Source organism: Pinus tabuliformis, chromosome J (assembly GCF_031772625.1).
Source record: "Pinus tabuliformis cultivar Carrire ecotype Pingquan chromosome J, CPIR1, whole genome shotgun sequence".
Taxonomy (NCBI): Eukaryota; Viridiplantae; Streptophyta; class Pinopsida; order Pinales; family Pinaceae; genus Pinus; species Pinus tabuliformis.
In genome coordinates this window covers 493,968,289-494,112,467 of record NC_142295.1, presented here as the reverse complement: position 1 = coordinate 494,112,467, position 144,179 = coordinate 493,968,289, and the positions used below count along the sequence as shown (strand labels likewise).

General features: G+C 37.3%; 1 pseudogene; it reads left to right on the top strand.

Moving 5' to 3' along the window:
• Positions 1 to 4,664: 4,664 nt before the first annotated feature.
• LOC149227948 (E3 ubiquitin-protein ligase RSL1-like) lies at positions 4,665 to 5,588 on the top strand (annotated as a pseudogene).
• The last annotated feature ends 138,591 nt before the right edge of the window (positions 5,589 to 144,179 follow it).

Sequence of the window (144,179 nt, the reverse complement as noted above, 5' to 3'; positions counted from 1 at the left end):
AAGCAATATGGGGATTGGAAAATGTGTAGGAGTATGATTATTTGGGTTATAAATTTAGGCCTGGCATGGAACACAATGCTTGCATGGTCAACCTAAAGCAATATGGGGATTGGAAAATGTGTAGGAGTATGATTATTTGGGTTATAAATTTAGAATTTCTAAGGGTTAGAAATTATATTGTTTTATTTAATTTTTGTTTGGTTTAATTTTTACATTGCAATTTGTAAATGGATGGTGTATTAATGTGGATTGGATTATTATATTATTTTTATTCATTTTGATGGATGGTGTATTAATATGGATTGGATTATTATATTATTTTCATCTATTTTGATGTTTTTTGAGTAGAGAAAGTGAAAAATAAGTTTACAAGTTTATTTTCACCAGCCAGTCTTAGTCTTGCCAATTAGAATTTGAAACCTTCTAAAAATAAATTGAATTGTCAAATAACTAATTTAAAATATCAAATAACTTTTTTAGAAATAAAACTTTGCCCACTACTTTATATACAAATAGCTTTCCAACCAAACAAAAATCACCTCAATTAAAATCCTTACTAAAATTTTCATTTAAATATTATTATTAATTATCTATATTTTAATATAGAAAATAAATCATATACAACTTTCAAAAAATAATAAATAATAATTATATATATATATATAAAATTGAACAACCTATATTGTAAGTTACACTATGTAGAGCACGTATCACTAACATAGCGCTCAGATTCTACCGTATTGACAAAAATAAATTCAAAAATATGTTAATATGTTCGATTCTGCCGAATTTTTGCTCTAATTCGATCCCTGATTCAATTAAGGTAATGGTGGGATTCAATAAATACCGATCACCTCACACCAGATATGTATTCACTGAACTCAGGATTTATCATTGTTTTCTATGATTGTAATGAATGAACATGCATACCTTAAGTTTCCTGTTTCCTGTTATTTTAATGAATAGGTAAATCTTTGTCTTTGGTAATATTTTTAATGAATATGTAAATCTTTGTCTTTGGTAATATTAAGGAAGATGAAAATTTGAATTAGAAAAAAATGGTACATGAATTTATCATCGTACAATTACTTTTTCATTATTCATATGAGACAGGGATTTAAAAAAAATGACTGAGTTGACATTTCGTTTGACCATGCTTTTATAATGGGAAATTTTATAATTGATTTTTCTCTTTCTATTTTATAAAATTTTATAAGAAAATAAAAAAAATTCAAACTGATAACTCTAATCACAATCTATTAACAAAAAAGCAAAGGCCAAAAGTAAAAGTTGATGAAGAAAATTGTCATCCTAACCACTGGTATGAGAGCAGTGGAGGCATGCGGGATTGCAGCGGATCAAGATAGCTGTGTCATGTAACATTCTGTAAATGAAATGAAATCGATGTAAATTTATGTTTTAGAATGTGTTTTAACATTTTGTCAAGGAAAGGAAATCAGAGAGGCAATGTAACGCACATAGAAGGCAGCAGCGATTCATGCCCACCAAATGGATGTGATAATTTGGACATTGGATGGTCATGCGTGGTTATACTATGAGGCATGTTCAAGAAAATGGTCATGTTCCTATAATTTGTGGGGTGGTTTAGAGGCAAGAAAATGGTCATGTTCTTACATGGAGGCTAAGTGCTTACTACTTTTGAGAGTAGAGAGGAAAGTTAGAAATAAAAATGTCAATGAAAGCTAGGTCCATGTATGGATTAAAATGTATATAGTGAGAGAGGTTATATGGATGAGAAAATAGAGATTGAGTCAAAAGGGTGTGAAGTTTAGTGAAGGATCTACAGTGTGATGAGAGACACAGTGGTGGATCACACCATAACGGTTTTTGTTCCAAGATATGAAATCCTACCATAGGCATGTGTATGTGTATTTGTTTAGAAAGTTGTAAGACATGTTCTTCAAGCATTCATGTTGTTTAGGAGGATGTGATGGCTCAAATTGTGGAATGAACCACTTGGATACAATGGTGGCACACTAGTTTGAGGTTGGCTGTTGTAAGACCTTGAGACTTTGATCATACATACATGTAGTGTTGTGGTGCATAGAGTTATAAGTTGTGGAATGGACCACTTAGATAGGTAGCATGGTGGTAGGTGTACTGGTATCCTAGATTGAGGTTGAGGGGGCAAATTTGAAAATGTGAGATGATTGATGAACCATGTACTTGAAAAACTGTCTTAAATAATTGGTTAATATAGTCCCTAAGATGGTTGATGAACCATGTACTTGAAAAGATGTGTTAGATAATTGACTAATAGAGTGGCTAATTACCCACTTACTCCAATAAACCGTAACCTTCTTGCGCATGATTTTCGAACCAGAAAACTTCTTTCTAAAAAACCTTTTATATAGACTTATATAAAATGATGCGACCAAATACGTTACAAAATTTATGAGAACAGATGATATTGATCCATAATATTCAAATAAAATATAACCTATTTAAAAATAAAAAAACTCGAAATAAATTTATACTCATAATCCCAAACAAGAATATCTTTAACAAAAAAAAAATCGTTGTAATTCAAAAATAAAAAAACTCGAAATAAATTTATACTCATAATCCCAAACAAGAATATCTTTAACAAAAAAAAAATCGTTGTAATTCAAAAGAAGAAATTAAACACAAACTCCAAAACTCCACATTTAAAGGATCTAAAAGTCAACTATTTAGCTGACAAGGATCTTAATAAGTTGGTGTGACAAAAAATGAGCTTTATGGGCGTGGCGCATGGGTACCAGGGATCAAAATTGAACACATCATAGCCCTTCAAAGGGTCTCTGGCACGTCAGAGAAGTAGGGAGAAAATTTTACCAGTCAAAAAAAATTTAAAAATTGATTTTTGTCATTTAAAAAAGAAACTGGAATAATATCTTAAAATTTTTTAAGAAGTGCTGTCAAATTGTCAACTTTTTTTTAAATTTCATTTTTTCTCAAATTAGAATTTTAGGAATGTTGAATTTGTAAATTTCTTTTCATGTTAAAACTTAAATCCCATTTCAGAAACTCCCATTTCAAAAACAACAGTTTCCTTTTGAGTTGTTTTTTCTAATTGTGCATATGATGCAAGTTCTTATTAATTATTATGTCACAATTACCTTTTGATACCATTACATTCGGCAGTTTCTGAGTTTCTCCCATTTCAAAAACAACAGTTTGTTTTTGAGTTGTTTTTTCTATTGTGCATATGATGAAGTTCTTATTAATTATTCTGTCACAATTACGCTTTGATACCATTACATTTGGTAGTTTCATTTGAGAGCGACTAGATGTCAATATGGGCCATGTATTAGGTCTGTAATTTCACTAGGTTGTGCCTGAAGGCTGCCCAAAGAAAGGTTTGACGATGATTTAAGCTGGAGAGGAGCATGGATTCACCATTCAGCAAACGCCTGTCAAGCAAGGTTTAAGCACGATTTATGCTTGGAGAGGAGCGCATTCAACAGGTATTCAACAGGCTTCCTAACATACTGGATTTGATTTGTTTGCGGATTCCCAATTCCTGGTATGTTTTCATATTAAAAAAGAAGATACCAAAAACATATACACCTTTGTACACTCTTTTGTTGAATCCTAAACCTGTTTAGAATTTTACTGAATTTTTTCATTCATGCAATAAACTTAAATTTGATTGAGCTACTTGTATATTGGCTTGAACGTTCTGGTCACAAAAATTTCCTACAAAATTAATCCTTATCTGAACTGGAGCAGGAATATAGGTCTTCTATTTATCCATTAATGGTAAATGCATCTCATATATTAGTTGTGGCTCATATCAGACCTGCCTTATACACAACATCCATGGGGTTGTTGTTGTTCCACCATTCTCTTGTGAAAACATAAAAAGAAATTTGAAAATAATTTACTGTTGTCAATTGAATTGCTCTTTTTTTATGCTTTTCATTATAAAAGTGCGACCTGAATATGTGCCCTTCTAAATGAAATTAAGACCTGCCCTTCAAATTTGATCACTGATGGGTACGCAAGCAGAGCTACTCTAAAGTTATTCTAAATATATATTGGAGTGGAATCTCAAACGTTAATGTGGAATCTCAAACGTATCTCCCTAAAATTTTATATGTAGGGTGCGCAGAGTGCTTTTCTGAGTTGCTACACTTGGAGCTATTGCATGATTAATGGTGTGGCCGGCTCTGTAAACCCGGATTTGAATCTTGCTTGCTGCGTTTTGATGGTGTGGCCGGCTCTGTAAACCCGGATTTGAATCTTGCTTGCTGTGTTTTGTGTTTTATATAGGTATTTTATTTGTTAGTGGGGAGGTTTGGATTTGAATCTTGCTTGCTGTGTTTTGATGGTGTGGCCGGCTCTGTAAACCCGGATTTGAATCTTGCTTGCTGTGTTTTGTGTTTTATATAGGTATTTTATTTGTTAGTGGGGAGGTTTGGATTTGAATCTTGCTTGCTGTGTTTTGATGGTGTGGCCGGCTCTGTAAACCCGGATTTGAATCTTGCTTGCTGTGTTTTGTGTTTCATATAGGTATTTTATGTGTTAGTGGGGAGGTTTGGTTTTTAGAAGTCTGATGTTATAATTTGGAGTAAAAAATTAAAAACTATGTCTAACTGCTATCTGCGATTTTTTCATTTATGATTATAATTTTTAATTTGGTTAAGGCGAATAACAGCATGGATGCAGGCAGCAGTGACATGGAAACCCAATACCACCACCATAAAACCACCAACAATACCAATGTTGATGTTGGTGGCACTCAGAGAAACAGGAGACCTGATGAATATCAAAGCGAGGAAAAGGATAGTTTCAGTATCTGCCTTCAAGACATCAATGCAAATCAAATGCACAAAATAATTTCTTGCCACCATACTTACTGTTATTTTTGCATGGCTCGACACGTTATGGTGAAGTTGATTCAGGGAGGTGTGCCTGCATGCCCATATGAAGGCTGCAATTCCAAACTGACTGCAGATGATTGTGAGAAATTCTTGTTGCCCGAATGGCTTGAGATTTTTTCAGAGGCAGCAATTCCAGATTCAGAGAAAGTATATTGTCCCTATCCTAACTGCAAAGCTGTGATGGCTCAATCAACATTAGTCAGGTGCCCACAAAATCCCTCTTCCTCTTCTTCAGCAAATTCTTTCCCAACAACAACAGCAACAAAATGCCAGAAATGCCAGGGATTATTTTTGTACAGAATGTAGGGTTCCTTGGCACATGGGCATGTCATGTGGTCAGTATGCTTCTCAGCCATGCGGTGTAGATGCAGAATTCAATATTCTTGTTGAGAAAAACAAGTGGCAGCGCTGTGAAAAATGCAAACACTTGATAGAAAAAATAGATGGTTGCAACCACATCACTTGCAGGTATTGGATTTGCAATCCCTGGAAAATTTTGTTTAATTTATTGCCTTTTATTGATAGAATTTGATTAACATTTATATTAATTGTAGGAATTTTGTCTGATAGAATTTGATTTATTTTAATACTTTTAATTTGTTTTAATTCTGCATTTTCAGGTGCGGTTTTAGATTTTGTTACCTATGTGGGAAATCAGTTTGTTATTGCTCTGCTGATGATGATTTTGGGTATTCATGATGAAGAGTAACTTTTGTTTTATGAGGTTAAAAATATTATGAAAATTATTTTGTTTTTATGTGAAATTTATGTGAATTTGTTTTTATTTAAAAGAAATTAAATTAAAAAGATTGACCAGTTTGGTTTTATATTCAATTAAATTAGATAACTTGCTTTTATATAAATAGTATTAAATTTATTATGTTAAAGATGTTTTTTGATATTTTAAATTGGAATTAATGATCTCTTTAAAATATAAAAAAGTCTTTTTTATTTTTCATTATGTTTCAGTGGCTTTTAATGTTCACTAATTTTTAATTATGTCACAATTTCTATTTAAAATTAATTATATTTCTCAATTGTGTCACATTTTCCCTTTAATATTAGATGTAATAGTGCTTCAAGTCATATCAATATTTTATAGGATGCAATCCCCCGTTACTCTCTAATGGCTGAGTGCAAAGTCAACATCTTTATCACACCTTTTAATTTTGAAAGGTCTTTTGGGATTCAAATTAATGGTAGAAAACATCAAGTATCTTTCTTTCTAGTTAATCAAAACTTTAATTTAAATGGGAAAAAACATAGCCCTCAGGAGGATAAATGGATATTATATATATATTTGTAAGCTTAGCAATATATTTTATTCATTCATCTATAAACAAACATGTTATAATTATATGAGTCATTCGGTGACCAAAATCTGCCCAGTGGGAAACCAAATCTGTTGGCCACCGAATCACATTATAAGCTATCCAAAACATAAATAGTTTGAGCCTATTTAACCAAGCCTTATATGGTTGATAGTCTGGAAACCAACTAGTAAGCATGATACTAAAAACATAAATGCTACCCGACATATACAACCAAATTTAAGCTAAAATTAACAGTCATAGCTTCGACCCACTAATCATTTGACGATTTCACTAGAGCAAGATATTCAACACTTGATCCTAGCAATTTAGATTGCGGCAAACATGGGATATGCCGCTCAATGCAACCAAGGTGGGCGTTCTGATTTTGCAACTGAAGCTGGATAAATTGGAGTTCATTTTGAATGTCTCGTAGGCCTAGCTTGGCCTCACTTTGTGTCGTTGTGTTGGTGGTCGTAGACATTGCTTTGGCCACTATGCACTTCATTAACCAGTAGAGATCGATGAACTATCTGAACAGGGAGAGATTACCGCGTGTGTACCCAGGGTCCATGATTAGTTCCCCCCCAATCTTCGGCTGGTGGTTCAAGCTCAACTTGCAAATTCAACTCTGCCTCCTAGTTTGTAATCAATCGTTTCACTTGTGCTAGGGTCCCTTTGCAATAAGCTTCGATGGTGGCCTGAAGATTCTTAGAGTTTGTTTTTCGACCCATCTATCATACAGTCCCATGCCGCGCAGTCTCATCTCGCGCAGTCCCCTGCTGCATACTCTCTCGCCACACAGTCCCCTGCTGTGCAACCTTCTGCCACTCAATCTGACTGTAAGACAACCCAACATCTTTACCTTTGTTTTCCTAGTGTCTTTTTGTCTCTTCCGCCTCAGCCCGAGGCTCCACCGCGAGATTGAGACTTCACCATATCTGCCAAGGCTAGGTCCCTTTTCCTCACCCTTCTCCCACCTTCCTGCGCTCATAACCCAACCCATTGTATAGAGGCTAGAAGTGGAGACATCGTAGCCAAATCTCGAATATGATTTGTATAGAGAGCCACCTGAAAGACAAACACTAGCTTAATGAATGGCCAAAAAAACAAGTGAAAATACAGACGACCCTACGTCCCTTCAGAATTCCACCACCCAAGCTAGCAAGCATATATAATCAATAACCCTTCGTGGGTGGGAGGTATCACTAGAATAAAAATATTGTCCCCCTTGGCCCCTTGTGCCCTGAGTCCGTAGAATCGACGCTGATCACTTACCTAAACCCTTACTCTCCACAAGGCTTAACCCAACAATTCAAGCTTAAATCGGGTAACCCAATTATCAACATGCAGAGAAAACATCATGAGAAAAACTGGAAACCAGTAAACATGCCCATTTGAGAAAGGATATTGCTAAAAAATATAGAAATCAACATTACATAATCGAGAAGGCCTATATTTCCACTCACATATACTACTAATTTAACTAGTGTTTCTTTTCCCTTCCTGGCGCGAAGTTTATCACGAGTAGCCGCATCCCACCTAGGATACAAAGATAGCATTATAACATACCTGAATTTATACGCCAACCTCGAATAGAGACATGCAACAACTGGGTATACCTCTCACGTTCTGGCGTCGTGAACCTGTAACCAACAAACTTAGGCTCCTTAAGAAGCTAAGGACTCGAGTTTACACACTGGATATATGGTATTAACTCCACCTTCGCTCTCACCACCTGTAGGTGTCAAGGATTAACAAATTTCATGTCGTGGATCTGACAAGATTTGTGATGCTTCATGTTATCATAGTGAATAAGTGTGTGAGGGTGTGGGGATACCACCCATCGTCCCAAAACAATAAATGCTCTGTCATACCAATCAAACCCAAGCGGACCTCCAACTATTTTGCACCCCGATCGGGGGTTATGATTAGGAGACAGGTCCTAGTTCAAAGTTAGAGTCAATTGATCCATTCCTACTTCCCCAATCTCATTTATCCAAGGATTATCTATATTCACTCCTGAGTGAAGACAACCCCAGTTTGCTAAGAAGTCCGCAACTTTGTTGCCACTGCGGCAAGAATGTGAGGGGATAATATATTCAAAATCTTGAATAAGTTCATTGATATCCTGGATCAAGCAAGAAGTCCTCCAGCTTTTAGTAATATTTTCCCACTGGGACCCTTGGTTAAGCTTTTTAATAGTATCAATGACTAGAGAAGAGTCGCCTTCCGCCACCATTTTTCTCAGCCCTTCCATTCTGGCTATTATCAATCCATGCTTAACAACATTGAATTCAACTTCATTGTTACTTTCCATGCCACAATCCAAAGCATATATTCGGATAATCTAGCCCTACAAATCCCTAATGACCCCTCCAAAACCCGCATCCCCAGGGTCACCTTTGGATGAACCATCAAAATTTAACTTGAGAAAACCCTCAGGGGGCATGAGAAGTGAGAAGGATATTGGCTGGGAGGAAACTTTAATTTCCAAGATGAGGGTGCAAGCATTTTCGGGGAAAAGTTGAGAGTAGATAGTATATGCACTTCTTGGGGTTTGACCTTCCAATCATCAGAATTCCATTTCTTTGCTAGTATAGATTCTCTTACATTTTGGAGTATTCCGTTCCATATTTCCAAGTGTGACAGTTTATAGTCCTTGAAAATTATTCTGTTCCTTTCCTTCCATACTACCCATAAAATAAAGGCGAGAGATAGACACCAGGTTCAATTTACAATAGGACTAGAAGAAATTCCTTTCCTCCAAATCCCAATGGTGAATCAAATACTGTTATTATCACGGTCTAGATGACCAAAAATAATATCTATTTTCTGTCAGAGATGGGCTACAAAGGGGCATAAATTCAGGAGATGCTCTATGGTTTCAGTTTAAAAGGCACACATAGTGCAGAAAGAGGGCCCATGGATTCCTCTCTTCTGTAATTGGTCCCAAGTGAGAATCATGCCACTGCACACTAGCCGTAGGAAGTACGTTACTTTCAACCAAAATTGTCCCGTCCATATTTCCCTCTAGACTGGATTGTACTGAACTAAATGCTCCTCTACTACTAGTTGGTAAGCTTCTTTTATGGTGAACATACCTTTGGTTTTATAGCCCCACCTGAGAATGTCTTCTCCTTCTAATGATGCAATTCTTATAATGCACAGATCAGAATCAAACGCATCCCATTGATTTGAGTCAGGAGGGTTGTGTTAGTCTTGTTTCATTTTCGATTGTCTCCATTGATTCTCGGGGGTCGGTTCCCAAAACTGATTAACTGTCATGTTTTGGGGTCTATTAGTGAAAAGGAAGATCTCTGTCAAATCCTGGAAACTCAAGAGTTTTTCTCATTGTTTCCACGAATTTGACCAGAATAGAGCTCTCCTCCCATCTCCGATTTCCCAGAATGTATGGTTGCAGATTAACTCTTTATTCTCAGAAGCTAAGTTCCAAATTGAGGATCCTCTTGGAGTTCCATGCATTCTCAGTCTTTCCTCTGTAGTTGAAGTCATGTTATATTTCCTACCCCAAATGACCTTCCAAAGATCAGTACTACCATGAATCCATCATCACCAAAGTTTTGCTCCCATCACTTGGTTTAGTAGAAAAGTACCTTGAAGACCTAACCCCCCCTGCCATTTCAGGTTTAGTCAACCGATTCCATGAAAGGAGTGCCCATTTTTTAGCTTCTTGAGCCCCTCTGTCATAGGATTTTTTTGAACATATTTGTCATATAAGAACAAGTAGTTTTAGGAGTAGCTAAACCTAAGAGTTGATATATTGGGATCAATTATAGCACAACCTTCAGTAAAACCACCATCCCAACAATGTTTAGGGATTGGAAAGTTTAGGGATTGGAAAGACCAATTTTGAAGCTGAGATTGGATGCATTCAAGGAGGGTTTTCCAATAAGAGGTCCTAAGAGAGTTAGTCACTAGGGAAATTCCCAATTATTTGGACGGAATGGAGGCAATGCAATATCCAAAAATCCTGGCCAGGAAATATTGGGAAGGAACCAAGGTGTTGAAGAAAAAGATATTGGATTTCTCATTATTGATCTGAGTATTAGAAGCTTGCATAAAGTCTTGCAGGATGGATTTTAGAGCCCTAAATTCCCGAAGGGAGACTTTCCAGAATAACATTATATCATCCACAAATTATTGGTGGGATAAGGGAAGGTCATTTCCCCATAGAAGAATACCTTTTAAATGGCCAGCCTGAACAACTGATTTTATATATCTTCCCAACCTTTCTATAGCCAAAATGAAGAGGAAGGGTGAAATAGGGTCACCTTGACGGAGGCCTCTGAACACATTAAATGCGCGGGAGGGAGAGCCATTAATGTGAATTGAGAATATCGGGGAGGAAATGAGAGAGGAAATCCATTCGATCCATCACTGGTCAAAACAAAAGGCTTTCAGTATGTTTAGTAAGAAGGACCAACTCAGGCGATCATAGGCTTTGGATAAGTCCAATTTTATCATCATTCCCTTAGATTTAAGACTCTTAAGAGAGTGAATTTCCTTTTGGGCAGTGACAATGCCATCCAAAATTTGGCGACCTTGGACAAAACCAGTTTGAGGAGAAATTAGGGCAGGAAGAAGGGGTTTAAAATGATTGACCATAATGGTGGATATAATTTTATATATGACATTACATAAAGTAATAGGTCCAAATCCCTTAGGGTCTTCAGAATGAGTTGTTTTCAGAATCAAGACTACAAAAGTAGAGTTAAGAGTGGGATGTACCTACATGGATAACCAAGATTCTTCAACCACTTCCAAGATATCCTTACCCAAAATACGTAAGGACACCTGAAATAATTCTACAGTAAAATCGTCAGGTCCTGGGGTTTTTTTCTTCACCAAGCCTTTTACTACCTCCTCAACTTCCTCCATAGTGATGGATCTCATCAATGCCAGGTTTTGGTCCCTGTTGACCAAATGTGGGATATGTCTTGTAATGCACTTGATTGCTTTGTGAAAGAAATGAGTGTTTCTCTCAATTTCCCACAACCATTGAACCATGGATTTTTGTTTCCAAAGTATCTCCTCCTACTTTCTTCATTCCTCGATCTGAGTTTTGATTTGTCCTTTTTCTACTATTGGGGGTCTTGAATGCCCTTATTTGATCATCTGCTATTGTACCTTTTGCATGCGATCTTGCAGGATTTCTTGGTCTTTCTGAATGTGACCAAATTTTTATTTGTTCCAATTTTTTTTTTATTTGTTTCTTAAGATCCTTCAAACATAGTTGAAATGTGTGCATACAATTGCTTCGCTGAACCAGACTGGAGGTCCACCAATCCTTTAATTTGTCCAGGAAGGATGTGTCACGTAACCAAAAGGACTCGAACCTGAAGGGTCAATTACATTTTCCCAACTTAAGGTCCATTTCCAACTAATTGGCCAGTGGTTGGATCCAAGACATGGCAGAATGGAGGCTTTGAAGAAAATCTCCTTACGGATAAGGTCTTTAGAGACTAGGAATCTATCTAACCTAGACGCGACTTGGTGAGCTCCGCCTCTTTGGTTATTCCATGTGAATATCTCGTTGATATTTAGACTATATACTGATTTTAAATCCACTATCCAAGTTCGGAAGAGATCCATTTCTGGCTCCTGCCATCTTATCCCACCCTTTTTCTCTTCTAGCGAGGTTATGAGGTTAAAATCTCCCCCAATCAACCAAAGTTTTTCCTCACTCATTGTGCGAAGCTTTCCTAAATGTTGGAGGAAAGCTTCTTTCTCCCCTGGAATATGAGGACCATAGACTGCCAATAGTAATACCCACTCTTTAGCCCCAATATGTCTGAATCTTCCAGATAAAATATGGGGCATACTGATCCAATGGTAAAAAATAATCTTAGTAGGGTTCCAGAGTATGGGAATACCCCCTCCACTACCCCTTGCATCTAAAGCTATTACTTCATACCTGGGATGCATCCGACTGAGCATTGCTTCTATTCTTGCCCCTATAACCTTAGTTTCATGGAGAAACACTATTTGGGGTTTCTCATTTTTTAGGTGATCCTGTAGATATCTCTGTTTACCTCGGCTGTTGAGGCCCCTCACATTATAGGAGATTACAATCATTGAGAGACTTTGTTAATTTAGTGGAAAACTGCCGATAGTGGTACCACCTATCCAAAGTTGACTAATGAATCTCTACCATTTGGATCGATTCTTGAAGATTTTTCCTTCCACATTTCTTACCTCCCTTATTTTGGCTTTCGGGTTCTTGTGAGCCTCCCAACTAGGAACCAATGATATTTGGTGAATCAAGTGGTTTTTGACTCTGCTTCTCCTAATATTACTGGAACGTGTCCTGGTAAAGCTTCTTTTTATCCTTCAGAATGAACCTCTCATGTAGATTCCTCCATTCATGCAACATTTTTTTCAAAATCAGTTCTTCATTGCTCAAATCCTCCTTTGATGTATCGATATCCATTATAGTGAGTTCCATGGGTTTCTCCTATTCTTCCTTGTTCAAGGATTCCATCTGGGCTTTTCGTTTTGGCTTATGATTTATTTTGGTTGGTTCTCTCCCTTGTGCAGATTCTTTGAGCTGATCTGCAGCTTTGGAACTTTCCCCTATATCTTGTAGAACCCCAAAACGATTTTGATTCTACAGACTTCATTACTTTGCTTTCGAATGCGTTTGGGTTTGTTTCACATTCTTCTTCTTATGTGAGACCTCTTGAAAACCTTCATTATCCTCTTGCGGTGAAGTCGGCTCTTTGGCCTGAGACCCAACTTCTGGTTCTATTTGATTTAATGGGCAGGATTTATACAAGTGGCTGTACTCATGGTAGAAACAACAACGAAAAGGGATGTGCTCATAATCCAAAGGCTACTGCCAGATCTCATCTTGGTAATCCAATTCTACAAATTCAGGGAGGGGTTCAGTGATATTCATGTAAGCACGTATGTGGGCATATGAAGTGTATCTCCCTTGATGGGTTGATTCAACTACGTTCATGAATCTTCCAATGGAGTTTCTGATCTGAATTGGAGCAAATTAGTAATGCTGTGCTAATTCCCCATTCATAATAAAAACCCAAGATGCTTATCATTTGCTTTTTCAAGTGCTTAAATATTCAATACACTTTCTTAATTAACAGATTCCCATGGGAGTTTCTTAAGTAAATGTTATGAACAATTTAACATAAAAACATATGTTGAACAACAACAATATAACAGTAATTAACATCAAAATACAACACACAACAAGCATATGATAAAGGAGTTCACCCCTTCTGGGCTACGTCTCCTTGTTCCAACTTCGAATGGCTTGGGCCTCTTTATTATGCTCAAATTACATCAAAAATGTGTTTATAATGCTCAGATGACTCTGAAACTTGTCTCAATGAGTTCAGAATACCCAAAAATACTAGAATTGACTATTTTTTCACCCAATTTGGATAAGAACTGAAGAAGTTATGACTTCTCCTAGTTCTTCATCTATTCGTTCCACAAAATGCTCTGAAACTGGCAGAAAAATACATTTCCACTACAAAATCCGCTAACCGAGCGAGAAGTTTGCCGCACCACGGGCCATATCCTATCCGTTGTATCTAATATCGCAATCAACAAGTTTTGATGGGAAGAAGGTCTTGTTTACTTGACGGAATGCTGTGATTGCGATATTGCATACCTGCCGGTATATTAAACTGTGATTCACAAACATCTCGCGTCCGGGGTCTTATCAAATTTCGAAATTCAGTGGAGAATCGACGTGAGTTTTAAAGTGAGACTTGTTCTTCTTGCGAGTTGAGATTGTGATCTACGATTTATCGCATCACAACCGGGTACTTGCCGGGGGTCGATTTTGACATGTTCTCCCCTTCACGGATTGCGATTTCCTTATCACATCTCAATCCTGAACCTGCTGGGGGCTGATTTGTAACACCCTTTTCCACCTACCTCTTTGATTTTCAATTTGCAAGTGCCATGGCGGGCTTCCACTTGGCGCCTACTCATTCGTTGAAGACCTTGCCACATCATCCCAATCTTGCCATGTAGGTTAGTCAAACTTGAACTTTGACTTGCTCTAACTTCTACATACGAACTCAGATTTGAGTTCTGTTCACACCATTGGATTCAGATGAAGAGATCTTCAATCTGAAGCTGATTTTAACAAGATTATGACATTTTGATTTTCGAGCATAATTCTGAGCACCTAATCACTCCTCCCCACTGAAAGCCTTTTGGACCCCAAAAGGATCACTTCCAATTATTGAACAGATGAGGGTAATGTTCCCTCATCTTCCTCACTTCAATCCATTTATTCTTTGATGGATGTGTACCTTTAAGACCCACCCGAAGATAATCAATATTTCCTCTTTTAGTTGTCCTTGTCCTTTTGTCAAGTATAGTGTCTTGCTAAAGCACATCAAGGTATTCTAGAGAAAAGTATTCAATAGATGGAATTTTAACATTCTCTCCTTGATCTTCAATGAAAGGAGGTTTATATAATCTTAAATTTTCAACATTAACAACGGAATAGATTTTCATATATGAAGGCAAATCAAGCTTGAAAGCATTATTACCAATCTTTTCCAGAATTTAATGGACCATAACAAATTGCTTTTAGCTTTTTACCTTCACCTTGAAGCCTTTCCTTGCTAATGTATAGCCAAAATTCATCACCTACTTGAAATTGATGATCCACACGATGCTTATCATGCCTTGCTTTATACTTGACTCTTTTCTAGTTGTTCTTGAACTATTTGGTGAATCAACTGAATTTTCTCAATGAATTTATTTACTTTGTCTATATCACGATGTCCATATACAACTACATCTTTCTCAAAGATGAAATACAAAGGTGATTTAGGAAAATAACCAAGACATGCCTCAAAAGGTGAAGTTAGAGTAGAAGAATGTTTTGCTCGGTTGCAAGCATGTTGAATATAATGCAACTATTAATCCCACGACTTAGGATGTTTGTTGCAATATTCTCTTAGAAAATGTATCACTGTCTTGTTAACCACTTTAGTTTGACCATCTATTTGCAGATGAAAGGTTGTACTTTTCTTCAATTGGGTGTCCATCAAGTTCCATAAACTTGACCAAAAATTCCCAACAAATTGAGAATCACGATCACTTACAATAGAAGTAGGCAATCCAAAATGAACCCATACATTTTAAAGAAATGTTGAGCTATTTGTTTAGCTGTAATTTTCTTCTTACAAGGCATTAACATGCACATCTTACTGAACCTATCCACAACTACATACAAATAATCATAACCTTTCCTTGACAAAGGAAGTCCTCCTACAAAATCCATAGAAACACTTTCCCATGGTCTTGAAGGCATTGGAACTGGTGTGTACAATGCTAGTTTCCTATTACTAGGCTTACTGACTACACACAATGAACAACCTCTTATAAAACATGACACACTTTCAAGCATACGAGGACAATAAAAATACCTCTGAAGATTTGCCATTGTTTTACTTACACTGAAATGTCCAATAATAAGAGAAGTGTGTGCTTCCCTTGTGACATTTACTCTCTGTCCCTGTGGAACACAAAGTTTTCCCAAATGATACAACAGATTATCATATACATGGTAGTGTAATTCCTCAACGTGGTGGCCTTGACTCATGTTTAAATACACCTCTTGAAAGTCAACGTCCTGTGTGTATTATTCAAATTAAATTTCAGGCAAAACAAAATTATTCTTGAGTAAAATGGCTACATTTACCACCGATCTAGAAATCATATCAACAACTCTGTTATAAATTCATTTCTTGTACCTGATTACCAAGTAGAATTGCTGTAAAAATCCCATCCAATGAAAGTGCCTTGACTGTTGCAATTTGGTTTGTGATTGCAGATATTGCAAAGGTTAATGATCGGTGTGAATAATGGTTTCTTGTCCCTTCAAATAATGTTTCCATTTATTCACAATTTACACCAATGCATAAAGCTCTTTATCATACGTAGGATAATTAGTAACAACACCATTAAAATTTCAGAATTAAATGAAATGGGCTTACCATGCTATAAAAGAATTGCACCCATGGTGTAGTCACTTACATTTGTTTGTATTTAAAATGGTTGTTTCAAATCTGGCAATGCCAAAACTGGGGCTGAACTGATATTTTTTTCAAAGCATCAAATGTTTTTTGCCGTTTTCCTCCCCACTGGAAGACAACCTTCATGTTGGTCAATGGATGTAGTGGAGCTGCTATGGAGGAGAAATTGGAAATGAACTTCCTCTAGTACTGCGCTGCTCCTAAAAAACTCCTTACTTTTGTGACTGATTTGGGTATTGGCCAATTCACAATGACATAAACTTTAGAGGGGTCAATCTTCAACTCACCTCCTCCAACTATGTGGCCCAAATACACTAAGGAAGTTTTCCCAAATTCACATTTAGACATCTTCAAAAATTATTGTTCTTTCCTCAAGACATCCAACACTTTCCTAACATGCTTAAAACACTCTTCTTGTGATTTGCTAAATATCAAAATATCATCTAAATAAACAATTACAAACTCATCAAGAAATGACCTTAAAATCTCATTCATGATTCTCTTGAATATAGCTGGAGCATTGCAAAGGCCGAAAGGCATAACTAGCCACTCAAACAATCCCTATTTGGTTTTAAAAATAGTCTTCCATATGCCATCCTCAACTATTCTAACTTGATGATATCCACTTCTCAAGTCTAATTTAGTGAAATACTTTGTATTTTTCAACTGATCTAGCAAATCATCTATTCTGTGCAGTGGGTATCGATTATTTATTGTAATCTTATTCAAAGTGCAATAATCTACACACATGCGCTAGGTTCCATCTTTCTAGGGTACCTATACAATTGGTGAACCACACGACAAAGTAGAAGGATGAATTACTCCTTTATTTAACAATTCTTGGACTTGTTTCTTAATTTCTATGCTTTCTAGAATTGACATTCGATACATACCGATGTTTGGGAGTGGACAGTCTTGTTGTAGCTGAATTTTGTGCTGAATTCCTCTTTTTGGTGGCAATCCCTTTGGTTCTTGAAACATGTCCCCATATTGATTGACCACATCTACCAATTCAGCTTTCAGCTTCACATCACATCTTGCAAAGGATTCCTTCTTTGTGTCATTCTTTTTCTTGATCATGAAGAGCACAAGACTATTGCTGGAATTGACCAGTTGCTTCTTTTACCCTGCACTTGCCAAAGATAGACTAATCTTACTGCGATGAGCTCTCACAATGTACTCCACTCCATCTTTGAACAAATGGTATTTTTTTCTCAAATCTGTGGAAAATGGCCTTCCTGTCATACAAATGCAGGCTTCCCAATACAGTCCATGAGATATCTAATGGCACTATGTTTAATTCAACTTCATTAATGAATTTAGTAGTGATTGCAAACCTGAAAACACATTTTTGAGTGACCTGTAAATTGGCATCCTTGGTTATCCAACCCAACAGATACATTTTATGATGGGGCATGGTTTCCAAATTCATTTTCTTAACCAAATCTGCATAAATTAAGTTGGCCTGAGATCCACTGTCAAACAACGTATTGATCTTTGTATGTTTGGAAATAACTCGGATATGGAACAACTCAATTCGGTTTTCCTCATTTCAAACACTGTGGGAATTATTTTCTACGCTGGTACTGGCTACGACTTCCTCTTTTCTAACCTCTTTGCTTGCTTTTGCAATGGATTTTCCCTTGGTGACTGTGGGTGTAATTTTTGGTTCATCTCCTGAGTCTGAACCCAAGTCTTGTTGTGTAGTATCATTAGTATTTTGTTTCCCTTTATTGTTGGATTTCTTTGGTCATAATTCTGGATGAAGCTTCCAACAATGCGCTTCATCATTTCCTTCCTTGGAACAATTATTGCACATGGGTTTCTCCCCTTATTTCTAAACATAAGCATTTTTCTTCTACTTTCCTTTAAACTTCTTCCCTTTTTCACCACTCTGAAATGACTTCTTCTTACCTTATTCTAGTACATTTTTCCCTCTTGCTTCGAGGTGTGTAGCTTGAACACAAACCTCATCAATATTCATGGGATTGAACATAAGAATGGTATGTCTAAGATAACTATGCAACCCTCCTATGTATTTCAACAAGGTATCTTGTGATTGTAAGTCTACTCCTAGCATAAGAGCTCTTTTCCTAAACCCTTGAGTATACTATTGCAGATTTTGACCTTTGAACTGTCTGAATTTTTGCCAATTCATAATGGATTTCTCCATATGAGCTAAAGGGTAGAACTGTCTTTTTATAACAACATTGAAATTAGACCAAGAAATAGAGATCTTACCATGTTTTTTGATCTCTTCTTGAGTCCTTTCTTCCCACCATATAAGTGTTGCACCCTCCATTCTCAATGAAGTTAGCTGGATTTTGATATTGTCCTCTTGAAGGTTTTGAATTCTACAATACACCTCCAACTGACAAATCCAGTTATCCAGCTTCTCTGCATTCACTTCACCATTGTACATAGGTAACTCGAATTTAACATCAAGCTTCAGAAAATGTGATTTACCAATTCCTTTCGAAGAATGATGATGAGTATGAGTAATGATGGTATTTGTGGAAGAGTGTGAAGATGATTTTGAAGAAGAAGATCAAGAAGATGGTGGAGATGGTGGATGTTTGCCTCCATTCCCATTACCTCCTTTTCCATTACCTCCTCCTGAAGAACCTTCTTCATTGGGAGGCTTGGAGCTTTTGCTTTGCAATATGCTATTCCTCTCTTCATAGAGGACCTTAACCATCTCTATCAAATCAAATAAATCCTTTCTGAATGTCTTCTTTTCTTCTGTCATGATAGGTTCTCCTTCATGAGACATAGTCTCTGAAGACTCAACTATGACTTGAGGCTGGACTGGTGTTGGAATCTCAGCTGCAACTTCTGCAACTTGAGGTTGAACTGGTGTAGAAGACTTTTGAAACCTTTCTCTTCTTCCACTTGACCCAACTTCAAGGCTTTCAACCAGCTTTCCTTCACCTTTTTTGAGCTTTAACCTTGTAAGCATGACATAAACTTGCAAACAATTAAATCCTTCTTTCACAAGAAAATCTAGTAAGAAAAACCAGGGCTCTGATACTAACTTGATCTAAATTGGAGAAGATTAGTAATGTTGTGCTAATTACCCATTCAGAATAAAAACCTAAGGTTCTTATCATTTGCTTTTTCAAGTGCTTAAGGATTCAATAATTTTTCTTAATTAATAGATTCCCATGAGAGTTTCTGAAGTAAATGTTATGAACATTTTAACATAAAAACATATGCCGAACAACAACAATATAAAAGTAATGAACATCAAAATACAACACACAACAAGCATATGATAAAGGAGTTGACCCCTCCTGGGCTACGTCTCCTTGGTCCAACTTCCAATGGCTTGGGCCTCTCTATTATGCTCAAATTACATCAAAAGTGTGTTTACAATGCTCAGATGCCTCTGAAAGTTGTCTCAATGAGTTTAGAATACCCAAAAATGCTATAATTGACTATTTTTGCATCCAATTTGGATTCTAATTGAAGAAGTTATGACATCTCCTAGGTCTTCCTCTATTTGTTCCACAAAATATGGCAGAAAACTACATTTCTACTCCAAAATATGCTAACCAAGCAAGAAATTCACCACACTATGGGCCATATCATGTCAGTTGTATCGCAAATCACAATCGGTGAATTTTGACAGGCGAAAGGTCTTGTTACATGATGGAATGCAACGATAATGATATCGTGCACCCACCGATATATTAAACTACAATTCACAAACATCTCGCATCTGGGGTCTTATCACATTTCGCAATTCGATGGAGAACTGATGATAGTTTTAAAGCGGGACTTGTTCTTCCTATGATCTGCGATTTATCACATCACAACTTGGTACTTGCTGGGGGCCAATTCTGACCTGTTCTCCCCTTCACTTATTGCGATTGCCTTATCGCATCGCAATCCAAAACCTGCTAGGGGCTCATTTGTAACACCCTTTTCCACCTACTGCTATGATATGAAATTTTTGAGGGCCAATGGCGAGTTTCCACTTGGCGCCTCCTCATTCGTTGAAGACCTTTCCACATCATCCCAATCATATCATGTAGGATTGTTGGAATTATGACACAGGTTTGACATAGGTTTGGCTCGATGACATAAGTGTTGTCCTGGATGGAAACTCACTCAAATAGTAGATCACATGTTCAGGCTCTCAAAATAGTAGAAATTGAGATACCTGCAGGTTCTTGTTCACAAAGCCGCGGACATTCACAGGTGCGGTGAACAAAAGGTGCGGACATATACGCAGGTGCACTGAACAAAAAGTGCATACGTAAAGTACATGCACTTTCATGCAGAGAAAAACACGTGCACGTGGGAAATATTATGGTTGGTCCATGGTATTTAGTTCGAAATTTTTGATCCGATGGTTTTGGTCTGTGGTTTTGCATCTAAAGTATTGAACCCAGGTTTTGGGTCCCTAGTATTGGATATTTATGGTTTTGGACCATGGTTTGAGTAGTGCCTAAACTATAATAAGGAAAGGAGATCATTTGGTTGGGGCGACTGATGCGTTGAATATCTTGAGAAGAGAAAGATCTGAAATACTAGTGATTGGTTGGTGAGTTATAGCTGGACCTGAATCAAGGAGAAATTTGAGCATTACAAGACGAATCTACTGATGGGTTGAGATCTCTTTGGCGCATGATCAGATCTGTAAATCTGATAATCTAGGGTATAATTGAAGTTTGATAAATTATCTATACCCACAGGTTTGACACAACACAGGCGCGGATACCCGTATTTTTGACACAGCGCAGGCGTGGATACTCGTAGGCTCAACACAGCGCAGGTGCGGATACTCGCAGGCTCAACACAACACAGGCGCAGATACCCGCAAGTTTGACACAACGTAGGCGCAGATACCCACAGGCTCGACACAACACAGGCATAGATACTCGTAGGTTAAGGAAGTGAATACTGCGTATGTACACAGGTTTCTAGTGGTGAAGTTGCAGACTTTTCTTGAAATATGTTTTAGATGCTTTTGTCTATTACTGTAGTGTTCAGGGTTCTGAATTTGTGTGTGGTTACTGGTACTATGTTCTGAGAAGTTATTGATTCAGTGTTTAGGAAGTTGGTTGATTGCAGATCTATTTGATGTTTGATTGATTTTCATGGATCCAGTCTAAAAATTTATGAAACGTGGTACCTGGAAGAAAACAAAAGTCTTTTGTAGGTCAACACATATGTATTAGTACCTCATCTAGTACAAGAGCTAAGGGGGTTGTAGCTCCCTTCCAGAAGAGTTTGGAGAACGAGAGAAGGTTGTAGCCTTCTGCAGGTTAGAGCCTGCGTATTGGTATAAGACTACACTAGTACAGAATCATTGTAAAAAGAAGTTTCTAATTGAAAGAAGATAGAGATATATTGCAACAGGTGGTTTTCACCCACATGGGTTTCCACCTTATATCTTGTGTTCTTTTGTGTGACTGTCTGATCTACTTTTTTGTTCCTGCTTACTGTTATATTGTTCTAACACACAGATTAATGATAAACATCTGAAGAATAAATTAAATTATAAATCTGGGAGGTATATGCAAGTTTCATTAGTCATATCTGCAAATCTTTGTATAAATTAAATTTTTTTTTTATAATACTGATTCACCCCCCCCTCTCAGTATTATTTTCAACAATTAGAATCAGAGAAGGTCCTTCAGGAAAAGCTTGATCACTTGAAGGAAGATCTATCATCATGAGCAACTACGAAAAGGAAGCATCTATCAGGCCACCGATTTTTGATGGGAGCAACTTCATCTATTAGAAGGTAAGATTCACTACCTATCTTCAATCTCTTGGTACAGAAGTTTGGGATATTGTGGAAACATGATACACATTTCCATCAACAACTCCTATAGATGCAGCTGGTAAGAAGCAGTATGAAACAAATGCAAAAGCTGTCAATACTCTATTAGGAAGTCTATCTCAATCAGAATTCATCAAGGTTATGCAGCTCAAAAGTGCAAAAGAAATATGGGACAAGATCGTTCTGAGCTATGAAGGAGACGAACAGGTAAAACAAGAAAAATTACAAACTCTTAGAATTCAATATGAAAGTCTCAGAATGCATAATGATGAAAGTGTGGCTAGCTATTTCCTACGTATAGATGAGATCGTAAATTGTATGAAAAACTTGGGTGAAGAAATAAAAGAAGTTGTTTTGGTTGAAAAGGTTCTAAGATCTTTGTCTCCTAAGTTTCATTCAAAAGTTTCTTCCATAGAAGAAAAGCAGAATCTACAGAGCCTTACCATGTCATAGCTGCACGGAATTCTAACTGCTTACGAAATGAGAAAAGGAGGACCATCAGACAGCAGAGAAGCTGCATTCAAGGCTTCAGGAAAAGGAGATTACTATGAGTCAGGACATATGTCAGAAGAAGAGGAAGAATCAAAATTTTTCAAGAATCTTCAATGGGGAACTGGAAGATTCAGAGGTAAGCTGCCTTTCAAATGCTTTGCTAGTGGTAGAGTCGGTCATTATGTTGCAAAATGTCTTCATAAAGATAAACTAGACAAAGGTAAGGAACCTGTTAGATGGAACATAAAACAGAATGTAAATAAGAAGAGCTATTACACGCATGAAGACAGTGATGGATTGTCAAATAGTGATGGAGATGAACAAGGTAATGATGATAGAATTTTGATGGCTTTTGAAGATGATGATTTCTTGGATGCTATAAATGAAGAAGGTCTTTATGAAGAAATTTCTAAACTTAAAGTTTGTTTAGAGGAAAAGAATATGATTATAGATACTCTAAAATTCCAACTTGTTGAAAAAGATAAACACAATGAAGAGTTAGAATGTGAAATTGTGGGACTTAGAAAATAAATTGAGAAAACAAAAGCCCTTAATCTCAGATTTGCTAAAGGATCTGAAACTTTAGATGAGATTATCAAAGTGTAGCATTCTCCTCTAATCAAGACTGGTCTTGGATATTCCAAAGAAGCATCTCAAGCTCAGAAGCAAGCGCAGAAGCCATCCACCTCCAAAAGTTATCTTGATGCAGCAAGGAGAAGTGAACAAGTTGACAATCGACAACAAAAGCATAATGCAGATCACCAGGTAAATCAGGGACAATTTGCTTCAAGAATGATCAAAGATTATCAAGTAAATCGGGGGCAATCTACGTCAAGGATGAACAGAAGCCTCAACCAACCACAGGTAAATTATTCTCAATTTGGCTCAAGAATGGATGGAAACTACAATATATGGTTGGTAGATTTGATAATCGCAGGAATTTATTCAATTTCCAATGTTTCTCTTGTCATAACTTTGGTCATAAAGATGCTCAATGTGTTGCCTACAAGACCATCATGACTAGGGAAGCTCAAAAACAAAGGAGTATGACAGGAATCATGAAAATAACCTACAATAACTTCTCTTCTCTTGAAAATGAAATAGAATGTTCTATCTGTAACAACTTCAGTCATGAAGATTTTGAATGTAGAAGAAAGTTTCGGAAAACAACTCAAAAGGAGCAAGCTTCATTGAGTTCCAAAACATGGAAAAAGAAAGAAATGCAACTGGAAAGATGTGGGATAGCCTTATATGTGGAAGGACAAGAAAATCAATGGTACATCGACAGTGGATGCTCGAAACATATGACAGGCAATAAAGAAAAACTTCAGTCATATAGTGCCTTAGAAAAGGAAAAGAAGGTATCATTTGGAAATGAAACCCCTGCATTCATAAAAGGTAAAGGCTCTGTTCATCTGAAATAAAAGGTCAAGGCTGGTAATGTTATGTATGTTGATGTCTTAAATCATAATCTATTGAGTGTCAGTTAGATGTGTGATCAAGGAACTGAGGTAATATTTCGATCAAATGGATGTATTGTTCGTGAACTTGATACAAGAATAGACTTTGAAGAAACTTTTTCTCCAATTGCCAGACTTGAGGCCATAAGAATGTTCCTTGCTCTCTCTAGCTTTCAGAAGTTCAAAGAATTTCAGATGGACATAAAATCTGCCTTTCTGAATGGAAACTTAAATGAAGAAGTATATATTGAACAACCAGATGCGTTTATTCTTGGAAATGATCCAAAACTTGTATGCAGACTCAAAAAGGCTCTCTATGGCCTTAAATAGGCTCCAAGGGCATGGTATTATCAGCTGGATAAGTACCTCCATCAACAAGGTTTTATAAAAGGATCAACTGATAGCAATCTATATATAAAAATTGACAATGATAAGTTGCTGATACTTGTTGTGTATGTTGATGATATCATCTTTGGTAGTAATGAAGAAGACATGAGTCAAAATTTTTCCTTGGTGATGCAGAAAAAGTTTGAAATGTCCATGCTTGGTGAGCTCACATATTTTCTTGGTTTACAAGTCCAACAAAACAAAGATGGCATTTTTCTATCACAAACCAAATATCTCAAGCAGATCTTGAAGAAATATGGGATGGAGGATTCGAAACTAGTATGTACCCCTATGGTGACAGGATGTAGCCTCAACACAAATGATGAATCAACAACTATATATCAACCAACCTATAGATCCATGATTGGTAGTCTGCTCTATCTAACAGGTAGCCGACCAGACATTATGCATGTAATGGGAATAGTTGGAAGGTTTCAGGAAAATCCAAAGGAAACTCATCTTCAGGAAGTTAAGAGAATCTTTAAGTATCTTCAAGGAGCTCAAAACTATGGCTTATGGTATCCTAGAGGTAAAAATCTCACACTTCATGCATACTCTGATGCGGATTGGGCAGGAAGCGTGCATGACAGGAAAAGCACTAGTGGTGGTGCATTCTTCATGGGTCCTAGATTAGTATCTTGGTTCAGCAAGAAACAAAGCTCTATTGCATTATCTACAGTTGAAGCAGAATATGTAGCTGCTGCATCTTGCTGCACACAACTCCTTTGGATGATGCAAACATTGCAAGGTCTTCAAATCACTTGTACTCCACCTATCTCCATTTTCTGTGATAATACAAGTGCAATCAGTATTTCAAAGAATCCTGTCATGCATTCAAAGACTAAGCACATACCGATCAAGTATCATTTTCTTCGAGAACAAGTGCTTAAACAAAAGGTCAAATTGGAGTATGTTCCCTCTAAGGAACAAGTTGCTGATATTCTCACCAAAACACTGCCTAGGGAGACCTTTGAATACCTCAGACAAAAGATGGGGGTAGTTGATGCATCATCCTGCTGTTGAATCTTGTCTGTTTCAGAGATTGTTGGCTGTATGCGAGTTTCATATAGGGTATACGCGTACATACGCTGGTTTATGTGGGTACAGTCGACTTGAAGAAAAGCAAGGATGAGAAGAGTCCGATATGGGTCTGTCAGAGACCATTTGGCACAGGTTCAGGGGGAGCATATATTCTCCTAATAGTGCATTGTTGGCATTATCATAGAAGATCTTGGTTCAATTCTTCAATGGTTTTGATTTTAGGAGGAGCAAGTGCAGAAGGAGAACATGGATACTGATCTGAATAATGATTGACAGATGCTGCTGATATTTTGTCTCTATATTTCTTTTGTCAAGGTCATGTAACGGCCTATATTGGTTGCCCCACTATGCCTGGGATGGATAATGTAATATGCTTATTATATCATGTCTCCCCACTTGGTTGGGAGTCATATGTATGAGTCTTTGGTGATAGGAAAGTCAGTTATGATGTATAAAGTCATATTTATTTTGTAGAACATCTTCTTGCAGATCTTGCCTATATGTCATGGGGAGCTTGGACAACACAGCGGAGCAGAGATTTCACCATGTACTCAGGGGGAGCATAACCCTTTTCCCTTGATTCAAAGGGGGAGAAAAGACTTTGAGTGATTTTGGGTTGCCATCAAGTCCAAAGGGGGAGATTGTTGGCATTATGACACAACTTTGGCTCAATGACATAAGTGTTGTCCTTGATGGAAACTCACTCAAATAGCAGATCACATGTTAAGGCTCTCAAAATAGTAGAAATTGAGATACCCACAGGTTCTTGTTCATAAAGCCGCAGACATTCGCAGGTGCGCCAAACAAAAGGTGCGGACATATACGCAGGTGCACCGAACAAAAAGTGTGTACGTAAAGTACATGCACTTTCATGCAGATAAAAACACGCCCACATGGGAAATCTTATGGTTGGTCCATGGTATTTAGTTTGACATTTTTGATCCTATGGTTTTGGTCTGTGATTTTGCATCTAAAGTATTGAACCCAGGTTTTTGGTCCCTAGTATTGGATCTTTATGGTTTTGGGCCATGGTTTGAGTAAGGCCTAAACTATAAAAGGGAAAGGAGATCATTTGGCTGGGGTGACTGATGCGTTGAATATCTTGAGAAGAGCAAGATTTGAAATATTGGTGATTGGTTGGTGAGTTATAGATGGACCTGAATCAAGGAGAAACGTGAGAAGTACAAGACATATCTACTAATGGGTGGAGATCTCTTTGGTGCATGATCAGATCTATAAATCTGATAATCTGGGGTATAATTGAAGTCTGATAAATTATCTATACCCACAGGTTTGACACAGCGTAGGCGTGGATACCCGCAGTTTTGACACAGTGCAGGCGCAGATACCCGCAGGCTTGACATACCGCAGGCGCAGATACCCGCAGGTTTGACACAGTGCAGGCATGGATACCCGCAGGCTCGACACAACGTAGGTGCAGAATACCCACAGGTTAAGGAAGTGAATATTGCGTATGTACACATGTTTCTAGTGGTGAAGTTGCAGACTTTTATTGAAATATGTTTTAGCTGCTTTTGTCTATTACTGTAGTGTTCAGGGTTATGAATTGGTGTTTGGTTACTCGTACTGTGTTCTGAGAAGTTATTGATTCAGTATTTAGGAAGTTGGTTGATTGCAGATCTATTTGATGTTTGATTGATTTTCATGGATTCAGTCTGAAAATTTATGAAACGTGGTCCCTGGAAGAAAAGATAAGTCTTCTATAGGTCAGCACCTACGTACTAGTACCTCAGCTAGTACAAGAGCTAAGGGGGTTGTAGCTCCCTTCCAGAAGAGTCTGGAGAACGAGAGAAGGTTGTAGCCTTTTGCAGGTTGGAGCTTGTGTACTGGTATAAGACTGTACCAGTACAGAATCATTGTAAAAGGAAGTTTCTAATTGAAAGAAGATAGAGACATATTGCAGCAGGTGGTTTTCACCCACATTGGGTTTCCACCTTATATCTTGTGTTATTTTGTGTGACTGTCTGCTCTACTTTTCTGTTCCCGCTTACTGTTATATGGTTCTAACACACATATTAATGATAAACATCTGAAGAATAAATTAAATTATAAATCTAGGAAGTATACGCAAGTTTCATTAGTTAGATTTGAAAATCTTTGTATAAATTGAAAAAGAATTTGATAATACTGATTCACCCCTGCTCTCAATATTATTTTCAACAAGGCAAGTCAAACTTAAACTTTGACTTGCTCTAATGTCTGTATACGAACTCGGATTTGAGTTCCGTTCACACCGTTGGATTCAAAATGACGAGCTCTTCAATCTGAAGCTAGTTTGACAAGATTCTGACACTTTAATTTTTGAGCATAATTCTGAGCACCTGATCAGTTGCTGATCACTTCCATAATTTCTAGATCTCGAAAATCTACCTGTAGAGAGAAGAGGTGAACCCGGATGGGGGCAACCATAAACTATTCCCAATCCGGATTGTAGCATTCCTCCCAATATCTCATAAAAAGCCTTGCATTGTAGTAAAAGTATGGTCCAATTTAAAAAACCCTCTCATTTTCCTCCATGTTGGTAAATATTACTGTAAAAGCCCCTTGAGCTCCAAGCTTTAGATTTATATGGCCTTTGGGTTTCCATTTTAGCCGGATCCACTTGATTAAATCATTTTCTGATGGCTAAATCCCAATAAATTTACATATCAAGGCATGATCCTTCATGTACTTGCGGTAGTTCTCCAGTTTTTTGGAGGGTATCACGAATCTGGGTTTCTTGGTTGCGCATGGGAGGCATTGCCCACAGATTTGTGCTTGTTAGTGGACTCCCATTACAAGTACCTCATTAGGGTCATCTCCTTGGTTATGCCACGTTCCTGTTTTTCCACTGGTTTCACTTTCTACCACACTTTGATAGGAGGGGATCTCTCCCTTCCCCAGTTGGGGCGCTCATATCCCCCTGCCAGAGCCTTCCAGTACGAAAATGATGGTTACAGAGAATGCAAATCTAATGCTGTCATATGCTTTAGTATTTTTTCATAACCCTAGCAGAGCTCATTCTCTCCTCTATTGTTTTCTATATTTTGAATTATAAAATAATCTTTATTTGATTTTTCTTTTATGTATTTTCATAGAAGTGGGATAACATACTTCATATGGATAGAAGATGATCAACAAGTGTACCAACCTCGATCCATCTTAACTCTGGATCTACCAAGCGTTGGGAGGAATCAAATCTATTGAGATGCAAATGAAAAGATATTTGATCCCTCTCAATGCTTAGTAGATTTGGAGTTAAGATGGATTTAGATTGGTATGATGTATATGTAGTTGACATTGAAATATTTTATTATATTTCATGTTCTCACATTAAAATTTTAAAACATGGCTTGTCATTTTTTTCCCTATATGCATACATTTAATTATTTTTATTATTAATATTTTTTAAAATATTGCATACCAAATCCACATTAAGCAATAAAAGAATTACAAATATCCCTTCTAGAATGGAACAAGAATTCTCTCAATCACTCTCTATATATGTTTCATGTTAAAACCTTTTACTCAACTTGCTTATTGAAATATTAGATTTATAACCTACATTAATCGTTTCTTTGTTATTGATATTTTTTAAAGTCCTATATATCAACACCATATTAGAAATAAAATAAATTACACATCTCCCTAGTTATGGAAAGTGAGAATATAAGACATATTTTAATCTAAACTACCCTATTTTTATTTATATAAAATACATTTAAAATTATGTTATTTAATATGGACATTGAAATATTTTACTTATGGTTGATGGTAAATTTTGTTTTTGTTATTAATACATTTTTGTTTTAAAAATCACACATAATCTTAACATAGAATGAATTACACATCATGTAATATCAATAATACTATATCTTTTCATCTCTATAATAAGTAGTTTTAATTTGGTAAAGTTAAATGATTATTTTATTATTTTTAAATGTAACATTGTGTGAAATAATCTCTCCCATACATATAAAGTTAAGTAAAATTAAGGTGCAAATTGAAGTATTTTAATTATTGTTGAATTATTTTTTTGTTATTATTATTTGTAATTTGTTAATTTAAATTATAATTTTATGATTTTTAAATGAAACGTTACATGACAACATCTCTCCCATATTGGGTTGTAGAGGGCCTTTCAGCCCGATTAAAAAACACTTTCCTTTTAACTAAAATAAGTTTTCTATTTTTCATTAATATTCTTCTCAATATTATAATAGTAGTTGAGCATAATAATAATTTAGTTTTAATATTAGAGCGTATCAAGAAACCAAATTAATGTATGAGATAATTTGAACTACATATTGTGGGGAATACTTATTATTAATTATTTTTTCATATACATTTGACATTTCTTGAGATGGTTCCATAGGTTAAGTGTGTTTTTCCAAGATGGTGATTTACTATATAGATTTTTAAATGTCAAAAATCACAATTTTTAAAAATAAAAACCATTCCATGTATTAAGTTAAAATTATGTTGTTTTATAAAATTGCAAATAAAATTGGATTAATTCCATAGTTTTATGTAAAACATAGGTTTTCATGGTTTTTTAACACACGATCACGAAGTTCTATAATACGTAGGGTAATATGAGTGGTTGCATGCGTGGAGCCATGGGAGGGGTGAAAACGCCTTTGGAAATGTAGTTGCTGGGTCACAATTGGCTACAACAAGGTCACGTGGTTCTTCAAAAAGGAAATAACGACAAAAGTGAAACCCCAAGGCCCAATGGAAATTTTGTATGTAGGGGAGATGTCTTCCAAAAGTATCAATAAACACTAAATTTGTGATCTTGAATAATCGGCTAGAGAAATCTCGGTAGTTAATGGAAGATCATGCTTTGATATTTAAATTCATGGGGATTTGGCCCAAGGAGATATATATAGTGAAATGGATTCAAACTAAGTGGAAGCCGAGGGGATAGGCAGAGCTTCGACTGAGAGACAAGGTTTTTTTTACTATAGTCTTTCTTGATCTAAAAGATCAAAAGATAATTTTATAAAATGGTCCCTATTTTAGGAATAACTTTGTGATATTCATGAGATTCTAAGAGGAAGGTTACAACCTAGAAAAGGCGCAGTTTTTGGAAACTCCGATTTGGGTTCAAACTTTTCCATTACTAAAAGATTTATGGGAATTGGATATCCTCAAGGGAATTGGTAATTCTACTGGGGAGTTTGTGAATATCTTGGAGATCACTAAGAGGAAGTGGCATGCCTCATATGCACAAATTTGCATATATATGAACATCTCCAAACCCCTTTGGAATCAATTGATATTGAATATCATGATGCCATTTGGACTTGACTACCACTGGACTATGAGCATGTGCCTTTCAAATGCTGAAATTGCCATGAATATTGCCACTTGGTGAGGGAATTCCATTTAGTTATCATGGAAAACCAGGTGAACACACCTCAATAAAACCAAGACCACTTCCAAGAAGTGGTCAACAAGAAAAGCAGGATTTGGAAGAGCCAATCAAAGAATTTGTTCCCAAATGGGGTAGCCAAAATTTAAGCGATATCCATTGACAATCAATTATCGGCCCTAGAAAACCTCGAGGAGGTGTAAAAGGCATAAATGAAAGAGGGGCATACCACGAAACAACCAATGGAAGTAGAAGGGAAAGGGGGAAACCCCAGATATAAGTTTAATCCTAAGAGTAAAACCACAAAAGCCTCATCCAGAATTCCAAACATTACAAAGTTGTTAGAGGATACTAATGTGATCATATAGGTAAGGGATATACAAGAGAATCTCAGCACAAATGAGTGTACAATGTTGGAGTTTTCAAAAGTCTAAGTTAAAGTCGACGAAAATGATATTCCATTGGAGCAGAAGAAACATTTCTACCATCTATTTACCCATTAAACATGAAGCAACATGCAAATTAAAGAGGAGTTCAAGATACCCAATCTGGTGAGAAAAGGTTAGCCCTAGCCAAACAGAATTAAAGGTCAAGCCATAGGAGAATGTAGTCACAAAGATAGAAATACCACCCATTAGAAAATCAAGACTGCAAGCGGGTTCCTCATTAACTAGAGTTAAGTCATAAAGGTTTTAGGGTATTTCAACCCAAATTAAAATCTATCACAATGAGAATAGTATCCTGAAACATTTGAGGCCTCAAAAGAAAACAAAAAAAAAGGTTCCTGAGAGACAAAATAGGTAAGGAAAGACTAGATATTCTGCAAGAAAGAAAAGTTTCAAGAGAGAAGCTTACAAACATTATGGAAAGATGTTAAAGGGAATGTGAATTAATGGCCATTGATGCCAAAGGAAGTGTGGGGGGATTAGTAGTGGTTTGCAAGCCCAAGGAGACCATCTTCCATAGTTGGGTTGCATGTTGGAATATTTTATCTGGTCGTGTGGAAGTGAGGGAGGAGGAACATCTAACTATAGTTTACAACCCCTTTGTTCTAGGAGATTCCTTTTTCAATTGTATGAAAAAAATAAGAAGTGTACATAGGGATGAGTTTTGGATAGAAGGAGGCGACTTTAATCTTATCAAAATCTTGGAGGAGAAGAAGGGTGGGATTAAGAAAATCAATTCATGGGCGCAATCCTTTAGGGATATTATCCAAGAAGTAATTATGCCAGAAAATGACACCAATAATGGAACATACACTTGGAACAATTGAGAGGTGGAAGACATCAAGTAGCCTACAGACTAGATCATTTTCTACTCTCGAAAAACCTTCTAGGGTGAGTTGTTTTTGTAGAACCTACTTGTATACCTTGCATGGGGTTAGATCATTAGATGATCTCATTAGAGATGTATATGAAGATGTCCTCACACAATATAAATTTTAGATTCCAAAGTTTTTGGCTACATAGGCCAAACTTCTTGTCTAAGTTTGAAAGTTAGTGGAAAGATATCTCAATTCATGGGAGGAATCAAATTCAAACTTTCCAACTAAAATTGAATGAGATAAAAGCTAAAATTAAGCATTGTAATCATACATAATATGGAAATATCCTAGAATAAAAATGAACCCTGGAGAATTATATGCAAGAGATGCAACAAGAGATTAGATAACAGGGTTACTTGGAAGCCCTAAAATTAAAAGAAGGCCAAGTAATCCATAGCCTAGAGCAACAATGCAAACAAGAGGATATATTATGGAATTAGACGTATAGAATCCAATGGCTCTGATAAGGGGAGTAGAACACCAGATTATTTCACAAAGCTATGATTAAATGTAGACACCACAACATAATATTTTCTCTCACAAAGAAGGAAGGAAACTGGTTACTTCAACATGAGTAAATGGATAAGGAGCTTGTGGCTTTCTATCAGGAGATGTTATCAGAGCCAAATCGGAATAGAGAGGATGCCATATCATGTATTACACTCCATATCCCAGCTCTCATGAATATTGAGCAGAACTCAATGTTCATGTGGGAAATATTGCTTACATAAGTGGAGAAAGTAGTGAAGGAAATACCAAGAAATAAGGCCCTGGGACTAGATGGTTTTACATATAAGTTTTTCAAATATTGTTGGCCATTCATTGGGAAATAAGTTCATGCCATAATGGAGGAATTGCAAAATATTATTCAGGTATGGTTAGGCCTCAATGCTAATTTTCTTACTCATGTTTCGATGGATGGTCAATCTCGTGATCCTAGTGGAGGCATGCCATTTTACCTTTGTAATGTAATATACAAAATTATATCTTCTATAATTTTGAGAAGTCTCAAACCCCTTCTCCATCATAACATTTCCCCGGAACAAATAGGGCTTGTGGAAGGTCATCAAATTCTAGATGGAATGGTCATGTTTCATGAAGTAATACATTCTCTAAATAAGCTTAAAATACTAGTAATGATCATAAAGCTAGAATTATCGAAGGCCTATGATAGCCTTAACTAGAAATATTTTCTCAAATCTTTAGCAACCTTTCGGTTTTCTCACCAATGTATTAGCTGGATAAAGTCTCTTATTTCCACACCCTTCTAAATTTTGCTGAATGAACCCTCAACATGTACATTCATAGCCTCTCGAGGACTCTGACAAGGTGACCCCCTATCCCATTTCTTATTCATCTTAGCCATAAATGGGTTGGAGAGGTATATTAAGGTTGCAGTGAACCAATGTGCCCTCAAAGGAATCTGCATTCTAGGCTAGGATTTACCTATAAGTACCAACAATTCGTAGATGATATTATGATTTTTGGTGAGCCTTCTCTTTAGGAAGCAAGGACCTTTAAATCAATTTTAATAGAGTGTCACAAGGACTCAGGAATTATGATAAATGGGAATAAATCACTTATATTCTTCTTTAGAACTAGACAAATGGTGCAAACTCATGTAGCTCAAAGGTTGGGTTTCTAGATCGACATCTTACCATATAGATACTTGGGTATCTCGTTGATAGTGAATTCTCTTAAGACTTCTTATTGGAAAGACATAATGTATAAGATCACTAAAATATTGGATGATTGGGAATTTCTCTCCTTGAATTTGGTTGGTTGTGTGACTCTTCTGAAATTGGTCCTCTAGGTGCTGCCTATATATCAAGTTTTACTCCTTCCAGTTCCAAAAAATGTGTACAAGGATATCACTCAAAGTTTAGGATTTTCTAATGCAAAGGAGTGAAGAAGATTAATAAGTGGGCTTTCATGGCATGGGACAATGTGTGTATTCTAAAATTGGGCAGGGGCATAGGTGTACATGATCCAAAAATTCTTAATAAATATTTGGGAACAAAATACAAGGAGAAAAGCTCTAGAATAAAATATAGGGCAAAAGATAAAACCTATCCACTATGAAAGTGGGGGAATTTCAGACTCAGGACCCATAAGCATCATCCATTCGGAACCTTTCAAAGGAGAATACACATTTGGTTCAAGAGCATTTGTTTTTGGATATTAGAGAAAGAAAAACTATCTAGTTCTGGGAGGATGCATGGAAAAAAATCCCCCACTTGGGGGACAAAGAGGAATTGAGACCCCTCAAAATTTTTACAACCAATCAGGGAGTGATAAAAGTGGTATATTTATGGAAAGAGACGCCCCCACAACCCTCATGGAGAGAATGGAAATATCAGGAAAATTGGACCAAAGACTAGGAAATGCATTCACGGCCTATCTGTTATGAAACCAGCTCAAAAAAAGATAGAATGGATAGATCAACGCCTTAGAATTCAGCCTCTTCGAGGGGGAAACCACCTTTACATTACATAAATGAACAATTCTTTGATGTTTCAAATGACAAAACCTCCTTTCTATATATAGGAGTCTAAAGAGTCACAATATAACCCAACCGACCTAACAATAATAATATAAAGCCACAAAAATAACAATAGCGGGATTCTATGGGGCACAGTAATAACAATATGGGAACAATAGGGGCACAATAATATTAATAAGGGATACAACTACAATAGTAATGGGGTAATCACTAGTATTATAGGGACCTAACATGCCCCTCTCCTTCAAAAAAGTGTTGTCCTCAATGCTTGAGTAGTTCTAGATGCTTCTGTATAAAATTTTCATCCTCCCATGTGGAATCTTCAGCGGATAAGTTCTTCCACTTGATAAGATAATCCGAAATTGATCGATTTCGTAACTGTCGAGTTCTTGTTTCTGTGACTGCTTCCGGTTCCAATATAACTTTTCCTTCGTTGTCAAGTTCTGGAAATATTGTTTGAACTGGGAGCTTGTCGCCTATAACCTTCTTTAAACATGAAACATGGAAAACTGGGTGCAATCGAGAAGTTGCAGGAAGCTCCAATTTGTAAGCCATAGTACCAATCTTTTGCAACACCTTGTACGGACCATAATACTTTGGTGATAATTTATTATCCTTCTTAGATTGCTTGAGGGACATTGGCTTATATGGTTGTAGCCGTAGGAATACCCAATCACCTACATCAAAACTTCTTTCGCTGTGATGTTGATCTGCCTGTTGTTTCATTCTATTCTGTGCCAACACGAGGTTATCCTTTAAGAGTTGGAGGACTTGTTATTGATGTTCGATGTGATGTTCCACTGCTTGAACCTTAGAATTTTCTCTTAAATGTGATGTGATGGATGGTGGCTGATATCCATAAAGTGCCATAAATGGGGTCATTTTTGTTGCTGTATGGAAGGAAGTGTTATACCACCATTCAGTCAGAGGCAACCATTTGACACATTGTGTCTGTTTATTAGATACAAAGCAACAAAGATATCCTTCCAAACATTTGTTTACTATCTCAGTTTTCCCACCAGATTTAGGATGATAAGATGAGCTATGAGCTAAATGAGTACCAAGATAAGAAAATACTTCTGTCCAAAAATTTCCAGTGAAAATGGGATCTTTGTCACTTACAATAATCTTTGGGTTTCCATGTAGATTTTGAATTGTTTCCATAAATGCAGTAGAAACTGTACTGGCTTTAAATGGATGTGATAATGCACAAAAGTGTGCATACTTGGTAAGTCTGTCAGTTACCACCATGATGACACTCTTTCCCTCAGACTTGGGTAAACCTGTGATAAAATCCATTGAAACCTCTTCCCAACGTTGGCTTGGAATGGATAGAGGTTGTAATAGACCCAATGTCTTAATTGTTTCAACTTTATTTTGTTGGAAAACCAAACATTCCGCCAAAAACTTTTGAATATCCGATTTAAGGCCATCCCAAAAGAATCGTTCCTAATCCGGTGGTAAGTTTTTAAAAATCCTGAGTGCTCTCCTAAGGGAGAAGTGTGAAATTCCATAAGAATCTTTTGTTTTAGTTGGGAATTCTTACAGAGGTATAAGCAATGTTTGTACCATAACGAATCATTTTTCCAGCTAAATGTATCAGATGTACTGGAATCTTGTTGTAACTTTCAAATAAGTGCCCATACTTCTTCATCATTCTTCCATTCCTCCCTTGCTTCGTTTATCCAATCTGGTTGGATAATAGAAATGGCGCACAACAATGCTTCCACATCCTCATCCTTTCTTGAGAGTGCATCTTCCACCACATTTTGCTTCCCTTTTTTGTAGATGATTTCAAAGTCATAACCCAACATCTTTGTGACCCACTTTTGTTGCTCTTAAGAGGATAATCTTTGTTCTAAAATGTGTTTAAGGGTATCATGATCTGTTTTTACCTTGAAGTGTCTTCCCATTAGGTAGGGTTGCCATTTCTTAAGTGCATGGAGTATTGCCAACATTTCCTTCTCATAAATAGCTTTGTGTAAAAAATTTCCCTTGATTGGATGACTTTTAAAAGAAATGGGTCTTTCATCTTACATTAAAACAACACCAATTCCATTTCCTGAAGAATCACATTGCACAATAAATGTTTTTGTGAAGTCCGATGTAGCTAAGACCGGTGCTTGGCACATTACCACTTTAAGATGTTCGAAGGCCTTTGTTGCTTCTGGAGTCCATGAAAATGCCTCTTTCTTCAATAATGTTATTAGAGGTGCTGCTATTCTCCCATAATTCTTAACAAACTTCCGATAATACCTTGTCAACCTGAGAAATCCTCGCAGATGCTTTATGGATGTGGGGATTTTCCATTCCTTAATGGCTTTAATTTTTCTAGGGTCTACCTTAACTCCTTCATTAGATACAATATGACCTAGATATTCCACCTCTTGTACTCCAAAGAAGCATTTGGATCTTTTTGCATATAACTGTTTCTCCTCCAATAGTTGCAGCACCCTATCAACATGTTCAACATGATCCTTCCAAGACTTGTTGTAGATTAGTATATCATCAAAAAATACTAACACAAATTTTCTAAGGAAGGGTTTAAAAATGGAATTCATCAAACCTTGAAATGTAGAAGGTGCATTGGTAAGGCCAAAAGGCACGACCAAAAATTCATAATGACCCTCATGAGTTTTAAATGCTGTTTTCGGAATGTATTCAGCCTTCATTCTGATTTGATGATATCCTGATCGAAGATCCGACTTGGTGAAGTAAATTGATCCATGCAATTCATCTAGTAATTCATCAATGATAGGAATGGGAAACTTATCTTTAATAGTGAGCTTGTTGAGTTCCCTATAATCCAGACACATGCGCCATGATCCATCCTTCTTGTGCATCAATACTACTAGAGCAGAGAAAGAACTTTGACTAGGTTGAATTATACCTGCCTCTAGCATTTCTGCAACCATACGTTCAATTTCACTCTTTTGGGCATAGGGATATCTGTACGGCCTGATGTTTGGAGGAACAATTCCTGGAAACAGATGAATAGCATGATCATGATCAGGAATAGGTGGGAGACCTTTGGGAGTCTCAAATACCTTGGAATGATTGTCTAAGACCTTTTGGAGATTTGGAGAAATAGATGATTCCAATATGGAAACATCTAGTGAACATAATTGTGCAATTACACCTCTTTGTTCCTTTTTTAGAAGCTTTTTCATACCGTTAGAGTTGATTATCTTTCCCGGTTTCCCTGCAATACCCCTTAATTCAACTTCCTTTCCTTCCACAGAAAATTTCATGAAAAGTTCTTGAAAATTAAAAACTATTGTACCCAAGGATTGTAGCCATTGGACTCCTAGTACAACATCAACACCTCCCATTGGAATGGAAAGCATTGGGCTATTCAATACATATTCTCCCATGGATAGCTTGATATTATGGCACTTTCCAGATAAATTTATCGTACCTCCATTTGCAACCATCACTTGACACTCTGGTGCTGGATATAGGAAGAAATTCAATTCTTTTGCTATCTTACAATCAATAAAATTGTGGGTACTTCCTGAATCAATCAACACTATTACCTTTTTCTTCTTGATTTGTCCTTCTATCTTGATGGTTTGAGGAGTGGTAATTCTAGCCAATGCATTACAAGATATGGTTGGATTCATTTCTTATTTATCTAGGCTTTGTTCCTGGAGTATATCCTCTTCTTTTGACCTTTCTTGCTCATTTTCTTCTTCCTCTTCACAATCGATGTAGAATAATTTCTTCTCAGCACACTTATGACCTTTAGTGTATTTGCTATCACAACTGTAAAAAATCCCTTTTGCTTTTTTTTCTTCCAATTGTTGTGGTGTCAACCTTATAGGTTGTGGAAGACTAGGGGCAACAACACTTCCATGTTTATAGTTGTGAGTGGTATGCTTCCTGGTTGCCATAATTTTTCTTTCCATTTTTCTTGCTAACCTGAATGCATTCTATAATGAATCAGGTTCCCAAAGGTGAACCTCTTGTTGGATATTATCCTTTAAATTCCATATGAACACATCAATCCTATGCTCCTCTGGAATATTTTTTACCCTTATGTTCAATTTTTGGAACTCCTCAATGTGCTCCATTATTGAACCCTTTTGTTTGAGACTTATCAATTGGCTAAAAAAAGAGTTTCTTTTTGTATCCTCATAATGTGCTGTCAATTCTTTCGTAAAAATTTCCCAAGTGATAATTTGTTTACGAGGGAAAAGCCATTGATACCATACAAAATGATTTGGTTCCAAATAAGTTGCAATACATACCTTTTGTGTGTTTTGCACATTATTGAGATCGAAAAATTGCTCCATTTGTAATATCCATGTTGCGGGATCCTTGCCATCAAACTTCCTCATATCGATTTTTGGAATATGGTGGGTCTTTGATCCAACATTAGAGTCTATGAAATCATGATTAACATTTCTTTTGTTTTCATCATGAGTTTCCTTTACTACCCTTTCACCATTAATAAGCATTTCTTGTAGAAACTTTGTCAAATCTGTCTTCAAATCTTCCATGCCTGTCTTCAAATCTATCTTCAAATCATCCATATTAGCTTCCATGCCATTCATCTTAGCTTCCATGCTCTTTATCTTAGATTCCACGCCATTTATCTTAGATTCTGTTAACTTTTGTGAGAGTGATATTTGTTGCACTTGGTCTTGTAATTTTGATATATCATGTAGCATTTCTTCCTCTTCTTCATGAGTCATGCTAGGGCTTTCAGGTTGCTTACTAGGTGTTTGCATTTTCTTTCCTCAGGGCATCAGTTACCGATAATAATTCTCTAATATGCCCTTTAGATTCTTCAAAATAATTTTTCAAACCAAGCTTAAGAAAAAATTTAAAAAAATCTACACACCTTTTTTCACTTTGTAGAAGCTTGATATTGCCTTTAATGTATATCTATAATTTCGGATCATCCAGTTCTGAAATTGTGACTTGAAGTAGTCCTCTGTGTCCTCTTTCCAATGCCACCAGTTTGATCCAAATTGGATTCTCCAAGGAAGAGTTATGCCAAATCTCCCACAATGACCTGATTATAGACTAGTTCAGTAGTGCGAACTTGTATGATGTTCCACGAGTCACTATTTCGACATTTTTCTCTAAAAAATATATACAAGAAACTACAGTCCATCCTCTTTCTATACCTTCTTACGAAATTTCAATTGGATGCTCAGAGAGAAATTTATGATGATTTTCCCCACGTCAACTGTTTGGAATGTAATTCATGAGTCTGCAAAAAGACCAACTTCCTTAGATCATATCTCCGCAAATATAGCGCGAAATGCTTTGAAATTTGGACCCAAGGTTCAATGTGATTTCTTCTCAAATGGTTTTTTTTTTTTAGCTTTTGAAATGTCGCAGAGAAAAATTTATAGCGAGAATGCCATGATCACCTATTTGGAGCAGCAAAACCCTAGATTCCAAAGCTCTGATACCAAATGTTATGAAACCAACTCAAAAAAAGATAGAATAGATAGATCAACGCCTTAGAATTCAGCCTCTTCAAGGGGTAAACCTACTTTACATTACATAAATGAACAATTCTGTGATGATTCAAATGACAAAACCTCCTTTCTATATATAGGAGTCTAAGGAGTCACAATATAACCCAGCTGACCTAACAACAATAATATAAAGCCACAAGAGTAACAATAGAGGGATTCTATGGGGCACATTATTAACAATATGGGGACAATAGGGGCACAAAAATATTAATAAGGGATACAAATACAATAGTAATGGGGTAATCACTAGTATTATAGGGATCTAACACTATCCTTGAACAATGCCTTCAGGATAGGAAGATTCATATTGCACTAGACCTAGACAGGCCATGATGATGTTACAAACAAAAGGGAATATTTACATTGCAAGAATCTTACAAGATCATCGTTGGCCATTTAGAGATTCAACAAGAATCTCTTTGGAAAAGGATTTGGACTGGAAAATATTGCCTAACATTGCCCACTTTTTATGGATCATCGATAGAAGAAAGCTCTTGACATGGGAATATCGCTAGAAGAAGAGATTTATAGGTCCATCCCTATGCCCTCTCTGTAGCTTGTAGGAGGAAACAATGGAGCATCTGCTAAATACATGTCCATTTTGGAAGACATTTGGTCATGTGCTTCTCATATTTGATTATTTGGACCAATTCCCTAACATTCTGTGTGAAATATTGGAGATGTGGCATCCAAGGTTGTTTAAGATCTTGATGGTTGATAGAACTTGGGTGCTAGTTGCTGGTTTTGTGCTATGGAATGTGTGGAAGGAGTGGAATATGATAATATTCAAGAACCAAAAGAATTTTTAGGAGTACATATGGCACATCATTAGGAATAACCTAAAGGAAATGATACTCTAAGAATACTAGGGCACAAAGGACTGGAAGGTGGATCACAATGAGGCAAGAATATTAAGAGACATGAAAATATCATAGGAAATGGTCACCTCAGGAAAGTAAGCTTGACCCCCGCAACCTAAACCTTCTCCATCCAACTTCCCTCTTCTCCCTAGTGGATTTATAAAATTAAGTACAATGAGGCCTCCAAAGGAAACTAAGGACTAACTGGATATGGATGGATCTTTAGAGATTGGATAAGAATGAGGCAAGAATATTAAGAGACATGCAAACATCATAGGAAATGGTCGCCGCAGGAAAGTTAGCTTGATCCCTGCAACCTAAATCTTCTCCATATAGGAAAATATAGGACAAAAGATATAGCCTATTCACTATGCAAGTGGGGAAATTTTAGACTCAAGGCCCATAAGGATCATCCATTTGAAAATATGCATTTGAGTCAGGAGCATTTGTTTTTGGATATTAGAGACAGGAAAACTACCTAGTTCTAGGAGGATGCATGTAAAAAACTCCCCCACTTGGGCGATAGAGAGGACTTGAGACCCCTCAAACTTTTTACAACTAGTCAAGGAGTGATAAAAGTGGTAGATTTATCGAAAGATACCCCCCCACAATCCTCATGGAGAGAATGGAAATATTAGGAGAATTGGACCAAAGACTAGGCAATGCATTCATGGCCTATCCTTGAACAATGCCTTAAAGATAGGAAGATTCATATTGCACTAGACCTAGATAGGCCATAATGAGGTTAAAAACAAAAGGGGATATTTACATTGCAAGAATATTGCAAGATCATGGTTGGCCATTTAGAGGTTCAATATGAATCTCTTTGGAAAAGGATTTGGATTGGAGAAATATGTCCTAATATTTCCCACCTTTTATGGACCATCGATAGAAGAAATCTCTTGACATGGGAAAATGTCTAGAAGAAGAGATTTATAGGTCCATCTCTATGCCCCCTCTGTAGTTTGTAGGAGGAAATGAAGGAGCATCTGCTAAATACATGTCCATTGTGGAAGACATTTCATCATGTGCTTCTCCTATTTGGTTATTTGAACCAATTCCTTGACATTATGTGTGAAATCTTAGAGACATGGCATCCAAAGTTGTTCAAGATCTTGATGGTTGACATATCTTGGGTGCTAATTGTTGGTTTTGTGCTATGGAATGTGTGGAAGGAGTGTAATATTATAATATTCAAGAACCAAAAGAATTTTCAGGAGTACATATGGTACATCATGAGGAAGAACCTAAAGGAAATTATCCTCTAAGAATACTAGGGCACAAAGGACTTGAAGGTATTAAGAGGTATTCAAATATCATAGGAAATGGTTTCCTCAGGAAAGTTAGCTTGACCCTTGCAACCTAACTCTTCTCCATCCAACTTCACTATTCTCCCCAATGGATTTATAAAATTAAGTATAATGAGGCATCCAAAGGAAACTTGGGATTGACTAGATATAGATGGATCTTTAGAGATTGGAAAGGAAGCATTATGAAGTTATTTATTGGAAATTATAGTTTCATTAGTAACAATGTTGCTAAATTCACAACCTTAGAGAAAGGACTGAGAATTGTGTGGGATGAAATTTTCTCAAGGACTCAGTTGGATGGTGACTCACAACTTATGATTGTTATAACTCAAAACTCATTTACGACACTTCAATGAGAAAAGTGGTTATGAGTTGGAGGATAGACATAATAGTGACATGGAGACAACAACTAATAGAATGGTTCTCTTATGTAATCATAACTCATACTCAGATAAATAGGAATAAAAAACTGAACTGTTGACACGTAATCCTCAACAAATGGGTGAACTGGAACGGGAACAGTCATCAAGAAGATGAACTGATCCGTCCCATTTATGTATATAAATGATAGTTAGCTAATGAATTATGCAATCAGTTTTTCTCTGCCCATTCTGGAGTTACCCTGGCCTGACATGGTATCAGAGCACAGGTCCCAGAATCCTTGTAACTCCTCTGGCCATAATGCCTCTGCCTGAACGTTTGCCATAATGCCTCTGTCCTGCGCTGCTCTGCCTCTGTCTGATATTCCTCTGACAGATATCTCTGCGCTCTCTGACTAACATGAACGCCTGAGACTGCGCACTGCCCGGTTTGAACGCCTGCGTTATTTGTTATGCTGGTTACCGTTGAACACACTCCTTGTATTCCCATTCTGTCAGTAAGAAGCTCGTAGGCGGTTTGTATCAGAGCTTCAAAGAACTTTTCTGCCTTTTCTTTTTTCCCGCTCTCGGCTTCGGCCTTTCTCTTGGCCGCCAATGCTTCCAGGATTTTTTTCCGGTCCTCAGGCATGGTTGCAGTAACGTAAGATCCCTATTAGCCGATAGATGCTTCTAGACGCTGGAATTGAGCCTGAATTGTTCAGATATTCACCGCGAAGACGAGATAATTTGCATGCAAAGACTCGAAGCTAGCTTCCGACCAAAACGAAAAGATACCAAAATGCCAGATACTGTCAATCTCGTGACTACAGCCATGCTCAGATAGCCGTAACCCTTTTCCAGAGCTCCAGTGAACGAGCACCGACGAGACAACGCATTTCCTTCTGCGAGGAGGTATAACGTGTCCCCAGCCTGGTAAGCCTCTGCCTGAGGTGTTGCGACTTGGACATCACATGGTATCCATTCATTTGATCTCTGTTCTGTGTATATAACCTTGACATGGTCTCGGATAGATCCGCATAAAGATATTGGTTACTGAGGGGGCTCGGATAGGTCCGCATAAAGATATTGTATGTGATTCATAAAGATGATATTATTGTATGCATTATCATCTATGTATTTGAAACGAGTTATTAGCTGTCAGCTGTATAGACATTGAATATTATAGTATGCAATATCATCTATGCCACACAGATGCTTATACTTGGAGCGGAAAGGATCGAGAGGGTCGTTTTCCATGCATTCTTGACACGAAGCTGCTGGGATAGTTGAAAGTGTTCAGTATTGTTCAAAACATTTGTATCATTCAAAAGTTTTATATATTGCGCTGCTTTCATAATAGTTTTGCATTGATATATATATTGAAGTGATATATCCCTTGCGCATTTTTAATATATTGAAGTGATATATTAATAGAATGAAGTGATATATTGAAGTGATCCATTGCGCATTTTTCAAAACATAGTAATATTGCAGTGATATAAGAAATGCTGATGCTTCTATCAAACGTTAGAAGAAAATAAAGTGCATAAGGCTGTGGCATAAGGATTTTTTTAGCAGAAGTTTTTTTTATCAACAGAAGTTTTTTTTAGCAGAGACATTCTTTTACAGAATGCATTCAATCATTTCTATGGTAGGAATAGTTCTCACTGGCAAGGAGAACTATCCTGAATGGTCCCGGATGGTAAAACACACCCTCATCTACAATGAGTTGTGGAAGGGAGTGTGTGTCGGAGAAGAAGACAAAGACCCTGTGCAGCCTACATCAGATAAAGAACTTGTCATTTGGGAAAACAAGAATAGAAAAGCCTATGCATTGATCGCAGCATCTGTAAATGAAGAAGTAAGTCGTCATATTTCATCCTATTCCACTGCCTTTGAAGCTTTATAAAAGCTGAAAGAACTCTATGATTCACATTCTGCACTTGAAGTTGTTCAGCTCATGATTAAACTCTTCACTCTTGAACTGAAAAATAATGATCCTCTTGCTCTTGCATCTGAAATAAAGTCTATAATGCATGATATTAAATCCACTAAGGTTGAGCTGGATATCTCTCTTATTTCCTTTCTCAAAGCACTCTATCCTACCTACTCCAATTATCTTGAGTCTTTACAAGCAAATGGAAATATTAAAGACATAACCTTTGAGTCTCTTGTGAAAAAGTTTGCTGAAAGAGAGAAAGCCTTTGGAAAGAAAACAGTCCCTGAATCTTCTGAAGAGACTGTTTGCCTTGCTCATAAAAAAAAGCATCCTGCTCAAGATTCTACAAGAGGAAGAGGTGGACGAAGAGGAAGAGGAAGATACTTCAGAGGCAGGGGGGGCAAACATTCTCAAGGTGAAAAAGCAGATCTGCATTGCATTCGATGCAAACGAAATGGATCACATGATGCTTCTACATGCAAGCTACCATGGGACAAAATTGAGCAGAGAAGAAACCAGCAGAAAGGTAAAACTGATGACACAGACAAAGGTAAAGCACCTGAATCCGCTCACTATATTGAGGCACAATTTAACATTGGAGTAAATGAAGATTTGTTTAATGCTTCACTTGCTTCTTCGAAAAATGATTGGTTGCTTGATTCAGGAGCAACCTGCCATATGACTCATAGGAATGATTTTTTTGAAGATTTTACTGACAATGTTGATGGAGCAGTATACTTTGTAGATCAGTAAAAAATCAAGCCATCAGGGCTTGGCACAATCAGGCTTAAACTGCCTGGTCTTCCAGACTTTCTTCTGGATCATGTTCTATATCTCCCACAGCTCAAGAGAAACTTGTTGTCCTTGGTCCACATCCGCCAGAAAGGTCACTCCATTCATATGTTTGATGGAAAGCTTGAGGTAAGAAAGGCATCTGACCACTCACTTGTCATGAGGGGTATAGAAGAAGAAAGACTTCTTAAACTGCAAGGAACCTCTACTCATGCACAACATTTCTCATATATTTCTCATCATGAAGAAGGTACACTTCCGTCAAGTTTATTATGACATGCTAGATTTGGACATTTAAACTATGATAGTCTCCGCTTGTTGAAGAAAAATGGTGTTGCTGGTTTGCCTGCAATTGCTAGAAAACATAAGCAACGTGATGCTTGCATTCTAGGAAAGCATAGCAAACAATATTTTCATGATTCACATTCAAGAGCACATAGGAAGCTTGAACTCATTCATTCAGATTTATGTGGTCCAATGCCTGTTCCTTCTGAAAATTGAAATAAATATATCATGACATTTATTGATGATTACACCAGAATGTGTTGGGTTTATTTATTGAAGAACAAATCTGATGCTTTTCAAACATTCAAGAATTTTCATAAATGGATTGAAAATGATGCACAATCTCATATTGGGTCTATTCGCACTGATAATGGAAAAGAATATACATCAAATGAATTTGAACACTATCTTCGCCAACATGGGATTAAACATCAAACAATTGTGCCTTATAATCCTCAACAGAATGGTGTAGCTGAAAGAATGAACAGAACAATCTTGAATATGGTACGATCCATGCTTTTCTTCAAAAATGTAAAGATAATGTTTTGGGCTGATGCTGTTCTATGTGCTGCATATATAAAGAATAGATGTCCATCTAGTGCTATAAGAAACAAAACTCCTTATGAATTGTGGTATGGACATGTTCCTTCGGTAAAACATCTCAGGATCTTTGGTTCCACCTGTTATGCTTTAATACCAAAGGTACATAGAAACAAACTTGGTGCTAGAAGTCGTAAGTGTATCTTCCTGGGGTATTCAAACACATCTAAAGCATGCCGTCTCTATGATGAAGTAAATAAAAAGTTTGTTGTATCTAGAGATGTCATTTTTCTTGAATCATCCAAATATGACAGTGTTGTTGAGCGGCAACTTGATCGCTTGGATAGATTCACAAAACCGAAATCATTCCAAGAGTTTGATAATCAGATTCCACATCTTGAAGGGGGGATTCCTATACTAGATCAACATGTGGAATCTTCTTCTGAAGAACAATCTCCCCTGCATGACACTCCAACAACGGATGATGCTTTAAGTGATGTAATTGATAGAATTGGGAGACTCAATCTTGATTCAGACCCAACTCAATCAACAGAGCAGCCTGGACCATCTCAGAAAGGTCCCCCAAAGTGGCTGACAAAGACACTTGAAAGTGTTCATCTTGATGAAATTGGAAAAACAGGAACCAGAAATACAAACCGACAAGATGGAGGTGATGTAGATAACTCTAATTCACCTATTGATATGGATGTTACTTATGATTGTGAATTGAACTTGTCTACAGATTTTGAACCAACTTCCTTCAAAGAAGCTGCTTCTCATGATGAATGGAAAGAAGTGATGCAGAAGGAGTATGATGCCCTCATAAAGAATGGCACTTGGAAGCTGGATGATCCTCAATTTGGAACCAAACCAATTGGCTGCAAGTGGGTCTACAAGAACAAATACAAAGCTGATGGCTCACTTGACAAGCACAAAGCTAGGCTTGTGGCAAAAGGTTTTGCACAGAAGGAAGGGGTCGATTATGAGGAAAATTTTGCCCCCACAACAAAATGGGCCACCATCCGGACACTCTTTTCACTAGTTGCTCAGAACGGTTGGAAAGTCCATCAAATGGATGTAAAAACTGCATTCTTGAATGGAGATCTAAAAGAGAATGTTTTTATGTCCCAGCCTGAAGGATTTGCTGTGAAGGGACATGAACATAAAGTATGCAAACTTTTGAAGTCCTTGTATGGCCTCAAACAAGCACCACGAGCCTGGTATGAAAAACTAACTGAGCATCTTCTGAAACTCAACTTCAATCATTTTGATCTTGATGATGCAACTTTATTTGTCAAGAAAGTTGGCAAAACAGTTGTATATCTTGTGGTATATGTAGATGATCTTTTAATGACAGGGAACAATGAAAGCTATATTGCATCCATAAAGAAAGAATTAGGAAAAAGTTTTGAAATGACTGATTTGGGCTATGTTCATTACTATCTTGGCATTGAAGTAACCAAACATCCAAAATCCATATTTCTTTCTCAAAAGAAATACATTGGAGATTTGTTAAACAAATTTGGCATGAGAGAGTGCAATCCTCTTTCTACTCCAATGGAACAAAACTTGAAGCTCACATCTATTGAAGGAAAGGAATTTGAGGATGCAACAAAGTATAGATAACTTGTAGGAAGTCTCATCTACCTCACTACTACCAGACCAGACATTTCATTTGCTGTTGGAATCCTCTCCAGGTTTATGCAAAAGCCTTGTGAGGGACATTGGTCTACTGCAAAAAGAGTTCTAAGGTACTTGAAGGGAACTCAAGACCTTGGAATCAAGTATACACAGGTGGACGACTTCAACTTGATTGGATACTCTGATTCAGACTTCGATGGAGACAAAGAAACTGGGGTATCTACTTCAGGATATGCTATGAGTCTTGGATCAGGAGCTGTCTCCTGGAGATCACACAAACAATCAGTACCAATAGATTCCACAACAGAAGCAGAATACGTGGCAGCAACTGAAGCAACGAAAGAAATTATGTGGCTCAGGAAAATTCTTGAAGATTTGCAGGTAAAACAAATACAATCAACTCCACTCATGATTGATAACACCTCTGCAATAAAGTTGGCCAAGAACCCAAAGTTCCATGATCGTACTAAGCACATCAATACTAAATATCATCTGATCCGACATCATGTTGAGGCCAAAACAATCCATCTCCGTCATTGTTCCACAAACGAGCAAATTGCAGACATCTTCACCAAAGCGCTTGGAAGAGAAAAGCTTGAAAGATTCAGAATGATGCTTGGACTCACCAATGGGTGAACTGGAACACGAACAATCATCAAGAAGATGAACTGATCCGTCCCATTTATGTATATAAATGATAGTTAGCTAATGAATTATGGAATCAATTTTTCTTTGCCCATTCTGGAGTTACCCTGGCCTGACATGAACCTTCTAGTGAAATTTGAATTGGGGTATTCAGGAACGAGACCTTGATATGGTCTCAGCCTATTGATCGTAATATCGATATAAATGGATGGAACAATTAACTAGTATCATCATTAACAATGATGTGCCCCCAATGTGAGTGAATGATAATCTCATTTTGATAAATTCGAATGATCCCTAATGGTCATGGGTTGTATCTTGATTCTACATGTATTTTAGTTGTATGTTCCTTTTTGTCTATGGTTAGCCAAGTCACTATGGCAGTTATTAATACCTTTTGGTAATTATTTATTGTCCAATAAATATGGAAAGAGTGAGGCTAGTAGATATTTGGTAACAGGAAAAAAAACATTACAAAACTTTGGCATAAATGAAAAGATTTGATCTACAAAAAATAAAAAATAAAAAATAAAAAATATGCAATGTTATGGGTTAGAAGGAGGTATACATAATATCATAATGAAATATCTAAAATTGTAAGATACCTTGATTCTTGCAAGGTAGGGGTGTTTCTAGGTATAAGTTATTCTTTTATTAGATTACATAAAATTTAAGGGGACATTTTCTTTCACAAATCCTTTGTATGTAATGAGCGTTTGTTGGATTCCCAAGGCTATGTCTCTTTTCCCCTACTTTTACATTTAATTTCTATTGGACTTCCTTCCTCGAGTGCATGGAGGTGAGGTCAAAGGAGATGGTCTCCTTGCTGCCAAAGTGAGGTTGTGGATGAATAAAGATTTTTCCTTATTATTTTTTGCTATCTTAATTTTTTTTGTGTCTACTTGTGAGGTCCATTTATTTTTTTTCCTTCCATTGGTGTAGTTTGATGTCCTTTGCTCAATGTTGGAATGTCTGGTGTGCTTTATTTCATTCATTTTGTTCTTCATAATAATTTTTAAAGACTCATGGCTGGGTTTGGACATCATGAGGATATCTTTGGTTTGGAATATGGCTCCTTCCTTTGAAACTACTTCCTTGCAACCAATGGAGAGAGGCCCTTCCTTTTCAAGCTCTTAGCTCAACATCACTTTTCTCTCTTTATCAAGAATCACCTGTTCAATGAGAGATTGATTTCTAAATGAGTGATAATATTGGGTTTTTAATTGAACTAATTTTTTTTTCATGCAGGTCACGGCCTTGAATTGATTTTGATTGCTTTTCTGCCATGCCTTCTATAGATCAATTCTCTCTATTTTTGTGGCTTGGAATTTTTTTCACTCTTTGGTAGCGTTTCCATATTCATGACACAAATTATATTTAAATTGTAAATTTTCACAATGTGTACCTTGGTGTAAGATCCTTCCATTCTAATAGGTCATGATGGTCTCCAAGAGGCCTTTGTCCAAAGTGACCTACACAAAATATTTATAAGTGTTAGAGTATTGCAACCCCTTTAGATTTGTCGCTTCAATAAATTTTCTCAATTTGTATCTTATGGATTTTAGGTCAGCCTTATACTAGAAAATGTATGGAATATGTGGGAAAGGTAGACCCAAACTAATATTGATGTTATTTTTGTAATTTACTTGAAATCTAACATCTAATGATTTATATATAAACCTATTTCCCATGGGCGAAATCTAAATATGAGGTCACTATCTTCTTTGATGTGAAGCAATAGAACATTATAAACCTTCCCACATGCAAAAGGAAGGTTACCTCCGACATTAATCTTTTGAGATATTCTAGGCCATAAACAAGAAAAAGCTTATCTATCAAATCCCACAATAAGAGAATAAGCTATAATCCAACAAGGTTTTTTTGATATGAATGGAGAGAAATACATTTTTATTTATTTATAATATTGAATATTGATTTTTCAATACTTAAGAAGCCAGGTAAATTAAAAGTTAGAACTATTTTTTCTTCAAGAAACACATTTTTTCATGTATTTTTAATTTTTTTGGATGTACTCATTGGATGTAGAATCTAATTCCACATTCTGATGATTTCCCACATTTGAAATTTGAGAAAATCAATAAGTAGGTAAGTTAAAAATACAAATAAAGTAGTTTTCTTTCTTTTCCATTTAAAAATTCATCAATCTTATTTTATTATTTTTATTATTATTTTATTATTATTTCACTAATGCTAGAAATAATGTTAAAAACAAGGCCTATGAATTAGGAAGATAATCAAGCTTCACAACCAATATGAAACACCAAATCAACTAATAAACATCTTAATATATTTGTATATTTTTAAACTTTTAATATATTTGTATAATCATTTCATTCTCCAACTCATTCTTCTCTTAATTCCATCTCCTCCAAAGAGCACCAAAGTTGTTTCCAATTTCTAGACCACTTTTAACTTGTAATTTATTCAAATATTGGTTATTTAATTTAATTTATTTTTCTTAAGGAAAGAGATTGCTTTTCTAGTATTTTTCCCTCATTTTTTTTATTTTATTTATTTATTTATTTTAAAATTTTTGAAATTTAAAATGAGATCTATGTTTGTTGTATTTTTTTTCTTTGTAGTGTGTGGAGTTGCTAGTTGTTGTTTTATTTGTTTATCTTCATTAGTTATTTATTTTCCATTTTTTAACCTACATATTTTTTTAATTAATATTTACTTTTGATTTGTCTAAAAAGATTTAATGTATTTATTTTTAGGTTATGCTTAAAAACCGTTGTTGTTTTAAGTTTAAAAAACATCATATTGATAATTCCTCTTTTTAATTAGAGGGTTGATGTTAATATTTTAGCTACAATAATGTTTTTAAGGCCAAGATTTAAAACTTGTTATAATTTTAACCCCCAAAAAAGGATGTTTTTTTTTCAAGCTAATTCTATTGATTATCAACAAAATTACATAGCAATAAGGTCAAATGAGCCTTTGACATACCACTTGGGAAACCAAACTAGTACAAATAGATCAAAATTTTTACCATGAGTGTTTTAAAATGAAAAGTAGATTGGATGTAGCTATATGCTTGATACAAAACATGGAGTTACCTATCAATAAAACATTGTGTTACCTATCAAACTATTAGACTAGGGCTTACAAGTAAGATACTATTTATATTAACATAAAAACCAATGAGCCATAGGCTTCACAAGTGGTATAAAAAAACTAAGTAGAAGTACAAGGTTCCACCTCTATAGGATCTACATCTAATGTGTTGTTTGTCCCAGGGTTTGTCATTTGGTCTAAGCGAGTTTCCATTCACTCAGTGAATGCCATTAGTATTCATATGTAGCTTCAATTCATCCAACATTAGTAGTATATCATTTTTGGCATCATTCCACACTAGGTTCACCTTCTAATGACAACTTTAATTTGTCTAAAGGTATAAGGTGTAGAGGTACTCGCATTAGCAACCAATGCAAAAACATATACCAATATCTCAGAGTTAGAGAGATAATCCGTCTCTTGGGTGGCCTCCACTTCTGCCTCATGGAGTTATTGTTGAACTTGATCTCGTATTTGATTCTCAAAAAGTAAAAAAAAAGATTTTGGTATTAAATGAGCACATGAGTCACCACGACTTATTTTCCTTGACTGGATCTGCATTGGCCACAATGAGTCGCAACCAAAACATAAAGAAACCTTAAGGGTATGAAATATTTCTAAAAATGGATGGATCATCAAGAGAGAGGTTGGTAGTAGGAGACGAAGCTTGATTAGGGAGGAAAGGAGCCACTAATGAGAAGATGAGAGCATAGGGCTAGAAAAATTGAAGAGGAGGCCAAATGAACATGTTGGTGGCTAGAACCAAACCCATTCCACCAAACTAAAGAGGAGTGACGGGAAATTTAATTTCTTAAATTTATATACATTAAATTATTGAGCAGGAGTTTGTAATATAATGAGGTGTTGGAAAATTATATGCGGAAATAGGATTAATTGGTTTGTTTAAAAGACACTACAACAATATACTAAAAACACACTTTTCAGGAATTCTATTAAACATGGATTCACGACTTGCATACCCATAAACAAAAACATAAATAATAAAATTAAATTGTCCTTTCATTTATCAACATCATAGAAGTGTCTGACATGTTCAATGGTTCATGATGCAACAAACACACTCACACACAACTGAAATAAACATGAAAGATTCGTAGGTCTGAGCAATGTGTCCTTATTTGCGTTGTTTTGGCACAAAAATATCTTAACCAATGATCACACTATTCATGGTCACCTACATGTGTACAACTATTGGAATAATGTGACTGACTTCCATAACTAACGAAACTACCGAAATAGTGCATCCCTAATTATAGTAACTTGATTGCTTATAAGTGTTCAACTGGATTAGCATAATGTGTGTAGTTTTGGTAATTACTTCTGGTAGCTAAGCTGGGTTAGCATAGTTTATGCATTTCGAGTAATTCGACCACTCTAGACTTCCAATAGTTGGATCAATTTTCTGTTTTAGTATTTGGATTGTCATGTACTTTTAATATCCTGATAATAGGTGTTAGTGTGAAATTTATTGGAAGGTGTACCGAAAAAAATTCACTTAAGTCACTAGGTGACATGTAACCCTAACAAAAATTTGTGGTTTCTTACACTTCATATCTGTAATAAAACTTGGAAAAAACTGCAACAAAAAACATATATGATCCAAAGTCGAAAACAACAATATATGTATCCAATGCAATAACCCAAATGGAAATACTTTTAAAATGAATAAATCTTTTATTGATAACACCTATCGAAGGTGATCTACAAAAATGGTTTGCAAATCTCCTTTCGTAGGATGGGTCCTTTGGTGTCTTTGATACTTGAGTGATCGATTCCCTCTCTCAATGTGTGAAAAACCCAAAACAATGTGGAGAACTTAGATGGGAGTTCAAGTGAAAAGAGACAATAATGGTGACGATGATAATGATCACACTGAAGAATGAATGGAAAACCCTCTTATTTATAACAAAGTATTGAGTTAATCTCGAAAATGGAGAACAATAAAATAATATTGACCACTTCAAGATCAAATCGTTAGGAATACTTTATTATATTTTTTGGAGAGGGAAAAGATATTCAAAATGGTCAAATATATTTATTTAGAAATAATTAACAAATAAAATGATTTATTAATTATTTCACGAATATTAAGAATGGTGTGAAAATGAAAGAATTATTAAATAGTGATTTAACAATTATTCCAATAACAGAAATAAGGAATAATAAATTTATAGTGATTTATTTAATTATTCTTAGGGGATTTAGTCAAATGTGACAAGGAATAATTATCAAACAATGATATAATAATTATTCCCAGAGAAAATTAAATAAATAATGATTTATTCAATTATTCTTATGGTTTTTTTTTTTTTTTTTTTTTAATTTTTATCAGAAAATAATTTAATAAAAATCGTTTACTAAATTAGTTCTCACGGTGAAAATGATTTTACTATGGTAAAATTAATCCTACATGGTGTATTTCGATCCACCTAGTTAGACATGGCTAGGTGATCATTTTTTGGTGATAACAAATTCCCCCCCAATGTATGAGTGTTAGAGTAAATCATATGACTGAAATACGTTGTAGGTTACACTTCCACGAGACACCAAACATGAGTTAGACATGGAAAATTTTAGGGGCTAATGTTCGCCCAGTGGGCTAATTTTCCGTGATTTTTCCACGAAAAAGATTCGCCAATTTCCAATTTTATAGAAGACGATTCAACCAAATTTTAGAATATAAAATTATTTTACCTTAGAAATCGCCAACATTATATAGTGACTATATATAAAATCATTCTAAATTTTAGTAATTTTACAAATATATCAATAAACATTTTATAGTTTGCATATTAGGGGTTAGTGAGGTTCGCCTTTTTAAACTTGAAGGAAATTTTAAATCCTTAAAAATTTCCTTGGAGTCAGAGGGAGAGCGAGACAACCAAAGCAACGCAAAGAAGGCCAAAAATGGAGGGGGCGAGACCTACTAAAATGATATAATTCTACTTTTATGTTGGAGTACATGATTTCAAACGAGGCGGGGGAGTCATACCCATACTCGTTGAGATAATTGCATACAAAGAATAATGGTGAGCCCAACAATGTGGGATTGAGCTACAAAGTAAATGATACATGATATGCTGGTATTAATGGACCAGAAAATAATACAATGGATCCCATATACATAATGCACCTAGAAAGACATAGTCCAAGACTGAATAAAATAACATCTTAGTACATGAGACGTAATTCCCCTCATGATGACATGGTGAGGGGGGATCACAACCAAAAAATCCCTTCTTAACAAGAAAGGGATTTGAAGATCAGAATGGATCATCTGAAGGAGACATGCATGTTGTGGGAGATGAAAGCGATGGAAACAAAACCCATCACATTTGCGGAACTACATCTGAGGTTGGATCAACGTCTATGGTCATCCGGGCATGTGGGGGGGCTACCTGAAGGGCCACCCCTCATGAGGTCTAGAACATCTCACACACACCCAATAATCACTGGGAAAATATTTTGAATCATTGAACCATCAAGTCCACGATTCTCAAACATTCAGTAAGGAGTTGGCATCGAGCATGTGAGAAAAAACCAAGTCAAATGGAAATGGTGATTCCCTTTGCTTTATCCAAGGCAATGAAAAAATATGAATGATGGAACCAAGGTATAATACCCTCTCAACCACACTCCTAGAATAAACATGTTGAATTTGACATAAGAGGGCCTGCCAGAGTTAAGGCAATGTGGAATCCTTAACAAAGGCATGAGGTATCATAGTAGAGTGACTGATGGAATGACACCAAGGATGATTATGGAAGGAAACAAGATGAGTGGTTGATGAATGACTTCCCTTGTTAGATCACGATATGTATGGTTGACTTGGCAGTGATTGACTCGATTCTAGAGGGGATAGTCAATAACTCAAATAGGGGTTTGGAAAAGATGAAGCAATAGGGCTTGAGGTCAAATATAAATATAATGGGATGGATATGACACAATGATGTATGGAACACTGTAACTAGAATCAAGGGGACTCAAAACAAACTCCATAGGTACAAGGGTGACTTATATCATATGCTTTGAACAAGGGTGACTTGATGATGTTGCCACGTGGGAGAGGCCCAAGGGGACCATAGAAACATGAGTAAATAATGGTTACTCATGAAAAAAATTGACACACAAGTTCACAAGTACCAAGGCAAAGTGGTACCAAGAACAAATGACTCATATGAGGAAATTCAGTTTTAATAGGTGGAAAAGTGATACCTAATGGAAAAAATGGCTTCATGGTGAAAGGTAAAATTACCAAAAACAAATGAAGACCCATTTTAGAAATCAATGAGATATTTCCAACGTTGCTAATGGTTCTTCAAATGGATCTATGGTTTGGTCGCAAGGGGCAATGAAAAACTAGGGGTTTTCCCATAAAAAGGATTTTTGCCCCAAAATCCAATTCATTTGCATAGTTAGTTGTGGAGAATCTAGAGAGGAGGAGAAGGCCCTAAATATTGTGGAGATCATAACATAAAAACTGACCATCAAAATCAGGATCTACGAGTTAGAGGTAGGTGGCCTAACCTTACTTATCATTTTTTATGGATTAGGCTTTCAAAGAAGGGCTTCAGTTCAATGTGGGGGACCCCTGCTCATACTCACTATCGCAATGCACTTTTGGGGGATTTTTCTGCATTCTGGAATGAAAAAATGGGTTGATAAGTGTGTCCAACATAGTTTTGAAGGAAAAAACTGCGTTTTGGGCTGAGAGGAAAAACATGATTTGTGGTTTGTGGTGAGGTGAAGCTAAGAACTAGAATGCATTCCTTTGAATCTAAGATGAAAAAACATAATGGTATTTTGCAGGTATGGAAGAACTTAAGCATATATGGCAAGAGCGAGATTTGGAGACCCTCCGTGATGAGATTCAGCGGAATCAAGCAATGAGAGGGATTTTGGCATGGTAAAATTCTTGGAGAACCCTTTAATGAGGGCTGGTGAGCCCTTACTATCGATGATTATGAGTTATTGGGAACTAGATTAGGAGGCCTTTGTAGTACAAGGGCACATGATCAAGATCCTCATCTTGGACATATATTTTCTGACAGGATTCCCCCCCGGGGTTAGTTGGGAAGATACATCCAGTGCTACCTCATGGGAGGCATATAGGTGATTTTGTTGATTTTCACTATGTACCAAGGGTTCGTTTAAAGGGCGCAACCATTCTAATTAGTGACCGAGAGAGGCTTGAGACACAAGCTACAACCACAATAATGTTGCAGATCTTGTGTAGTCATGCCTTCCACCACATTACTGGGGGGCAGATGATGTTGGTGGAGAGTGTGTTGGAAGGGAGCTATTATGGGTGGGCCCATATGACGTCGTTGTCATTGAAATGACAGTTGAAACTATGTGGGTGGATGACCAATGATAAGTGTTCTTTTGGGATAGTTGTATGCTCATTATTCTTTGAGAAGATCCTGACTATCTATCCTCTTGTACAGATCCATGATGGGGGCCCACAAGAGCCTAGAATGCACCACTGGGGGAAACTACTACGATGACGTGGAGGAGGGAGAGTTGGATGAGTGTTATGACCTAATTTTTTCACACATTGGGACTAGATTCCACTGTACATAGATGATTATCCATATAGTGGAATGAACTATCAAGGGGATCCTGACTTACCACTTTTGTCGGGACGAGCATGGGGTCCAGATGGTAAGTGAAAGTTGCTATATATTTGATGCATTTATAATTTAAGAAATATGTGTATGTGGTACTGATTTCTAAACTTTTTGATATGTATATATATCATTGATGAGTCCAACACTATACATGGGACGAGCCACACTGCCGGGGCCTATAGATGAGGGTGGGGCCACATCATAAAAGAGATCAGGTGGTGATGCTCTACTGGAGGATCTATGACATAGATTCAATGTGACACTGAGCTGGGTGACAGAGAACAAGTGGCACAAGTTAGAAGATTGGTATACATATGAGTACACTGGTTTTCCCTTAGAGTAGCGAGGAATCACGCTGCACAATTATATGGCTAGTCAGATAGTACGAGACCTACGAGCTGGTGGGATGGAGCCATTGGCTCAAGAGCCTGCAAATGACAGTGATTAGGAATAGGGACATGTGGGTCCCCATTTTTATTGTGTGATAACATGAAAATGAGTATGTTGGATGTATTTAGAGTAGTGGACTCAAACAATGTATATTAGATATAATGATACATAATTATGGTTATGACTTTTTTGTGATGATTGTGGTTTGCCATTTATTTATGGACAAGCTTTGTTTAGATTGCAAAAGTCTGTGCAAACACGATTGGTGCCTTGTTTGTTAAGAATAGAAACAGGATTGGACACCCATGTGGTGTATTCATTGGGATAGATGTAACTAGCCTGCTTGAGATTATCGATTCAGCTTTGATAGCTTCACATTTGGAAGGATGGAAAGGCTTTTGATTTTGACAGACAGGGATGGCATCGAGCCAAGTGTCGATGTGATGTTAAAAAATGGCAATATTGAGTCCGAGCATTTTATAGTAAGTCCAAGTGAAAACATCACAAAATTATTTGAATAACTTGGTGTAAGCATCAATTTCTTCCGAGGTGAATTGTTCCCCCAAGAAGATATTTTTTCTGATCCCGGGTTTATTCTAAATGTTGATTTTGATGGCATGGTAAATGTTAGTCATATTTTCTTCTTCAAAAGAATCTGGTGTAAGAATGGGATTTTTAAACCAATCAAATTCGCTATGAATGAAGTATTTTGACTCCACACTATATTGGTCATGGGTTTGTTGTGGAAGGAAGTATGCACACTGGTGAATATCATCCCAAGGATAATTGGGGGTGTCATGTCTTCCATGATGTATTCATCAGAATGGAAGATGGGGGGATTGGAGGAAGAGAGACCACATGATGAGGAAGAGCTACTTGAGGTATCTTTATGAGAGACAAGGTTTACATACACATCGTCATAGTTGGGAGACATATGACTAGTAGATGGGACATCTATTGATGTTGAGACTAAAGTGTTCATCGAAGAAGGTTCAAGAGATTCACAATAGGAGACATCAAGGGAGTTCCAATGTATCGATCTCATGGATGATGACAGGTAGAAAACAATAGCGGTGCTATCTGTCATCTCGACATTGGGCGGAGGGATCACGATGGGGTTTGAGAGACCTCCTATTCTAGTGTTGGCATGGGACCATAATCCACAGGTAGAGGAGAGGTGGAATCACTACGAGAGACCTCTAATTTGTGAAGTTATTGAAGTGTATGACGAAAATATTCAAGATGAGGACAACAATGAGAATAACGGCAATAATTATCACACAAAGAACAAGGGTGATTTGTAAGGTATTACCTCTACCTTATGTGGAGGGATATGTAAGGTACCAATAGATGATGATAGAGGCTTAGTGGAAATTGGGGATTGGGACTCAATCGTTGACTTAGCAGGTGACTTATCATATTGGCACGATCGAGTCTAGAGGTTGACTTGCTTGATATTGACCTCATCAGAATTCATCATAATAATATGATAATCGTGGTGACTGGATGGTGGATATGGCATAGATGGTGGAGCATCCTAACCTTGTGTAGGTTGAGCAACAAGATATACTTGGTGAGGAAAAGGATTTCTAGGCACTACCATTGAGATGAAGCAGGAGGAGGAGGAGGAGCTATGGGTTACGGTCCTATAGAAGCAACTGCTTTAGCTTCCCATACTTGACACATATGAGGTAAAAGAGGTCACTCATGAGTATAATGGACATACATGCTGCAATGGAAAAAGGTTTGTTTGTATGAAGACCCTTGTTTTTCTTGGGTTGTCCACCTTGTTCCTTGATTGCAGGATTAGGATGGGGTTCGTCAGGTGGATTAGGTGGTGAACCTTGACTACCTTGATTACCTTGAGATTTTTGGTTCCAATTACCTTTCCCCTTGTTTATTTTCTTGGTGTTAGGGGGATTGTCTATAGTCTAGTGAGCATACACTTATCCTTGTGGAGGAAGTTGTTGTTGTGGCAAAGGTGGAGAAGACATGGGGGGCTCGGGCATTAGTGTTGAAGGGGCTGGAGCACTAGGTGGTGCATACAAATAATAATGGGAAATATTGGGATAAACAGGTGGAGAAACAACTTTCCCTAACATCTGTTGATGCGGATAGGGATATTCATATGACATGTTGGTACCTAGATAAAGGTTTCCTTGTGGAATATTGGGGGAGGGATAGATGTAAGAGGAACTCTACCCTTCCCTTAGTAGACCATAACTCATCGAAGATGGAGGATATGGTTGAGGGTGTGAAATGGTTCCAACAATAACATCCGTGACATGAGGTTCCCTTGTTGCATTAGCAGCACCAGGCCGATGCAGATCGGGTATGTCAGTATAAACATAACCTAACTAGGAATAGATTAGATCAAATTTCAAGGTTACTTGGGGCACATATTCCTTAGACTGGGGGAAGTGTGAAGTAACATATTTAGTAATGGGGGCCAAAAGTGATCTAAGGAACCAATCCATATAGATGTGGTCTTCAAATTCAAGAGCTCTACAGATGCTCCTCCTTTTATGCCATTTCTAAACATGGTTGGATAGGTGGGTGGCAGAAGTTTGACGGAAAGAAGTCAATAATTTGGTACTAGTGTCATAACGAAGAGGTAGTTGGAAATATGAAGAAAAATATTTGGCCAAATTCACAAAAGTGGAATGAGTGGCTTTGGGTTGATCACCAAACCACTTAGCAGCAACTCCAGTAAGAGCGCTTTGGAACAAACAAATACAAATGGAGTCTTTAGTGATAGAATTAGATGAACACCACATATGGAATGGGCGAACATGATTTGTGGGATATTCTCTAGGATTAAATTCAAACTTTGGGATGTCTGAAGGAAGTTTAGTAGGCATAGCTAGCCAATTGGGATCATGGAGAAGAGGATCATTGATGAGATGGCTGAAATCAGGGAGACTCAAACCAGCCATAAAAGGAAGCAATGGAGGAGGAGTGACCATACTGGTGGAGGTTCCACTTGTGGGGTTACCCTAGTTGGTACCTGGGTTACAACCTTGGTTTCTCGCACCCACGTTGGCGCCTGACATGTTGACAATAGGGGGTTGAGAAGACACCGAATCAAAGGAAGAACTGAAATAATCGGTAGAATCTAAATCAGAATGATGACTCGATGGAGGATTGAGAGGATGTACTCTAACTCGACAAGGAGGAGTAATATGTCCTAACGGAAATAGAGGGAGAAGGCCTCAAATTCTCCATGAAAAACTTCTAGGGGGTGCAATGATGTCAAGACAATGATGAATTTAAGGACTAACGAGTGATGATAGCAATAAAAGAGCAACAAACAAGAAGAAAACACCTAGTGCAGTAGTGCAAAGTGTAAACTAACTATATTAATGATGTTACTCCAACACAAGAAAAAAAGTCCTATAAAAGGAAAATACCTCTAGCCTATAGGTGGTCTAAATCATCAAAAAATCCTAAATCTACTGTTTCATATGGCCTTCCAAAGAACTTCTTACTTGAATAAATCCCATCCCTGCAAGTAGAGTTGTCCAGAGAAAGGTAGGGTAGAGAACCAACTACCTCCCACAGCTAGTCCTATACGGTGTTTTCCTAAGTTTTTTCACTATAGTTACCTTTGTCCCACAGGGGTGGTTGAGTCTTGATCTTCTTAGTCGTCAGCCAATGCCCGTGATTCCCTGCTATGGGTTGGGTATCCCTGAGGAAAACCACTTGCATGATGACCTAGCCTAACTGCCTCTAAATCGGGTTTCTAACACACCCCGACTTTAGATCATGGGATGGTGAAGTATTTTAAGCTCCATAATATGTCAAATTCTATGTATTAATGAAAGCGATCGATGGGTGTTATTGGAAGCTTATCCAATTGATCCTACACCTAAACTACAAAGATTGTTTGGCCTTGGTGCCCAAGTGGGCTTATTCTATGTATGTTGAGTTATTGAGGTGTAGCATTTCAAGTTTTTTTTTGGCAGTGTTAGCCAAGCTCATGTTCGCTTAGGGTGTGAGTGTGTGAAAATAATGTGTCAAGTGGATGATTTAATTGAACATGTTCTATGATGCCATGTGCTATTGAAAATAAAGTGCTGAAATACTGTAAATAATGATGAAAATGATAGAAAAATAAACAACCAATCTATCACACAAAACCTTGCCTAAAAAGGCTATCAAGAAACTAATAAAGAGATGGAAAACAAGCTACTCAAATACACATAAAATTCTGAAAATACCTAATGTCAAAGGGACCAAGCTCTAAAGGCACTAAGATGCTATAAATGGCGTAGACAAGTAGCAAAAATTAGAGGTGAAAATTGCTACAAAGGATAGGTGTGAAGCTCCAAAACCTAATATTCTCAAGGGGATACTAAGGGTGAAAATAAAAAAACCCAAACTCTAAAACGAGAAAAGCTAAAATAAACCTATCCAAAAGTGTTGAAAAGTAATGGATCAAATTCTAAAAAGCAGTGGCTAAAAATGCTGAAACCCTTGACTCTTCACTAAACCAAAATCTTCCTAACAATGTGGAGGTGTACTCTAAATGCTTCCCTGAAGAGAAAAACTAAGAGAATATAGCCATAGGGTAGACTGGAATAGAGATAAAAAACCCTTCCCAATATACACACAACACTCTTGGCAAATTTGAAATTTTTTTGAAATTTTTTCAAATTTTCTAAGAGTGTTGTGTGTAGATTGGGAAGGGTTCTTTTATCCTTGAAAAATTTTCAGAAAATTTTCAAAACATAGGTACTGACCTGGAATAGTGGAAAACATACTTTTTGGGCCAAAAAGTGCGCTCTGGAACGCAAACATGGAGTTGAAAAGTGCATTTTCCTCTCGGGACCGTTGGTCGATATATCTCGCACAAATTTTTCCGTCTCCTGCTCAACTAGTACTTGTGACCCGTGGAAAGAACCACAAAACCACTAGAATCCTAAAATTTGACAAAAAAGGAAATAATAATATATATAGAAATTGAGAGCTAAAAATAGTTGTAGAAAACCTTGAAATTTACTGAAACTTCAGTCACCCAAGAACATTGTTATTACACTAATGGAGTCACCATTTGTTAGTGTGAAATTTCTTGGAAGGTGTACTAAAAACACTTCATTTAATTCACTAGGTGACACGTGACCCTAACAACAATTTGTGGATGTTTACACTTCAGATCTGTAATAAAACTTGGAAAAACCTGCAACAAAACAAGATGTATGATCCGAAGTAGAAAATAACAATATATATATCCAATGAAATAACCCAAATGGAGAGACTTTTAAAATGAATAAATATTTTATTGATAACACGTTGCGAAGGAGATATAAAAAAGGGTCTGCGAATTCCCCTCCGTTGGATGAGTCCTTTGATATCCTTGATGCTTCACTAATCAATTCTCTCTCTCAATGTGTGAAAAACCCAAAATAATATGGAGAACTCAAATGGGAGTTCAAGTGAAAAGAGATGATAATGGTAATGATGATAATGATCATAGTGAATAATGAATGGAAAACCCTCCTATTTATAACAAACTATTGATTTAATCTCGAAAATGGAGAATAATAAAATAATATTGACCAAATGAAGATCTAATCATTAGGAATACTTTATTATATTTTTTTGAGAGGGAAAATGTATTCAAAATGGTCAAATATCTTTGTTTAGAAATAATTAACAAATAAAATGATTTATTGATTATTTCACGAGGATTAAGAATGGTGTGAAAATGAAATAACTATTAAATAACAATTTAACAATTATTCCAATAATAGAAATAAGGAATAATAAATAAATAGTGATCTATTTAATTTTTCCTAAGGGATTTAGTCAAATGTGACAAGGAATAATTATCAAACAATGATTTAATAATTATCGAGAGAAAATCGAATAAATAATGACTTATTCAATTATTCTCATGGGTTATTTATTTATTTTTTATTTTATTTTTCATCAGAAAATAATTTAACAAAAATGGTTTACTAAATTACTTCTCAAGTTGAAAGTGATTTTACTATGGTAAAATTAATCCTACATGGTGTATTTCGATCCACCTAGTTAGACATGTCTAGGTGACCTTTTTTGGTGATAAAAATATGAACCAAGCTAGAAAAACCATAATTAGTAATAAATCAAGCCTTATCCTCTTCAATCCATTAAAGATAAAGGAAAACAATAATAATTAACTACTTCATCATTCTTTAGTTTATTACAATAGATTGATGGAAAAGTCAGGTGAGAAAGGAAATGGATGACTAATAGATGGTTAAAGGAGTATGATAAAATGGTTGAAAATGGGTCTCTAGAATGGTGAAAAAGGTGACAATTTGGTGACTCATCATCTCCCCCATGCTTGAAATTTTCCATGCCTTCATGCAAATAAGATAGAGTTGATAGCAGAGGGTTGCCTAATCTTCAAATGCAACCAATAGATCCATGCAACCTTCTTTCATCATTTACACTTCCTTCCATCCAAAAACTATATCAATTGCAATAATTGATGAATTAGGTTTTGCAATTGTTTCCTTTCTTTAGTTAGTTTTCTCATACTTTCCTTCATTGAAAGACTTACCGAATTCACATATTCACTATTCCTCTTTTCAAAAAAATAATTGTTTAATTTCAAACTAGAGGAAAAAACAACAAACTTTGAAATAAAATTTTCTTGAGGAATAATTGTAGGCATGATCATTAGCAAATTCTTATTTTCAACATAGAATTTTTTATTCTTCTTTTTTTTAGCTGATAGTTTAGTTACATGAGTAGTGGATTGTGAAACAAAAATGTCTTCGCTAACAGTTGCTGAAATGACTAAAGGAATTGATCCATAAATTGTCTAGGTGGTAAATGATGTTTGAACAAGACCACGAAGAAGAACCAAAGGTGCAATAAACTAATTCAGCCATATAGAAGTCAAAATGAAAAAAAAACTTAATGGAAACAGAGAAAGTAGGCAACATGTACCAAGCATGTTCTAGAATTTCCTAATTGTTTCTTTGCACTGGACTATTTATTTATAGTTTTTCTTGTAGATGTTAGTAAAGTCCAAGGATAAGGAAATTTTGAATCATAGAATACCATAATAAATATGTACAATACCAAATTATTGCTCACTCCGAATCATCGTATTCAATGCAAGGAGAATGAATAAAATAGTAGAGTGAGCTTCTAGTAGTTTCTTATCATCATTTCCTAAATATTCAACAAATAAAAATGTTTCATGTTGATTTTTACCTCAGATTTTACTTGTATGCTAGTGATGATGCTAAATATGAATTTCAGATTGATATACAATGCAACTGACTGAAAACAAAGCACTAAAAATGATGCTAACTTCTGAAGCATGCGAGGTTGGTAAATTCCTTAAGTCTGAAACTAGTCCAAATAAATATGATGTTGATGCATGATGGTTGTATAACATTGTTGATTGATAAAGGATAATTGTGCATAATTGAATGTTAAATTGTGAAGCTGACTGGATGGTGTTTATCACTATTGATTCATTGAATTCGTGGATCTAGAAACGAATCACTATTGAAAAATGAATGAAAGAATACTGTGAAGCTGCTGTAACATTCATTTTTATTATACCTTGGATTGTAGTAGTACTTCCTTCTCCCAAACTGAACAATTACCTTGCCATGAAAATTTCTACAAAATATCTCATGAGAAGCCTAAGTAACTAATTGATCACCTTAATAACCTCATTATAGATAAAAGCGACTTTAATTCCATGGTATCAAAAATGATGGAAAAAGGATATAAAATAGGGAAAAAGGATGACAAAAAGATACATTCCCAAGATGAACTAGTTATCTATGTCTTTGTCTCACAAAGTCTTACCATTATCCAAGTTTATACAAAAGCCCTCTTCTATGAGAAAATTAAATCACATACACTAAGGATCCCACTATTAATTTGGTATCTCGGGGGAAAATTCCCTCAATTGGACAACCTTCATCATCAAGAAAGACCCCTCCTAGCCCTTGGAAGAATTTAATTTGGTTAAGGATAAATTTAATTTTAATATGAAAACCCACATGTGCACAAAAGGATAGGTCAACCCTAAAAATAAATTGGACACCCTTGGAAGCCTATAAATACAAGTCAAGTGACCTTCATTTTTACATCATCATAAAGCATCTTCTTCCTCTCTCTTCTTTTTTTTGGCTCGCACAGGTTTGTTGGTTCGCAGAATTTGGTTCATATATATCTGAAATTGTAGGGCCCAAATCTTGCATGTGTGGATTAGGGTTTTGATTTGCAGCCACAATGTTGACACAAGATTTTTTGGTTGTAACCGCACACATAAAGGCCTATTCCCATGGATAGAACACTTCAACCACACACATGAACACTTGCTCTGGGTGACCTAATCTTATGGTTTCATATTTACAAGTGACTATAGTTGACCGTAATTGACAACAAGTTAGGAATGTTAACTTTGATTAGTATTGTTGCTAGGATCATATCTTGGATATTGTTTGGTTGATTTTGCTGGATAATTTTTTCATTAAAGAATTGGAATAGTGTACTCTCTCTCTACAGAACATTTGAAGACAATATACTAGAAGAATAATTGCGAAGGGTTTCCCCCTTGTGGGGTTTTTCCCTGGTCATTGACCAAATCTATTGTCTCTTATTGTTCATTGCATTTAATGTTCTATCTACAATTGTTATTGATCATTTAAAGAATACATTGTTTGGAAATATTTCTAATCAAAGAAAAGAATTGGGTAAAGTGATTGTAACAACATGGAGCAGTGGTAAATTAACACTGACATATACTAAAACCTCTTTATTTTCTTAAAATATAAAACTTCGAAGCATAATACTTGAAATATCTTAAATCCATTCTCTAAAAACTATGACATGAGGTTTATTCTTCCTAGATTTGAATTTAATGACAATTGTTTCAAAATGTGACCGTGGGCCTTCATTTGGAATGAGTTATATGTGTGCCAATGTGTGTTACCCATCTCACTTACCCTATATAACCTTGTTGTAAGAAAGCATTTTTAGTACCTCGAAAGGGTTTTCCTTGGTACTATCCAAGTATAGCCTCACTGCTAACAGGCCTGTTCAGTACCCCGATGGGTTTACTTGTACTTCTCAATACTTCCTTTTATTATTCTTTTTATATCTTTATATATATAATAGGCTTGTTCAGTACCCCGATGGGTTTACTTGTACTTCTCAATACTTCCTTTTATTATTATTTTTCTTTCTTTATATGAAGGATATATATATATATATCACTCAAAAGATTTTAAATAATGTATACTTATCATTGACAATTTTTGGAGTGTAAGGAAGTCAGGTGGTGTTGGGGATGGAATCCCCCGAAGACATGTTTTGGGGCTCAAAGCCCAAGTTTTGACCAAATTTTGTTGCAAAGCTCCGCGAGCTATGGGCGCGGGGCACGAGAGTATGATAGAGTCATAGGGTTGTCCACCCTAGTTTTGTAAATGTAATGTTGGCGGACCATGGGATTGTATAAATAGAGTGAGGCTCTAAGTGTAGAATAATCGAATAATACAAGAGGAGCATGAGAAGTTTAAGCGATTGAGACGCAGTGCGAAGTGTGTCTTTGGGTTGTATAGTAGGAGAAGGCTCTGCAGCTGAGTGCCTAGAGGCCTACTAGTCCAAAGCTAAGTGCATCGACCCCTGTAGCTGAGTGCGCAGGGTGGAGTCGAGTCTGTAATCAAGAAAGGAATTAATAAAGAGAAGTTTTATCATAAATCTATGTATCTGTTCTTGGGTTAATGCATGTTTGATATAATTGGCAAGTATATTGTTTGTTTGCTGTGTACACTTGAATAAATAGTTTATGTTGTTAATTATAACTTAAAGCATGAAAGTAGGCTAAAATAATAAACTAACATTGGAATATCAGTAAGGTCCTGGATAATAATGCAAGATCACGATGGTCAGCCCCTGGGAAGGGCTGCATGAAGGTAGTATATCAGGTTGCGATGTAAGGGAAAGTGCATGAAGCAACCTGCGCGCAGGGTCAAACCGCAGACTAGTCAAACTCATCAGAGCTCTCTAGGGTGCGGAAAATTGGTTTTAGCACCCTCCCATACTACTTCGGGTGAGACCTTAGTTAGCACTCTGCGCACTGTTGCCGAAAGGGCCAGTAGTATTGGGTTTTGTTTGGCTAACTAACTCTGTACCTAGGTTAGGCCCCAATAAGCCAACAAATGGTTCCATTACCGGGACTGGGATCTGCATAAGAGATGTTTGATGTCACATCACTAGAATTCGGCAAAGAAAGAAATTGAAGAGTGGTTGGACAAAAAGATTCACGAGTTCGTGATGCAGGAAAACAAAAATCCACGATTTTCGCAGGAAGAGTGGTTAGATTGCTACTTATATACGGAAATCCATGAAATTTTCTTTGCATCCTTCCCTATTGAGTTGTACAAGTGGATCATGAAGCTAGCAGACACCCAGGGAAGGTGTAGGCTCAACAAACCCATTGTGTGGACTCTAGAGTTGGTGCACAGACTAGAGGCATTCAGAAGATAAGATCACACGTGCTATCGATCACTGGTTGGACCGGATCATAGGAGGGTTCATCACTAAATTCGTGGTAGATACTTCAGTCAACTAGAGCGAGGTGAAATGACGCTTCCTCAAGGGACTGCGAGGTAAGTACGTCAAATCTTTGAACACTTGGATTAAAATGCTACTGTGTGAAAAGCAGGCGAATAAATTGATGTTTGGGGCTACATAGAGTGGGAGGATCTACAGAAATGAAGGTAGCACAAACCTCAAAACCCGCCCCTTGATATCACCTCTGCGAGGGGGTGAAGAAGAGCTCGCGAAGGTTTCACCAAGAAGTGCGATTAGTCTGATAAGGCAGAGAATTCTGTGCATACCACCCCTGCCCACACCACCACCAGTTTCACCATCTTCACCCTTGACTTCCCCAACACCACCTCTGCCACCACTGCGAAGCAGTATGGCCAACGCGATAAAGCTACCAGTGTTCAAGGGAGTAGGGAATGAAGATCTGGACCAATTTTGGTTCGTGGTAAAAGCAATATGGGAAGCATAAGGTGTCACGAACGACAATATCAAGAATGAAACATTGGTCAGTGCTTTGCAGGATCACGCATTGACTTGGTACATTAAACATTCCAATGACGATCCAAATGCGGGGATAACGGATATCCAAGCTGCGCTAAACAAAGAATTTAGCAAGCCTAAATCAGAGGCATAGTCGATTATTGGATTCAAGGAGATCACCATGCTACAAGGTGAAACCCTGTGGGAGTTGGATCAAATACTGAAGGGCATAATTCACAAAGCGAACATGACCTTAATAGATGGGCAACACTGCGAATGGTTTGTAGCCTCGCTAACACTGCATCAATGGAATGCGCTGTCACCCCTCAGGCTGAAGCTTTAGAGGTCGCAATGAGATTGCACGAGAATTTGATACAAGATCCAAATTTGGGAATCCAACAGTTTCATGTGCAGTTAAAGAACTTGTACCTGGAGATGCAGAGCTTGAAACAAGACAAGACAGCTCGCCTAGAAGTGCGTGAGGAGGTATTGTGTGTAAAGTGAAAAGGCCAGGGACATGACAAAGATCATTGTCCAATCTTCAGGAACTACCTGGCGGGTGGAGGATCAATGCCCTTGAGACCAGAGGCACAAGAAGGACCAAGTGCGACGCTTGCAATATGGTGCATGAGTTATCAGATAAGAGGGAATCATGCTACAGATAACTACCATCTATTACAAAAGTATACGCAGAATTCCCAACAGTTGTTCTATAATTTCCGCAGGTCAGTAGGCCATGACGAGTGCACCTGTAGAAGTTACGAACTGATGATGATAAGACTCCTACCTACAGAGTTCAGGCCAAGACATGACCCCTAGATAAAAATGAAGGAATGGCACGCGTTGGATTTCAGGGGCACGGGCGAGGCTGAGGAGGAATGGGACTAGGAAGAGGTCGCAACCAACTGATATGTTACAATTGCAGAGGACCAGGGCATTATGCCCATGATTGTACAAATCCAATAAGAAAATCATGCTTATATTATACGTAGTTTGATCATGAGACAGAGAACTGTCCCACGCTGATAGCAAGGTTGCACGATAAAGGAGCAATCCAACATCCCCTGACTCAAAACCTACAAATGATGAGGTCTGAGTTGCGCGAGGAAGACCCGAATGCAAATATCGTGCTCCAGAGTGGTATCACAACAGGGGATGATAAAGGAAAGAAACTAGAAGAAAGTGCTTGGGTTCGCAAGGCTCTGGAAAAGGAACCTGAATTTGATTTGGAGTGCTCTAAAGAGACATTCATGAAAGCTACAAAGAGTTTTGCGGATGCCTCTACTTCAGGAAGTAAAGACAGATTGGAACCAGAAATGGACCCCTCGATGCTCACTACATTATTGGAGACATGCATGAAGCTACTGCATGACAAAAAGGTAGTGAAGGGGCTACAAGATATTATAACTAGATGTGTTGGGACCACTCCAGGAGAACCACGCGTAGTCTGGAAGCTCAGGAAGCACATGACACGAATAAGAATGGAGATGAGATTGACCACTCAAATCAGGGAGTATGAAATGGATCAAGTGATTATGGACCTAGGATCGGACGCGAACGTCCTACCAAAGCAGACATGGAAGCGCATGGGCAGGCATGCGCTGCAATGGTCTCTGATCCAATTGCGAATGGAAAACTAGCATAAGTGCCTTCCTATGGGGAGATTGTAGGGAATAATGGTAGATATCGAAGGAGCGAGCGCGCTGGCAGATTTTGAGGTGATAGATATTTTTGATGATAGTAATCCCTATCCCACACTACTAAGAATAGATTGGGCCACTGATATGAATGGATTAATAAACCTAAAGAAGCGCAAGATATTTTTTGAGAAAAAGTCACTGCGCGTAGTGGTACCTTTATACCCTGCAGAAGAATCGCGCTACATAGAACCAGTGCGCGACAACGATAGCGATGATGATCTAGACTATATCTACAAGATAACCGCACGGGAGCAGGACTGGGTAAATCCAACAACAGATGGCAGGATATCATGGAAGCGCGAAATCTCCTGCACCTTAGATTCAAATGAGGAAATAGAACGATGGTAAAACTGGTTACACAAAGTAAACACACTCAACTGTAACATGATGACAAGGTCACTACGTTGCATAGCAATAGAGGCAAGAGATCTATCGATGTATGATGGGTTGAGTGAGGTGAATGATTTCCTGAACAAATTTGAGAGAGAAGTACTGAAACAACAACGTTTTGACGCTCTGAAATGGGCACTGCACGCTATGCTTGCAAGGTGGTGGGGTACACATCAAAGAAGTTTTGAACACTGGCACGAATGCAGAAGGATGATGTGCATGCGATTTGGAAAGCCTCAGATGCGGCTAACAGACAAGTCTAATGGACAAGATGATCCACATGCACACCTCACAAAATGGACTAAGGTCTATGCAGAAGAGCCGCAACCTGAGTCGGTGCATCTATTCTGTCATACCCTGGATATCATACCCATGAATTGGTATACTGAGACGGAGCTCCACCATGGCACGAGTGAATGGGATATCTTGTACGAAGGATTCCTGTTAACCTTCATGTTTGAGGATCGATGGTGGGATACTGTTGATGATGCACTACAAGAAGTAAAGGTAGTGATCTTCAGAATACCCTAGGAGCCAATAGAAGTGCTTCAGCCGGAATGGGCGACCAAGTAGAGCTGCACACTGGAATGTTACAATGTAAATATTGAGGAAGATGATGAGGATCCACGAAAAATCAACATTCCAGAAACTAAAGGCTATTGCGAGGTTCAGGGACCATTGATTGAAGATCCTGACATCACCATGCTGCTAAAAACGAAGCAGGTAAACATTGGGACAGAGGCTGAACCAAAGTACGCAACACTTGGTGACTATTGGGATGATGCCACGATGGATAAGGTCACTGAGTTACTCCATGAGTACCAAGACTTATTCCTGACCAAGATTACAGACTTAAAGGGGATCGTTGGTGACTTAGGGATGATGAAGATCACCTTAAAACTTGACGTGAAGCTGGTTAAATAGAGGCCTTACCGCTTGAATCCAAAGTACAAGGAAAAGGTTCGCGTAGAACTAGAAAAATGCTTGCAGCTAGAATTATTGAGCCAGTGGAAGAATTCGACTAGGTAAGACCAATGGTAGTACAGGAGAAAAAGCAGAAGTGCGAGATAAGAATATACGTGGACCTCAGGAAATTGAATGATGCATGTGTGAATGACACATTCTCGACCCCATTCACAGATGAAGTATTGGAAAATGTCGGTGGGCAAGAAGCATACTTGTTCACGGATGGGTTCTCAAGGTACCACCAGATCAAGATCACACTAGAAGACCATAGTAGGACCACCTTCGCGACTGAATGGGGATGCTTTCAATACACCATTATGCCATTTGGATTGAAGAATGTGCCAACCATCTTTTCGTGCATAGTTGTTGCCACATCCAGAGAATATATCCACAAATTCCTTGAGGTCTATCTGGATGATTAGACTATCTTTGGATTAGTTAAGCACCACATAGCAAGTCTACGCTTGATGTTAGATACTTGTCGATGACACCAGATTGCACTGAACCTTAAGAAGTGTATGTTCCTCATTCCCTTTGGGAACCTACTGGGACATGTGGTCTGTAAAAAAGGACTAATGGTAGACCTCATGAAGATTGTAGTAATTCTAAATTTGGAAGCACCGCAAAGTGTTAAATAGTTCCGCGCTACCTTGGGACACACATGATACTATAGGAAGTTCATCAAAAGCTATGCCCAAATCACTGTGCCAATGGATAAACTATTGAAAAAGGATGTAACATTTTGCTGGAATGACAATTCCATGAAAATATTGGATGTATTGAAGGGGAAATTGGCCTCCGCTCCAATCCTCGTCTTCCCAAAATGGGATGGGGAGTTTCATGTCCACGTCGATGCATCGTGTAGCATGCTGGGAGTGGTGCTCACACAAGAGGGCGGAGAGGGCTTGGATCACCCTATCGAATTTTCAAGTCGTAGATTGTCCAAAGCTGAAAAGAACTATTTCACAACCAAGCGTGAGGGATTGGCTATGATGTAATACTTGGTCAATAAGCCTATGTTGGGGGGTCGCATATGCAGGTGGTTCTTATTATTCCAAGAAGATGACTTTGAGATCGTGGTAAAGCCGAAATTCCTAAACGTAGGACTAGATCACTTGTCGCGTATTGAGACAAGTGAGGAACCTACTAATTTGGAGGAAGGATTACCTAATGCTCAACTTTTTGCTGTGCGCATTGCAGATGGACACTTTGAAGATATAATCCACTTTCTGACAATAGGGACTGCGTCGAAGGAATACTCCATCCAACAAAAGAAGGAAATGGTGGTTCATGCGTCAAATTTTCTATCATTGCAGGGCACCTATACAAAATGGGAAATGATGAATTATTCCAAAGGTACGTACCTAAACTTGAACGAAGTGAGATCCTCGAGGAAGCACATGGGGGCACTGTAGGAGGACACTATGTAGGATGAGCAAATGCACAAAAGATTCTCCGCACAAGGTTGTGGTGGCCGACCCTTCATCAAGATTCAAAAGCACACTGTAAGGCTTGCGATATATGTTAAAGGATTGGTAAACCCTCACAAAGGGATGAAATTCCTTTGAATCCGCAAATGATGCTGCAGCCCTTCTAAAAGTGGGCAATCGAATTTGTGGGAGCTATCAAACCCCAGGGAAAAATAGGCGCACGCTATATCATCACTGCGAAGGAGTACCTGACACGTTGGGCGGAAGTGCAATCGGTCAAAGACTGCATGGCCGCTACGGCTGCGAAGTTTTGTTTGAAAATGTATTGACTCGATTTGGCTGTCCGAAAATCTTAATGAGTGATTGCGGTACACATTTTCTAAACGAAACCATCAACGCGCTCACAATAGAGTTCCAGGTGTATCATCAGAAAGGCACACCGTATCACCCACAAGCCAATGGGATAGTAGAAGCATTCAAAAAAATACTGGAGACTGCGCTAACCAAAGTATGCAATGCACAACGAAGTGATTGGGACCTGCGTGTACCTGCAGTACTATGGGCTTATAGGACAACACATAAGAAACTGATGGGACAAACACCTTTCTAGTTAGTTTATGGCATGGAAGCCGTTATATCAATGGAGTATATTGTACCTATTCTGTGCATAGCAGCCCTCACAGGTATGACAGACCGCGAAGCTCTGGAAGAATGGCTCACATAATTGGAAGAACTTGAGGAGGAATGGTTCTTGGCTAGTTTTCATCAGCAAGTACAAAAGTAGTGTGAAAAGGCCTGGCATGATCACCATATTAAGTTGCGCACCTTCAAAGTGAATGACTTAGTGCTGCTGTATGACAATAAGTTTGAAAAATTCCCGGGAAAGTTCAGAATGCATTAGCTGGGACCATAAGTGGTTAAGGATGTCACAGACGGAGGTGCAATATAGCTAGTCAAACTAAATGGAGAACCTTTCCTAGGCAAAGTGAATGGCAGCTGCTTGAAGCCCTACATGGGTAGCCCGGTTATTTGACTAACTAGTAGAAGTACAGTCTTCACGCTCCAAGGATCTGAACAAAGGCACGGGACTATAAACATATACAACGGATATCGATAGAGATGTAGTAAAGAAATTCAGACACAGAGGTCTTGGAACAGCGGATGCAGCAGATCCAACAGACAACAACTCAGTGTGCTGCTGACCTTAGTACAGTTTGAGAATAGTGGGAGGGACTCCGCACAAACATCGCCGTGCTGATCGAGTGACTTGGGGGCGAGTCACGATGTTTGTGTTGGGGGCCTGTTGGGCATGGAATTTCCCCAAGACATGTTTTGGGGCTCAGAGCCCAAGTTTTGACCAAATTTTGTTTTAAATCTCCGCGAGTTACAGGCGTGGGGCGCAAGAGTATGATAGTTATAGGATTGTCCGCCCTAGTTTTGTAAATGTAATTTTGGCTGGATAGACCTACCCATGGTCCGCGGACCATGGGATTGTATAAATAGAGCAAGGCTCTAAGTGTAGAATAATCGAAGAATAGAGGAGGAGTATGAGAAGACTAAGTGATTGAGTCGCAGTGTGAAGTGTGTCTCTGGGTCGTAGCGTAGGAGAAGGCTCTGCAGCCGAGTGCGCAGAGGCCTAGTAGTCTACAACTGAGTGTGCAGACCCCTACAGTTGAGTGTGAAGGGAAGAGTTGAGTCTGTAATCAATAAAGGAATTAATAAAGAGAATTTTTATCATAATTTTGTGTATTTGTTCTTTGGTTAATGCATGTTTGGTATAATTGGCAAGTATATTGTTTGTTTACTACACACACTTTAATAAATAGTTTATGTTGTTAAGTATAACTTAAAGCACGCAAGTAGGCTAAAATAATCAACTAACATTGGAATATCAGTAAGGTCTTAGATAATAATGCAAGAGCATGATGTTTAGCCCCTGGGTAGGGCTGCACAAAGGCAGTATATCAGGCTGCGAGGTGAGGGAAAGTGCACGAACCAATATATGCACAGGGTCAAACCACTGACCAGTTGAACTCATCAGGCATCTCCAGGGTCTGAAAACCTGGTTCTAGCACCCTCCCGTACTACTTCGAGTGAGACTTCAGTCCACGCTCTACAGACTGTTGCCAAAAGGGCCAATAGTACCAGGATTTGTTTGGCTAACTAACTTTGAACCTGGGTTAGGCCCCAATAAGCCAACAAATATATATATATATATATATATATATATATATATATCACTCAAGAGATTTGAAATAATGTATACTTCTCATTGACAATTTTTAGAGTGTAAGGAAGTCAGGTGGTATGAGAGTATTTTATATTTTCTAGGCACATAACTCATTATTCAAGTTTAGCCCATGGGTGACACCATTCACAATAGTCTTAAATCTCAGTTATTTAATGTGTAGTGAAATGAAGCATCTTGGATAATAACTAAAATACCCCTCTAGTCCATATTACTAGAGTTCTTGTAAAATCGTATTGAGGTTCTACATGAATGGTACACCCTAGGAGGTTTTCCAATAATATCCCTTAGAAGAAATTGGAAATATTTCTTGGATAATAGCTTTCAAGAGAAATTAGAATTATATGATTTATTCACCTGATGATAACGTTGTTGCTTGTTACAAACCCTAAATTACCCACATCATTTTAAACTTGCGGACATGAAGTATTGAACATGATAGTGACAAATCTCCCATGAACTAACATAGTGGATGACCTCAGCCATGTGACGTGGAGAAGATCAACCAATCAATAATCATAGTAAATTTACAAAATAATGAGGAATTAAGAGTGAATTATACTTAACAAGACTTACCATAGGAACGTTTGATGTCGACCCAAACAACAATCAATGGTGGTGAATCAAATGATGGTTGTGGTAAAAGGAATCACATGAAGTTACATTATGTCCTATCCAAAATAAGTCATAGCAGTTGTGCCTCCGGATGTAGAAATTGAATATTAAGGAGTTTTAGCTTTAAAATACAACTGATTAATAACTGCAACAATTTTATTTTCTTTTATTTTCTATACTATCCTACCCTACTTTACTCGAAGAAAGGAATAACTCCTTCAAGTGTAGGTGTACTTCCAATGCACCCATGTGCATAATAGATGTAATAATATATTCATACTCAGGTTTGAAATATAAAATTTTATAATATACCAGAGCCTACAAAACCAACTGCTTTGATTGATATTATGGCAAGATTTGTTGAAGAAGAAAGTGATGCTCTAGTTTGATGACTTGTTGAAACCAAATTTAGATATAGATATAATACTCTTGAGTTTCTTGTTCATTCATATGTCCTTTGTCATGCCACATGGATATTATATTAGTTGCTAAGTGATATCTTAGGTGAATAAAAAATCTAAAGATAAGCATGATATAAATTCCTCATGCTCAGATTTCTTTGCCTGCTCTTCACCACATTCTAGAATACTCAAGGGATATGGTGATAAACATGACAATAATTCCTTGATCTCTGTCTCTAATGACTCCTTCTCATCAAATTTAATCGATGATTCTTTAGTTTCCCCAATACATTCACAAAGGTGATCATAGGAACTTCCTGGATCTTCTTGTAGAAATGGCTTATGGATATTTATTTCTTTTAGTACTTCTATATATATTGGTATGTTCTTAAACACTATAAGGATTTACTCTTCCTAAGGAGTAGAGACACTAGATACTGCTAGAGTTTGAGAAAGTTTCTAGAGCAACATCTCTTATCAAGCTCTTGATCATTATTGAATCCTTCCAACTCATTGCTAATTCTTGTATCACACATGGGTTAGTATATTGGGGTGTTCTTACAACACCTTGAAAACCTTATAAGTAAATAAATAACATATGCAAAAGGAAATAACATTCAAAACAATATCTATCATATACCTAGACGCCCTCATGGTAATAAGGCCTGTTGTCACCAATTACTAGTTTATCGTCAGTTAGCTTCTTCCTCATCTCATGGAGTACCAACATCATCTAAATATAGAGAAGTAGGAAACCCACAAAAGTGGATGCACAATTCTTACCTCTCATCTTATCACATCTGCCACTTTGTGTTTTAGGATACTCATATATTGTAGGAAAGGAAATCTATTCTAGCATCAAACCAATCGAGACCTAGTTCCTTGGAACCTCTACGATAATAACACCAAAAATTACGTGCAATTTAATTGCTTATATTGTTGTATGTTAAATTATCGACCAAGAGTTCGTAAATTGATGAGGTGCTGATAAAATATATGAAAAAATAAGCTTAATTATTTTGAGATAAAACTACATTACAACAATCTACTAAAAGCACACTTCTCAAGAATTTTATTGAACATGGATTCACGACTTTCATGCCCATGAATGAAAGAATAAATAATAAACTTAAACTTTCCTTTCATATATCAACATTAAAGAATTTTCTGGTAGGTTCAATGGTTCCTATAGTAGCAAACACATTCACACACAACTGAATTAAACACGTAGAAATCGTAGGTTTGAGTCATGTGTCCTTATTTTCACTGACTTGACACGAAAATATCTCAACTGGAAATCACACTGTTGACTGTCACCTAAAGGTGTACAACTACTGGAATAGTGCATCCAACTTCTAGTAACTACTAGAATAGTGTATCCCTACTTTGGGTAACTTGATTGCTTCTAATAGTTCAACTAGCTTAGCATAGTGTGTGCAACTCTGATAACTACTTCTGGTTGCTCTGCTAGGTTATCATAGCTTATTCATTTCCAATATCTTGTCAACTTTTCACTTCCAGTAGTTGGATTTTTTTTCTTCTAGTATTCGGATTGTTGCGTATTTTTGGTAACTTGATAACCTTGAAAGATACATAGAAATTGCAGGAACCAAGCTAGGAAAACCATCATTAGTAATAAATCAAGTATTATCCTCTTTGATCCATTAAAGATAAATGAAAAACATTAATTAACTACTTCAACATTCTTGGCTCTTTTACTACACATTGATGGAAAAGCTAGGCAATCAAGGAAATGGATGAGTAATAGATGGTTAAAGGAGTATGATAAAATGGTGGAAAATGGGTGCTGAGAATGGTGAAAAAGGTGACAATTTAATGGCTCATCAAGGAGAAGAAAAAGAAATGTCAATGCATGTAGAGAAACCAAAGAGGTAAATATTCAGAAAAAGAATGTTTGAAGTTTACACAAAGGGGACAACATAAAAGGAATTAACCCAATCAGAGTGATATATAGAGGTAATTAGATCTTGACAGTGATATAAGTTGGGATGAGATCATGGTGATGAGTGCACAAGAAGGATAAACTATTGGGAGGAATTTTTTTTTCATTTAACATGATAGTTTTGAAGGTGATAGCATGTGTTTTTAGATAGGTGAGGGGTGACTTGGCATGTCCTCACCATTCATTTCTTGGCATGGTTGAAATCCTTCCTCTCCCCATGCATTTTATCCCTTATCACCTCATTCGAGGAACCCCCACAAAGGATTTTATTTGTAAGATGAATTTTCAGTTCTATGGTTGATTTTAACATTTTGGTTATAACAGTGTCAATCGTTAAAGTCATAATCTCAAAGAAGTTGTATTTCTAACATAAAAAAAAAGTTTCTATATAGAATTTTATAATAGTATATTGTAGCTACTACAACCCCCTCAAATTCTTTTCCTTCATTCAAATTTTGGAGCCACTTAATCATCATGTGAACTGTCACTTTGAGTCATTAAAGTCATGTGTGGCCATGTTTCTCTAAGTGTTCAAGTGTTCCCCCAATAAAAATGTGTGTCAAAGCTTCATGCTTCGTATGCCTAGCTCTTAGCACACTCCTTCCAAGTAGGCATACACACTTCTCGGAGAAAGTGGAGTGCACTCCTTACTATTAGGAAATGCACACTCCCTATCAACAACATCTACCCAATCATTGGGAAAAAGTTGAGAGCACTTCTCCTTCACATCCAGAGCATAGTTTAAGAGCTATTTAAAGCACATCTCCCAAATTCCATGACTATGTAGTCCTTGCTGACAATCATTGCAAAATAATTGCTAACAATCATTGCAAAATAATTGCTAACAATCATTGCACAATCCTTGAGCAAAGTCACTGCACACTCCTTGTGGGTAGCTAATGCACACTTCTAAGAAGCAATTAACTCACACTTATCTCCTTGTTTTCTGAGTGCACTCACAAACCCTAACTCTAATTGCAGGTGTGCTAATCTATATAAAAAACCTATCCTAAAGCTTATTTCATATTCATGTCTTTCTTTGGAGCTCAACACATTCCTCTAGAAAAAGGATCTTTTTCTTATTGTTGGTTGCAAGTGCTCTCTATTCTAGGTAAGTTTCTCAATTGTTTCTTTTGCTTCCTTTTAATTTCAAAGCTACCACTTTTTCTTTTGCATGTGTCATTTTGCATGTTTTTTCCTTTGCATGTGTCACTTTTGTTAATTTTAGTTCTTGCATTTTCATTTTTCTCTAGCATATTTTTTTTTAGTGTCTCTTTGAATTCTGAGACCTTTCACATTTCAGTAATGATTACAATTTCATATATGAATGCTTGCATGTTAGTCTATTCATTCTCATGGCTCACTTTCCTTTCTCTCATCAAAACTTAGTGATTTTTGAGTTGATCCTTGACCTCTCACTTGTGAATTATGCTCTTCTAGGTAGAATACCCTCATATTTTCTCACTAGTGATGTGAAATGTGCACTTTGAAGGAATTGTCTCTCTGCCATTTTGCATTGTGCACTCCTAGTCAATAGTACTAACTCCCTTTCTCACTGTGACTATGAAATGTGCCCAGCCTGGCCCTCAATTACGCATTGTGCACTTCTAGAAGACAACATGAAACCCTCTACTCATTGCTGATGTGAATTGCGCACTGAGAGCTAGTCCCTCTCCTTGTAATCAAACATTGCACAACTTCAAGACTTGAGAGTCTAACCTTGTCTCTTGCTGATTTGACATGTGCAAAATTTGAGTCTCTCTTCCTTGTCATTGCATAGATCACACTTCCAATGGATGATAAGGTCACCTTTCCTCAAGCCTCTACTATTGTGCTAAGAACCAATGCAATCTTCCCTTATAGTGATTGCCTTTTTCATTCATAAGCTATATAGATCAAGTGTTTTTATGGAATTGATTTTGTTTTGACATGAGTGAATTACCACTTCCAGGTAATGCATTTACAGAGCACACTAGTATATTATCCAATAGTTACACCATGCCTCCAGTCACATGTAAAGGACCCACCATGGAGGCTTCCAAAAATAGTGCCAAAGGGGCTATGACAATTTCTAGAGAAAAATTGCTTATTTTATTAGATACCAAGTGCTTCATTGACAAGTCCACCACTGTCACATGGAAAATAATATACAAATACTTTATTGAGAAAGGTTTCTTAGAAGACTTGGAGTACAAAAAAGAATACACTGATATCAAGAAGTCCAAGTTCCACGGGATTATTGTAGGTATCCAGTTCTACCTTGTGTTGAAGTGATTGTATGGATAGTGCAACATATAGACTCCAATAATATGATTCTAATAAGTGAAAGTGGGCAAGATCTCACTACCTATCAACCACATGACATTCACTCTTACTACAAGCTATCGAAACTAGGATTGTACTTGAATTCAAAATTATATGCAAATTGTCTTACAAGGTTTGTAACTAAGGATGTTCTCAAGCCATGGTGGCACGAACCAGGGAAATTTCACCAAAATCTCGAGGGAATATATAAAACAAAGTCATTGAGGAAATTCTATCAATACCTCATGGATATGTGTTGCAGATTGTATGACCGTGAAGAAATAAAGAATTTTGAAGAAGGATGGATTTATATGGCATACCTAATTTCTTTAGAAGGACATACCTTTAACTAGTTAGAACAACTAGCCCATCAACTGCAGTTTAATGCAGTAAAGGAGAAAATGGTTTCACAAGGTGAGCATTCTGAATTCTATATGTCTTCATACTTTCGTGATGGGTTCTACACCTAAAACAAGTTCCCCAGGTTTAGAGTGGAAATGGACAAGACAAGTACCCTCTGTTAACATCTAATACATGTTATTATCAGAGGTGATCAACTATAAGGGAGTCTATGGAAATATAGTTGAGAACTTATTTTCTGTGATTTATCAGATGATCTTTGAAGTTGAGCCACCTTGCATATCCGACAAGGCGAAATAAGCTATTTCCAAAGTAGAAAATTGGTTTTCTTCTTCTTAGAGCACTCATATCAGAGTCTTTGGATCCTATAAGCCTCCTCATATTATGCTGAAGTATGTAACTTATGACTTTTTCATGTAGGAGATTGGTTATCAACTATGCTCACGATTGTCACAATTAATGCAGATGAAGAAAAAGTCACCTTAGCCAAACTTCCCTCTGTAATTAGGGTCATATGAGCTAAGGAATATGAAGGAAATATAAACAAATATCATGGAAATTAATCACCTCAAGTTCGATGAGATGAGCTTCCATTGCGTATGTAAGCGAAACTATTCAAAACTATAGTTCATCTAGCCATATCCTTCATATACTTGGGAAGATGAAGAGAAGATCAAAAATCAGTATAATGCTTATAGAGTATTTGGACCAGATAATGAGGCGAGCCCTTCTCATAAATCTCATGTACTATATATTTCTAAAGAAGGGACCCAACATGAAGTGCTTACTCCATTTATTGTTGCGCCAAATAGGAAGCAAAGGCATGTTACTGAAGAGGAGAGAAGTAGGAAATTCAAAGATGATCCGCTTACCAAGGGTGCAATTGAAGTAGAGATGAAAAGAAAGGAATGGGGGGAAAGCATAAGGAAAATATAAGAATAGCACAATAAGGAAGAAGAATGGAAGTAGGAGGAGAAGTGTAGAAATAAAGAAAGAAGAGTAGGGAAAAAATAAGAGAGAGGACGTACAAACGAAGAGAGAAGATATGAAAAGGAGAAAAGAAGATGTTTTTAGGAGGAAGTAGCATGTATAAGATCTCAAGAAGGAAAGGGAATAAAAGAAATTAAACAAATAAGAAAGAAGAAAGAAATAAGAAGAAGGGTTTACAGGAAAGTTAGAGTAGGACTTAGAGGCCCAAGATGCAAATGATGAGGAGGTAGATATTGAACCAATTGAAAAAACTCAATGCAGGCTACCTCCATCTCCTTTGACCAATGGCCATGTTCCTTTCAGTGAAACAAAGATTCATCCTCCACTTGATGATAGGGTGATGGATATCTCTAATTTCACCTTTGATGACCTGAAGAGTAAAATCATACAGGAAAGGAGAGGGTATTACCCAAATGATCCCACTCATTGTATTTCCATCAACACAAAAAATATTATTTTATAAAATACCAGGACTAATCTTAAGGTGTTCACCTAAGAAAACACCACTTTTGTAGTAGCCACATAAAAGAATACATACTTCCTAATGCAAGAGAGAGATTAGTTAAGGAAGGAATTAGCTACTACGAAGTAGCAGATTGATCACCTCCTCACTAAGAATCAAAGGATGTCTTTTACTAGTTCCAGTAGAGAGGGATTATTGGATGCCATACATGAAAAAATAAAGCCACTAAAAGACACAATGAAGTAGGTGTAGAAGGAAATGGTCACTCTACATAAGGAAATGGTGCCTTTGCATGATGTTCATAAAGGATTGCAAGAGAATGTGATATTCTTAAAGACACCTTGTGCAACCATATATGTGATTCAGGAATGCAACACCAAATATTTGAATGTACCTACAGGTCTGATTAGAAAAGGAAAACAATATGCTGAGATGGACAGAGAATAAATAAGGATATTCGTATAAGTCTATGAGCAACTCAGGAACCATGCAACCAACACAATGTCAACATGTGCATGATTTTACTATGGATTGGAGGCCTTGGTGCAGATGCATAAAATACCTTTTGTTGGTGCACTTGGGGAGATTAAAAGTGGGAATTCTATTAGACAAGAGCTAGAGAATTCTTGAACCACATAAAATAGGTGGCCATACAATATGCATTAGAAGTGAAAAAGGAATCTATTCTAAAATATGCAGCTGAGCCATCAAAGTTACATATGAAGTTAGTTATGTTGTGGAACAACATACAAAAAGATTCAAAAACTATATATCTAGATCAATTGGAGGGGAATATCTAATATAATCTAGACCTACCACTAAAGATCAAATATATAGTAGAAAAATACAAATCTTGGTGCAAACACATTACAACAAAGCTACATGTCATAGTCATGGAGTTGAAATTTCCACAAGTTTGAAAGTAACATGTTTATTTTTTCTTATGGCTATTGTCACAATTTTATGATATATATTTTTTGTATTTGAAAATAATAAAATTATGAAATGCAAGTGGAAGCCTAAGAGTCAGATGTGGAATGTGAAAAGTCATTAAGAAGTCCAAGGGTCACTTGGGAGCCCAAGAGTCATTTGGGAGCCCAAGAGTCATGGGGAATCCCAAGTGTCACATGGGAGGTGAAAAGTCACCCCATTTGTTATAAATAGTTTGTCATGCCTCAAGTTAATGGAGTTTTAGAGAAGAAGCCTTGAATTCTCTAGTTAGGAGATAAGATCATTCTTTGGAGGAGCAAGTAGTAGCTTCATGTTCCACTATTGGGGCTAGTGTTTCATCATTGTAATTTTGTATCTTGGCACTTTCACTTAATGTTTTGAAGCTCTCAGAATTAACACACTTTTATGCATGTATCACGAATGCTGTAAAACTATTCTTTTAATTTTTTCAATGTATGTTTGTGTTTATATATACTAAGGAAAATGAACTACTTCATTAGCTTTGGTATACATCTTTGAATTGTGCATTTTTACTTGCTTCATGATCGTTGTTTCTTTGTGAACTATTTCATAGATTAACTAATGATTCTGTTTATATATGTGTATGCCTTTATAAGGATAGTACTATTAATTTTCTTCTAAAGCTTCACTCTTTATTTTCCCATCCATGAAAGTAATTTGTAGACTTTATAATTGGTGTCTCATAAAGCTAACTTACTTTCTTATCTCAAAGTATATGTGCATGCTCTCTTATGCTTTTTATTGCAGCTATTATCACTTGTTATACCCTTTTGTAATGGTGTCAATTAGTCATATTATTCATCCATAGTATAGAGAAAAATGTCTTCAATATTGGTGGTCCAAAGGGAAAACCAAAAGGGAGAGCCTAAGTCCCAAAGACATAAAAGAGAGCATAAATTTAGGAGGCCGAAATATCAAGATCTAGTATCGGAAGGAGAGACAAAGAGAAAATTAGAGCCTCAACATTTCAGAACCTAATATCGGAAGGAGAAGACCTTAGAGCAGAGTGGCATTGAAATATCGGAGTTTCGTAACTCCTTAAAAATTTGATTTCTTTAGAAGCACCGAGTAGTGAAGAGAAGAACGAATACAAAAGAAATCATCACAAAACCAAGGACCCCAAGGACCCTTTCTCTCTCTTCAAGGAAGACACATGGCAGGAGGTGATTGGCCTAGGGGAGAAGACGTAGCAAATGACATCAACATGAAATTTCCATATGATGGAAACATGGAAATCATTTTCGTTATTTGTGAGGAGCTAATAGGGAAAACCTAGGTGACTTGTGTTACCACCCAAAGGGAACCACGTCGCAACTATAATGTTAGTATGACATCATTTTGGATGTCGATTTTTTGAAGGATGGAGTTTTCGTAACTCTTGTTAAATTGTTTTATCAAAAGTGTTGATCCAAAAAAGGGGCTCCGATGTTAAGTGGAATTTGGTCATGAGGACTCAGAGGACCAAGGGTTTAGAAAAGGAGGAGCACTTAGGTGCTATAAATTATTTCAGAGGTAGGAGAGATCAAAACTCTAATGTAAAATAATTTTGAGTAAAGCTATGATGAAAGGAGCTCTAAGGCGTTCTTGGCGCTTGGTTATGAAAACCTGAAGAACCAAAGGAATATAGAAATTACAAAGGGAAATAGGATCCCAACAGGAGCCCAAAATCTCTAGCATCCAAGCGCTAAGCCGACGATCACAACACTTAGTCCCCTACAGGATAAATAGGAAGAGGAGTTAAGAGCAAAGGGGTTGAGGCATTAGAGTGTTATGACTTCGTAACATTTTTTTTTAATAGATTTACGATATGATAAAGATCGAATACTGTGATACAAATAACATGAAGGATGAATCGGTTGACAACTAATTAAATGCATGTATAAGGTTGGTGTAGTAGGAGTAATGGCGATTGCAAAGATCATTGGGTCAAGGAGAGAAGGACCATGATTTGCAGGGAAAATCTTGGTCTTGTCTTATGCTAGGAATTAAGTCATCTCTGATATCACGTGCACATTACAGGGGATTAAATTAAGAACATTTCCATCAGTTCAAAGAAGCCATGCAACTATACATTTTGATCTTTGTGCAGTGCAACTGAGAATTAATTCTCAATATGGAGAAACTCAAAGGCCCATTATCAAAGGTTAATGATGTAAAAATGTGATTAGTTCGTTAATTTCCCACTACTCCAGATCATCGGCCCACCATGAGTCCAGATAAAGGAGCCTAAGTCCACCTCAGGAAACAAGAGGAATCAACATGGGAGATATTTTGTCATGTCAATCATGACACCTCATATTTTGTTTATGTTTTGTAAAGATTTCATTTCAAAGATGAATCAAAATATGTTAGGACAAATAGGGCATTCACATGCTCAGACAGCTTGGCAGTTCAGACAACTGGAGCATTCAAGATATTTTGTAACTATTGGTTTGAACTCTCTCCCTATAAAAGGGAAGAGGAACTTAATAGGAAGGGTTTGATTTTACTGGTTCCATGAGGTTGTTATTGTCTTGAAAATACCACAAGTTTGAGTTGTGATATGTATTTAATTCCATATGATTAATGAAGAATTTCTGGTGATTCCAAACATTTGGGATATTTAGTATGTGTTCTTCCTCTGTATTTCAATTTTTCCTCTATAGAAATTATGTAATTGTAGATGTTGGATTCACTCTTAAGTCACATATATACTAATGTTATGTGATAGCAGGGTACCTAAGATATTGCAGATTTATCTATGTTATGTAATAATAGATGGTACTTAGAATATCACAGATTTAACTATGTTATGAAATAGTTGATAATACCTATGAGAGATAGAGTTGAAAGCCTTCAAATGTGCTCCATAATTTCTACACCTCACTCCTTTTATCTTTTCGAGGTTCTGGCGGGATTTGTTGCCTAGGATTCTATGTTTGTCCAACCCTCTACACTAGGTTCATATCATTTATTTCTCCTCTCCATATTTACTACAAAAAAAAATTAAGTCGCACTCTCTATGTTTTGGCCACCATAATTGAGAATTTATTCATGGGAATGAGACATTGTTCATGTGTATATTGAAGTTGCCTCTGAGAAAGGTAATTGAAACAAAATCTAAATCATTTTATATCCATCTCTTGAGTTGTACTGATTTATCTTCAAGAGAGACTAAGATGTCCTAGAAACTAACCTCTCCTCAACCTAGGGGTTGTCTCTAGGAACCACAACAACTTTTGGCACTATTGACTGGGAGCGAATTAGAATATTTTTATGGGTATGACCTTAGTAAATTCGTTTTCTCAAGTGAGAAAAATAAGTGTGTGTTGAAGATCTCTAACCTTGGTGACTCCACTATTTAATATCTTTGCTTCATCATCCTAACTTTCGAAAGTCCTCATACTCATTCTAATAATTCTCAGCAAAAGACTCATCCCGTATTTGACAATAAAAAAATCATATCCAGGAGCACTTGGAAATAGAGGGACCCTATTACTCTAGATCCTATGATTTTTTTCATTGAAATGATAGCTTCTAGCTCTCATAAGGCTGAGATAAACTCATTTGATCCCGATTCCAAAGCCTTGGAACATTCAGGAGAACATTGTCATTTGTTCATCCCATTTTCCTAAAGAAACAAATTTGAAAAGGCTTCTATTAGTACACCTCTTTTCACTTTCCAGACCCTCCTAGAAGTTGAGGAAATTAAATATATCCTCATTAATAGTCCAACTCAGAGAACTGCTCAGCTCCAAATAACCATAATACATACAACTCCCTAACCAGGCCCTATGGTAAATCTTCTACCACCTCCATTGCAAAACATGGATATCCCTAGTTTTCTACTTAATAGATATGGTCCACTCAACCTGCTACAACCTCTAAATGGGATGCCACAAGATTACCTCAAAATCCTACCCAGATTCATTGGAGAGGATGATATTTCAACCCAAAAACATATAGAGACTTTCTCTACATTTGTTGAGAATATGAATATAGGACATATATATCTAGTACTAAGACTCTTTGTTCAATCTTTGGATGGAGAGGCCAAGAAATGGTTTAAGAATCTACCCGGTGCTTCAATTAATATATGGGAGGAGATGGAGCAATATTTTATGTAGAAATGGGGGGAAGAAGAGGCCATGGGTATATCCTTAGATAATTCAATGCAATGTAGAAAAGAATAATGAACATGTCTCAGAGTTCATAAGGAGGTTTAATAAACTATATAACGGTCTTCCTGCCAAAATTAAAGCCCCACAGGATGCTGCCAAAGTGCTTTTTGTTGGGGCCTTTGAACCATAGTTTGGGTTTACTCTTAGAGAAATAAGGTCATGTACTCTAGATCAAGTACAAATAGATTCGCTAGAAATTGAAGTAAATTTCACCTCCATTGGAAAGTGGAAAGGAAAAGTTGAATATGGTGATAGGAGGCGAGGAAAGGAAGAATCCAGTTCTTTTGGGTATGAAAACGAAACCCAAGAACACAATTTAGACGAGATGAAAAAGAGAATAAGGATTTTTTCTAACAAACTCGTAAAACTGGAGATGGAAAACAAGTACCCCCCTCGACTAAGTCATCCAACTCCCAACATAACTTTTAATCCCCAATACAGGAGGCCACCTTTGTAGCTCATGCAAAGGGAAATAAGGGACCGAACAAATGATATTCAACCTCCTCTCTATTTAGAATATGATCTCAAGGACACTATTGAAGAAACTATCAAAGTTCAAGAAAACCAGTGGTCTTCTCTCTCAGAGGAACAAAATGAAATAAAAGCACAAGTAGGGTAAGAGTTTGATTTGGACGCCCCACTGGATGATGAAGAGATAGATAGCAATTGCAAATAGTTTGTTGATTTCATGCAAGCCCAGTTACATAGGAAATATGATCTTAGGTCATCTAGAAAAAGGTCTAGGGGACAATATCAGACTACAGAAAACCTTCATTCGAGTTCACCAAAGAACCCTGTCTCATCAACCACAAAATAATATTCTATCCCTGCTCAAAATGAGTATAGAGCCTCCAAAATAGATGAATTTCAACCATTGGTAAAGCTAATACATGATGAGAACAAAGAACTTGTCAAGTCTTCTAAAATTGATAAGAATACCTTTGCCTTCAACCTTTAAAGAGAGTTGGAGAAAGTCAAAATATCTATACCTTTGACTAAATTATTAAAACAACCCAGTTATCAAGCTCAAGTGTCTTAGTTTACGAGTTCTCCCACTATTACCCCCTTACAGGAAAAACTTAACTTGCAGGAATAAAGGCCCATGGTTGTGTTTGGACCCCATGTGGAGGATATAGACTTGTCCACTGCCCCATTCTATGTCACCTTGGAAATTCATGACCTATTGCTACATAATTGTATGCTAGACTCAGGAGCATCTCGTAACTTAGTGCCATTATCTGTGATGGAGCATTAGGGACTAAAAATAAAAAAACCCTACAAATATCTATACTCCTTTGATTCCAAAAGTGTAAAGTGCCTGGGTATGATCAAGGATCTAGTGGTCAATTTGGCTCAAATTATAGCGAAGAGTGTAGTGATGGACATTGTAGTTGATGACATCCTTGCAATATCTGGTATGCTTTTTTCGAGGTCACGTGTATCGAAAATTGGGGGTTCCATAAAACTGGATCTAAAATATGCTACCATTTCAGTTTTTGGTGGAGAGGAACGTCGATTATACAAAGAATCCATATTTGAGAAGATAATAACAAAGGTAGACTACTCAAAGAATGCCCCTGTGTATGGTAAGGAGAAGGATTTTTCTTATCTGTTATTAGAAGAAGATGATCAAATCATGGGAGACACCCAGGTGGAATGTACAACTCAGTTGAGAAAAAAATAATTGGAGCATGACAAGGTATGGAAATTATATTTTGATAGTGCTTATTATAGGGAAGGAAATGGGGCAGGTGTGTTATTGATATCCCCTAAAGGCAGCTTGATCCCTCTCTCTTTCAAGTTAGAGTTTGAGGCCAAAAACAATGTTGCTGAATATGAAGCATTGTTATTGGGGATGTAAGATGCTAAAATACTTAACATTAGGTGCTTGAATGTGTTTGGGATTCAGATCTGGTGGTGAAAAAAAAAGTCAGCGTTAAACCAATCATCCAAGATTGAAGGCTTACAAGAATGAAGTGTGGGATTTGATTAAATATTTTTTATTATATTTCAATATTCAATTTATTCCCATGGAGCATAATAGGATGACAGGCTCTTGGCCATCACTGCTAGAAATTTTAAGCCTCTGTAGAGTCCAAGGACTGTCTTACCTTGACACTCTTTTTGCCTATACTTCTTCTTTTTCCCTATACCTATCACCTAAATAATGCAATAGACACAAGGTTTTGTTAAAGATAATAATTTAAATGTATTTTTCTTCATATTTGTCTATATACCTTATTGTTTTGTTAAAGTATGCATTTGGCTACGGAATTGGCCTATTTCTGTAGCTAATACAAATTTCCGCAACTATCTCCTTTGTTAACAAGGTTCAGATGCTCTAGATCAACCAACGAAGATATGGATGGATGAGAAATGATTCCCTAATGGATTTTGTCCTATTCTCTTGAGCCAATCCTTCAATAAGAGTGCATGACAACACGATCAACCTCAAAGTAAAATACAATATTATCATTGAGACAGAGACTGAGTTTTTTCGAAATCTTATCGATTTGCTTTTCCAAATAGAAAATTGATTATTTAGCCATATAGTTTGATTTAGTAGGACCGGAATAAAGATATATATGCTTGAAACTCTCTTACTATTATACAGAGAAGTATTATAGAGGCAATGGCCACTCTGTGTTTTGGGTGTGCGCCGATACATGTAAACTTTAAGAACATTTTGTTATGCTTCTTTGTGAGTAGTAGAATTGGTTTATGTTTCCATACTACAATGATTGGAGATTGTTCATTGCTTCCTGTAGGGCCCCTATGACCAGTACATGTCTTTAACCAATTGCACATATATTTCCTTAATTACTTTATCGTAAATGCTATGTTATGTGTTTGAAATGCAGTATAATGGAAGTCATCATTGGATCGTTGTTTGCATAAGCAATTCCCTTTTCTTTATACCAATCTTAATTCTTCTATTTCATTTGCAATTTATCTCGTACAATTTAATCATTTTTCTTGCTTTCTACCTAGTGTAGGCAACTGTTTCATTTTCATAGCATAGTTTCTTTTCAGTTTATTATACTTATGACTTGTTTAGATGAAGTTGAATAAGTAAAAGAGTCACAATCATTTTATTGACAATTAAATCTAGACACCATTCATTTACAATTTGATAGAATAGATCTCTTTAACACATAGTAATTTAGGCTTGGTTGCAACGAAAAATTTAGAGATAAAATCCAAAACAATCTAACAAGAGTAAAAACTTAGGATCATATTTAAACCATCCATAAATTGATTCAATAGAAACTAATTTGTAAGATAAGTAGCTAACAACTTTAAGGCACAACTCTTTAATACCATCTTCATATTAACTCTAAATTTAGACTTTAACAAGAACATAGATATCTTAACAACATGAATTAACTTCTAGCACATATAGTGCACTTGTGCTTCATCAGTATACCTACCCTGGTCGATAATTTATGTTGACAATTTAAAGAAATTAAATTGGCTAAACATTTTGGCGTCATTGCTAGGGAAGTACAAATAGAAGTTAAAAAAAATCATTAACATGATATGCGTAGGGATAGGGACTCTAGAGTTAGATTTGTAGGATGAGGAAGAAGTTCAATTCCCACAAATCCACTTTCGAAATTACACACCACCTACTCAAACTCGGATTCCATTTGCAGGTTGACAAAGAATTCCTGAAGTCTCAAGATTAGAAATCCAATCCAGAACTTCACCTACTTCATCTACTGAAGTTGTAATTGAAGAAAATCCTATATCCCCAACTACATGAGTAGTTTTTCTATCCTCCACCGGTGAACAAATTTTGGGAGAAGAATTAGAAATTCCTAGTGAAGGAGAGGAACAAGAAACTTATTTTGAACAACCATTGATAAAAGAACTAGAAGAATTAGAAGAACCCTATATTGATTTTGAAGAATCTGTCATGGCTGAGGAAGGGGAAGGAGAGGTACACAATGTCAATGGTGAGGAAAATAGGATTGGAGGAGGTAGAGGTAGAGGTAGAGGAGGAGGTGGAGATAGGAATAGAGGAGGGGTTAGAGGTAGAGGAAACCAAGATATTTTTGGATTTCCTATTCTCGATGAAGATAAAACTCTCACAATGAAGAATATATCACCCTCGATTCTTCCTAATTTCCACGGAAAAATAAATTAAGATCCAGAGTCATTTCTCTTCGAATTTGAAGTATTATGCAAATCATATGCCTATTTGCATGATTCTTAAAAACTAAAACGGTTCCATGCTACCTTAAGGGATTCAGCATTAAAATGGTTCATGAGTCTAGGGATGCATTCTATAAGAACATGGGAACAAATAAAAGAGGCTTTCCTAGGCAAATATAGAGATTATTGTATGCCTAGTAACCTTAAAGATGAAGTCTTCAAAATGACACAAAATGAAGATGAAAATATTGAAGACTTAGTAGAGAGATTTGTTTACAATATTAAATGAGGAAAAATGGACAATTTGGATGAGGAAACTCTAAAATCCCTCTTGCTTAAAGCTATTAAAGATGAATGGAATGATATCCTTAACTTAGCTGGGAAAGGTGACATTTCTCAATTACCATTTGCATATATTTGCGATCTATGTGTACATATCTCAAGGGGTAAAGCACGAGTTGGGAAGAGTTCTAGAGACCCTCTCTTATCAAGAATTAATAAATCTACAATAGGGACAATCAACATGGTAGAATTAGGAAGTTTTCTTGATACCTTTAAGACAGATATTTTAGGGAGTCTAAGTGAACAAATAGACACCCTTAAAATATAGAATAAGCAAAAATATGAAAATGCTGCATTATCTATCTTCTGTCCTAGATGTCGAAAGAAACACACATTAAGAGAGCATTCCTTAGAATAAAAGGATATATAAGCTTGTGTCATATGTGCAGATAATAATGATACTAAGGAATGTCCTTCTTTACCAGGTATTAAGGCCGTATTTAATGAGGAAGGAATATCAGAACATGTAGACCCTCTCTACTTTATAGCCAAGATATCATGGAAAAACTCTCAACCTCTCAACCAAATCAACCACAGGGCTTCAGACCACAACAATTTTCTTAGTCTTCACAAAACAATTGGAATCCATCTTGGCAGCCTTGGGCTCAACCACAATCACAATCTTGGAATCAAGGATGGCAAAGTCCTTATGGGAATTATGCCAATATAAACAATATTCACCATCCTATCTTCCACAACAACTTTTATCCCAATCTAATCAAATTCCCCACGCTAATCAATTACCTCAAATCCAAGTTCAAAATCAAAACCCACAACTCTCCCTACCATTTCCATAAAAACTAAATCAACTACCTGCTCAACCACTTTTGAATGCTAATAATAAAATACCACAACAACCTATTTACAACATGGAAGGGAAAAATACTCAAACTTATGTAATAACTCCATTAGATCTAAATAATGTCCAATTAAGGTCTGGAAGAGTGTTACAAAGAAAACCCCCTATTGTTATTCAGGAAACGAGACCAAATTTTCAAAAAGATAAAAATCAATTCAAAGAAGGAGAGACCTCTCTCCCTCAAAAAGAAAACAATCAAACAAAATGTTCCAATAAATACTCCTATCATAGAACAAACCTCGGTATCAATTAGGCCACCTTTCCTTGAATGGTTGAAAAATGATGGAGTAGAAAAACAAATTATATTTCCTGATTATGATATGTTGGATGAGTTAATAAATGTTTATATCAAAATTCCTTTGTTACAAGCCATAAAATAAATACCAATTTTTGCAAAAACAATTAAGGAATTAAGTACTCAAAGATTAGGAAGAAAAAGAAAGGACATAAAAAGAATTCAATTAGTCAGAAAAATTGTAGACATCATGATGGGGAAAATGACAATTCAAAAATATTTAGATCCAGGAAGCCCCATTGTAGAAATTCACATCAATGGAACTGAAATCCCAAATTCATTGATTGATCTAGGAGCAGCCATAAAGATAATGAGTAAACAAGTTATGGACTCACTTAGGCTTCCTAACTTTCAATACACACCAATGCTATTACAATTAGCAGACAAGTTTGTGATAAAAAATGATGGTGTATTGGAGGATGTTTGTGTATCCTTAGATTCATGGGAATATCCTGTTGATTTCATGGTTTTAACACCCAAGAACAATCTAGGAGGACATCCATTAATCCAAGGAAGACCTTGGCTAGCTATAGTTGATGCTTTCATTTGTTGTCGATCAGGTGACATGTTTATTTCAGATGGAAATTATACAAAGAAATTTACATTATACCCTCCTGCAAGAACAATAATAGAAACATGAAATGAAGAATAGATAGACAATGAAAATGATATACAAACTTTTTCTACTATTGAACAATTAAGAGAGGAAGACCAATTTTAAATCTATTGGAAAACAACAAATCTTCCTCACATTATGACCGTAGTCCAAATGAATATCTCTCATCTAGACAAGCATCATTGCTTTCTATAGAAAAATTTGGGAATTCTTTAATAGAAAACTTTCCAGGTAAAACTTTGAATATTAATGAAAACTTGGAAGAACTACAAAATAATAAATTGGTGGAAACCTTATGGAAGCATTCTTCTTCTTTTTGCATGGGAATACACTAATATGAGAGGAATTGATCCTAAAAATTGCATACATCATATTTACATTGAACAAAGTGCAAGACCAGTTAGACAACCACAACGGAGAATGAACCCAAAACTAAAATAAATTGTTAAGGAGGAATTGTAAAAGTTATTAAATGTAAATTTCATTTATCCGATATCAGACAGTCAGTGGGTTTCACAATTAGTAATCGTTTCGAAGAAAAATGGAAAATGGAGAGTATACATCGATTACAGGGAATTAAATAAAGCAACACTAAAAGACCAATTTCCACTAACTTTCATAGATCAAGTCTTAGACACATGAGTAGGGAAAAAGTGTTTTGCATTTTTTTACGGTTTTAGTGGATATAACCAGATTCAAGTAGCACCTGAAGATCAAGATAAAATCACATTCACCTATCCATGGGGAACTTATGCTTATCGAGTACTTCCCTTTGGATTATGAAACGCTCTGGAAACATTCCAAAGAGCAATCCTTAGAGTTTTCTTTGATATTATTCATGGTTGTGTGGAAGTATACATGGATGATTTCATAGTTTATGGTGATTCTTTTAGTGAAGCACTTGTAAATTTAGAAAAAGTGTTAATAATATGTAAAGAAACAAATATTTCGCTAAGTCATGAGAAATTTTTCATGATGTTTAACGAAGGAATTGTTTTAGGTCACCATATTTTAGGAAATGGAATTAAGGTGGAATCATCTAAAGTAGAAGTCATTTCTAAGTTATCAGTGCCAAATTGCCAATGAGATGTTAGAAGTTTTCTTGGTTTTACTAGATGCTATAGAAGATTTATAGAAAACTTCACAACAATTGCATCTCCACTCTTTAAACTTCTTACTAAGGACTATGAATTCAAGTGGGATTACGAATGTCAAACTTCCTTTGAAACTTTGAAAAAGAGAATTTCTGAAGCACCTATTTTAAAAGGACCTAATTGGAAATTACCTTTCCATATCTCAACTGATGCTTTGTATTCAGCCTTAGGAGCCATGTTAGGGAAAAAATATCTTACTCCTTATACAATCTATTATACCAGTAAAAATTTAACTCCTACAGAGCTAAATTATACTGTAATTGAGAAGGAGTTCTTAGCTGTGGTTCATGCCATTAACAAATTCAAACATTATATAACTGGTTATGAAACTTTCATTCACACAAACCATTCTACCATTAGATACCTAATGAATAAACTAATCACTAATGGGAGAATAACTAGATGGCTCTTATTATTCCAAGAAATTAACATCACCATTCTAGATATGCCCGGAAAACAGAACACAATTACTGATTTTCTATCTAGAATTCAAAATGATAATAATGATCAACCTATAGAGGATAAATTTCCTGATGAATATATTTTTGCAGTATCTACTAAATCACTTTTGTATGCATATATTTCTAACTATTTAGCTACATGGAAAATGCCATTTCATTTGTCTCCTAGAGAAAAGAGGAGAATAGTCCATAACAGAACATCTTATTCATGGATAAATGAAGAGTTATACAAAACAGGACTAGATATCATCATCAGAAGATGAGTTCATGAGGGTGAAATACCAAAAATACTTAAAGATTTCCATCATGAACCATGTGGAGGACATTTTTCTGACAAAAGAACTGTTTATAAAGTCTTACTTTTAAGATATTATTGACCTTCCATTTTCAGGGATACCAAGGGATACGTTAAAATATGTGATACTTGTTAGAGAATGGGCAAACCCACACTTTAAAATGAAATGCCATTACAACCACAAGTACTAATTGAACCATTTGAAAAATGGGCACTAGATTTTGTTGTATCAATCAACCCACCATCAAAGAAAAAGAGGTATATTTTGGTATGTACTGATTATGTCACTAAATGGGTAGAAGCTAAAGCACTTCCTTTTCCTACTGAAAATTTTGTATTTTCATTTCTCTTTGAGGATATTTTCACTCGTTTTTGTGTTCCAAGAGAAGTTGTAACAGATCAAGGAACACAATTCACATCTAGATTAGTGCAAAAGCTTATGGAGCAATACAGAATCAGACACCGGAAATCTACTCCATACCATCCACAAGCCAATGGACAAGTTGAGTCTACAAATAAGGTGATTGAAGTAATCCTTACAAAGACTATACACTTACGCAAGAAGAACTTGGTAGAAAAGATTCCAGAAGCTTTGTGGGCCTATATAACTACATGGAGAAGTACTACAAGACATACTCCCTACAAACTTGTGTATGGGAAGCAATTCTTACTTCCAATAGAGTTCTAGATCTAGACTTATAAAACAATAGTCCAACTAGATATTGACCTATCAGAAGCATAGAAGCAAAGGATGAAACAATTTAGTGAGCTTCATGAAATAAGACAAGAAGCCGTCCAGAGAACCAGCCTAGCTCAACAACAGAGATCCAAATGGCATGATAAATACATTAAGGAAAGAAAATCTCATCCAAAATATTGGGCATTACTCTTTGATTCAAATTTCAAAAAGTTTCAAGGGAAATTCCAAACCCACTCGCTTGGACCTTATGAAGTTGAAAATTTCTTTGACAATGGTGCAATTAGAATCAGGACAATTGATGGAGAGAAAATTCCTCTTTTAGTAAATGGACATCGACTCAAACTTTATCAGAAGCCATTGAGAAAAGAATAATTTTTCAAAATTTTCCAAGGTAATTTAGAATTGAAGATGGTTGAAAAGAGCTCTCCTTATTTTCCACCTTAGAAATTTTACTCATTTTATTTAAAAAAAAAGAAAAAGAAAAAAAATGATAACTATATATATATATATATATATATGTTTCCATAAAAATAATAATATAATAATAAGAGGTATAAACATGAAAACCAACATGTTGTTGGCATGTTTATACAAAAAAATTGAAGTGAAAAACAACTCCTGTTGGTACCTTAAATTTTCTTTTCAAAAATAAAGTTCCTTTCTTAATTTTTTTTTTTCTTTTCAGCTACAAATCAACAACTTTCCACAGCTAGGACAAGTTTCTACAGCCTTTATAAATTTTTGAAGCCACTTTACAGGAACACTTAGTGATTCGAATTGAAGGATAATTGACAGTGCAAAGTACCTATAGGAGCTATCAAAGAACAATTAAGGTTAGAAAAGTTAATCAAAGGTATGTGATACTTTAATTTAACAATGAGGATTAATATATTGCATATATGAACTAAGAGGACATAACATTGCCAAAGATAAAACGAAATCATTGCAAATTAAGGGTGAAGGTCACTTGTCAAAACCATCATAAACCACCACTTAAAACCTCAGTCTTTTCATTATTCCAAATCGGTTGAAGTAAATCACCAAATCATTATTTTTGAATGTGCTCCAACGATCAAATTCTCTCTCACAACCTCCATTATAATTCTCATGATCTCCCATTTATCCGAATTCATATAACCTTTCTATCTCTCTGCCACTAACCGAAACCCTACCAACAACATTTCTACTGTCAAAAAAAGTAGTCCTTGAGATGACACATCCTTCATAATGGATGTTATTGTCAGAACCAAGCCAACTAGAAATAAATTCTTAGAAGGATATCCTCAAACCAGGGAGCTATTGCAGAAGAAATAATAGTTATAATTCATAGAGAAATTCAGTGGTTTCCATGAGGAAGTGACGAATACTTTTGCACGCTCGTTTGATGGAACAAAGGTTGAGATAGGAGACATTAAGTTCACTATAACGGAGTCTTTGATCGTAGAAGCTACTGAATTTCCTAGAAGTGGAGAGAAATGGTTCAAAACTAGGGGAATTATGGAGAAGATTGGAGAGTCTTCCTGAAAAATCCAAACATGGATACCAGAGTGTTCAAGAAAGGTATCCTAGTACAACCCTTAAGATTAAATGGAGCAATTTACTTATTGTACTTCAAAAATTTATTACTTTGAGGTTTGTTTGGATACATGTATTTCTAACATATTAGGATAATGATGCATTTTCTTGAGGAACACTAGATGAATCTTCCTTATTTCCTCTTGCATAGTCTTAAGAAAATGTCCATGAATGTTCAAAATAAGATTCAATTCATATACAATATCATGTATCATCATGGATTGGTAAAAATCTTGGTTGAATTCCAACTTCAGAGTGTAGGGGATGAATGGGAAAATTTCTTGGTAAGAAACCATTTTGAAGAAAAAGCTCTTGAACAACCTAGCAGTAATATAACCCTCAAGGGAAAGAAGAGAACAATGGAAATGATAAAAGAACCCCAGTCTCAATAAGAGTTATCAGAAGATGAACTGCCATAGTTGATATTTTTCAGAAAATGAAAAAGGGAAATATTAGAAGGAAGAAAGCTAGCAAAAGAACATAATATTTACCACGAACCGAGACCCTTCCTCAAGAACAAAAACGAAAAGACAAAAGAAGGAAGGCACAAAGGTTACAGACCCCGGGACTAAGAAGGAGTACTAGGTTGAACATAATGCACCAAACAGTCTCAGGAACTATGGAATATATTGATCTCGAGGAGAATGTGCCAATTGAAAACCCTCAAGGTTCCTAGGAAGGATCACCAAAACTATCACCAAGAGTGTCATCACCACCTTGCAGTTCACCTCCGAAAAGTCTAGTGCACAGTCCAGGTGTTGACCTTGTTCAACAAGAGATTTATGACTACATAGAGTCATTGGAAAGAAAGGAAAAAAAAAACTAAAGAAGCAATCCAAAGTCCTGGAGAAGGAAGCAATCAGTTCAATGAGCTATAAGAACCTTCAATATCCAATGTTTTAAAGTAAGAAATTTTTGAGCGGAGACATTGAACAAATATCTCAAAAATGAAAATCAAACATTGAAAGCACAAAATTGGATCCAAATTGAAAAAAGTGACAACCTTATCCTTCATTTGAGTTTGTGGTATAAAAAGAACAAAAAGCTGAAGAAAGAGAACATGGCAATGCAGAGAGAAATTATGAACCTAAAATACAAAATCCTCATAAGAAAACCAAGGATGCCAGTGGTTGTTAGAAAGAAAAAAAATTGAATCTTGAAGGCAATAATCAAAAGGAACAAGAGAATGACAATGGTGGATTGTATGAGGACATACAAAGCCTCTAGCATGGGGGAATGTAGAGTCCAAGGACCATCTTACCTTGACACCCTTTTTGCCTATACTTCTTCCTTTTTCCCTATACCTATCACCTAAATAATGCTATAGACACAAGGTTTTGTTAAAGGTAAGCATTTAAATGTATTCTTCTTCATATTTTTCTATATACCTTATTGTTTTGTTAAAGAATGCATTTGGCTATGGAATTAGCCTGTTTCTGCAGCTAATCTGGATTTCCGCAGCTATCTCCTTTGTTAACAGGGTTTAAATGCTCCAGCTCAACCAAGGAAGATATGGATGGATGAGAAATGATTCCCACGTGGATTTTGTCCTATTCTCTCAAGCCAATCCTTAAAGAAGGGTGCATGATAACATGGTCAACCTCAAAGTCAATTGCAAGATTATCGCCAGGAGAGAGACCGAGTTTTCTCGAAATCTTATCGATTTTCTTTTCCAAATAGAAAATCGATTATTTATCGATATAGTTTGATTTAGTAGGATCGAAATAAATATATAAAGGTTTGAAACTCTCTTACTGTTATATAGAGAAGTATTATAAAGGCAATGGTCGCTCTATGTTTTGGGTGCGCGCCGATACATGTAAACTTTAAGAACATTTTGTTACACTTGTTTGTGAGTAATAGACTTGGTTTATGTTTCCATACTTGTTTGATTGGATATTATTGACTGCTTCGTGGAGGGCCCCTATGACTAGTACAAGTCTTTAACCAATTGCACATAGATTTCCTTAATTACTTTATCGTAGATGCCCTGTTCTATGTTTGAAATGCAGTATAATGGAATTCATCATTGAATCGATGTTTGCATAAGAAATTTACTTTACTTTATACCTAGCTTAATTCTTCTATTTCATTTGCAATTTATCTCGTATAGTTTAATCATTTTCCTTGCTTTCTACCTAGTGTAGTCAACTGTTTCATTTTCATATCATAGTTGCTTTTAAGTTTATTAGACTTATGACTTGTTTGGATGAAGTTGAATAAGTAAAAGAGTCACAATCATTTTCTTGACAATTAAATCTAGACACCATTCATTTACAATTTTATAGAATAGATCTCTTTAACACATAGTAATTTAGGCTTGGTTGTAGCATAAAATTCAGAGATAAAATCCAAAACAATATAACAAGAGTAAAATCTTAGGATCATATTTAAACCATCCATAAATTGATTCAATAGAAATTAATTTCTAAGATAAGTAGCTAACAACTTTAAGGCACAACTCTTTAATACCATCTTCATATTAACTCTAAATTTAGCTTTAACAAGAACATAGATATCTTAACAACATCAATTAACTTCTAGCACATATAGTGCACTTGTGCTTCATCAGTATACCTACCCTAGTCGATAATTTATGTAGAAAATTTAAGGACATTAAATTGAATAAACAACCTTCCTAAAATACCTTTCTCATAAATGAAGTAAAGGTCAAGTACATGTTGTTGGTACCAGAAAATGTGAATTATTGGGAGGTGTTTGAAGATGAAGAACAAAGCAAGCACTTCATGGAGGTTGTTGGGGAATTCTCAAACTCAATGAATGATTAGGAGGATGAGGAGATTGCATGTGAACAACATGCCGGTGAGGAGGAAGCCATTGCTAGTCATAAGATATTGCAGCGAAAGGGGAATACCATCCCTAGAGGGTCGGTCCCATTGGAAAGGCTTTTCAACTCAAATGATGTGGGTGCTAAGCCAGTTGAACAAGACCTTGAGGAGGAGGTGGAGGATTGTAACATTAGCACCAAATAATATCCTAAAACAATCAAATTGGCTAAAGGCACTCCTAGGGAATACAAACAAAGGTACCTAGACATTTTCAAGGAGTACATGGATGTGTTTTCCTGGTCATATGATGATTTGAATTCTTTTGATCCCGATGTCATACAACACAAAATTCCTCTAAAAACTGGGGCGAATCCATATATATAGAATCTTGGGCAAGATTAATCCTCTGGTACTTTCATCAATTAAAAATGAGGTGAGGAAGTCTCTACAGGCTAAGATAATTTTGCCTTTAAGGTACTCTAATTGGGTAGAAAATTTGATTCCCGTTAGGAAGAAGAATGGAGAAATAAGGTTGTGCGTAGATTTCAAAAATTTAACTAGAGCCTCCATGAAAGATAACTATCCTCTACCTAAAATGGATTACATTATGAAAAAGGTGGTATAGTCTACCCATATGTCCACGATGGATGGCTTCTCTAGATACAACCAAGTCGTTGTACACCGTGGAGATCAGAAAAATACAACTTTTACTACACCTTGGGGAACTTTTATGTATGCTAGAATTCCTTTCGGCCTCATAAATGCTAGAGCTAATTTCCAAAGAGCGATGGATATATAATTTATTGGAGAGAGCGATAAACTTGTAGTAATATACCTGGACGATATAAATGTTTTCTCCAAATCAGATGAAGAGCACCTCAGGTACTTGTAGCTCCAATTTGGAATAGAAGGTATGGTACGTCCTTAAACCCTAAGAAATCACAATTTTCTTTAAGTGAAGGGAAAATTTTGGGCCACATTTTAGCAAAGGAAGGAATGAAAATTGATCCCAAAAGAGTTAAGCCTATTAGTAATATTCCTTTACCAAGAAATAGGAAGGAGATTCAGGTTTTATTGGGCAAGATAAATTTTTTGAGAAGATTTATACCAAACCATACTGAAATTGTTAAAGAAAACAGAAATGCTAAAGAAGGATAGGGAGGTTAGGTCAACTTTCGAAGCTAAGGAGTCATTCTCTAGAATTAAACAATCTTTTGTAGAATCCCCAATCTTAACCATCCTAGATAATCATAGGCCATTCCTCATTTTCTCTTTTTCCTCTCCTAACATGGTGGTAGTTGTTATATTGTAGAAAAATAATGAAGGACAAGAACAACCGATCACATTTTTCAACCAAATTTTTAGATATGCAGAGCTGAAGTATAATATCTTAGAGAAACAAGCTTATGCCTTGGTTAAATCCCTAAAGGCCTTCTTAATTTATGTCATAAATTCCAATATAATAGTGTATGTTCCAATTGCCATTGTGAAAGACATTCTCATGTAGGGAGACAATGAAGGTAAGGGGGGAAGTGGATTGCCAAAATTCAAGAATATGACATGGAGATCAAACCCACAAAGATTTTGAAGGGGCAAGGATTGGCTAAAATATTTTCTGAGGCTAACTACATAAAAGCATAAAAGCATTGTATCCACAATATAAGACATTCATATGAAGTACCTCGCCTCACATTAGAACAAATATAGTGTCCATTATTTATTTTTTATAAAGTGTTCAGTAAATTTTGACAACTTTAAACACAGGGCCTTGAGGTTGCAAGCTCAAAAGTTTGTTATCTCAAACGGGCAAATGTATTGGAAGGACCCAGTTGGGATTTTGATGTTATACCTGGTAGAAGAGGATATTTCCAAGGTAATTTATGAATTCCACAACTGTGTTTTTGGGGGACATTATAGCTAGAGATCCACAACCCATAAAATCCTCAAAATCAGATTCTATATGCCCAAAATATTTGGTGAGGTGCATACATATGTTCAAGCCTATGAGAAAAGTCATATTTTCGTAGAGAATCAGAAGTTAACACCCATTTACTTGATCCTTGTTTTTGTGGTGGAGCCCCTCAGGAAATGGGGGCTAGACTTCATAGGAGAAATACATCCACCATCCAGTGGTCGAAACAAATGGATACTTATAACCAATGTCTATTTCAAGAAATGGGTGGAGGCCATCCGAGCCAGAAATGCCACTGATGTAGTGGTAATCAAATTTATGGAGGAGAATATTGTTGCCCATTTGGTTGTCCAAAGAAGACTATCACTAATAATGCTCAGGTGTTCAATTCAACCAATATTCTTAGCTTATGCCAAAAACACAACATCATCATGGGGCACTTCACCACCTACTACTGGAAGGGGAATGGACTAGCTGAATCTTGAAATAAAAATATAGTGAGGATTCTGAAAAATACCATATCAAAAAATCAGAAAAACTAGGACTCAAAATTGAAATTTGTGTTATGGGCCAACAGAGTCACTACCAAGAGGTCAATTGGGAATTTTCCCTTTGAATTGGTATATGGAAAGGCTCCAATTTTCCCTATCTACCTAGCCATGCCAGTGGTTAAAATCCTACAGGATGTTGAGGAGGAGCCCAACTCTCTGACGAGGAGAATAAATCAATTCGTAGAGCTGCAAGAAACCAGATGGGAGGTAACTTAGAAGCTAATTAAGTATCATGAGAAGATGAAGGCTCTTTTTGAAAATAAAGCAAGGGGAAGATCCTTACAACCAGGAGATTTGGTACTTAGATGGGATGTTAGGAAGGAGGAAAAAGGAAAACATGGGAAGTTTGATCCCTTATGGTTTGGACCCTTCAAAATATTTGAAAAAAAAGGAAATAACACCTTCTTACTGGAAAACTTGGATGGTGAGGTGCTTGAACTACTTGTGAATGGGAAATTTCTCAAGCTCTATTTCCAACATTAAAGAGGTCCATTTTCACTCACTGTATATATTGGTGAGTCATTATACATACCAGTAATGTTTTAAGTTCTCACTCCTTCCATTTTTTCTTCTTATGTACCTGAATAAAAATGACTCCATGACCAATGGTGAAGGCTACTAATCTGCAAGTTCTCAATGCATCACTTGCAATACATTGTCCCCAGTTGGAGTTGATGTTTTCACGTGTTATACCCTTTTTTAATAGTGTCAAATAGTCTTATTATTCATCCATAGTATAAGTAAATATGGGTGTAAGATTGGTGGTCCAAAGAGAAAATCAAAAGGGAGAGCCTAAGTCCCAAAGCCATAAAAGAGAGCCAAAATTAAGAGGCCTACATATCAGGAGACTATATTCAAAGGAGAGCCAGAGAGAATAACAGAGCCTTGGCATTTTGGAACCCAATATCGGAAGGAGAAGACCTCAAAGTAAAGTGGTATCAGAATATCAAAGTTTTGTAAATCCTTAAAAATTGGATTTATTTATAAGTGTTGAGGTAGCAAAGAGCAGAAGGAATAAAAAGGAAATCATAGGAAAACCAAGGACCCAAATGAAAATTTCTCTCTCCTTAGGGGAGACACATGGAAGTAGGTGATTTCCCTCGGGGAGCATATGTGTCAGTTGATGTCACCATTAAGTGGACGTATGTTGGACACGTGGCAATCATTTTCAACATTTTCGAGGACATAATAGGAAAAATCTGGGTCAAATGTGTCATGACCTAGGGGGAACCATGTGGCAATGATGATGTCAGTATGACATCATTTCAGATGTTGGTTTCTTAGAGGATGAAGTTTTCATAACTCTTGTCAATTTTTTTTATCAAAAGTGCCAATCTGAAAATGGGGCTCTGATGTTAAGTGGCATTTGTTCATGAGGAATCAAAGGACCAAGGTTAGAGAAACCATGAGCTATAAAGTATTTTGGAGGTAGTAGAGATTGGAACTTTTCCATAAAATCCTTTTAAGAAAGGTTCCGCTAAAAGGATATTTGAGGCATTGTTGGCGCATGGTTATGAGAACTCAAAGAAACAAGGGAAGAAAGAAATTAAAAAGAGAAATAGGTCCCAGATAGGAGCCTGAAATATTTAGCACCCAAGCTCCAAGTTGATGGTCACAACACTTAGTCCCTTGGAGGAGAAATAGGAATGGGGTTTAACAACAAAGAGGCTAAAGGAATCAAAGTGTTAGTACTTTGTAACATTTGTTTTAATATATTTACGATATGAGAAAACTATGATACTATGATACTATGATACATAGAGCACGAAGGATGAATGGATCGAAAACTAATTAAATGCATGCAAAAGGTTGATGTCGCAGGAGTAATGGTGACCTCAAATATCAATGGATCAAGGCAAGAAGGACCATGATTTGTAGGGAAAATCTTGGTCCTATCTTATACTAGGAAGTAAGCCATCCTTGATATCACATGCATGTTACAGGGGATTAAATGAAGAACAATGCCATTAGTTCACATAATCCATGTCGTTGTACATTTCGATCTTTCTGCAGTGTGATTGAGAATTCATTCTCAGTATGAATACCACTCAAAGGCCCATTCTCAGAGGTTAATGATGCATAAATGTGATCAGTTCGCCAACACCCCACTACTCTAGATCATTAGCCCACCACAAGTCTAGATAAAGGAGCCCGAGTCCACCTTAGGAAATCAGAGGAATCGACATGGGAGATATTTTTTTGTGTCAATCATGATACCTCATGTTTTGTTTATGTTTTGTAAATATTTCATTTCAAAGAGGAATCAAAATATGTTAGGACAACTATGGCACTCGCATGCGCAGACAGCTCGGAAATTCAAACAACTAGAGAATTCTAGATATTTTGTCACAGTTTGTTTGAACTCTCTCCCTATAAAAGGGAAGAGGAAATTAAGAAGAAGGCTTCAATTCTCCTAGTTCCATGAGGTTATTATTGTCTTGCAAACCCAACAAGTTTGGGTTGCGATATGTGTTGTCCCTTAAGAAACCAATTTCCTGGCTATGTAGAGATTGTGCTTAAGACATTAATGTTTATAATTATTGTCACTTGTTTGTCACTTAATGGTATGTTGTATTCTAAAATGAAGGATTTGGTTTTAAACCCTCAATACTTAGGTGACATGAAAATCTTAGAATTCCATTTGATTGCTGAATAGAAATGATGAATGAAGAAAGCTTGAAGAAGTCATAGACAATATGTTGTTTCACACAGAATCTACTATCTGTGACACTTGGAGAAGTTAAAGATAATATGTTTTCTTGCACAGAATCTACAATCTATAACTTAGAAAAATTGCAGAGGTAGGAGCTTCAAGTATAGGAGTGCTCTTTTAAGGGATTTTAACTTTATTTACACAAGAAAATAAAGACATGTAGCTTCATTACCATAATTAAAGGAAGAAAAAATATGATGACACATAATAGAAAATTCACAAAATCATACCCAACAATGTATGGAAAACTTTTGATTCTTTCATTAATCAACAGTTCTATCAAGAATACAGTGGCCTAGTCTCTAGGTTCTCCAAAGTTCAAACCCTTTCTCTGTAAATTTTCCTATTTTTATACACTATGAGACAATTGGTAATCACCAAAACTGTCAAACTACTTAACTATTCTCCTAACTATCTAAAGTAAAAGTTATTACAGAATATTACATAGAGGATAAAAGATACCTCATTCTCAAGAAAATAAAATAATAAGTAACAGAATTTAGAAAACTGATGATGATTGTTCTCTTTTTAGATCTGTGGCTTGGCTGTTGATAAAGTTTCTCTGTAGATGCTTTGATAATGGTTAAGCTATTTTAACACAACAAACTGTATTTGACAAAACCCCATGCATGGGCTTGGGCCCACGTATGTATCAGGAGTGTTTTTATTGGGGAAAAATCTAAGAAACTCGACCAATCACCTTTTCTTTGGAGATTTAGTCACCCGCCTCTAACTTTGGTTATTTTTTCAAAATAGCGAAATTGATTAATTTACATGGAATATGACAAACCTTCGGTTACCATAGAACTCAGAATAATTAAAACTTTGATTCATAAACATGTTGCGTTTTCGTGAGCTGTACATGATCAATGTCCGATCATCCCTTCAATGGATGGTCTGATCCCTCGGAATTCATGAAACTTTAAACCTGTTGAACAAAACCTTTTCGCATCCATTTTTTCAACACCCCTTTAACTCCCATACGGACCCGATAAGAAATAAAACTGCCAGTTAATGATTTATTCGGTCCTATTTTAAAAATAAAATCCGATTACTTCTTGATGCGATATCCATCAAATCCCATCTCTTTCAACAAACGACTGCAATTGGCCCAAAATTCAGCGGATTAAACTGTATTTCATACATCATCGCATCTGATTTCCAAAATAAACCCTGTTCTAGTTGATCACACGATTATCGTCAGACCTGTGGCCTACTGATTGGACGGACTAGATCTTCTCATGGGTTTCTCACATTCAAAAGGCACCAATCAAATAAAATAAGTTATTTCTTTTAAATTTCTGCTTTTCCCTTCTTTATTTCTGCTACAACATAATATTTAATTTTTTCATTTTTTGTAATAAAACTGAAAAATAAAATTAAAAGGACAATGGATGCTACAACAATATGTATTTCATTCTAGAAGATTAATGAATAAGTTTTGGTGATTCCAAGCATTTTGGATATGTAGTATATGCTCTTCCTCTATATTTCATTTCAAATGTGTATTTTCCTCTTCAGAAATTATGTAATTATAGTTTTTAGATTCACTCTTATGTCACAAATTTTCTAATGTTATGTGATAATTGAAGGTACCTATGAGAATTTATATTTATCTATGTTATGTAATAGAAGATGGTACCTGCAAAATCACACATTTAACTATGTATGAAATAACGATAGTACCCGTGAGAGATAGAGTTGAAAGACTTAAAATGCGCTCCATAATTTTTGAACCTCACTCATTTTATCTTTTCATGGTTCTACTGGGATTTTTTGCCTACGATTTAGTGTTTATCCAACCCTCTGCACCAAGTTCCTCTCTTCTATTTCTCCTCTCCATCTTTACTACAATGAAATGAAAAATTAAGTTGCATTCTTTGTGTGTTGGCCACCAGACCTGAGCATTTATTCTTGGGCATGACACATTGTTCATGTGTATATTGAAGTTTCCTCCAAGAAAGGTAATTGAGCAAAAATCTAATTCATTTTATATCCATATCTTGAGTTGCATTGATTTATCTTCAAGGGAGACTAATATGTACTAGGCACTAACCTCTCTTCAACCCAGTGGTTATCTCTAGGAGACACAATAGTAGCCAAGGTAGATATTTAAGATCACTACAATGGCATCTAGACCCATACTCTAGATGCGGCTCCTATCCCAAATGGTGTGAGGTCTTATTGGGACTTCATACTAGGGAGACCCCTTACGTTTTGTGATTTCCAACACGTCAACGAATTTGGCACTAGAAGGAGGGACTAATGAAAAAATAAGCCCTTTAAGTTTGTTTTGAATCTCTCATCTTGAATGGATTCTTCCCAAATCTTAATCATGGGATGTTTTTCTAAAAGAGTAGATCTTAAAATCCCCACGAGAATAATTCATAACTTGTCACATTTAAATTTTAACGGTGAAAGTGGAACATCCATACTTGAACATAGACTTCAAATTCTTAAGTTTTGTGATTCTCATGAAGTGGGTTGTGAAGATGTTGCTTGCAGATTATTTACTCTCACACTTGAAGGTCATACTATGCAATGTTGTCACACCTTACTAGTTGTTTCTATTCATTCATTCAAATAGTTTGTGAAGGATATTCATCAAGCTTTTGAGAGATAAAATTATCAAGATGTTTATAAAAGGATTAATCGACTTAGAATGAAATATAATGAATTGTTAGAATATTTTCTTTATCATTTTCTTCGTCATTTCTATGACTTTTTCGAAGAATATGTGGATTGGGATTTCATGAGGGAATAGTTTTAGTACTTGGTTTAGATATCTCTTGAATAATTGGAATCTTAACCATCTTAAAATATTATCCCAACCTATGTTTTCCAAGCTCATCTCAGTCATGAGGCACATAAAATATCATAGGAGGAATCTATTCCCATTTTTTCCCCTTCATCTCCTCATTTTTATTTTTCAAACAAGGTAAACTCATGTACTGATGTTGAAATTGGGAAACCTAGAAATCATAACTTTGATGAGGTTATTCCACCATCATATCCTTTTAATGATCAAAGAGATTAATAATTTTAAGTTTAATATTGAATTATATTTTATTAATAGTATTGTTGTTTTAATGGATACCTCTCGTCCTCTTTCTTTCAGATATTATGATACTATTTGTCTTAATTCACTTTGTCAATCTACTCCATTAGCAATTCATCATTATGATTCACCATTTACTGATTTAAATAGTGATCAAGTTTTGTTTGGTTATATCACAAAGATAGGGGAGAAAAAGGGTCAAGATACTTTCCATCGTGATCCATTATTTTAGCCAATATCAGTGGCCATGATTTCGATTTTGAATCATAATCAATTGCACTTAAGGATTCCCCATCTGAGTCATCCACTTTTTCTTCATCCTTAACACACTATTCATTATATCCTGATATGTTTAATGAATCTATTATACCAACTATTTCTTTAAATTTTTCATATCTTTATTATGTTGGTCTTGATTACAATTAGGTATGGTATGGTGTTGATTCACAGTTAGAAGATGAGAAGGTTAAATCTATTGTTCATGATTTGTTTCTTTACTTGTTTTCAAAAGGTGAAGAGGAAGAAATTACAAATTTTAATGTTCAAGGAAGTCCTCTATTTGATTCATCTAGATCCTTCATCCATGAAGGGTCTCATGTGATAAATTTCCTATATGATCAAATTAGTGGCATTGATATTGAGTTCATTGATACAACTAAGGATATTTGTGCATATCTACTGGTCGATCTTTCTAATCCACCAAAATTTGATGATTCATCATTTGAAGGTTTAGAATCTTCTTATGGAGTTGATACACTTCAACTTTTTCTGATGGTTATATTAGGTTGTCATGATCTTGTAAATGTTTCTAAACAAGATCAAATCAAAATCCCTTCACACAATTCACTTGATAATTCTTTGTCATTGATTAAATTTTTTTTTTCTCCTTAACTTAAATATTATTCAATGCGCTATTTTGAATATCATGATCCAATTACTCAATGGTTAGAAGAATCTTACTTTGTAAGCTCATTTTCCAATAATAAGTTTCGAAATTTCTTGATGTTTGCTAATATTGAAAATACAAATGGATGTTCATTCATGAACAGTTTCCAAGATTTATATGATAAACAACAAGGTATAATTCTAGCCTAGTTTAAGGAAGCATTTAAGTTACATTTTTCTGCTAGTATACCAAAACTTCAATTTTATATGCAGATCTTCTAGATTAACTGTTGTGAAGGCAAATTCCCTCTGCGAATAGAGGCTATCCATCTAGCCCAACGAGTGGGTCTAGCAACAAACCAAACAATATAATACTCTCTTTCCTATTTTATGCTTGACAAATGCAATGAGAAAGAGGCACCTACCTTGTTCTGATTTAATCACTCGTTCTTTAGAGATGGCTTTGAATCTTTTGCTCTAGGCCTCGCTACTAATTCGTTCTTCATGTACAGAAACCTACAAGGAAGATAAAAGTACTATACAAGACATAAGAGCATATATAAAATATATCAAGCATTAAATACTTAAAATATCAAGGAACATGAAGCTAATTGCATAAATATTTACACAATTATGGAAAGTGAACATTAGATGTATATATTAAGAAACTGAAAAGGGAAGCATACAACCTATGCCTTGATGTTGAGGCCTTCCTTTGGGTGGATTTCCAAGCCCAAGAAAAGACTCTTCAAGCACTCCTTCTCCAAGCTAGAAATGGGAATCATGTAAGCATAATATCAGCATAGGGATGTACCAATCAATGACCAACCATTGGGGAATGGAAGGGGTCAATTTATAGGAAGGGAGAGGGAGTTAGCGATCCACAAAAGAGAGAGGAAGGTCCACATATCAGGGGAAAAACCCATGATGATAATATAAAGAGGCCCAAATGAGAGAGATTGACCATATCAACAACAACCAATATCCAGCGCATTGTTCCCGAAGGTTATAGTGAGCGAAGCTTCTCCTCCAGTTTGGGAAACCATGCTAGAAGGAGGAAACACATGTTTTCGTATGAAAAAAAATGCTGAAAGTGTGAGTGTCTAACTGAGAAACCTACCATTAGCATGGGTAGGCAGTGGAGAAAAACACATTGATGCCAGAAGTTAGGTTTTAAGGCAAATTTCTCTAGAATGATTTCAAGGCTGCTTTCCTTTGATTCTTCAGGGAGGTTTTGGTCTATATATCATGATGGATATTGTTGGCTTAGTGGGGCCTGACCTAGGTTTGGAGATGATTTAGACAAGCAAATCCTAGTACTACTGGCCCTTTCTACAACAGTCCGTGGAGCAAGGATTAAGGTCTCACCCAAAGTAGTATGGGAGGGTGCTAGAACCAGGTTTCCACACCCTTGGGATGTGTGATGGGCTTCTAGAGCTCTTTGGTCTAACCTATTGCTGCACACACTTGCAATCTCTTCTCGACCTATAGTGCAGCTTCCGTGCAGCCCTGCACAGGGCGTGACCCATATAATACCCAAGTTCCTTGCTTATTAACCGATTACTTAGCTTATGTGTGTAAGATTTATGGTTATTACAACATATTTAGCATTTATATAAGTGCACGTGGTACATAAATGAACATAAACATAAAGAAGATAAGCACAACAATTACAAAAAATTAGGAATCAACTTCTCTTTATTATATTTTTGTCCAATTATAGACTTGACTCTATCCTACGCACTCAGCGGCAGGGGTCTACATACTCAACTGCGGACTCTACTAGGCCTTTGTGCACTTAGCTGCAGAGCCTCTTCCTACTACTACAACCCAAGACACTTATACTTCTACTCTAAGCTCGAACCATTTCGTCGCTATTCTTTCTATTCATGACTGACTTTACAACTTAGAGCCTCGCCCTATTTATACAATCCCATGGTCTGCGGACCATCCGTAGGCTGACTTTACACTAATTTACAATACAATGTTTACGGCAGACAACCCTATGACTCAATTGTACACTTCGCGCTCCGCACCCATAATTCGCAGATGTCTGCACCATCTTTGACAAAAGCTTGGGCTTTGAGCCCCAAAACCTACTGTGGTGGGATTCCATGCCCAACAGGCCCCCAACACAATCATCCTGACTCATCCCAAGTCACTCTGTTGGTGCAGTGATCTTGGCACAGAGCCCTTCTAACTGTTCCTTCACTTCCCTAAGGTCCGCAACGCACTGATCTATAGTCTTCTCGATCTGCTCTAGTCTCTCGATTGAGGTCTCGCTATCAAGGGTAGCTCCCTGTCTCAAGGCATGCATCCCCTTCATCTAGGAGAGCTTTCCTTTGATGTCTGTAGTGATGAGGAAGGCCTCATCAATCCAAGGCTAGACGTGCACTTTTAGGACTACCTCTTTCTTCCACGTGGCATCCACCTGTTCCTTCAATGCCTTTGCCTGTTGTAGCTTCGCAAGTTGCTGGGTCAAGAAAACTGTCTGCACCATTCCACACACACTGTCATACTATACTTGAAGCTCTCGTGCCTTAGTTTCCAGGCGCTGTATGTTGGGGTCCTCCTGTAATGAAGTGAGGACTGCGAAGGATTCTTCCAACATATTGGTGCAATTCTTTACTGCCTGTCCTATTTCCTCTAGCCCTTTTTGAATAGTCCCAATGCACTATTCCCTAACTTTCGAGGGTGTAGAGGACTACGCCTTTAATCACATTTCGACAATCTGAAGATTGAGGTCCAGCTGTATCCTCGTTGCTTCCTATTTTTCCTTGCGAAATCCACTAGCCAATTTGTGAATTCGTACTCCAAGTGGTAAGTCTATTGTGATTTCTAGCTCTGGAACGTGGCGACATGCTTTATTTACCATTTTCTCCAGCTGATCTTTCTATGCAAGCACCTCATTGCGCTGGAGACTAAGTTGCTCAATGTTGATTCTCTGTTCGCTGTGCATATCCACTGCACATCCTTGCCTAGCGCGAAGTTCTATGGTTGCCCATTCTGCAGCTGATATAATGTATCCCATGGAAGGGTAGCCAAGTTTAAGCCAAGTCCCTTGATCCTACCCACTGTGGCTCGATCCTCCTTGCTTTCCGCTATTAGCGCTCCTTCCGGCAGCACTATGGTGTTGGCCATTATTGCGCACAACAGCTGCTCCAATGTTGATGTACCCATGGCATCATAGGTAGCAACTGTTCCTTCCTGGGGGTATCATGCCTGAAGTCCCTGCAGCTGCACTCTTAGGGCCCCCAACACAGCTTGTTGCTCTATCATAGCTTCCTAGAGTGCTTCCTGGGTGACCTCACGAATAGTGTCGCCAATGTCATAGAAGTCACCCTCTGTTAATGTAATTGGCTCGATGTCCAATTTGGAAGCATTGGCCTTCTTTCATGGACCGGACCACTCCATGACATGTGGTTGTTTTAGTTGAGTGGATGTTGTGCTCGGGTCCGTGCCTTCTGCTATATCTGGTCCCTGTCCTGTAGACATGTCCTAGCCTCGTTCCTCCTGTGTCGCGCTAGCCGCTGTTGCTTATGCTACTACTGCTTTTTCAATGACCTTTGTATGTTCTGTGGCTGCCTTTTCTGCTTCGTGGGTGGCCCTTACCTCCACGGCCACTTGTTCATTGCGCTTCTGTTGGGTCAACTTTGTGACACGCAAATTGGTTGCAACCTTCTGCTTTTGTGCTATTTTTTTATCCCTTTTTGCCAGATTTGCAGTGCCACTCGGGAGGCCATGAGTTGAGCACGAAGAATATGACATCACCAATTACGATGAAAGGAAGCTTGGTACAATTTTGTGTCAAATCCTTATGCACCTTGATATACACATTGTGCATATCCACCTCGAAGTCTGCAAGGCTTCACAGAATATTGTACATTATGGGGGATAGGTGTAACCTTCTATTAATCCACATCTAGATGCTCACTTCCATGAGCACCCAAAAGTTCTTGGTCTCGCAGATATTTGTGGCGTCCTTTGTAGCCCAGAGCGATGCATATTTTTCGGCCTCTGGCAAGTCTTGTTCATGAGGAGGGAACTGACTATCCTCAGGCAGTTCCCCTGTCACTAGTAAGGTGGACAAGAGCATCCACGCGTAGTGGAAGGTGTTGCCCTACTCCTAAACTTCCTTGCAGTTGGTGAGGAATTCTTCACAGAGGAAGGCATCCCAGTTGAATTAGACCCCCTCTGTGCATTGCTCTATCAGCTCAACGACTAGTGCGGGTACCTTGTCTCCGCGGAATTTTCTCATCATCTTCCTGGCTAGCAGGTGGGTGGTTGCGCGCACCCATTTATCTTTAATGCTACTGATTACATAGCGTCTCTTCTTCTTTTCCAAATTAAACTTCTTCTTCATGGCCTCTGCGAGTGCCAAATCTCCGTTTTGTCCAGCTATCTCCGTGGGGTCCCTTCCCTTATAGGGAATCTAGGAAATCCTATGAATAAGCTCCGGCATGATGGGAATAGGCTCCTCCATCCGTAAGTACCCATCATGCACCCGGAAAAGTAGCTACTTGATGACAAAGATTGTGATTGGTGCGCGGTGAAAATGCGAAATCCATAGGAGGTGGAGTAACCCAGCCTTCTCCACACTGTACAACCATTTCTGCGGCTCTAGTGCTATAACTGACGCATCCTTTCTCTGTTTCATGAGCTTTTCCATTTGAAAATGGGGGAACTTTTCAGTTTCTGTGAGGTCCCAGTCTTCAAATTTCATTGGGGGCACGTGGCCCAGAACCAAACCCTCAAATAGAATTCCATCTGGGAGGAGTGGGGTTTGAAGCGCACTTTTAGCGGAATCCAAATCCTTAGGTACTTTAGCTTTCCCTTTCCATGGAGGAACGTACTCAGGCAGTTTTGCTGTAGCGCACCAGTTGGATGTCATCTTCCATTTCTTCATCTGCCTCTATCTCCTCTATGAAAGCCTGGAGGTCCTCCTCCTCCTCATCTGTCTCCAGGTTGACAACCTTGCCCTTTTCTTCCATGGAAAGTTTACCAAATCGCGAATTTCATAGGGACATGTGGACTGGTCCCGCTGCCTGTGTATCCTTCTTGGGCCTCGGCGTCCGGGGTGATTTCGGAATTTATGGCACATCCTCCATCTGCACCATAGGGCTCTGCGTGGCTTCCTTGGCTGTACTGTCTACAAAACCCACACCTCTCCTGGTAGTTGTCATCTTGTCTGAACTGTCTGTGTTTGCTCACGAACTTGGGGGTTCAAATACTGCTTGGCGCTCAACACTCTGTGCTCTTCGTAATAGCTCAAATCTCAATTGAACAAGTGTTGTCTCATGGCTAGCCTTGGGACTTTTATAGCATATTTTGAATTTGAATTTGACCATTCCCCCCATTTCTGAGTCATTAATGCATCCTTGGAGGCAGATCGTCCCAAATCTAGCTCTTAATTTGTGTCTTAATTGCCCATTGCCTGCTCCCTTTTGCCTTAAATTTGACATCTCGTCATGAAAAATGTCATCAATGGTTACTTCCCAACCTACCCGCATGACAATGTAGCCCCCTGTGCGCGAGCACAAACCTTGTACCATGCTGATTCTGCGTGCACCTCCCTTATCGCATAGTTCCCAAACAGACTCATTTAGAGTCCTATGCTCTCTTTCAACTATCTAGAGCACTGAGATTGTGCTCCTTATGGTTAGTCAGGTGGTCGCCCCACCTATGCGAGACTACAAGTTGCCTTCCAGCATATCCCGTGGACACTCCTCACTTGCCCTCTCGATAGCTGGCACCACGTGTTTTATCTTATGTGGTGTGCTTGCTTTGCTACTGCGTTTGGTAAGGTGCAGTCTCAACCATGGTAATAGAATCATAAGTTCTCGGTGACAATCTTCTAATGAAGTGGTATGACCATTTGTATCTTGCCTTGTCATCCTTAGATTATCAACGAGACATGCTTGCGTGACCCTGTTTTCCAGTATTTTGATCTTAGTGTCCATCAACATGCTTCTCTTCCTTAATTGTACCTAATATTCTTCGAGTTCATGAAGTCTAAGGTTCCCTCATTGAATAGCTTCTCAAATCCTTCTATGGTCGTCCTATCATAGCTGTGTGATTCCTTCATCCTAGTCTTCGCATGCTACTGTTACTATGGGAACTATTATGTGTGGATTCTCCTTGGTATTCCCTTCAGAAATCTCAAGTTCTACTCCATTCTGCACCTTTGGAATCATCTCCACGCTAAGATTTTTGCACATGGTTCTATAAGCCCATCAAATTGCTGGCACACGCAGGTCCCAATCAGTTCATTTCCTCTGGTAAACCTTGTTCAGTGCTCCGCTCACCCTATCGAATGCCTCGTCATGGAGAATTGGTAACATGCATCGCCCTTCCTGCTGTTGTGGTTTGTTTCGATTATTTAGGATTTGTGTTTGTGCATACTGTACATCATATGCCTGTACTCATCAGGAAAGGTGGGTGTGCAAGTTGTTTCACCCCAACTGATTGGCTTTTTCTAGAAGTTGGGGTTTTCCAAAACGTAGGCCCATCATCCTTCGACATCTGCGCTAGTCTTCAAAAGTGACTTGATGAGTACCCGACCATTGTGTGGGTGTTGTGCGGAGTGCCTAATTCAGCGCATTGAACCGCTGCTACTCTGGTACTGAATTTTCAAATTTTCTTAGAAATTCATCAACCGTTGACAATCCATCATATGTCGGCATCTCCCTTTCCTGCATGTTTATGTAATGCAATGACCTGATCATCATGTTGCAGTTCAGCGTTGTTACTTCGTGTAGCCGATTCTGCCATCGCTCTCTCTTCGTCTGAATCCGAAGTGTAGGAGCTTTCACGCTCCCACGAAATCCTTCCATCTACAGTCGGATTCACCCAATCCTCTCCTTGTGTAGTGATCTTATAGATAGAGTCAAGATCGTCATCACTATCATTATTGTGCACTAGTTCAGTGTATCGCATCGCTTCAGCTATGTCCAGTGGTCCTACTACGTGTAGCGACTTTTCTTCAAAGTTCATTTCACGCTTCTTCTAATTTATGACTCCATTCATATCTGTAGCCCAGTCTATTTCTAGTAGCATGGGATTAGGATTGTTGTCATTGACAATCTCTATCACTTCAAAATCCACTTGCGCGCTCGTGCCCTCAATACCTATTGTTACCCCTTGCAATCTACCCATAGGAAAAATCTTCTTTTGGTTTGCCATTCATAACTGAATAGGAGACCATTGTAACGCGGGTTTGCCCATGCGTTCCCATGTTTTCTTCGATAGAACATTCGTGTCTGAACCCAGATCTAGGATTACCTGATCCATTTCTTACTCTCCTATTTTCGCAGTCAACCTCATCTCCCTTCCTGTGCGCAAGGCATGCTTTCCCAGTTTTCAGACCATGCGCGGTTCTCCTGAGCCCACGCACCTAGTGATCAGTTCTTGTAGCCCTTTGACTACCTTGTTGTCATGCAATAGTTTCATGCATTTCTCCAAGAAGGTAGTGAGCATGGAAGAATCCATCCCTAGTTCTAGTTGATCCTTGCTGTCTAGAAATGTAGAGTTTGAAACAGGATAGGACCCCTTCCTGGTCCCATTCCACCTCGAGCTAAACCACGCCCCTGAAACCCAGTGCGTGCCCTCCCTACATTTGGGTCAAGGGCTCATGTTTCGGCCTGCACCCTATAGGTAGGAGTCTGATCCATCATTAGTTCATAGCTTCAGCAGGTGCGTTCGTCATGGCCTACCTACCTGCAGAAATTACAAAATAATTGCTGGGACGTCTGCGTATACTTGTTCAATAGGTGTCAATTATTTGTGGTATGTTTTCCTCCTATCTAGCAGATCGTGCACCATAATGTAGACACAGCTCTTGGCCCCACCTATGCATATGATCTTAATGGCATTGGCCCTCCTCCTGCCAAGTAGTTCATGAATACTGGACAATGATCTTTGTCGTGGCCCTGACCTTTGCATTGTATGCACCATACTTCCTCGTGTGCCTCTAGCTGAGGTGTACTATCCTATTTCAAACTCTTCATTTCCAAACACAGATTTTGTATCCGCATGTGGATCTATTGGACTCCCAATCTAGGGTCTTGTATAGAGGTCTCATGCAACCTCATTTCCATCTCCAAAGCTTCAGCCTGTGTAGAATTTTTTTGCTATGACAGCGTCGTCCTTAATTGTGGTGTAAGCGAGGCCACAAACCATGCGCGATGCCGCACATTTTTTAACATCATATTGGCTTCGCAAATCGTACTTTTCAACCTTTGGTCCAGATCCTAGGGGGTCTCGCCCGGGAGCATCGCAATCTCTTTAACCCCAATGATTGACTGCGTCTCTGATTTTGGGTTGCTAAATTCCCTGTTCAGCGCATTCTGGATCTTTGTAGTTCCTGCATTCGGGTGGTCATTAGAATGCTTGATATACCACGTTAATGAGAGATCCTACAACATACTCACCAGCATAGGCTTTTTGATATTATCATCCACGACACCTTGTGCTTCCCACACTTCTCTTACTACAAACTAGAATTGGTCCGGATCTTCATTTCCTACTCCTTTGAATACTAGTAGTTTGATTGCGCTCACCATACTGAAATGTGGAGGTGGTGGAGGTGGAGTGGGTGGAGATGGAGGTGAGGGGGGTGAAGCAGGTGGCGGTGTGGGTGGAGGTGGTAAACACGGAATTCGCTGTCTTATAAAACTGACCACGCTTCTCGGAGAAACCTTCGCAAGCTCGTCCTTGCTCTCCCACGAGGGTGAAATTAAGGGACTGTTTTCTAACTCTTCACTACTTCTGCTTTAATAGATTGTTCCTCCCTGCATAGTCCCAAACATTAATTTATTCACATAACCCGCTTTTCACACAATAAAATCTCAATCCAAGTGTTCAAAGATTTAACATACTTACCTTGTAGTCCCTTGAGAAAACATTGCTCTGCCTCACTGTAGCTGATGGTCGTGTCTACCGCAAACTCAGTGATAAATCCTCCTATTATTCGATCGAGCTAGTGGTCCGCAGCTCATGTTATCTTCTCTTCCGAGGCTTCTAGTCTGTGCACTAGTTCTGGAGTCCACACTATTGGTTTTTCGAGCCTACACCTTCCCCGATTGTCTGCTAGCTTTGCGATCCACTCATATAGTTCAGAGGGAAAAGATGCAAAGAAAATTTCATGGATTTTTGTGTACAAGTAGCGATCCAACCATTGCTCAGATACTCGCGGATTTCTATTTTCCTATGCCATGAACTCGTAAATCTTCTTGTCCAACCACTCTTCAATTTCTTTCTTTGTAGGGTTCCAGTGGCACGGCATCAGACATCCTTTATGCAGATCTCGGTCCTGGTAATGAAACCATTTGCTGGCTTAGTGGGGCATGACCCAGGTTCAGAGATGATTTAGCCAAGCAAATCCTGGTACTACTGGCCCTTTCGGCAATAGTCTATGGAGGGCAGACTGAGGTCTCACCAGAAGTAGTACGGGAGGGTGCTAAAACCAGGTTTCCACACTCTTGGGATGTTTGATGGGATTTTAGAGGTCCGTATTCTGACTTATCGCTGCACGCACTTGAGATCCCTTCACGACCTATGGTGTGGCTTCTGTGCAGCCCTGCTAGGGGTGTGAACCGTATAATACCCAAGTTCCTTGCTTATTAACTGATTACCTAGCTTATGTGTGTAAGATTTATGGTTATTAAAACATATTTATCATTTATATCAGTGTGTGTGATACATAAATGAACATAAACATAAAGAAGATAAGCACAACAATTACATATAATTAGGAATCAACTTCTCCTTATTTGCTTTCTGTCTCAATTACAGACTCGACTCCGCCCTGTGCACTCAGCTGTGGACTCTACTAGGCCTCTGCGCACTCAGCTGCAGAGCCTATTCCTACTACTACAACCCAAGACACTTAGACTTCTACTCTAAGCTCGAACCATTTCGTCGCTATTCTTTCTATTCATGACTGACTTTACAACTTAGAGCCTCGCTCTATTTATATAATCCCATGGTTTGTGGACCATGGGTAGGCCGACTTTACACTAATTTACAATACAATGTTTAGGGTGGACAACCCTATGACTCAATTGTACACTTCACGCTCCGCTTCCACAATTCGTAGAAGTCTACACCATCTTTGACCAAAACTTGAGCTTTGAGCCCCAAAACTTGCTGTGGGGGGATTCCATTCCCAAGAGATATTCTACACAGTAGTCAATGTTTTGGCACTCCGGGAAGTTAACAAGAGACATGATAAAATAATATGTAACAGATACCCCTTAAACCATGAATGCAGAATAGGGAGTGATGGCTGAGGTGCTTTACAAGTCAGTGTAAAGATGAGAAAAACATCATCAGGAGACCTGCAAATCAAGCATATACATATACATATATGACATCTCCGATGATCATGTCTAACAATACAAAAATACTCATCTAATGATACATGAATCCGTATATGGACACAACCATATGAATAAGAGGGATCATGTGTAAGGATCCTCGGTATGGTCACAACCATCCGAATAGAAAGATCATAAATATGGATCCATGATATGGTCACATCCATCCAAATAAGAAGGATCATGAATACAGACCCATGGTATGGTCACAACCACCTACCCAACATAAACATCTATACAATCATGAATGACTCATAAATCCATGCAACTTGGATTCTATCAGAAAAAATATAGGGTCTTGTGCTCCATCTCGGCCCAATCAATGTACAAATTCTAAGATGTGATTAGATGTGTCGAAGTTGAACATGATAGAAAGCCACCTAATTACCAGTCAATGATGTAAACCATTAATAGGCATGAGAGAAACCAACAATAATGACAATGGCTCTCAAGGTACAATCAGTATAATCCTTGAATGTGAATAATGTAACTGAGGCCAAAGACCTATGAAGTCATTCGATCGAAGGTCAATGATGAAAATCTATCTTCGAATGCAAAGAACTTTCCATTGAGGCAAGCAAGATCTAAGGTACTGGAAGGGAGCTTCTAGATCATCTTCTTAGATAATGAGCTGAAGTCGATGGGAAGTGATCTATCAAAGAAGGGCCATAATGAATCCCACATCATCGACACAAAACAAAGGATGTAGTAGAGTAAATAAGTAATATTTAGGACTATAGCAAAAAGTCAAATAGTGTACAGGCGGTAAAGAACTACAGATGGGACTTCTCTTGAACATATTGGTGACACAACTCTAGAGTTTGGAAACATTGGACTCAAAATAGGATCAGAAGTCATGAAGATGAAATGGTATGATCATATGAGAGGCAAAACGGATTTCCCAAACCCAGGAAGGCGAGTGACAGAGAAAGGATATCCCAAACCCGACATGAATAATAGATGAGTGTTTCATTCAAGAGCGACATGATGCCTTTACAAGATACAAAATATGGGCACTTTCACTTTTCCCCCACCATTTCTGGTGAGTACCCCATATATTTTTTATCACAAGCTTGAAGGGGATAACATATGATTTCCATACAAGTTCACCCTTCGGATGAATCCAACCTAGTAAGTTTTACACGCCCTAGGAAGGAGGAAATCGGTCTTGTCATGGTGACAAATCTTGCATCGTTTAAGTTTTATGAGTTCGATGAAGGTGAAACTCAGTATATTTTTCATGTTTAGAGAGTTTGCGAAAGAAGCGGAAAAGTAAACTCCAAAGGTCCCTTTTCGTAAATCATCTCTTTAACCCAAAAAGGTAGAAAACAATATCCAAGATAACCTCCTAAACATGTTCGACTAAGGTGTTCCTTTTCCATACAATAGTGTATCTCAGTCTGAAAAGGGTTAAACTTATACAAAGTAGATGTCTCATTTACTTTTACAAGTTTGAAATGACAAGTACTCGACAGTTTTTTTCATTTTTTGAGAGTGAGAAAAGAGCTTAAAGATGACTCTAGGGGGTCACTTTTTCATTTATTTTTGACGAGTTTGAAAAAGTGATAAAATAAAACTCGTTGAATAAGTGAAAGTAAATCACCATCATCTAGAAGATATGACCTGTCGCTGCACAAGGAAACAAACCCTACCAATTTTGAGGAAAAATACTAAAAAATGAGTGAAATATGCCCTAATTTGGTAAAAATATTATTTAAAAACTATAAATAGGGAAAAAAGTAAATCATTTTTACCATTTTACCAATTTACACTTGTGGGAGCATTTTTACCTCATTTTACCTCGAATTTCAAGAAAGGAGCACAAGTAATCTGGGACGCCATTTGTTAAGCCACTAATTACACGTAATAGTTATGTCCTTCCTCTTCATTTTGCAGCCATTTTAAGCACTTTCATCCATAAAGTAGGTTGTGAGGAGGATTTAAAAAAAAACTACATCGTGGGTGACCAACATTGGTTTCACCCATTGGGGTCACGCTTCTCACCTTGAGGCATATTAAGCACTCGTGCTGGTAACACGAAAAAATTATGAAACAGATGTGTTGGTGCTGAGGTAAAAAATTTGAAATGAAATCCTCCATGAAAAATAGTCAATCTTGATTTTCTCTGAATGGATGCTCATAAAATGTTGATTTGTTGATGTTTTTCAGAAAAACTAGTCCAAAATGGTGATCAAGTGGAAAGAAAGGGGTCATTAAGTTGAAGATCATCAAGAAATGCAGGAGGATGACTGTATCTATGCCCTTCAAGCATTTGGACTGCTCAAATTCTTTATGATTCCCAGGATTAAAGCAAAACTTGAATTATTGCAACATTTAATCAGCTGGTGGGATGTAGATTGTCAAATTTTTATGTTTGGGGACCAAGAGCTTGAAATAGAGGTTGCTGACATCAAATTCATTACTGGGTTGTTTGGAAAGGGACAACAAGTACAACTATTTGGGTCACAATCTGGAGGATAGAGCATGAACATGCTCATTGTGAGACATTGTCCAGGAGCCAAAAAGCGTAATAGAGGGAATATTAACATAGAAACCATCGACAATCTTCCATTGTGAAGCATCCTACACACTATGGATCGAATAGTAGGGCGCAAGCATTGCATGAGGTGTGAAAGTATCACTTCCAGTACGTGATCGAATGCCTAAATCCCATGGTATTCAACTGGTGTGAAGGTTTATTGGCATGCATGAAATGCTAATTAACCAAGTGTAAGAGGGGAAATCTAAAACAATTTGGTTTCAGATCTATTCCGGTGACGTTCATCCTAGAACATGTACCATTACGTCATTACAAGTGGCTAGAAGTGGATCCACCAGCACCCAAAGATCCACGTTTTCTCAAATGGGGAGAGTTGATACCACGATATGGGGGGTGGTCAACAGATGGCTTTCCCTCCTGCATTCTTCAGATGGATGCATTAGTAGCTAATCATAGTCAACTATTGGGCATATGCAGGGATAGATTTTTGTGGAGATCCAAATCTTCCACTTTCTCCAGGGGAACAATGGACTGATTCAGGTAAAAAATGTTTTTTTGAAGTTTTTAAGTTCATATCATTTTTTTTTATGTGTACTGAGATTTGATTTGTAATGTTGTGTAGATATGAGACCAAAGAGACATCGAAGGGTTTCTCCAATAGTTAGATGAGTGACACGCCAAATTGAGGATGCTTCCCCATATGTAGAAGGAGTGGATCCCATCGTCGAGGTTGCACAGAACCTAGAAAGCTTAACTAGGGGGGCTCTAGAATATGCCTCGATCGATGAGGTTCCACTGTAATATTAGAGGCACACATTAGGAGTATCCACCAGAATGCATCAGCTACTGGGCCGAGTGATTAGGGTTGTCTCGTGCTATCATGAGCACCATGAGGGCAAATAACCAACTTCTACTTTATTTTCTGCACAATGTAGGCTTGTAAAACCATGTATCTCAGAACACAAATTTTGTTATTTTGATGCAGAAAACTCTTTTGCAAACACTCGATATGTATATGTATATATATATATATATATATATATATATATATATATATATATATATAGATATATATATACATATATACATATACATATATGTGTATATATATATATACATATATATATACATATACATATATATATACATATACACACACACATATATACATATACATATATGTATATATATATATATATACATATATATATATAGATATATCTGTGTGTGTGTATATATATATATATATATATATATATATATATATATATATATATATATATGTATATACATATTGTCCTGTTTACCATATTAAGTGTGTGATGTTCTATGATTTACAAGTTTTGAAAATGTCTATCTAACACATAGTTAGGCAATGCATCTATTAATGTGTTCATGCGTCTTAGAATGTGATGATAAGTAATAAAATCAAATTCTCGTTCTAATAAACGAACTCGCAAATACATTCTCAAAATTTTAGGGTTTCTAATTTAATATTTTCCATTAAGTTGTAGTACAATGAATTGTGAATCAAGTTTTACGATTAACTCCCGAATGCCAAGAGCAACAAATTTTGACAAAAGTTCGATGACTGCACATAATTATCTACATGAATGATCACACATAATATTTCTTTAGGTAAAGCCCATTTTGAGGATTAGCTAAAGAATTTCCGTCATAATCGACTAACTCGTAGGCACATTTTTGTAGAACTCGCTTGACAATGTGAGGCCCATTCCACATTGGTTCGAATTTCCTAGCGCCCAATTTGTCATTTTCTTGATCATAAAGAAATACCAAGTCACCTTCAACAAAAATATGAGGAGAAACATTTTGATCGTATTGGGCCTTAACTCATTTTTTCAACCTCTCCCTTAATACCAACTGCCTTTCTAACATGTACTGGACGAAGTCGTTGACGAACAAGCTTCACATCTAGATAAGCAGTAATATTGTGCACTACTATACTCAAATCAATGTGAGGCATTTACTCATAAGAACAGACAAAGACATCACAAAATTTATTAAAAAGGGCAATGTAAATCTTGATCTCATTAGGAGAACAAGAAAACTTGACATGAATGTTCTTGACAATTCCTAGTTTAAAAAAAATGTCGATAGGCATGGTAGCGGTGATATTTCCCATGTTTCCTTTAGACAAAACTTCATGCACCAAGATGGGTGTTTGAAGTGGATGGGTAAGTGTTCGGGAAACAAAGGTATCTAGACACGATGAAATATCACCAAGCCTCAAAAGAAATGAGGAACAATGATGAGCATCATTCTAGGGCGTTTCTTCCAGAGACATAACCTCAGTGGTACTCTCATCAGTAGGAAATGTTTCGTTCAAAGGATCTGGAGAATCCCAAGAACCAAGCTAAGGAGACTATGAATACATATCTAGGTGCATACTATGAGTAGTATGACTTTCAAAAGTGGTTGCTGAAGCTAAAAAAATAGCTTGATAAGATTGTTCTATAGGGCTGAGTAGCATAACATCACCAAAAGAATCAACCTGATTGGAAGAGGGAACGATCAAAGGATTGTAAATAGTAGAGATCATGTTGACAGAAGCGACACTAGGAGGCTGGAGGGAAAAATTTCTCATAAGAGAAGAATCTTTAAAAGGACTTGCCCCAATGTTCTCATAAGGAATATCATTATTTCTCACATATGTCACGTTACCATTCAAAGAACAAAGAAGAAACCACACAAAACATGGCATGAGTTCAACTTCGTCCAAGAAAAAGGTTATAATTCAAATTTGCATCCACGACTTCTACTTCCAATTTGACAGTTTTCCCTTCCAACGTGATTGGAAAACTCATGAGAATACCATAAGGATGAGATCCTCTACCATCAAAAGCTTCTAAGGTATTTGGAGATTGGTTGAGGGGTGGAGAGCCGATGGATTTCCAGCATGAAATAGACATGATTCATGTGGAGACACCCTCATCAATCGTAGTTCGATGATTTGTCTTCCCTTTAATAATGACCTATATTAAAAATGAAATTTGATGGGGAAGATGAGGAACATGATTTTGTAGGTTAAAAGTGATCAACTTTGAATCCGTAGGGTCAATCCCTCCTATAACGGACAACAAATCTTTCCATTGTGTTGGACATGTTTGGAGAAATTCCAAGGTAGACATCATCGAAGGTGCTTGAGCCAAGTCTCCAACAATATTGTAATGATAGGCAGCTCGTGCATTCAAATTATAAAATGATTTCCGAAGAACACCTTTGGGAGGTGACTGGGTGACAGAGTCATTATTGGGTCTCTCAATATTAAGAGGACCAGAACTGGGTGGAGTACAAGTAGAAGGTGTATCAGTGGATTATTTCTCAACTATCTTCTTTTGAGGATTTTGATAATCTTTTGACTGGGTGGAAACAGAGATAGACACTATTCCACTCATGTAAACCTGAGAACCTAAAGAGGCAGAATATTGTGGTTTTTCTACCAGTTGGTTCTACTATGTTGGAAAAGGCTCCTTCAGTACAATCGATGTCCCTTGAGTGCCTTTTATTAAGCGACTAACTCTCGCATGACGAGGAAAATCCTTGGTATAGTGATCTTTCTCACAAATGAGGCAAGGATATTTAGGTTTATGTTTGGAGGCATCATTAGTAGATGCCTTTGGTGGATCTATTTTCGGGGTATCAGATTTTTATTTTCCTTTACCCTTCTTTTTACCTTTTGAGGATTTGTCTACTATGGTAGGATGAACGACATTAACCTTACAGGTTTTACTAGGATTGGAAGAGGGTTTCGAAGGAGGATTAGATGTAATATTCGAAATAGATTTTTGCTTCAAAGAAGCTTTATTATAAGTTTGAGGAATTGATCCAATAATACCATCCGAAGGTGGTACGTATGGAGATTTAGAAGATATTGGATTTGTAGATGGCTTCGGACCATCAAGAAAGAGATCATATAACATGCCAGATTGGGAATACATCAAGTCTAAATATTGGGCACGTCCAATGGCTTGATATTTAGTAACACAACCTCCCATTTCTATGTCTACAACAATTTTGTTGTCAAATGATTTGGTAAACCATTTAGTTAACAACTCATCAGGTATATCAAACTTGATAAGGTGATGTCAACCTCTCCATTCATGGATATGATCGGAGATGTGGGTAGCAATATTATGTTTCAAATATGTAAGAAGATGGGTACTAGTTGCATAATGAACTGGTATCTGGAAGTGAGTAAGGAAGGCCATTACCAAAGAATTGAAGTCTTGATAAGCACCTTGAGGTAACTTGATGTACCATTTCATGGAAGCACCCATCAAGGTTCATTAAAAAAGAGGTAGACGAACATAGTCTTCAACCCAGGAATTGGATGAACACCGTAAGTGGTAAGTCATAAAATGTGCCTGGGGGTGTTCTCTAGATTTTCCTTTGAACTTTGAGAAATCGCTAGGAATCTTAGTGTGAACCTAAGGCTAATAATGTGAATGAAGTATTATATCATTAGTGAGACTTAACACATCTGGTAGTTCCAATGTTGCTAGGAATGGAAATTGCAGGTTGAAAGGTATGGAAGGCCTTTGATAAGGCCTAGTTTGGTATGTGTTTTGCCCAAAAAGTGGTAGATTTTGACCATAAGGAGCTTGATATTGCCCCCACAGAGGGGTACCCTAACCATAAGGTGGATTTTTCCTCCACAAAGGTGGGTTTTGACTAGGGTAAGGTTGATATTGACCTATCATAGGCTATTGAGAACCATAAGGTGGATAAACAATTTGCACGGAATATGGATTATAAGGTTGTTGTCACAACTGTTGGCCCTAGTGATAAAATTGTTGGCCCTACTATTGCAGGGGTTGACCTTGTGGCTACAAGGGTTGACCTTGTTGATATAAAGGTTGGTTTTGTTGTTTGAAGGGTTGTCCTTGCTGCTGCAATGGTTGTTGGTAAGGACCTTGCTATACATAAGGTCCTTCTTGAATGAAAGGTTTTGTTGTACATAAGGCTACTGTTGGTAAGTGCTTAGTATATTCTGCTAAGTTCCAGTTTGGTACTGATAAGTTCTAGTTTGATTAGCTACCCCAAATGAGGGATTTGAACCAGGCTTCATTTGGGGGCCTAGGTGTTGATTAAAGGGTAAATTCTGAGGCTACTGAGAGCCAATTGCTGGTAGGGTATCTAAGCCAAAAAGGGTTGTTGATATGAGATTTGGACTGATCGAGATGGAATTGATGATCCACTAGGATAAGGTACACTACTAATATTTTGACTAGCTCCGGTAGCATGAGTTAGAGGTGCACTCACATAAGGACCACCTAAAACAGGAGGTACATAAAGAAGAGATAGTTGTTGCTCCCCAGGCAATGGAATAGGTGGTGGCATGTATTTTACACTTAATGGAGGACCTTGGGAATTTATAGGGACATTGATTGCCCCAACTATGACTGTCGGTTGTATAAGAACTAACGAAACTACAGTTGGTACAAGAATTTGGAAGGTCTCGTTTAAAACAAACGGACCTGAAGCAGGCATGGTGCCCAATGACTAAATGGGATTGTGATATAATGAAGAAACACTTGGAGTACTTGAAACCAATTGAGCCAATGACGTATAACTAAGTGGAAATATAGGCCCACTGCTTTCAAGGGGTGGTGGAGGTGAAACACTTCCCACATATGGATAACCTTCGCGTGGAAAGTCATATTCAGAATCATTATCAAGACTAGGAGTATAAGTAGCTGAGACTTCTCGAGAACCTTGGGAAGAGGTTGAAAACTCACCTTTTGAAGCCATGGGTGGAAATAGTTGGCGAGGAGGTTTCTAATATGGTCGTGGAGATAAATCCAAAGGAACACCAGGTTGGTTGTATGGACTATAAGGTTGTTGAGGAGATATAACCAACATATCAAAAAGAGGATTCAGAGGGAATAAAACAAACCTTTTTGGACTCTTAGAATTTTATGGATCATATTCCTGTGATGATGATGAGTCTCGAGGTGGAGGATGAGAAGAAAGGGGTTGGATGCTTGGGATAATTCCAAGCTCAAGACGTTGGGCTTCAAGTGACTGTTAAAACTTAGGATGAACTCCTTGTGATGACCCTTCAATATCAGATTATGAAGGGGAAATGTAAGGTGAACCCGATGGTTTAGCCATAATGACCTTTTTCTCAAAAACAATAAAAGGGGTAGTTGATTTGAGCCTACAATTGAAAATTTACTACAAATTAAACAATATGAGGCCAATGATAACTGCATGGGTAAGTCATGTTATCACATGCAGTTACATTTTAGAAATTAAAACAAGAAATAAATAAAAAAAGCACTGTACTAGGCAAGAGTGTTTACCAAGTATCCATGAACCATTATATACACCTTATCCGAGACCAAGGACATAACGTACTACAATTGATCTCCCCAAATGCTGTGCTTGGTGTATCACATTTACAAGGTGCCTGACTCAGTTTCATGTGGCTGAAGGATAGAAACCTAATGGGGTCTCCCGATATATACTCGATGGTACAGGGAGAACATGCACGTATTAGCGTTGTCTAATGCATAACCATTCAGTGAGAGCGTTCCCATATACTTTCCATACTAGAGTGCCTCTGATATACCCTAGAGTACTAGAGAACCTCCGATATACTTTCGTAATGGAACAGGATTTCATCCCCAGGATACAATGTAGGCAGTTAACAACAACTGATAGGTTTATAGATGCCAGAACACATAGCTAGCCTAGAAATCTAGTTTTTTGCATTAAGTTCCAAATGCTCCTTAGGTTAATTTAGTAAATTTTAAAGTTTTTCTTGAATTAGGTTTCAATTTTGGGCTCAAATGATGTCACCTGAATCCCACTATGCAACTATATGGTAAGGAGGAAACCTTTCATTTCAAATAATTCTATAATAATGAGGGAAGATAATACAAGAAATTAATGCATTAAATAAGAGAATGCATCACACAATATGCCTCCACTAACTTTTCCAAATAAAAAATGCAAGAGAAAAACTAAACTTCACTTTCACTAATGAATATGCAATCTATTGATAGAAAAAATGATATTCATTTCACTAAAATGCACTTCTACTTATATGATGCTTTTTGATTTTTGAATGTATATATGTAATTAAGCTTCAAATAAAAAAAAAATTGAATATTTTATTCCAAAATTCTCCTATATGCGGCAAGGCATCAATCAAAATAACCCCAAATTCAAAGCACTTCACCGAAATGTTGTTCACTTTCTCTTTCAAATAGACAATCATATATGTTCATTCCAATTTGAAAACCAACCAATGTAATCTATGCTTGATAAGAAACAAAGTTTGATTTCAAATGTTAGATGACCTAATACACATGAAAAACCATTTTGCACAAGACTAACCGAAGTCGATGCAAGTCAATGTTTCAAGCGACTTTACCAAATGAACAAACCCAATCAAAAACAAACCAAAGACTCAAATATAGTTACAAGAGAAAAGAGGCAACCAATCAACCTACAAACCATAAAAGCAATCAAATTGCACTCACATACTTGAAATTCCAAAGAAGCAAAGATTCACTAATAAAACAAGGTGATCAACCAAAACATGAACTAAAAGAAGTCGTACAGGACAAAACAAGATCTCAGGGGCTAAGACACACTAGGGTTTGACAGAGAAACCATAATTTTTGCCAATATTAGGGATCAATGCAGCTATCAAGGAAAAATAGGCATTGAACAGGGGATAAGCGCGACTGTTTTAATAAAAACTACACTGGCAGCACAACTGTTAGATCAGAAAACATGTTGATTGAGGAAACTAGAAAAAAATAAAAATAATTTCACAAACTTGGCTAGACTAAGCACTCCAAGATTGTAACTAGTGATTTTGCAAACCAAAATCAACCCAAACTAACTGAGAACATGATGGTTTGTCAAACTAATCAAGAGGTCAGTTGAGAAAGGAGGATGAACACACCATAACTTGCTCATCGGAGTCACCATTTTTTTGTGAAGGAAAATCCCCTTTGCAGATAGAGGTGATCCCTTTGGCCTAATGAGTGGGTCTAGCAACAAAACAAACAATATAATACTCACTTTCTTAGTTTATGCTTGACAAATTCAATGAGAAAGAGGCGCCCACCTTGATGCTAATCGATCGTTCTTCAGAGATGGCTTTGAATCTTTTGCTCCAAGCCTCACTCCTAAGTCATTCTTCACGTCCGGAAAATTCCAAGGAAGATCAAAGTACTATATAAGACACGAGAGCATATATAACATATATCAAGCATTAACTAGTTAACAAATCAAGGAACATTAAGTTAATTGCATAAATATTTACACAATTATGGAAAGTGAACATTAGATGTATATATTAAGAAACTGAAAAGGGAAGAATACAACCTATGCCTTGATGTTGAGGCCTTCCTTTGTGTGGATGTCCAAGTCCAAGCAAAGACTCTTCAAGCGCTCATTCCCCAAGCTAGAAATGGGAAACATGTAAGCATAATCTCAACATAGGGATGCAAAAATAAATGACCAACCATTTGGAAATGGAAGGGGGTGAATTTATAGGAAGGGAGAGGGAGTTAGAGATCCAAAAAAGATGGAATAAGGTCCACATCTCAAGGGGAAGCCCATGATGTTAATATAAAGATTCCCAAATGAGAGAGCTCGACCATATCAACAACAACCAATATCTAGCTCGCTGTTCCTGAAGGTTCTAGTGACAACGATTCTTCTCTAGTTTGGGAAAACCTACCAAAAGGAGGCCAGCACGAGTTTTCCTATCAAAAACTGCATTGGCAGTGCAAGTGTTTAACTGATCAACCTACCATCATCACGGGCAGACAATGAAGAAAAACAAGCTGATGCCAGAAGTTACGTTTTAAGGCAACTTTCTCTGGAATGATTTCAGGGCAACGTTCCTTTGGTTCTTAAGGGATGTTTTCGTCTGTATATCATGATGGATATTCTGCAAAGTATTCAATGTTTTGGCACTCCGATATATGGCATGGGAACTGAACAGGAGACATGAAAAAATACTATGTAACATTAACCTTCCCATTTCTGCACATTGTTCCACCTTGATACTAATTCGTTCTAGCGCCATGCTTACAAGTTGAGAGATGGTCTTGTGGCTACACTGGAAATTTGATTTTATGTGATCCTAACCTTCCTTTTTGTTAGTGTAGGTGTAGCTTTAGTTTTCTTGCATTGTTTTAAGGTAGCCATATTTTCTTGCACTATTTTAGCTTTGTGTTTTGTTGATTTACATATGAGTTTTATATTTCACACCCTCGTTTCTAGTTTGTAAATATTTTTTTTTTGTATGAAAGTCGTTTTGTTTGGTTCTGAAGTATTGTGGAAAAAAATTAAAAGGGAATTGTGACAACTAAAAATGCTTGGTTAAATTTTAATCCCCTTCTTTGTTTGGGCCTAAATATCTTTTAAAATCCAATGTTGCTCGTACAAAAAATATACCTCATTCCGAATAGAACCCTTAATAGATATATGATATTCATATATGTCATAGGATATTCATTCCTTGAATCAAATATTTATATTGATCGGTTTTAACATTTCAACTCAGACGAGTAGATAAGGGAAGGAGAGAACTTAAGTGAGCACACTAATTTCATAGGTATGCATAATAGTCTTTGTAAAACAAGGAACAACCTCTCTTGCTCGTTAAATAAGCCGAGATCCATCTTCTGACTTGGCGAGATAAACACCAATAAAATTCCAATGAATGTTAAGTAATAAACAAAGAAATTGTGAAATAAAAGAAAGGATTCCTGTGCAAATAAGTGAGGCAAGCAACTTCACTGGGGTACTGAATAGGCTCACTGACAAGAAACAAATTCTTGTGATTCCTTGAAGTGACTCTATAAGGGTACTGAATGGGCCTGTTGGTAACAAAGAAACACCAAATATCATACTAAAACTCTGAACATATTAAACTCATGGAAATCATATCCCTACTCCTTAATCGAAATAATTGTAGTTTGACTAGTTTTGTAATGTGTGAAGATGATAAACGAAACAAGAGAGACTACATTTGTAACTGGGTTAAGTGAGGAATCTAGGGTGATCTATAGGATGAGACAATACCTCCCAAAATTCTAAAGCTTCATACTTAAAGTTAGACATGAACGAAGAAGTTGGGGTTCTTCCAGTGGATCACCAAGTGTTGTAGCTCCTACAATTCCCTCTAGAGTTTTTCTTTCATTCAAATTTTGGAGCCACTTAATCACCATGTGAACTATCACTTTGAGTCATCAAAGTCATGTGTGGTTATGTTTCTTTAAGTGTTCAATGTTTCCCCTAAGAAAAATATGTCGAAACGTTATGCTTCACATGCCTAGCTCTTAGCAAACTCCTTCCAGGTAGGCATTGAACACATCTTGGAGATAGTGGAGTGAACTCCTTGCTATCAGGAAGTGCGCAATCCTTGTCAGCAACATTCACATAATCCTTGGGAACAAGTTGAGTGCACTTCTTGTTCACAGCCAAAGAACAATTTAAGAACCAATTGAAGTGCATATCTTGGAGTTAGTGACTACGCAGTCCTTGTTGAAAATCACTACACAATCCTTGTTGACATTCACTTCACAATCCTTTAGCACAATCATGCACACTCCTTGTGGATAGTTAATACACACCTCTAAGAAGTAGTTAACTCACACTTATGCCCTCATTTTTCAAGCACACTCACAAACCATAACCATGATTGCATGCATGTTTATCTATATAAGGAGCCTATCCCAAAGCTTATTTCATATTCACCTCTTGCTTTGGAGATTGACACATTCCTTGAGCACAACGAGCTTATTCTCATTCTTAGTTGTAAGTGCTCTCTATTTCACATAAGTTTCTCAATGGTCTCTTTTGCTTGATTTTACTTTCGCAATTGTTTCTTTTTCTTTTGCATGTGTTGTTTTTTCTTTCTTTTTCCTTTACATGTGTTACTTTTCTTAATTTTAGCTCTTTCATATGCCATTTCTCTTTGGCATGTGTCATTTTTAGTGTTTCTTTGCATTTTTAGACCTTTCACATTCCAGTAATGATTACAATTGTATATATGAATACTTGCATGCTAGTATATTCCTTCTTATGGCTCACTTTCCTCTCTCATCAACACTTAGTCATTTTTGAGTTGATCCTTGACCTCTCACTTGTGAATTGTAGTCTTCCAAGAAGCAAACCCTCACGTCTTGCTAATTTTTGATGCAAAATGTGCACTTCAAAGGAACTCTCTCTCTCTTCCATTGTGCATTACACACTCCTAGTCAACAATCATGACTCTCTTTCTAATTATGACTATGAAATGTACCTAACATAGTCCTCAGTTGTGAAATGAATCGAAGCTAAGGTCTCCCAGTTGAAGGAAAATGGTGATCTAGGGTTTTTGATAAAGCCTTACACGATGTAGAGATAGAGTAAGTAGCCTCTTAGGCCCAAGCCAAACTGTTGCCAGTTCAAGCTCTACTCTTCTGGCAACTCAGAACAATGAACATTCCAATGGGGGAGGCACCAGTGCCTCCCCCCAAAGACTGCAACAATGAAAACCCACTTGAAGGTGGAATGAAGAATGCAGAGACACCAGAGGTACGACCCACATAGCCGCAAGAGAAGACAGCACAAGAGGATCTGGAAAGCAAAAAAGGAGATAAACCGACAGAAGCTGAGAAAGCAAAGAAAATATCGTCGTCCACCTGCAAGCCCATTGCTACAGAACGACCCAAGATTGAGCTACCCAGTCATAGGATCAATGCGCAAATACAATACATGAGAGACCATGCCCTGATAGGTAAATTTATAGGCTATTGGCCAACTGAAAAAGCTCTGCAAGGCTGGATAACCTCCAAGTGGAAGCCCAAAGGACATGTTACCCTACAGCTAGGTCCCAAAGGCTTCTTCACAACTATCTTCAACTGCCTTGAAGACAGAAATCATGTCCTGGATGGAGGACCCTATTTCTTCAATGCAGCAAGGCTTTATCTACGCGACTGGGTCAAAAGATTTAACCCAGATAAGGAAGACTTCAGTTGGGTGCTAGTCTAGATCAGCATGTACTCTCTTCTGCTGGAATACTGGGATGAAGAATCACTTAGAGCCATTGGTAATGGATTGGGTGAGTTCATAAAAGCAACAAAAGAAATAAATCTTCGTAGATACACCTCCTACGCTCGTATTTGCATATACATGAAGCTGGGCCAGGTGCTCACGGATTCGGTAAGTCTCCTTCAAGATGCATTTGAGTGGATACATCCCATAGATTATGAACATGTACCCTTTAGATGCAGGAGGTGCCATGCCCATGGACACCTATTTCATGACTATCCCTTAAATGCTCCTTCTAAACCCACATAAAATGACTGTAAATCTGATCCAGCAGGGTTCACCAAAGTAGCCAGTAGAAAGAGGCATACCAAAAAACCACCCACAACACCAAAAACTGTTACCCCATCATCATATGTGCCATCCTCAAGCAACAACTTTGATATTTTGGTAAACCTAGATATGCCTGAATCAGATCCCCCAGTGATAGCAAATCCAACCTCTATTCCATCCACCAATCTGTCCTCCATACCTATTCATAATAAAACCAGTCAACCATTGAAAGTTAATACCTCTGATCTGCATGCATCAGACACGCAACCCATCCCCAACCCTGCTAATAAAAAAGCCCTCTGGTCTGACAAAGTAATGGACATTGATGATATACTGACAGAACCTCCTCAGCCATTAACCCATATGGAGGGCAGCAGTCAACAAAGTTTGATGGAAGAAGAACCTGAAAGCTTTGATCTTGGAGATATAGACATTTTCAGTCTAGAACAAGCTTGCAAGAGGAAAGAGTTCGACACAATACCAGATAGGAAACTTGAAAATTTGGAAGTAGTGCTATCAAGAGTGCATCAGCATAACACATTGGGTATACAACAAGGAGGTAAATGGGATGGGAAACATATCATCAAATATGGGAAGAAAACAGGGAGAAAGACAGATCTACAGTGCACCATTATAATTGGGGAAATGCTAGTGGAGTCTGGAAGGTGCTCCAAGTTGACTAAATACTACCGATCCCTACCTACAAGTCAACCATGAAGCTCATCTCATGGAATGTAAGAGGACTCAATGGTCTCAGGAAATACAAAATGTTAAAGAACATGATTAAGCAAGAACAACCAAACATGGTACTCATGCAGGAAACAAAATGTATCACTAGTACCTTAGATTCCATATTATCCAAGGCTTGGGCGGGATGTCAAACTGTGACAGTAGATGCAACAAGCGCCTCGGGTGGGCTTGCCATAGCATGGAACACCCAGCATATCTCCCTAACAGATTTCCATGCTTCACACCATTTCATTCAAGCAACTTTCCACCTAATTGGAACTAACATACATGGCCATTTGACCAATGTATACTTTCCACAAGATGGAATGCAAAAAACTACGTTGCTAGAAATGTTGGAAACTCTTAATGCTACAAGAACTTATCCACTTTAGATCACAGGAGGTGACTTCAATATGATCACACGGCTGGAGGAAAAACTTGGAGGTAGAAGAAAGTTGGACAATGAAAGCAATAGCTTCAAAGAATACATTCAACACAATGGTCTAATTGACTTACCATTTGATAATGGCACTTACACATGGAACAACAAAAGGGCAGGCTCACAACAAATCTCATCCTGGTTGGATAGATATCTAATCTCAGACAACTTTGTCCATCTTGGTGGTGACATATGCACCTCCATACTCCCCATGGCTGGCTCGGACCATTGGCCCATTTCCTTGCAATGGAAAAATCTGGGAAACTCAAACAAAAAACCATTTAAATTTGAAGCTTTCTGGCTCACCCACCCTGAGTTCAAAACAATGGTCAAATCAGCGTGGGAAAGCTTCCTTCCTAATGGTGGCTCAATCATGTATCAATTCTAGCAGAGAATGAAGCACATCAAAAGGCAAATCAAAACCTAGAATTACACCACATTTGGCAACATATTTCAAGAGAAAAAAATTCTCGAGCAAAGTATGAAAGAGCTACAACAGAAGATCATCATAGGAGGCAGAACAAAGGAACTAGCCAGACATGAACAAGTTCTACTAACACAATTAGATGAAAGAAGGAGACAAGAGGAACTGCTCTGGAAACAAAAGTCAAGAATTAGATGGCTAAAAGAAGGTGAAAGAAATACCAAATTCTTTCATCGCACAACTATACAAAGAAGAATGAATAATACCATCTCACATATTCAAAACCCACAAGGAGACAGAATGGAGAAACAGGAAGATATCGAGAAAGAGCTCACCAATCACTTCAAAACAGTACATCAAGAGCCACCCACAGACAGACAGCTTGCAATCAATGAGATACTTCAGCATATTCCTAGACTCATAATAGAGGAGCATAATCAACTATTGCTAAGACTGGTCACCCTTACAGAGGTAGAAGAGGCATCAAATCAATTGAAAGCTGGGAAAGCACGAGGACCTGATGGTTTTACTTCTAACTTTTACCATCATTTCTGGGACTTAATCAAAGTAGATGTTTGGAATGTGGTCGAAGAATCATGAGTCATGCATTGGCTACTTCCCTCGCTCAATGCGACTTTCATCGCTCTTATTCCCAAAGAAGCGTAGCCAAGCACTTTGGAGAAGTTCAGACCCATTGCACTTTGCAATGTCATATACAAAATTATCTTGAAATTAATTTCCAATCGCCTCAAATCACTCCTCCCTCTTCTTATTTCACCAGAGCAGTCTGGATATGTAGAAGGACGTCAAATCTTGGACGGCATCATTCTGACTCATGAAACCATCCACTCCTTAAAGAGAAACAAACAGGCAGGTATGCTTTTGAAAATCGACCTATCTAAAGCCTTTGATAAGCTTAGCTGGACCTACATAAAACAGATGCTGACTGCCTTCAGATTTAGCCCGACCTAGGTTAGATGGCTTATGACCCTAATTTCCTCTCCCCTCTGCTCTGTTCTAGTTAATGGGATCCCCTCCAAACCCTACTCCCCTTCCAGAGGAATCCGTCAAGGTGACCCTCTCTCCCCATTTCTCTTTATTATTATGGCTGAAGGTCTGGGTCATCTTATTAAGCAGGCCGTTCAATCTCATGACCTTAGAGGAATCTCAGTACATGGAACCTCCACGATCACTCATCAACAATTTGTTGATGACAATATGCTCTTTGGACATCCCTCTGTCAGTGAAGCCCGAACCTATAAAGCTCTCCTAGATACCTTCTCAAAAGCCTCTGGAACCACTATAAATACTGCCAAATCTCAAATATTCTTCTTCCATACTCCTGTAGCCACTCAAAGAATCATCACTCGAATCATTGGATTCTCTCAAGCCAAACTTCCTTCTCATTATTTAGGTGCCCCTATGATAGATTTAGCCTTAAAGCATGCTTCCTGGCAACAACTCATTGAGAAAATGGAAAGTAGGCTATTGTCATGGACTTACAGGACTCTCAACATGGCAAGCAGGCTAGTCCTAATAAAGGCAGTCCTACAATCTATGCCCCTCTATCTCTTCTTAGTTCTTGCTGCACCGAAATGGGTGCTAAAGAGAATCAAAAATCTGCAACGCAACTTCTTATGGGGATCCACAGGACAAAACAGAAAATGGGCATTAGTAAAATGGGACAAGGTTTTCACGCCTAAAAAGCAGGGAGGTTTAGGCTTACGCGACTCACAACATAGCAATACTTTAATGGGAGCACGAATTTGGTGGCAATGGGTCTCAGGCCCACATAAGCCATGGGCCTGACTCTGGACTGCTAAATATGAAAACAATCGACCGCAGCAAGAGCTAATAAGAATATCTACCACAATCACAGGATCCCTAATTTGAAATGCAGAAAAACAACACAGAGAGATCATCCAATAGCATAGCTTCTGGGAGATACAGGATGGGAGGACAATGCACTTCTGGAGAGATTCATGGCAACAGAGACCAAAAATTGTAGAACTTTTACCTTGCACAAATCACAATGGAAACAATATTAACCAGGTGGACAATGTAGCACAATTCTGGACTCTCAGTACCACTCAAGGCTTCAGGCAATGGAAACCTTCTGATCAGATAACATAGCAAGAAACAAAAGTTTATAACTTAGAGCTACACAAAGAACTTACCAGTAGAAGAATCAGATTCCATACTAGCAAAGACATTCTTAGATGGGGCTATACACCGAAAGGAGTATACACCACCAAAGAAGCATACCAGTTGATGCTCCAAACACAAGAACCAGTTGATCTTGCTTGGAATCGAATCTGGACTGTGGGGATTTGGAAAAAAATTTCCACTTTCACCTAGCTGCTATATCACCAAAGAATTCTCACTTGGGACAACTTAATCAAAAGAGGGTTTCAAGGACCATCATACTGTCCTAATTGTCAAAACCATGAATAAACCATTCAGCACCTCATGGACTCCTGTTACATGGCTAACCATCATTGGGAAAAACTCACTTTCAGATGTCAGTGACCATGTAGAATTCTAGGGGATATAAAAAGTACCATAAGCAACTGGACTCCAGAGCCCTATAATAACAAAATTCTCAATAAGCTATGGAAAATTTTTCCGGGCTTCCTTTTCTGGACAATTCGGAAGGAAAGAAACAAGTGAATTTTCAAAAACCAAATAACTACTTTAGAAATCATATGGACCAACTTCTGTCAGAATATTCAGGAAACTCTAGCTCTACATCAGTGGAGTGCTGAGTACTTTCTAACCCAGGCACTGGAACTAAGCATATGGGAAAATTGGAACCTCAAGCTCCAACAAGCACAATTGGATCCCAATAAATCAAGCACTATTATCAAGCAGCTCTCACATTGGATTCCCCCACTACAGAAGATGATTAAGTTAAATTTTGACGATGCCTCCAAGGGATACCCAGGCAAAGCAGGATATGATGGCATATTCAGAAACCAGGAAGGCCAACCCCTGCTAATTTATTTCAGCTCCATTGGATGGGACACAAACAACTCTACAGAACTAGAAGGCTTATGGAAAGGTATGAACTTAGCTCACCAACATAATTTTCATCCCATTATAATAGAGGGGGACCCCCAAATTCTAATCAATATGGTCACTCAAATACAACTAGGAAGCACTGCTTCACGAGTTGCCAAAAGATGAAGATTAGTGGCCAGGCTTGAAATAATAGAGTAATGGATGAAAAAAAGGAGAGCAACCATATTTACTCATATCAAAAGGGACAAAAATAAGGTCGTAGATCTCCTAGCAAACATTGAGGTGGAACAGGATCAGATCCTACATGCCGGCACAATCAACATACTCAATGACCAAACTCACTTACAAGCTTGCACTGATTTGGTGCACAAGGGCGCCCATCTCCCAGATGCGGGTGACAACAGAGGACAATGAGGTGGCTGCCAGCTAGGTTGGCATGTGACGAGAGAACATGACATCCAACAGGGTAGCACAGTGGTCCAAAAATGGCATTAACCATCACCATAATTTCACATCAAATGAAGACTACCATCACTCGGTTAACCACCATCAACCTCAGCTAAAGGTAACAATGCACTCTTGGGAAAATACCGCCTCTGGTCCTGCCATTCCTCCCCTACAACCTCGGCCCCTGATATGCCTTTGCCTTAATGTAGTGGCAGCACCCAGCTCTCGCACAACCAATGGGAGACATTGTAGTCTTTATTGCTGCATCGATTTTGGCTCGGGTATCCATTTCACCCACAGTTTGAATCTTCAATTTCTCATCCCTCCGGCCCTGGTTGCTCATCCCTCTGCGGAATTGCTTGTTAGCTCCACTAAAATTGTGCATCCCACTGTGCCCAATTCAAACCAAAATCCGCCTCAATTTACAAAAATCATGGTGCGGCATAGGATGCATAGCCGAAGAGGTGGGAACTGAGGGAGCTTGAGTCGCTCGCAACACTCCTTTGCTTCGGAGTCTACCTCCCCTTTGGCTGAGTAGAACATTGGTCGCTACCCCAACATGTTCAGTGGCAGAGGTCACTTCCACTCGGTGACCTCTACAACACCTCCCAACAGCTTCCCCTCCACTTCCAGCCCCTCTCCCAGAAGCACTCCACCAGCCCCTCAGCCTCATTCCCAGCACGCCCAATTCACCTTTCGCTCTGCCCTAAACCAGCCCCTCATCACCGCCACCATCACCATTAGCTTTCATGAGGAAAAGAAAAATTCTAAGGCACAAGACTCTGAGGCTAGTGGTCGACTCATGGCCACTAAGGAACAAGGTGCAATGGGTGCTGGCTACATCAAAGCAATGGGGCCCTCGAACATTGCTGGTAGTGGAAGCACCATAGCAGGGAGTAGCCAAATCAAGGCCAAAGCGGAGCTACTCAAACGAGTCATCAAGGTGCAAAGGAGCGGAGCCAGGAACAACAAGTTAGACGCGCAGGGAAGGAAGTGGAAACGACTCCACAGATGAATTGAGTCATAGATGAATATTGCTGCATCATTGAGGAAGAACAACCAGAGTTGTAGGCAGGCAACACAGAGACTTCGTAGCAGCCAAGTGGCGAAATGGATGAATACAGATGCTTCAACATGGAGGAGCACCCTCCGTCGCCGCCACGTACCTAGCTGCCACCTCATTTTCGTGTGTTTGTTGCCTAGGCTGCCACCCTACTGCCACTCAACATGCCACACGTATGCCTAGTAGACTGCCACTCAACAGGCCTCGTGTCTCGGGTTCATTGGGACTTTGTTCTTTTGTTTCTGCTTTCAATGGCTTTTTTGGGGAAAACTAAAATTTTATACTCTTGAATTGGGTTTACTTTTTCTAGTCTCCTCAGTTACAATGTTGCAAAACTGGTTAATTTGCTGGTTTCCCCTACGTGGGCAACAAGATAACCTTTTTAAGACACTTTGTTTAAGAACTAGTTTCCCTTCTGGGCAGTTCATTTCTAGTTTTTTTTGTTGGTTGATGTCTTTCCTCTGGCACAGCTAAGTATAGGATTTGGCCTCAGTGTATGATATTTTTTTTTTTTTACCTTAATAGAATTAGCATAAATTAGAAGAAAAGAACATAGACCTCAATTGTGCATTGTACACTTCTAGCTAATAGTATGAAACCTTGTACTCATTGTTGATGTGAATTGTGCACTAAGAGCTAATCTATTCCTTGCAATTGTGCATTGCGTAACTTCAATACCTAAGAGAACAACCTTGTTTCTTGTTGACTTGACATGCACATAAGAAGAGTCTCTCTTCCTTATCATTATTAAAAACACACTTCCAGTGGTTAGTAAGGTTACCTTGTATCAAGCCTCTACTCTTATGCTTAGAACTAACACAATATTCTCTTATAGTAATTTCCTTTTGCATTCCTAATATAGATAGATCAAGTCATGGAATTGATTTTGTTTTCCCATGAGTGAATTTCCATTTCTAGGTATTGTGGATGTAGGGCACATTAGTCGATCATCCTTGACTGACATCATGCCTCTAGTGACACATAAAGGACCCACTAAGGAGGCTACTCAAAGAAGTGTTGAAGGGGTTATGGATATTTCTACAGAAAAAATGGCTAATTATCAGATACCAGGTACTTCATTGACAAGTCCATCACTACCACATGGAAAATAATAAACATATATTTTATTGAAAAAGAGTTCCTAGAATACTTGGAGGACATAGAAACATACATTAATAGCAAGAAGTTCAGGTTCCACAGGATTGCGTGCAGGTATTCAACTCCACCTTATGCTGAAGTGATTGGATGGATACTGCAACATCTAAACTACAATAATATGATTCTTAGTAGTGTAAGTGAGTCACTACCTATCAACCACATGACCTTGACTCTTACTACAAATTGCCAAAACCTGAGAATGTACTTAAATTCAAAATTTTATGTAGATTGTTATGCACACTTAGTAACCAAGGATATTCCCAAGTCATGGTGGCAGGAACCGGGGAAATTTGACCAAAAGATAGAGGGAATCTATAAAAAAAAATCATTAAGGAAAGTTTATCAGTACCTCATGGCTATGTGCTGTAGATTGTATGGGTGTGAAGACACAAAGACTTTTGAAGAAGGATGGATTTATATGGTATACCCAATTTCTTCAAAAGGAGATATCTTTAACTAGTTAGACATACTATTCCATCAACTGCAGTTTATCATGACAAAGCTGGAAATTGTTTCACAAGGTGAGCAACCTGAATTCTATATGTCTGCATTATTGCTTGATGGGATCTATGCCCAAAACGACTTCCTAGGTCTAGAGTGAAAATGGAATAGACAGGAACCCTATGTCAACATCTATTGCAAGTTATTATCAGAGGTCAGTTATAGGGGAGTCTATGACAAGATAATTGAGCACTTTTTTGTCATGATTTATTAGATGATCTTTGAAGTTGAGGCACCTTGCATGTCTGACAAGGCCAAAGACGTTTTTGTTGAAGTAGAAGATTGGTTTACTTATTCTCAAGGTTTGGTTTACTTCTTCTCTTCGGTTCCTATAATCCTCCTCATCTTCTGCCCAACTATGTGACTGTAAAAGTTTTCATGTGGGATATTTCTTATCATCTATGCTCAGGATATTCACAACCATTGCAAATGAAGAATAAATCACCTTGGCCAAGATTCCCTCTACAAGTAGGTTCATATGAGCTGAAGAATTTGAAGACAACCAAAATAGAAATCATGGAACTTAAATTCCTCAGGTTTGGTGAGATGAGATTCCATTGCTATGACCCTAGAGGTGCATGTAAGCGACATTATGCAAAGCTACATTTCATTTGGCCATATGCTTTTGATAGTTGGGAAGATGAAGAGAAGATCAAAATTTGGTATAATTATTCTAGATAATATGGACTGGATAATGACATGATCCCTTCTCATACAAATCATTTACTAGATTTTTCTAAAGTAGGGAACCAATAGGAAGTTCTTATTCTAATTAGTGTTCTAGCAAAGGGAAATCAGAGACATGATACTAAAGAGGAGAGAACTAGGAACTTCAAATCCGATCTACTTATCAATGTTGCAATTGAAGCAGAGAGTAAAATCAAGGAATGGCAAGAAAGGAGAAGGGAAAGAGAAGAAGGGTGCAATTATGAAGAAGAACACAAGTAGGAGGAGGTGCATATAAACAAATAAGAGTAGGAGAAAAAGAAATGAGAGGGATTACAGAAGAAAGGAGAAGAGATGAAAAGGATAAAAGAAGAGGAAGTGAGGAGGAAGAAACATGAAGAAGCTCTCAAGATGAAAAGGAAAGAAGTGGAGCAACATAAACTATTATCTGAAAAAAGAAAGCATAAAGAAACATGAAGAAGAGTTTGTAAGAACATTAGAGGA